Source organism: Anastrepha obliqua, chromosome 3 (assembly GCF_027943255.1).
Source record: "Anastrepha obliqua isolate idAnaObli1 chromosome 3, idAnaObli1_1.0, whole genome shotgun sequence".
Taxonomy (NCBI): Eukaryota; Metazoa; Arthropoda; class Insecta; order Diptera; family Tephritidae; genus Anastrepha; species Anastrepha obliqua.
Genome location: NC_072894.1, coordinates 108,614,169 through 108,758,347, shown reverse-complemented (window position 1 = coordinate 108,758,347; position 144,179 = coordinate 108,614,169). Strand labels below are relative to the sequence as shown.

The window sequence follows — 144,179 nt, the reverse complement described above, 5'->3', positions numbered from 1 at the left end:
TCAAAAAAATACGGAATAATTGAAATAATAATATGATTCTACTCCGGGTGATAGCCTTTGATGTTGTGAACAACATATTAAAATCTCAGACGATTCGGTTGAATAGTTTTTTTTTGACAAGAGATTTCGAGATAAATGAGATTAAAATTTTGAGAGAGGCCGCTTGACGAATCTGACTCTACCTGCTAAAACGGCTGTAGAACTAAAAATACTGGGAATATCCTTCCAAGAATTTCAAAGTATATTCTTAAAAGCCAATACTTTCAAAATATCAAAAAAAAAAACAAAAATCGATTTTTTTTTAATTCTTGAACTTCAAATTCGCTTCATTGCATTCCAAAAACGTAAAACATGCGTTTCGAGATAAATGAGTATAAAGTTTCAGGTCCAGGAGCGCTCGGACCGCTCTCTACCTAGTTAATGGGCTGTAGAAGCTATAATATTGGAAGTTGCAGCATGAAAATTTCACAGTATATTCTTACGATACTAAACTTTTAAAATATCGAAAAAACCAAAATCGATTTTTTGAAATTTTTTAAATTTTTTAGGGAAACTGTACCTGTATAATTCTACCAAAACAGATACTACGTCCTTCAATAAGTTTATCCGATACGAAAAATACAATTTTATGCTTTGAAATACACTTTAGTATTCAGTATAGTATCCCTGCACATCTATACACTTATGCGAACGAGATCCAATTTATGAATTCCATCCCTGAAGTGAGAATCTGGAAGGGCTACAAAATACGCTTCCACAGCTGTTATGACCCGATCATTTGGTGAGAAACGCTTACCACGCATGCATTTTTTTAGGTCTAGAAACAGATGGTAGTCGCTAGAGGCCACAAGAAAATCGAACTTTAATTCATGGATTTTAGCCATTGTCAAAATGCTCTTTTAAATCGGTGCATTATCCTGATGGAATATAGTCTCTTCTTTTCTTTCGCAAACTGGGACTTTTTTCTACGCACTTTTTTTTGCTTTAGTTGGTTCAAAAGATTACAATAATATTTAGAATTTATTTTTTTACGAGTTTGTAAGTAATCCACAAACAAAATTCCTTTCACATCTCAAAAAAATGACATTAAATTAAAAAAAAAATTAACATCTGCTTGGTCGAATTCTGGACACGAACTCGTTTGAGAGCTGAAGAACTAGGTTCACACCGCACTTGAGCCTATCGTTTTGATTTAGGATCATGCTGATAGACCCAAGTCTCATACAATGTGATGAATCGACGCTCAAAATCCATTTTATCCTTTCGAAAACGCTCTAAATGTTGCTGAGAAAGTCGCATTTTAATGAGTTTTTTTCCATTGCTAGCGACTGAGGTACCCTTTGTACACACAGCTTTCTGAAGCGCAATACTTCAGTTAAAATTTCACTTAAACTACCCAATGAGGGTAGCTATTCTTTCGGATAGCCAAGCTGCAATCCAGGCAGTGGGTTCGGCTACAACAACCTCTAAAGTGGTGGAACAAAGTAGGAATAGCCGCCCCACCTTGAGTATGGACCATAAAGTTATCTTAATCTAGGTCCCGGGACATCGGAACATTCAAGGTAACGAAAAAGCAGATGAACTGACAAGACAAGGATCTACCATGAATAACGTTCTTGTATTCACACTATTAGATGCAGTCAAGAATTTCCCAAAAATACTTCCAAATCGCGGATTGTAGATGGATGCTGATGTAGATACTGGTTTTTGGCCGTGGTTAACGTGGAACGTCTTCAAGGCTTGAAAAACCACATTTAAATTCAGCAATTCATCTTTTTACTGTACTAATTGATGGCAAAAAGTCCCTATACATTTTCAACATTCCTTCATAAAATTCCTTTGCTTTTAAACCTTCCAAAAACTAAAATTTACTCACTGCACGATACTTGAGTGTGCCAACACAACAAAAAAACATGTAGGCTGGTAACAACGCCCTCTCTTATCGAACCGCAAAACTTATTGAACAACCTAGTATTCTTATATAATGTCCATAAGACGCCAACTCAAGGAAAATGCATTGGAATTAGATGCCATTGGCAAGAAGATTATAAGTGAATGCAAAAAATATGAATTACTATTTTATTCATATTTTTTCTTTCACTAAAAATAATTTATAGAATGCAGTTTGTTTTGTGTTTAAACGTCTTACTATAAAAACAAAGAGGGTACTCATAGAGGCTGACATTTTCAGTTTTTATTTCCTACTTTAAAGCAATCAAAACCACAATTTTAGCGTACCCAGCACCTTTTTCAAAACTTCACGACGTATCTATGGGGACATCGGAAATCAAGCCAACCAAAAAATCGAATTCACACGATTTTTGCTTTCCATTTCTTGGAATATCAATTCATTTGTGTTTTAAAAACATAGTAGTCTGTGAGAAGCTGTTGTCTGACTTCGCTCATTTTTGACACCGTCGTTAAGATATCTTCCTTTTTATGCTTAAATTAAAATGTGTATTTCAAAATCTTTTCTATAGATCTAAGTGATGTACCTCTCGGGGTGACCAATATCAACCATTTTTGGAATTTTTATTAACCAGCTTACTGAACTGAATTGCATACAAAATGTGATCAACTTATTTTTTACCAAAAATTGTATGAGACCCTATCACTGTGCGCCAATTTGGCTGCGGAGCCTGTTGCAATGATTACTGTTACTATTGTAAAAATTCACTTGCTGCCACATGCGTCCCCAGTTGAGTGAAATTTATGCAGCCACATGCTGGCTTCCTGTTTCTTGGTGCATTTTATGCATATTTACTTTCCGCTTTCGTTATTTATTTTTATTGTTTGTACACTTCTCATACATTGTGCGTGCGCATTTTGCCTTTTGCCATGTTTTTACGCTTCACGCAATTTTTCTCCTTGTTACATATCGTTTAACAAATTGTAGGCCTCAACTTTTCCACTTAATTTCTGTTAATTTTTATAGTGTAAAATTGCATTTCGAGTTCGTCGTGGCGTATGATTAACATTGCAGGCGACGCCGGTTGACAGCTATTTATGTGAATTATTTATTTGCGTTTCACTGATTTCTTGGCTAATTTTCGCATTGAAATCAAGGTTTGCAAGAGAGGTTGGTAGTAAATTTTGGGTATCAACTTTTTGATATGTAATAATAATTCAGGCAATTCCCAAGCTACGGAAAGTGCAGAGTGGATACAATTTTTTTTTGTTGTATTTGTTTTTGTTACTAACTTGAATTCATCAAATAATCAAGGGGTCATTGCGCTATGCACGTGCTAACGCTTTTATGTGGAGAACGCGTGGAAAAGTAAATAAAGAAAAAAAAACGAAAAACACTTCTCGCAGTAGTAAATTACTTTATTGAGTTTGCCTTATTGAGTTACATCTTCCAACAGCTACACTTATGAAATTACGCGTAGCTTTATTCAGCTAGCTGCCACAAGTGATTAAATTGTTTCCGCTGTTATTGCAGCAGCTGTTGCTACAACCCGACTATAATCAAATCAATAAACTGGGGGATACGAAACATATTTTTTTGGTCATTTGCTACAGTGAATTTACTATCTTCCAATAATTTGTATTTCATCACTTAAAAACACGAAATAAAAAATTTTGACTTCACAGCTAAGCAGTTGCTAGTGCGGCAATAACTTTGTGTTGCATGTAAGAGAGAAAAGGGTTGCGAAAAATCATTAGTAGGAGGTATTTGCATATGGTGGTCGACGTAGCCGAATGGATTGGTGCGTGACTACCATTCGGAATTCAGAGACAACGTAGGTTCGAATCTCGCTGAAAGACCAAATTAGAGAAATTTTTTTTTCATATGGCGGTCGCCCCTCGGCAGGCAAAGGCAAAACTCCGAGTGTATTTCAGCCATGAAAAAGCTCCTCATAAAAAAATATCTGCGTGCGGAGTCGGCTTGAAACCGTAGGTCCCTCCATTTTGTGGAACAACATCAAGCGCACGCCACAAATAGGAGGAAGAGCTCGGCCAAACACCCAAAAAGGGTACATGAACATACAAACAAATTTATGTATGCATTGCAAATAAAGGGGCAACATGCGAGGCGAGCGTGAAGGCGAATATGCAAAACGCCGAGAAAAATGTATGCAGCGAAGTGAAGCAAAAACAGCAATACTACAGTTAAAGGACTGCTGAAGCAAAGGAGAGCAAAATAAAAAATTAAAAAAAATCAATAAATTCAATCTTTAATGGAAAATTTCGATTGCTTCATCCAAAATACGTTCCCAAGTATAAATAATGGCTAAGGAAAAAATAATTGCTGAAACCTGAAGTCAAAAAAAAACTGGTATGGATACTAAATTTGTTTAAGTTCATTCAAAGAGTTGTCAACCTTCAAAAACAAGCCTTCCAAAAAAAGATTCATGTTCAGTATGAATATCGTTATCGTGTGAGCTACGATCTTTCAAAATAAAAAATTAAAAAAAATTACGGACATTCACTTTGAAGGTCCGAAAAAAATTCTAAAAAATCTGTTTTCCAAATTATCGTTGTTCATATAAAAACGACAATGGTACTAAACAAGAACCTTTTAGTCTTTTTGATTTCAGATAACTGTGAGTTCCGAAAACCGTGTCACCAGCGACATATTTTTTTGAAATACTATTTTTTGAAGGCCGACTACTTTTTGAATGAACCACGTATGTCCAAAAGTAAAATTTTATTTTTTAATAATGCATCAAAAAATTAAATACTAAAAATAAAAATAATAAATCTTCGTTCGTTTCAGTTTTACACGCTTTTAAAGAAATACCCAAAAAAACCATTTCAAATGAGACGATGGCCCTAAGGATATATACACCACACCAAAATTGTGCACACCAATATTTTGTACAATTTTGACTATTTTTGTAACTTTTTTTTTGAATTTTAATTATTCCTTTTCAAATAAAATATTTTTTTAACAAAATATATTGTAGTTCGCAGTCCAACAAAAAAATAAAAAAATCCACAAACTTGCGCCAAAAATGCTCTAAACGAAAAACTGTTTTTAGAAGGAATAGCAATAGAACTAAATAAAAAAACTTTATACATTGTTTATTAGTAGTTAAAATTTATAAAAAAATGTATTTTAATTTTTCTTTACAAAAATTAGTATATAAAAAATCACGTGACCCAAAGTACAATGGAAAAAAAAATTCCTCCACGGCCTGCATTATTTCTACTTGAAATGTTGATGGATCTGTAAACAAATTCTTGTCAAATAAAGTTGTAGTTATAGTCTGTCGATCCAAATTTTTGAATCTCGAAAAATTTTGCAATTAACGGTATTTTATAAAAAAGTATGCGTTTTACGTCATAAATGTCATACTTTAATTATGTTTATAAAATTTTTGAATTTCAACAGAATAGAAGTATTAACGCCTTGGCAATAATAGATTAAAAAAAATGTTTATAGATATTTAAATACAAAATGATTTCATCTCTATTCAAAAGACAATAAAAAATATAAAAAATTGGTATCATCCAAACTACGTAACGACACAATAACTATCAGAATGTAGCTTAAGGGGTTACTGGTAGTCAAAATTTTCAAAAAATTTAATTTTTTTTCTTGCATTTGTTTAAGGTATAATATCTTAAAAATATTGTGTGAAAATTTGAAGTGAGTCCGACAAATATATTACTTTTCGAGTTATTCAACAATTAACAAAGGCGCTCGGACGCGCCGGAGCGTTCGAAACAAAGTAGCTAAATTTTAAATGTGTTTTTCTCAAAACTATGTTTTTTGAACTGGTGATACCTGTTACTTAAAAATCGCTTGGTAGATTTCAATGAAATTTATACTGCTTTATTTAAACAATTAATTGTCGATTTTTTTCTCGAAAATCTTAAAAATATTTCCTGAAGCCGTCATATTGTTAGTCTTGAAAAAAAGAAAGCTTCAATCAGGCACAAGATTACCTATTAATAAAATTAATTTCTCTTATCCGATTGATTTGAGTTGAATCTCCAAAGACTTGTGATGATCACCGCAAGGGACTTCTGCTGAAACGGGCTCCACACAAACAGCGATAACTTTTACAATTATTAATTTTTTTTTTTATTTTAATTTAATTTTTTTAATTACAATTTTTTTTTTTTTAATTTTGCTAAAGTCAAGTCGAAACATGATGTATTTTTGTAAAATAAAGAAACTGACTAGCAAAAAGAAATGATTGAAAATCATGATTTTTTCGAGCGTGTGACTACCCCTAACCCCTTAAAAAAGCTAACAAAAAATCGTTAAACTCCGGAAATTAAGCAATACGCCAGCTGTCAATAATGTTCTGCTATTTATTTTATGCAGAAGTGTGCCTTGCACGGTTGGAAATGTTTAACTTTTTTTTTGAACCACTGGGGCATATTTCACGTGAATTCTTAAGCTTTTTTCCACAAGCAGAGCTAAAGTTTTTACTTACACCTTCGTTTTTTGTAGGTAGGTAGGTATAGTGGTTGTCAATTGACACACCTAGGCCTTTTTTTTGTTTTTTTTTTTTGTTTTTTACGAGGAGGAAGCATCGAAAGCCTAACCCCGTCAGTGTGGGACTTTAACCCGAACTAAACCTCCTACCGTCAAAGTACCGATCCCCCCGGTACAACCGTTAAGTATTCGTCGGGAGGCGGTTTGAGCACTAAGCTCAATGTCCGTTGTTGTCCTGATGCAATACGTCGAAAGTAGCAACTGCTTGTTACCACCCACTGTTTAGGTCATCTGATGAGAGAGCCACCCCTGTCATAGCAGTACTCCCCCACCCACCATGTCTCTGTCCATACCACAGAAACGTAAGTTTCTATGTCTGGTATCGTCAGTTTACCTGCATCCAAATAATTTTATCTAGCAAGTGGTCCTACAGCACAACCATAAGTTACTAAATCTACTACTACAGGAGAAGTTACTACATCTACTACTACGGGAAAAGGTACTACGTCTACTACTATGGAATTCCAGCTATTGCTATGCTTTCGCTTTTTCGCTTTCTCTCCATTTGTCTCAAATCATTGAGTACGAACGCTGACAAATTTTTGATACCATCCCATACTTCCTTAGATTGTAGCATATGTGGAACAACATTGTCCGGTGTTATTCCTTGTGCTACTTGGTTTTCCAGCAACTCTCGTTCTTTTCTATATCTCTGGCAGTGAAAGAAAATATGCTCCGCATTTTCATTAGCCTTGGCACAAAATGAGCATATAACTCCATCATCATGACCATATTTATGGAGGTACTCTCTAAAACAACCATGTCCTGTCAGGAATTGCGTCATATAAAAGTCGACATTACCGTGTTTTCTATCAACCCATGCCTGCACATCACTAATGAGTCGGTGTGTCCATCTCCCTTTGGTTGTTATATCCCAGCGCCTTTGCCATTTAGATAGACTCTCGTATCTGATTTCTTTGCGCTCCTCAGCTATTAACGGCCTGCCAAGGCTTCGGCTCTTGTCATATATTCTCTTACTTTCCAGAGCCATTATATCTGGGGGCATTATGCCAGAGATTACCCCAATAGCTTCATGGGATACAGTGCGAAAAGCGCTTGCGACTCTAATAGCGCTCAGTCGAAACAGAGATTTTGTACTTTTGCCGTATGTCTCGTATTTTAGCGCTTGTCCCCATACCGGTGCAGCATACATCACAATGGATTGGGTAACTTTTGCCAGTAGTAGCCTTCTGTTCTGCCTTGGCCCGCCTATGTTAGCCATTATTCGAGATAGCGCCGTGTTTACCCGTGCTGCTTTCTCACAAGCTTTTTCAATGTGCACTTTGAAGTTTAGGCGTGCATCAATCGTGACTCCCAAGTATTTCAGGTACGGTTGGGTGCTGATGTTATGCCCGTCTATGCTTAGTGTGATGTTCTCAATTTTTTTCCTGCTTGTAATCAAAACTGCTTCAGTTTTTTGGCCCGCAAGCTGTAGGTTTGACGATGAAAGCCAGTTTTTTAGTTTGTGAACTGTCGCACTGCATATAGTCTTGATTTGATGAAGTTCCTTTGCAACTATTGCCAACGCAATATCATCCGCGTATCCGATTAATTGGGCTGCTTTTGGTATGGGGATGCGGAGGATTCCATCGTAGAGCACATTCCACAACAGAGGGCCCAGCACAGAGCCTTGCGGTACTCCCCCAGTTACTCTATATTGCTTAACTCCTTCGTCTGTGTCATAGAGTAGTATTCTATCTGACAGGTAGCTTCTTATCAAACGCAATAGATATGGTGGCGTGTCCAGGTTCCCTAAAGCTTGCATAATGTGGGACCAGCATGCAGAGTTAAATACATTTTTTACGTCCAATGTAATGACGGCGCAATACTCCTTGGTACCATGCATCCATCTTGTTCCTTCAATGGCATTTTCCGCTATTGATGTAAGTTTTTTTATTGCATCAATTGTCGAGCGCCCCCTGCGGAAACCATATTGGTTGTCGGACAAGCCTTCTTTTTCAGTAACGTGCTGCTCCAAACGATCAGCAATAAGCCGTTCTAATCAATCATACATAGGGGTCGATACGAGCTTGGTTGACCCGGCATCTTATTAGGTTTCGGCAAGAGGACAAGTCGTTGCTGTTTCCAGATTTTTGGGAAGACACCATCTCGAAAGCACTTTTGATATGTCTCCGTGAAGGGTTTTGCATCTTCTTTCAGTGCGAGTTTAAGAGCTCCGTTTGGTATTCCGTCTAATCCTGGAGCTTTAGTGTTTCCAAAACGACTCAAGGCTTCTTTTACCTCTGTTTCCGTAACAGTAGGTATATCTGTAGTAAAAGATGCGTCTGCTGTTAGTCGGTATTCTTGCTCACCAAGGCCTGCTGTAGGCCCATTGTGATACCAGCAGGGCTGTCTCCTCTCCTCACTCTACATTGTCCTCATTGAACCAACCTGTGGCTTTAATATATCTAACAAGACTTGTTATTTTTATATTGGCTACTTCTGCCAAGTTATTCAGGGAACTTTTTCCTAAAATATTGAACCTTCTTCTATCCAGAGCCATGCACCCGCATAGAAAATGTTCTGTAGTCTCTTTTTCTTTGTCACAGCTTCTGCAATAGTCGTTATAGGGCGCTCCCAGTCTACTGGCATGCCTGCCAGTCAGACTATGCCCTGTTAGGACCCCGAGAAGATCTCTCATGTTTTTCCTGTTCAGTTTCAACAGTCGGTTTGTGCTGCCCATGTTCCATTCCGGCCACGTCTTCTACTAGTTGCACAGGTCAGGGACTGAGACCATAGCCTGTTGGCAGCACTGATAGTGTGTTTATCTATAAGCATTTTACAAGTTGCTAAAGGTATAGGCATGTCCGCTTTGTCTGGTTGGATTGGTAATGTGGTACCCAATCTCGCTAGTTCATCTGCTTTGCAATTGCCTTCTATGCCTCTATGACCCGGCACCCAGAGCAGGTGTATTACAAAGTACTGTGATAGTTCTGTCAGAACATCGATACATTCTTTTACTGTCTTCGAGTTAATATTGGGCGATTTTAAAGCTTTCAGGGCCTTCCCTGATACCCAATATTTCAGCTCGAAATACACTGCAGTGATCCGGTAACCGGGATGAGATGTTCGCATTCAATCCTTCAGAATGAAGGCCTCCGCCGACTTGATCATTTAGCTTAGAACCATCAGTATACATAGATACTAATTCCGCTTCTATTGTCCATTACCCCATTGTCCCAATATTCTCTCGTTGGGTAAGTTGTGGTAAAGGATGTGTTTAAATGCAACTCTACTAAGTTACAAAAGTCTCACGTTTGATGTAGCAATTCATCTAAAAAGACCAGAATTATGAGCCAACAACTCTTGGTTTTTGCATCATGATAATGCACCGTCTCACACTGCACTCGTTCTTCGTGACCATTTCGCCAAAAATTCCACGCATATCGTTCCGCAACCACCGTATTCGCCTGATTTGGCTCCGTGTGAGTTCTAGCTATTCCCAAAACTCAAGAGGCCACTCCGGGGATCGCGTTTCGAGTCAATTGAGGAGAAGCTGAATCGAAGAAGGTGCTGATGGCCATTACCGGAAATGGACTATTTGGCATGTTTCGGGGATTGGAAAAATCGTTGGCATAGGTGTATTTTATCGAGAGGGGATTATTTTGAAGGGGATGAAATTGATTTACAAGAATAAATAAAGATTTTTCATTTTACAACCAAATTCACCTTACTTTTTGCCCACAGGTAAAAAAAGAAAATATTAATCCTGGCAATCCTAATAAGGATAATGGAAAACTTTTATCAAATTATTGCATTGTCATCGGTCCTTGATAGGTGTGCAAAATTTCAAGTCGATCAGATTTTTAGAAGCCAGTGAAAATTAAGCTCAAAGATTCCGTTACATGCATACATACATACATACATACAACCCGACCTAATAAAAGTGTGTTAAAAACACAACTGCACTCTAAAAAGTAAACATCAACAATCCAAAAAAGCGAGCAAAACGCTTTGAAACTGTTTTCTCGCACTCATCGGCTTTGCTCTCTGCTCTTGTCGGCGCTCACTGTGTTATACACAAGCTTATTTGTATTGACTTGTATGTAACCAGTTTTATCGCACTGACAATCTTTATCGCACTGACAATCTCGGCTCGGCTTTCAACGTTCACTCTGGCCACACCCTTACTGTTTTATTTTTCTGTGTTTAACATTTCATAATTTATGTTTCAACCCTAACTCTGAAAACCTTAATGCTACCTTGGATTACCTTCAAGCCGTTTGCAATAGATATTGTAGCTTTTTCCTGTGAACCCCATCAGGGTTCCTGAATTAAGGCGATGTCCACGTCCTACTCCGCCAGAAGAACGTTTAGGTTGTCCGTTGCAGTCTGTGAATGCTGCAGATTAGTTTGGGCAACCCATGTTTACTGGTTTCCTTTTTCGGACTCGGCGTCATATTGCTGCATGCCAGTCAGCAGCGAGAATTGGTCATCGCATTTAATGGACGGTACCCGCGGACTACCTCCACCGAGTCGTAACCTGGTGTTTGACCCTCCTGGTTCGCCATGACTTAGTCAACGACTAAGCGAGACAACCTGGTTTTCCGCGGTTGGAGGTTTCATCTACCAATTCCATTTGGAGATGGTCCCGTGCCATCTTACTAAGCCCCTTGGTAAGTTTGGAGGCAACTAGATCCTGAACCAAGATCTTGTGCTTCTTTGTTACCTTCCCAGTTTCGTCGTGCGTGCGGTTTCGTTTCTTGGCATCTGTCTTATTGGCGGCTTGGAATACCAAGTATTCATCAACCACCTTTTCACATCTTGCCTTGTCGGTCTCATCTCTGGCATGAACTTTACCTTCGGTCCCGTTTTTTCAAATCCTGCCAAGGACAAAGGATAGCGAGAGACTTCTGGCAGAGTTTATACCTCGAGGAACGTTTGTTACCACTTTTTTGTCCCATGGATTTAGCGGATGTTGTTGGCGTACTGTGGCCCACAGCTTTACCCTAACTGTTTCTTTGCTGGAGGTCAAGAGCTCATCTTCTGAGAGTGACCCAGTCATCCTCAGTTTATCCTTGCTCGTACCTCTTGTCCATTTTTCCGGCTATTTGTTAAGTGCCTCTGTTCCTATTTCCTGTCTATCTGTTTGATTGTCCTCCGGTTTTGTCCGCATGTTCGTTTGTAGATCAGTCCGTACTGTCAATGCGTCCGTATGTTTTCTCGTCATTTTGGCCGTTAGGTTTATGGGTTTTTCCGTCATTCGAATTTTTGTTTTTTGATTTGTAGATTTCATCTGGTTCGTACGGTCACCTGCCCCGCAAAGGGAGATGCGCATGTCGCCATCCGCGGAGAGAGGATAGGGAAAATATCCGGTCAACCATGGCAGCGCCCCATACCATGGCAGGCCACCGTTCAACCTGAGGCGGCCTGATATCAGGACGGCTCCGTTCGAAGACAGGCTTATTTAGTCCACCGGCTGCCAAACCCACCCAATAGGCACGGGTCGCATCACACCTTGGGTTGAGGGAGTTTTTTAACGAAGTTTACGTCTTCAGTCTGTGTGGTTCGCGGGAGATATTTGCTTTCCTACCCTCCATATCTGGGAGGTGTTCCCCTATTCACCACCTGGCGACGCGCCCTATAGGAGTTACAGGCTCCCAAGTGATGTGGCAGCCGAAGTTAATGAGCAAACCTTGTAAGTCCACCATCCTTGGGGTACAACTCTAAATATTGCCGCCTTCGTTAAAAAAAATATCTGGAATAAGACATCTTTAAAAATTCTTAACCTACATAACTAAGTAATTTAATTTTTTTTGTATAGGTGGTGACTCTTCTCAAAAATATGTCTGGATTGAATAGATATGATTTAAATGTAAATGAACTCAATGATTTCTTACAACTTCCTATAAAAGTTAGCTGACTACATTCCCCCGTACCTGCGTGATTTTAGTTGAAGCAAAATAGAAAATGGAAAAAACTACAACTTTTCGATTCGAAGCCCATTTTTCTTAGAACTAACTTGGCAAAGCTTTATTGCATTACAATTAAACATACATACGTCAAAAAAAAAATGTTTAAACGCAATAGCCAAGAACGGAAATAGAAAAATCGTTTTTGCTCATTAAAAAGGCTTCCAGGTTCATCAGCGACTCGCATTGACAGTTCAACTTGCATTGCAATCGAATCACAGTTCGAAACAATCATTTTTTAAGCATTTTCTCTTCTGAGAAATTTCCGCTTCATTAGCAACGTGGGAGCAAAAGTTAATTGCATTTCGTCATTACTTTCGTCTTTCTTGAACAGAAAAAAATATGGCAAATCCAATACACATACGAGTATACACGTATACACAAAATAGGTCACTTTGCGATTTTTGATTTAGTAGCAATCTTCGAATTTTTTATGCCTTTAGGAGCTCAAAGAATACATAGTTAAAATTTGCCGAATTTACGTCTGTAGACATTTGAAGACAACTTGAGAGTACCACTAATTAGCTCTTATTTTAAGCAAAATATAAAGAAACTTGACGAAATTTTTACTCCATTATATATCATTAAAAAAAATTTCCATTAGCTGCAATATCCTCCTCGATCTCTACCCATAACAGGGGCTGGAAACTTCGTGTGTATGACAAAAGCAACCTCTGTAGGTTTTAAAACATACCACCTGTCATTTCTGCGATTGGTCTTTTGGCCTCGGTGAAGTTTTTTTTTCGTCAGAGAAAACTATAACATCTCAGACACTTCAGGGCGTTTAATTTTGTTTAGAAATCATCTTGATCGGATAACTCGCTGTTGTCATGTTTGCTCCGACATTAACTGTCTTCTACGCTAAACGTAGAATTTACACCAGTGATTTTCATGTACAACTCGACGGATAAGACCTTCAGAAATCTTAAGCTCCCTCGCAAGGACCCTTATTGATTTTGAAGGCTCCCAGTAAATGTTCGCTAGCATTTGTTGAATAAATTTTTCGGATTGGACAGTGTCAGAACGTTCCTCGTGCTATTGAGTTTTGCAATGGACTCTGCAACACCGCCTGATGCCTTCAATTCACAGCGAACTTAATGAATGAATGAATGGGCGCACTTAAAGAAATTAGAAATTACTAATCGGTGTGATTTACACACGCATAGCACCGAAACTACAAGTCTCTTAATTTCTTGAGTTAAGCTGCAGTGCTCCATGTCTCATTTGAAAAAGAGCAAAAATAAAAATAATGATTTAATATGCATGTTCTCAACTACCGAGTGCACTCTGTATTTTGTTTGTCTCAGCTCTGAGATCAAGTGAAAGTTAAACACCCGGTTCCATTTCTGGTTACCCTTACGCCATTATAATATTCGTTAATTATTTTATTTGCCTTACATACTTATATAACGGATTATAAAGCATAGTACTTCTCTTTTAAGCTAGTGAGAGACACAAAATTCCTTTTTTTTATTTGAGCGACTCATGCATACAATTACACCAGAGCTGGCCACATCACAGCCACGTACTCCAAATTGTTCTCTATTTCTCTTCATTCTGCTTTCATACGTATACGACAAAAACTGAGAGAAATAAATTCTTTTTTTTTATTTGAGCGGCTCATGCATACAATTACACCAGAGCTGGCCACTTCCTTCTCATTATTCTGCTTTCACACATACATTAGCGTAGTCTATGCAGCAGTGCTCAATTGATGCACAACTTTCAACCAATCAAGTCGCAGCAGCAGTCTGCGAGGACGCACACTTACAAAGATCGCTTAAGAATTACCACTCATGAATATAAAACAAATATTGAAGAATTAGTTAATAAATAGGAAATTTATGTATTACTTTTCCATTATTTAATTTTATTAAAAATATTGCATTAATAAAATGAGTAAGTACATAAAGCAAAAAAAAAAATGAATTCAATTACCTCACATTAGACAATGGCAAACCTCCGACTGTATTTCTGCCTTGAAAAAGATGCTCATAAAAAATATCTGCCGTTCGGAGTCGGCTTGAAACTGTAGGTCCCTCCATTTGTGGAACAACATCAAGTCGCACACCACAAATAGGAGGAGGAGCTCGGCCAAACACCCAAAAAGGGTGTGCGCGCCAATTATATATATATACTAGCAAACCCGGTCCCCTTCGCTGGGCACACTAAAATAGAATAGATATGGTTTAGAACAGAAAATATATGGTTTTCATATTATTTATTTCTTTATTCTTTATTCAAGCGCTTTGGCATAAACAATATTTTTTGTTTTTCTATTTGTTTTTGAGTAAATATAAAATATAAATTGAAAATCAGGAAAAAAGAAGATTGTTTTTAAATTTCAAATCAACGCATATGAATAAACAATCGTCTTTTTTCCTGATCATCCATGCATTTTTCGTTTCAATTTATATGTTTTATTAAGCATTGGAGCTTTTTTAACCATTATCCATTTATATTTTTCAAAAAAAAAAAACGAAAAAAATTGTTTTTTCCATGAACATATAATTTCATTCGGATTTCACATTAAATTCTCAAATTTCGTAAGAAATTATTCACTGTTCCAAAATCCACTCCAAAAAAATTCACAAACAATTTTTACATGTTGCACTTACGTTTTTTCCTTATGGCATCCAAATCAGAAAGAAATATTGACACATTGTAACTCACACTGTCAATTTGACAGTTCAGTTCCACCCCAAGCGTTAAAAAAGTAAGCGACATTATGGCTGGCTCAAAAGAACGCTGTACCCGTTGCCACTGCTCCGAATTACAACCAAACTTTACGAAACCCATTTTCAATACTTACTTAACAATGTGCATAAGTTTGGTTTAATTCGGTGCAAAGACACGGCGGGTCCACGTTTTGGCATATATTTTGAGACCCTAGTCATCAATAGGTATGAAAATTACCCCGTATTAAAGCACTTATCAACAGCTTTCAGTTGATACCCATATTGTACATACACGTCCGAAGGTTACCCGGGTCCACGTTTTGACCTATATCTCGAGACCCCAGTCACGGAGCGGCATGAAAAATACTCTGATCTAAAGCATTCACCAACAGCTTCAATTTGATACCCATATTGTACATACACATCCGAAGGTTACCCGGGTCCACGTTTTGACCTATATCTCGAGCCCTATCCACCAATAGGTATCCAAACTATACGGAAACTATTTTCAATACCTTCTTAACAATGTGTGTAAGTTTGGTTTAATTCGGTGCAGACACGGCCGGTTAGCGAACACACACAAAAAGTTGACTTTATTTTATATATACGATTTTTTTCAGTTTGTGTCCGAAAAATCCAAATATCTTACGGAACCCTATTTTTTTCCTAAATAAAATGTAATCCATGTTACTCGTGGATAATGTAGTTTTCGAATGGTGAAAGAATTTTTAAAATCGGTCCAGCAGTTTTTGAGCCTATTCATTACAAACAAACAAACAAACAAACAAAGTTTTCCTCTTTATAATATTAGTATAGATATATATATTCAGTTGTGAGTTACAGGGTGTTAAGAATGTAAGTGAAGAAAGAGAAAATTCGGTTACAGTTTTTCTGTGATAAAGGCGAAAATGCCAGCTAGGCCGTTGAAATTGTGAATGGTTGTCGAAACTGTAACAGTTAATTACGTGCAATTTTGGTTTCGACGATGCCATTCAGGCATTTCTGATATTCAAAAAAAAGGTAGAAAATGTCGGCATGTTAGTAGTCGTAGCATCGCTCAGGAGCTAAACCATTTGGGCAAAATAAAAAATAAAAATGGATTTCTTTCTCGAAACTAATATTTATAATGCCGGAACAATATAAATTATGAAATAACATTTCAAACAAAATCTTTTCATCAAATATTTTAACCCATTATTGTCCCTCACAGTGGGTATCCTTGACACTTTTTTTGACAAAAACCTAAAATGTGCTGTTAAGAAGGGAGTTAGAGGGTTAAAGGCAATATTTTCTAGAAAATTTTATTAGGGAGTTATTAATTTTAATTTTAAAATTCTCATTAGAAGGTATGCAATTTTCAATAAAATATTTTGAAATGTTTTTAACGCGCACAAAGTTCGAAACCTATATTAGGTGCGCAACTAAGTTATTGCTGTTTTTTTTTTTTGATGAAAATAAAACTTTATTCTGAAAAAAATGGTTTCAAGTGAGTTATTGAAAGTATTGCCCAACGCTGGCTACTACTACTTTTTCCCATCTTTCTGGTAGATCTCGTATACCGTCGCGGTAAAACTCTTGATCTTTTGAGGCTATACACGGATCAAGTCATTTTTTGATGTCTTCATATGAATGGAACTGCTGGTCAGCTAGACCAAGTGCCATCGATCGGAACAGGTGATAATCGGACGGCGCAATATATGGAGAATATGGCGAGTGGGGTACGATCTCCCATTTCAGTGTGTTCAGGTAGGTTTTAACGGGTTTGGCAACGTGAGACCGAGCATTGTCATGCAGTAGAATCACTTTTTCATGCCTCTCCTCGTATTGCGGCCGCTTCTCGCGCAGTGCTTGGCTCAATCGCCTCAATTGTAGTCGATACCGATCCCCAGTAATGGTTTCGCTTAATTTTAACAGTTGGTAACAAATAACACAAACTTGGTCCCACCAAATACACAGCATAACCTTCGCAGAGTGAATATTCGGCTGAGGCGACGACGTAGAAGCATGACCAGGCAGTCGCCATGACTTTCTTTACTTTGGATTGCTGTAATGAATCCATTTTTCATCACCCGTCACGATGCGATGAAGAAAACCCTTCCTTTTTGCGGCTGAAGCAGTTGTTCACAGGTGAAAATCATCCCTTGGTTTTAACTCATAAGGAACCCAAGTCCCTGGTTTCTAAATCATTCCCAAAGCATGCAATCGCTTTGGAAATGGATTGGCGGGTAACTCCTAATACTGAAGCAAGCTCTTCTTGCGTTTGTCACGGATCCTCATTGAGCAATACCTCCAATTCAGCGTCTTCAAAGGTTTTTGGCTTTTCTTCACGCGGACGGTCGTCAACATTAAAATCACCGTCTTTGAAGCGACGGAAAAAATCTCGGCACGTTCTTTCACTTAAAGCAGCATCTCCATAAACCGTTTTGCAGCTCTCGGTGGGAAGAGGAAAACAACACTTCCCGCAAATGACGATTATTCGGCACAAATTCAGATGTTTTCACAAAACCAAAAGTATATGATACCAACACAAAATAGCTAATGTTTCGAAGCAGTTTGTTTACGATATGTCTAAGCTTGGTTTATGATGTTTAGGTTATGTTAGAAGCGACTAGCACACCCTGCTGGCGGGATCTATTGACAAATACCGGGAACTTAGTTGCGCACCTAATAGAAGGAACTATCTTTCGCAAAAAAAATTATTAAAATTATATGAGAACCAAATAACTGCTTACCTCGATTGGGTTAAGCTTTTACAAACAACCGTTATGAGAGCAATTTTATAATAGACTTATAAACTAATGCGTCCGAATGTAAAACAGTTTAATTTTCATATAATTATTTAAAGTTATAGAAAAAGTCTTCCCCAACCGGAGCGAAGCCTCGAATTCCGCGATTTAATAAAACGAATGAAAAGGCGTTAATTAAATTCAACTGACAATTAAATTGTTAAATGAGAAATAAACGCGAATAAATGAAAACGAAAGATACTCTAATTGGAAGCAAATGAACAAGAACAGACGCAAAGCTAAAACAAACTGGTTACTAAGAAATAGTTCGCTCCAAAACTTTTAACGCTAACATCCTGCCACTTTTGAAAGCGCGCAAAAAACTCGAAAAGCAACAAAACTGCAAATAAAGCATATGAAAAGAAACGAAAAGAAAGAATTTTTAACAAAACTATTCCAACTTTGTTGCAAGTCAAAGCCAGAAAACCTCTCAGCAGCCAAACTACTTCGTTCTTAATATCCTTAGAAACAAAGTGTGCAAAACTATTCAGCTGCTTAAGGTGTGCTTATAAAAGGGAAACATACATAGGAGCACAAATTTAACAAGCATAACAGAAAGATAGAAGCAAAAAAAAAAAAATAAAAAAAAAATTTTATTTTCAAAGTTTTTGCATAGAAATTTCATAAATACCAAAAAGACAACACAATTACAGAAAAGTTCGCATGCAACATGGCAACGGTGAATTGGGAAATGGAATTGCGCAGTGCAAAGCAAAGCGCACATTTGTATGCTTGGAAGTTGCAACTTGTAGCTGTTATCGAAAGTTGCAACTCCAATTGAAGGCCAACAACTGGGGAAGCAGTTGAAAGGCGCGTTGTAGAAAAGCGTGCAAAGTAGTTGTGTTACGACAAATGCGTGTAACTAAGCCAACAGACAGCTACAAGCAAAATACTTAGGCCAACACGTTTCCAACATCTCATTCAAAACAACACCACTTTCACCTCACACAGCTTCCACTCGTTTCAACGCTTTACAAAAGACTTTGGTGTTGGTAAAAGTTCACTAAGATTTTTTGTTGGCTGAGGCGCACTGTGTACACTTACACATACACATGAACTTTATGTACTTGCAGAGTAGTTGTTTTTGACTTATTTTGTTATTGGCTCATCTTATTATTGTTTATTTCGTTATTGCTTCTATTGCGTTTTTTGGGCTCGCAACTGGTTGTAAGTGACATTGCAAGTGGCAGGTAGAAATCCAGCGATACAAATCGCTGATGGCGAAATACTCCAAGAAAGTTACTACTTGTAATTGCAAGCATAATTACTCAGGTATTCCGGGTAATTAATTTGTTGAACACCAACTGCGTGGCAAAATAGTTGGAATTTGAATTTGTTGCTGGAAGTAAAAGAATGTACACTAGTGTGCGCAATAATAACAGCGCGGAATATTGCAAAGTTTTTACTACGCATTTATTTATTTGGAATATAAGGATACGAGTATTAAATGAAAGGAAATACTTTAGAATATTTGAATCCCAAAAAAATTTCTTTGATAGCGTTGCCACATAATTTTTATTGTTAAAATGAAATTAGATGAATGAAATACTAGTACATATACAGGTATAACATGAAATATTTTTAAGAAGTATAAAAAATTAAATTTAAAAATATTTTTGATTAGCGTTGCCACCTAATTTTTAAGAGAAAATTAAATGGAATATAAGAATATGAGTATTAAATAAAGGGAGTTAAAGTAAACTTTAATAAACTTTATTTTTATAACTAATTGTGTAGCGTTGCCACCTAATTTTTAAGAGAAAAATTTAAATTCATTTCTAAACTGAATGGAATATGGGGATATGAGTATCAAACGAAAGAAAATACTTAAGAAAATTGGAATTAAAAAAAGTTATTTGATTGCGTTGCCACTTAATTTTTATTGTTCAAACGAAATTAATTGAATGAAATACTAATAGATAGGTATAATATAACATGAAATATTTTTAAGAAATATAAAAATATTTTTGAGTAGGGTTGTCACCTAATTTTTAAGAGAAAAATTAAAACTAATTTCTAAACTGAATGGAATATGGGGATATGAGTATTAAATGAAAGGAAATACTTTAGAGAATTTGAAATAAAAACCAATTTCTTTGATAGCGTTGCCACCTAGTTTTTAATTTTAAAATTAAAATTAGATGAATGAAATACTAATGAATAAAATACTAAACTATTTTTATGAAATGGAAAAATATAAAAAATATTTTGGACTAGCGTTGCCACCTTATTTTTAAGAGAAACATTTAAATTTATTTCTAAGCGGACTGGAACAGGAGAATATGAATATTAAATGTAATAAATTTAAGTGAATTTTCTTTTAAAAATATAACCTAATTGTGTAGCGTTGCCACCTAAGTTTTAATATAAAATAAAAATTATATTAGGTTGAATTAGTTTTAAAGGTGACACACAGATGGCGCTATTTATCACTTTATCGCGTTGGCAATACTGAATATATATTCATGACAAAGCCTCATCCCTAGGCTTTGTTTATCAGTATCTGTCATTTCGCTGAAGTATAAACAACGCAGTGTTTTCGTGCTCCGAGTATGTCAACTTTCGTGCCGTCGAAACGCAATTTGCGGGAAGCTTTGCTTTTCTGCTTCAATTTGAAAAAAAAATACAGCCCAAGCCCGTGAATTGCTGCAGGAGGCCTACCCAGACCATACTCCGTCGATTTCAACATGTGAGTACTGGTTTCGACGATTCAAAAGTGGTGATTTTCACACCGAAGACAAGGAGCGTCTTGGCCAGCCCAAAAAGTTCGAGGACGTGGAATTGGGGGAATTGGTAAACGAGGACTCGTGCCAAACCCAAGAAGAGCTTGCTGAATCATTGGGCGTTGATAAATCAACCGTTTGCAAGCGTCTAAAAGCGATGGGAATGATCCAAAAGCAAGGACATTGGGTCCCGTACGAGTTGAAGCTGCGCGACGCCGAACGGCAATTTTTTACGTGCGAATGGCTGATCGAGCGACAAAATCGGAAGGGTTTTTTGCATCGGGTGGTGACTGGCGACGAAAAATGGATCCACTACGATAACCCAAAACGCAAAAAATCATGGGGTTTGCCCGGCCACGCATCAACGTCGACGGCCAAGCAGAATATTCACGGCAAGAAAATCATGCTCTGCATTTCATGGGATCAGGTCGGCGTCGTATATTTTGAGCTGCTCCAACCGGGCGAAACAATCACGGGGGATCGTTACCGACTGCAATTGATGCGTTTAAGCCGGGCATTGAAAGAAAAACGGCCGGAAACGGTAAAAAGGCACGACAAGGTTATTTTGCAACATGACAACGCTCGGCCGCATGTTGCTCAACCTGTCAAAAAATACCTTGGAACGCTTGGCTGCGAAGTGTTACCCCACCCACCGTATAGTCCAGACATAGCTCCCTCCGATTATCATTTGTTCCGGCCTATGAGTCTCGATTTGGCGGACCAGCGGTTCTCCTCGTACGAGGCTACCAAAATATGGGTTGAGTCATGGATAGCCAAGCAGCGGCCAGAATTTTGGAGAAACGGCATCCGGAAATTGCCCGAAAGATGGGCGAAAGTTGTAGCTAGCGATGGCCAATACTTCGAATAAAATATTTTGTACCGTTTTTTCACAATAAAGCCCCAAATCTTCGAAAAAAACCTTTAAAACTAATTCAACCTCCAATATATTTTTTGTTTTCTTTTTTTAAAAAACATTGTTCATACTCAACGAAAACCATATAAATCAAAGTTTCAAACTTAGTATAAAATTAAAGAAATTAACCGATCATCTCCAGGAGCGAGCACGGTTCGGCTCTGGTGCCTACGTGGAATCAAGCGGGCCAAAACTACACTTCGCTCTTGGAATGCATGCATCTATGTTTCAGGTGGAGGTGTATGCTGTTCAACAAGCGATGATTTTTGTTGTGGCAAACAGGTGGAGAGGCAGATCTATATGTGTCTGTAGCGACAGCAAAGCTGCGTTCATAGCCTTAGACAGCCCTCCAACCACTTCAAAGGTAGTCGAGTACTGTAAACCCAGGTTAAACTATGCCGGCAGACATAATAAACTTCCTTGGCACGGAGCCCATTCTGCCACTCCCTTCTGCAGCCATCAAAGCCACGGTTAGCAAACGGGTTACTCTAGTGAGCTTGGCAGGCTGAGAGTGACTGCAGATGGACAAAACAGATGTTACCTGTCATGTCCGACCCACTGTCGCAGTTCCTCCTGTCCCTAAGCAGAGGGAACTGCAGGCAGCTGGTAGGACTAATGACGGGCCACTTTCTATAGTGTAAGCACATGGAAAAGGTGGGCATCTCAGGCAGTGCACTCTGCCCAGCATGTGGAGGGGAGGATGAGATGGGCCACCCAAAATCAGTAACCACCGAAAACTTCATCGAAATTGTTCGTAAATTTATCAAAACTGAACCGAAATCATCGTTGAAATTCATGGAATCGAAGTTGAATATCTTCAAAACATCGTTTTGTGGCATTTTAAGTGATAATTTGGGCTTACGAAAGGTCTATGCACGTTTCATTCCGCACAAGTTAAGTGAGGACTCAAAATTGCTCAGAATTCAACATTCGAAAGACCTCATTAAAGAGGTGAGAAAATTCGAGAAGTTCTTTTACAACATTGTTACTGGTGATGAAACGTGATGCTTCTAACATGAAACTGAAACTAAGCGGCAAAGTGCAGAATGGAAGGCCTCAAATGAGCCACCACCCGAAAAATCGCGTTTGGAGAAGTCAAAAATCAAGTCGATGCTCATTTCTTTTAATTATTCCAAGATAATTGGGATGCAATTTTCTATCTTGGCGTTTTTAAGCGTTTGTTGTATCGCATTCGTCGAATTCGTCCTGAATACCGCGATTGAGGAAACTGGCACTTATTGCATGATATTGCACCATCTCATCGATCCACTCTTGTGACTGATTTTTTGACTGGAAATCGCATTCTAACCATCAATCACTCACCGTATTCACCTGATATGCCTCCCTGTGACTTCTACCTATTCGGAAAATTGCATTTGGCCATGAAAGGAAAATGTTTTGCGTCCGTGAAGGCCATCCAAAAGTCTTGTAAAGACATCCTGAAGGACATTCCGGTCAATGACCTGAAACACTTTTTTGGAAAGCTTTTAGATTGCGCGAAACAGTGTATCGGGGCCAGAGGGGACTTTTTTTGAATAAATAAACTCGAAGTTACCAGAACAAAGCTCCTGTCGTTTCTCTTTTAGCTCAGTCTGGTTTATTTTGAACTTCATCTTGTAGATATAAAATGATAGACAAATGCATACCTACTCGGTTATTTTTCCATGATACAACAGCCTCCAGGCAAATTTTTGCTAAGTGAAAACAATTTCTATTCTATTTTCTTCTTTTTGCAGTAGTTCTGCTGCAACATTCGTGACATGTTTCGATTAAAATCACAAATATGATAATTTTTTCTGATTTTCTGTTGCTCATTGCATGGACCTGCTGGTATAAAAGTACAGGCTTTGGACGACGTGTTGGTTGTTGCTGAGTTGCCACATTGTTTGTTTAATATTTTTTACTTGTTTAGAACTGCAAATGAAAGTGACACATCATTGGTGACACGCCAAATAGGTTTATTAATTTTTTCTGAATTTTTTAGTGCATTGTAAAATTTCCGCGAATTTTTTTTCATATTTCCACACGCACATATATATAAAATTTAAAAATTTACTCTTCAATAAACCCAAAAAAAATTATATTCCCAATGGTTCTATTCGCAGTAGACTGTCCATATAAAATATAAAAAAATTCTGACTGATATTGCAAATATTTGTCATGAAGCAGCATCGAATCACTTGTGGATGTCAGATGCAAAAATTCTCGTTTACTGAATGCTTTCGTATGTGTAGATGAACTTAGGCACATATTTTCTCTTATGGAAATTTATATTTGCATTTTCACTTCTGTCTGTTGACACTTGCATGTCACTAGGCAAACTGTGTCTGTTTTTTGTGTAGCCCAGTGCGTAGGATGTGGGACATGTGTGAATTGGGGTGGGGCATAATGGCACCAAATTTATTGTACCAAAATTATTTTATCAAAATTTTTAGAGTGAAAATATGGTGCCATCATTTTTGCATATATAAATGAATTTCAAGTTTCGAGTATCTGTGTGTGGAATACCTTGATTCAAACTTTGCAAATAACTGAACAAGCAAAAATGGGTCAGAAGAGTTAGTATCTAACAACAGCGTCAGAAACGCTATGTAGAATCAACTGTAAAGTGGTAACCCCATTTTCTAGAAATTAAAATGATTTTTAACTAAAAATTAACAAAATGCTATGCAACTCAAATTACTATGTTTTGTTGTTGCACTTTTGTAATAATGTATGATAAAAATAGTAACACCCATTCACAAAAAAAAATCGTATTGCTAAAACTATGTATAAGGTGGCGCAAAACTAATCGTTCTATTGAAAGATTTTTAATTTTTGCAAATGGTTTACTAGAGCGGTTGGTCGGGAAAACCCGGAGAATTTTGGTAATGTAGAAGCGGCTGCTATGGGAATGAAACATTTACACGAAACATCTGACTCCAGCCGCACATCAGGAATTTTTTTTTATTTTTGTGTCTGAGGCTGGGTTCAAAATGCCTTGGCACTTACAGCAACCGTCGTCTACTGCGTCGTGTGCTGTGGCCACTAAAGCGATCCCTCCTCTCCTTCTGGGGAGACACCCTTCCCAGAACTGATTTCTATAAAGTATTTCGGGAGTCTGGGCCCTCCCATAAAAGATAAATTCTATTCACCCACTTCTGGGTCCACCATATTTGTAGCCAGCTTCCATGCTATAGGCTCGTCTTCTTGTGTCCCTATCTGTGCAGATTCGCTTTGTTGCAATGTGTCGAGGTCAATGTTTTTTTTTTGGAGTACGTTCTCGATGTATGTCTTTAACGCGTTCCAGCTGTTCTCGCGTTCGAGCATTTTGCTGATTATGTTGCTCGGCGTGATGTCGCCAATCTGCTCCCGCAGAGCATTTCTTTCGGCAAGCCATTTATTACAACTAAAAAACGTGTGTTGAGCGTCATCGCCCAGCGCTTCGCAGTATATGCACTTGGAATCTGATACCTTGCCCATGCGGTATAGGCATCTCCGGAAGTATTCGTGGCCCGAGAGTAACTGAGTTAAAAAGTAGTTCACTTCCCTGAAGTTTCTTTGAACCCATTTGTCAATTGATGGAATAAGTTTCGCCGTCTATCTGCCACTCGATTCAGTGTCCCATCTGCTTTGCTACCGCATCTACGGTTAGGCATCTACGTTCCGCGCCGCTTGTGATGACGTGTTTCTTCTTGGAGTCCCATCCGCATCCATTCGTCCCGGACCATGAGGTCGACGGGTATCTGCCCGCTGATCACGAAAATTGCTGCGCCTGAGATAGTGCGGTAGGCTGAGCCAACTCTAAGTGCCGCTGTTCGTTGCACACCCTCCAGTGCAGTCCTTTGCAGTTTAGCGCAACTCCCCATACTTCGCCACCATACAGAAGAATTGAGTTTGTGGCTGCCATAATTAGTTTCCTTTTGATCTGTGTTGGCTCACCGATATTTGCCAGTAATCTACTTAGCATACCCGTGACCTTTGCTGCTTTGGTAGCCTCATGCCCGCCACACATCAATATGGCTTCCGAAGGGTGCACGGTACCACCACAGCTCTCACCGCCATATACACCCAGATAAACAGCTGGCTTAACCAAAACCACCCCTGCAAGAGGACTGTCCTAGTAGCGCTGAACCTGAAAAAGCGTTCGGCACAACCAGCCACTCCGCACTACTAGATGACATTTTACAGTCCACAATCCCGCCAGGGTTGAAGAGGTGGTCCGCGAACTATCTGAGCATTCGTCAGAATCTCTAAACAGATGAAGATAAAGCAAAGTGTTTCGCAGGATGGTGTCCTTTCACCCTTTCTTTTCAATTGCTACATATCGAAGCTCCCCCAGCCACCAGGCAGGGAGTTTCTCTGGTCTCCTACGCTGGCGACTGTACGATAATAGCGTCGGGGAATGACATTGATGGCCTGTACGCCAAAGTAAACCGCTACCACATCTGCCTTTCTCACTTTTTCAGTACGAGGAATCTACAACTTTACTCCACTGAGTCCACGGCGACCCTCTTTACTACCTGGATAAACGAGGTTAAAGTGCAACTCAAGGTCAAAGTCGATGACACACCAATACCGACTCTTAAAAATCCCAAATTTTTGGGAGTTACCTTCGATAGTTTGCTCTCCTTCTCTGGCCCAAGTGTCCCCAACTAGTCTACTTCGAATAAAGTCAAGAATCTCCGTAAGTTTTTCTTCGATTTCGTCGAAATTTTGGCACAGTATTTAAGAAGTATTTTGCGTTAGAAGAGAGTGAAAACCCGAAAATCGATGCTTTGCAAATAAATCCAAAAACCTTGTTTAAAGTCTTCTATGGCCCAAGTGTCCCCAACTAGTCTATTTCGAATAGAGTCATGTATCTCCGAAAGTGTTTCTCCTATTTACTTGATATTTTGGCACAGTATTTATGAAGTATTTTGCGTTAGAAGAGAGTAAAAAACCAAAAATCGATGCTTTGAAAATAAATCCAAAAAACTTGTTTAAAGTCTTCTATGGCCCAGGTTTCCCCAACTTATCTACTTCAGATAAAGTCATGTATCTCCGAAAGTGTTTCTCCGATGTACTTGAAATTTTGGCACTGTATTTATGAAGCATTTTGCGTTAGAAGAGAGTATTTAAAACCAAAAATCGATAATTGGAAAATAAATCCACGAAACTCATGTAAAGTCTTCTATGGCCCAAGTGTCCCCAACTAGTCTATTTCGAATTGTGTTTTTCCGATTTACTTGAAATTTTGGCACAGTATTTAGGAAGTATTTTGCGTTAGAAGAGAGTAAAAAACCAAAAATCGATGCTTTGAAAATAAATCCACAAAACTCATTTAAAGTCTTCTATGGCCCAAGTGTCCCCAACTAGTCTACTTCGAATAAGGTCAGGAATCTCCGTAAGTGTTTCTCCGATTTGCTTCAAATTTGGCACAGTATTTAGGAAGTATTTTGCGTTAGAAGAGAGTAAAAAACCAAAAATTGATGCTTTGAAAATAAATCCACAAAACTCGTTTAAAGTCTTCTATATCCCAAGTTTCCCCAACTAGTCTATTTCGAATAGAGTCATGTATCTCCGTAAGTGTTTCTCCGATTTACTTGAAATTTTGGCACAGTATTTAGGAAGTATTTTGCGTTAGAAGCCTCATTTAAAGCCTTCTATGGCCCGCGTACACAACCGCAATTGCTACTAAAGTCTAAAACTGCAACAAGGCCCTCAAATCACTAGCCGGCAGTACTTGGAGCAAAGACAAAGAAATGTTTTTGGAGACATTTAAAGCAACTGGCCGGCTGGTTCTATGCTGCAGTGGACAAAGTTGCAGGCGTGCCAAAATACTGCTCTTTGAACAGCGACGGGATGCCTTCTGATGTTCCTACTACAACACCTACATAACGAGGCACAAATCCTCCCTGTGAAGGAGCACAACAAACTAGGGCGGTACCGCAGCTTTCACCCATGTAGACACCTGCTTGATTCCGAGCCGCCACCCATTCACGTCAGTTACGCCAACGAGATCCAGGACAAAACAAAATTGACAATTACTGGACCGGACAGGGTTTAGAAAGACAATTAACGACATTCATTGGGAGACACTTACCACCTTCTTAGGTTCCCGACCCACGAATGCCGTAATGGGAGCTCAAGCACCACCCACAGCAGATGAAGAGCTCCAGCTACCCCGAGAGACCCGCGTAACCTCAAACCAACTACGTTCTGGATACTGTAGCAGATTAAACTCCTACCCATCCAGATTTGACCCCGAAATACCAAACATATGTCCATCATGTGAAGACACCCCGCACGACACTAACCACCTTTTGACATGTCCCACCAAACCCACTTATTTAACACCTTCCTCGCTCTGTACGCAATCAAAGCAGCAAGTTTCCTACCATTAGATGAGCTAGACGAAAAAACCGGTAATCTACATTGCTGACAGGGTTACGTATACTGCTACAACAACAATAACATCCACGTCAAGGACTTTCAAAAAAAGCGGCAACACCAGAAATCGTAGAAAAAATGCAGGATATCGTATTGGAAAATCGTCGGGAGACGATTGACGATGAAAGACATTTAGTAGAAGGTCTAGACATCTCATTGGGTAGTCTAAGTCATATTTTGACTGCAGTAACGAGTTTCGGAAAGTTGTGTGCCGAATGAATGGGTGCTGCATTCGCTAACAATGGAACAAAAGCACATACGACTTGCAACTTTCTCAACAAAATTTATAGCATTTTCCGAAAGAATAAAGTGGATTTTGTGCATCAAGTCATCACTAGGATGAGACTTGGGCCTCACTGCGCGGATGCCTAACGAGCAATATTAGGAGGGTCTAAGAAGCTCCTTCGAACTTGGAGATACAAATTTCACTGCGTGGCTGCCTAACGAATAATGTCAAAGTTTGAAAGCTGTGACTTGCATAGCTTAGATGTTCCTTCGAGTGCTTTCAGTTTATGCGTGGTCAGAAGCATCTCGCGGATGTGCAAATTGGCCAGACGCGAAATCCACCTTTATAGCAGCAGAACGCAGATGGTCAAGAAAACCCAATTCTCTTGTTATACGAGGGGTGCCTTTTATATGTCGGGATTAGAGAACAAAAACAAATTTTAATCATCGAAAATCACTTTATTGTTGTTTTAAAATATTCTCCATGAAGATCTATACACTTTTGCCTGCGTTTGAACCAATTGTCGAAGCACTTTTGCCACTCTGAATGAGGTACCTCCAAAACATGCATTCTGAATGCCACAACCGCTTCTTCAGGTGTCGAAAAACGTTGACCTCTCAGTTTGTTTTTTACGTACGGGAATAAAAGTAAGTCATTCGGTGCCAAGTCAGGACTATACGGCGGATGACCCATTAATTCGATGTTTTGGGTGCTCAAAAATGCAGTTGTTTGAGCCGATGTGTGAGAGCTCGCATTGTCCTGGTGAAGAGTGATCCGTCTTTGGCGATTGGTTTTCCTAATTTCTTGGAAGACAACTGGCAAACAAATGGTTGTGTACCACTCAGAATTTACTGTTCTGCGTTGTTCTACTGGTACGGTTGCGACATGTCCAGTTTTTCCGAAAAAACAGGCGGCCATTTGCTTGGAACTGCTTCGTGCGCGAACAACTTTTGTTGGATTTGGCTCATCTTGAAACACCCACACAGTCGACTGTTGTTTACTTTCGGGCTCATACACGTAAATCCATGATTCATCACCTGTCACGATGTCATAGACGTGTTTCGAAGCCCCGCGATCGTATTTTTTGAGCATTTCCTTCGACCCATCGATACGTGCCTTTTTTTGAGCGATTGACAAATTGTGTGGGATCCAACGCGAACAAATTTTTTTGACAGTCAAATGTTTATGCAATATTGAATGTATGCTGGTCCCACTAATTCCTAAGATTGTCTCAATCTCACGATAGGTCACATGACTATCTTGCAATATCAGTTCGCGCACAGAATCAATGGTTTTCGGAACAACAACTGATTTTTGACGACCTTCAAGAAATTCGTCTTGGAGTGAACTACGACCACGATTGAATTCACCATACCATCGATAAACACTGGTCCTTGATGGAGCTTCATCGCCAAAAAATGAATTAAGTTCATCCATGCAATGTTGCTGAGTTAATCCACGTCGAAAGTTGTAAAAAATAATCGCACGAAAATGTTCACGATTTAATTCCATTTTTGGACCGAGATGAATCTTTTAAGTTACTGTAAACAACACAAATAGCGCTGGTATTTCAAAACGTTCTGAGTACGTAAAAGCCAAAAAATATCAAACTTTGCGGTACAGCTGTCAGTTGCCAGATTGCAATACCAGGGTTGCCAAATTCCGACATATAAAAGGCACCCCTCGTATATATTTATAATTGGCGCGTACACCCTTTCTGGGTGTTTGGCTGAGCTCCTCCTCCTATTTGTGGGTTGCGACCGCTATTAGAAAAAACTTTTTCTTAATTTTAGTGTTTCATTGAGATTCGAACCTACGTTCTCTCAGAATTCCTAATGGTAGTCACGCACCAACTCATTCGGCTACGGCAGCAATCCTTTTATTGTACGAAGAAAATGGGTCCTATCAGTTCAGCAGCTCAGCGGTTTCCTGTAATATTCTAAGGCAGAAAAGATTGCAGTATCCAAATTATTCTCTATTCTTCTTTAACACTCAGAAGGACATCAAAAGCTATTGACCGATTAAATACGAAAGCGATTTCTTTAATTTATTAAATTCGTCCTAAGATGCTTCAAGTTCGCCTCATTCTACTATAGTTCCGACTTAACCACTATTACGTTATTAAAACTGTATCAACGTCAAAAAAAAAATTTTTTCCAACTTACAAATTTAATAAAATTCTTTTCGCTTCTAAATTTAATAACAACTTAAGCCAAAGTTTTAGGCGAAGACGCAAGAAAAATAGTGTCGCAAAATAGAAAGTTAAGTAATGCATGGAAAAAAAAATATACATATGTATGCACTACAACTCACTAAATATACTAACTATCGGCAAAACAGCAAAGTGAAAAATGACTGAGCATCGAAAAAGCACTAAGTACAGCACTAAGTTAATTGTAAACTTTAAAAGTTCAAATACAAAAACAAAAAACAAAAATAGCAAATAGAAGCGTGTAAGTATTTAACGAAGTATCGAAGAATTGATGCCATTACACAACATTTGCCTGTTGTTATTGCTGTTGCTGCTTACAAATATGTATGAAATAGTTATTACTCTTCGCACTGCTATTGTTGTACTTGCGCTGTTCTATTGCACTAAACTTCTTTACTAACTTGTTGCAGCGTTCTTGCCCTTAGGTTGTTTCTCGTGTAACTTCTTTGGCCTTCTTCTAGTTTTCTTTGTCATCCTCCGCTCTGTGTGCGTGTGCGGCAGCAATTGCTGTCGGCTATTTTTTGTTGTCGATTGTCAATGACGGTTGCAGCTGGCAGTTGTTGATGAAGTTGTCGCATGAATGCATCTGTGCGGTAATTGTTATGCCATGAAGAATGAAATTGTTTTCGCTACTTGCTCTGCTAAATGCTCTGGCACCATTCTGCTGTGCAATTTAAGAGGAGTGTAGTGGATTATATTTATTAAGAAATGTATGTGAATTGCAAATAGTGACCACATTTTGTGGGATAAGGGAAACAAGATACAAGACAAAGTGCGGCATCAGAAGAGAAATTTCGGGACCATCAAATTTTCATCTTATGCGCTTATTATGCGCTCACATTCAGATTAGGAGATAATATTTTGGAGCAAGATGAGAGCATTGAAATACATTTTTCTGGACGATTTGATCACAAACAATGAAGCCTTTTAAAATTTTTACGTTTTACTATTTTATATTGCACAGAGTCCGGCACTCGAAGTGTAACCAATTTCAGACCGCTCGCGCAGGTGCTGCACGAGCATGTTCAATGGTTCAAAAAGTGAAGAAACCACTTGAGGGAAATCCCCGACGAAGTGATTTGATCTCACTCCAAAACAGCAACATGACAGACTTGAGAGAACGAAGGAGTTGCTTCGCTTGGCCGAAAGCGCTCAATCTCCGAGCATTGTCTTTTCTGAGGAGAATTTTTTTCAAATTAAGCATTTCGTAAACTCCTTAGACTATAGAGATTATTTAAGGGGGTGGTAGGGTTTAGCGCTAAAAAAAACACTTTTTTTTGAATTTTTTACAGAAATATGGCTTAAGATACTTTAATAAAATCAGTTGCATGTTATTGTACATCTTTTCAATAAGTTTTTAAAAAATATTAATAATAAAATATTGACAAATAAAACATGACAGAGTTTTTTTGGAGATATGTTTTTCGAGAGGTGCTCTGCGGTGCCAATCGGCATTCGTCGTAGAATCATCTGAAACTAAAAAAGTCGAATTTTTCAGTTAAAGTATGACGTAATGCTCCTTAACCCCCCCCCCCCCCCCCCCCCCCCCCCCGCATTTATAAAATTTTTTTTTTTCATTTTTGTAGTTTTGGTGGCAAAAAAACGTAAAACGAGCATTTTTGGCGAAAAATTTCGCCATATTTGTAAGTGAAAAACAACCTTAAAAAAAAAACAATAAAAAAAAAACAGTGGGGGGAGGTATTTTTGATTTAGAAAACGTGTGCCAAATTAAAAAGAATAGTTTCGGAGTTGTGATTGGCACCGACTTTTAAGAAGTCGTTTCGGGAAAAACGCGTTTGAAAAAATGACTCTGAAAAATTATCTATGCTCCGCATTCGAGGTAGAGTGCCTACAAAGGCTATAACTTTGAGAGTTCTGCTCCGATCCACTTAAAATTTTGACACAATATTTTTGAAATGATTTACTATAAGATGAGTGAAGAAAAAAATTTCGATTTTGTGACCCTACCCCCCCCTTAACCAACCGTTCATACGAGAATTTGAGTCATCGATTGGCCACCAGGAGGCGGCAACCGCCACAGGTAATGGTTTGTGCCACTGTAACCGCAGATGGGCGCTCTCCAATTGTTTTCATCGAGTCTGGCAAGGATTCTGGAGGTTGCTTTGGCCGTGGGCAGATAAACATTTCGGTGGCAGACCATGGACGTTTCAACAAGACTCGGCACCGTCTCACAAAACTCGAGTGAACCAAGAGTGGCTAAAAAACCACGGTCTGAACTTCATAACGTCCACACAATGGCTCTAAAATTCACTTTGGGCTATATTGGAGAGCAAAATCCGAACTAAAAGATTCACCAGTCTCGAGACGCTGAAAAAAGCCATTGTTCGCGAGTGGGCCAAAATACTTGCAAGTTGCATTCCGGCAGCTTGCCATTCGGTTCTAGGCCATCTCAAGGCCATAGTCAAGGGAAATGCTGGTCATATCGCGCAAAAGTGAATTTTGTATTATTTTCACACATTTTTTACTTTGAATTGAATAAAAATAGTTTTCCAAACGAAATGTATGGCCTTTTTATTTGGTTACAGTGCCGGACCCTGTAAATGTATAAATTTATGCAACTACAATAGACCTGGCATATATGGAGTATGCCTTGGAATTTTTAGAGGATATAAAATGATCAGAAATAGCATCTTTGAAAAGACGTTCAAACTTTCCGAGTTTGTTGAGTGATGCTACAATTTTTAGATCCAAATATTCTCAATGAATCGATTGTCCGTGTTTGTCAATCCATAAAATTTCGCATTTCGCGCACCTTTTGCCTTTTCTCCAACTTCACAAAGACTCTAAAGTACTCTGCATGAGTTTTTTCGTTCGGTTTCCACATCTTTCTTTGATAATTTTTAGGTATCTTTGCAGAGAGTGATTATTGGCTTTCTTACAAACAGTTGATGGTGTTAATAATTTCGCAACATTACATTACCCAATTTGAAAAAGCATGGAAACGGTATTTGAATAGGAGCATAGCGGTTTTGTGTTTAAGTAAAGACGCTTCTTTTCATGATCTGGTAAAATTAAAATGTCATGCTAGGTTCCAATTTTTACGATGAAAGTTTATTACGCGATTGATTATATTGACGATTTTTGCGTCTTCGAGAACCCTCATTAAAATTTTCTAATAAATATTTTCTTGGAACATTTTTGCCCTGCCAGAATGACAAGCCTACAGAATAATAATCAGTTTAACTGTTTCGTTTCAGATGTCCTGAAAAGCCAAAATCATGTTGACAAGCCAAACTTTGGTGCCACACTACTACAGTAAATATGTAAAAAAAATTGTTTTTGTATACTATTTATTGTCAATAATAATATACTATTAAATCAAAACGATCGCATTTTATTTTCTTAAAAACAAAATTCCTAAAAAATATGAGTATTTGACCAGACTACTTAAGAAAATGCAAGAACAAAAAATACAATTTGTTTTAAATTCTGACTACCACTAACCCCTTAATTCTGTACAAGTAAGTTTGTGCTACTTTTTAGTCAATAGTCTTTAAACTTCAATTCCTGTACCAGATATTAATTCGATTTTTAATTTTTTTTTAGTTGGATTCCGCTTTTCAATAAAATCGTTTGTGTAGCTACATTCACTCCAGACGGAATCGAGTGTGACATTTTTTGATGAATCGATATATTTGGATTCAGCGCATCATAAACCTTCGGAAATATATAGTCTGGTTTCTGGGTCTGCATGTTGGTTAAATTTTGTCGGCCTGTGTAATCATGTACGCGCTTCGCTAATGTATTGGTAGTTCCGCTTAGCAGCTCAAAATCATACGACTAAATAAAGATAGCGGAAAAAACTTATAGACAAAAATGTTCACAAAAGAATGCTCTATAAAACAGCTCTGATGTATACATATTTTCCATAAAATCAATTTAAAAAAAGTTATTACGCTTTAAAACAATTCATCCCTTAATTTTTCGAGTAAGTTTGTTTATAACTTTTTTATTATTAATTTTACAATAAAAAGTTTTGAATGAAAGTTGTAGATAATATTATTATCTACAAAAAAGTATTTTACAAAATTTTCGTAACTTTCGAAATTCACGAGATAATCGCAAAAACCAGTTGCACCCTTATTTCCAAGATGGCGGCAGCGGGACACAACCCCCGACCCCGAAAACTCAAATTTAAGTTCACAGTGATGGGTTTTACATAATAAAACCATAAACTCGCATACTCCTAAAATTACTTAGTTGCCTATTTTTTTTGTCTCTTTTGACTGGACTAATATGGGAGAGGTACTAAATTCTGCTTTTCAAAATTCTTTTGGATGAAAATTCTGTAAAAATCAAAAAAAAAATTCTGTCCAGCCTAAATACTTTTGGTTCAATATTCTGTATTTAAAATTCTGTGTGATCAAAATGATGGAGAACTGAAATTCTGAATATTAAAATTCTGGAATCAAAATTATTTTCGATTAAAATGCTGTAAAAATATAACGAAATAAGCAGATAACCTGATAAGCACGCTTACCTGAATTTATTTTATGAAACAATGGTATATATATTGTACATACGTCAATTAAAGAAAAATTCAAAAATTCATTCAAAACAAAAGTTATTACATTATAATGGCGAAACAATTATTATATTATTAAATTTTTAGCAATTCGCTTTAGAAAATAAATTTATTTTAGCCTTTTTTTTTATATAAGCCTTTTTTTTTTGTTATTCTTTTCATTCTTTTGTTTGCTTTTACATCCTTCTTCGTTTGACTAATTTTGAGACCATTTTGAATTTTAGCTGGTTTGTGCGAAAGCCTTTTAGATCATTAATTAGTTTGTACAACCCTGAGTTTCGTTTCCCAACAATAACTTATAGCCGACGATGGCAAGCCTCAATACTGATTTGCGTTCTGGGGAAAGCGATATTGGACTAATCGTGTACTTACCAAAATTTTGGTGGGTATTTTGGCTGGGAGTTGTCTCGAGCAATGTAATTTCTTTCAAACCACGAGCAAAACTGTTTTGTATCTTCGTCTTCAAGAGTACTATAAAATTGATTATTGTACTCAGAGACTTCGTCGTGAGGCAAAAAAGCCAGAGCTTTTAACATTCTAATATGTAAGGAAAAATGTGAATCATTTCCATATTTCTGAACCAATCTGCAAGCAAAAAAAATTAAATATTCAGTACTTTATGGTAGTTGGGATGAAATTGTTCAGTATATCAATATATTACACAATATACCTTTCTTTTTGTATTTTACGCCAAATTATTTGACTAAAATGAAAGAAGCATCCTTGCAATCTCCTATCGGGAAAATATTTTTTGGCAGCCGATATAATACCTATCTCAAAGTCACTAAAGATTCGTTTTGGATTTAATTGTATGTCATATCCTCGAGCAAATTCAATGACAAGTCATGTATTGGCAGTATTTTGTTTTGCAAAACTCTATATTAAAAAATCGGAAGAGCATATGGAAAAATAAAAAAAGTGCGCACTTTTTTTATTTATCCATATGCTCTTCCGATTTTTCAATACAGAATTTTGCAATGCAGAATTTTGACAATACATAATTTTGATTTACAAAATTTAAAATTACATTGTTCCACAATACAGAATTTTAACATTACAGAATTTTGCATTACAGATTTTTGAATACAGAATATTAAATACAGAATTTTAAATACAGAATTTTGAACCAAAATCATATTGTACCCAACCCGACTAATATCAATAACTATGGTTTGACAGCTGAGAATGGTAAACTGTGTTGATATTTCTGTTCAGTGAGAAATTTGTTGTTGTGAAATTTTTCTAATTTTTGTATAAACATTGAAATTTGCATTTTACAAAAAAAAACATTGTAAAAAAAGTCACAAAGTTCGAGGTTACAGTTTATTTTTTTATGAGCTAGAGAGCTTAAAATGATAATACAAAACAGAAATATTTTTAAAATGATTTTTTTTTTTATTATAGTCTGGTAGATAATTTCATCGCATTAATTTTTTGAATATGGTATCCGACATATGTCTGGCACGGCTACGTGTTACAGGATCTATTCGATCAGTCCATTTTTTAATTTTTCAATCAATCTGGCTGTTTGACGTCAATTGCGGCTTACATATTGCAATAAATCGATTGTTAAGCAACCTGTATGGCAAGTTGGGCCATCTTGTCGAAACCAAATGTCGTCAATGTTCAGCTGATTAATTTTTGGAAACAAAAATTCAGTCGGCATGGCTCGATAGCGCTTGCCATTAATCGTAACGAGAGCTTCTTCCTCATTTCGAAAAAAGTAAGGTTCGATGATGTCGCCAGCGCTCTATGAAGTTTGCGAACAGATTTATTTATTTATTTTTTTTTTTTTTTCAAACTAAATTTTTTTGTTCAAACTAAATTTTCACATTTGGGATGCGTTTTTCTGGCGTTAAACGATTAATGATGACTTGTCAAACCTTACCGACTAGAAATTTCAACACAATTTGCCATTCTCAGCTGCTATGATTTTACAAAAAACACCCCGATATGTAAATAATTGACGCCCATACTTTCCTCTATTCGGAATTTGGCCGCAAAAAGCCAAGTGTCCACGAGTGGACCAAAATACCTGCAAGTGACATTCGAACAGCTTGCGATTCGTTTCTGGACCGTCTCAAAGCCATAGTCAAGGCAAAAGGTGGTCATTTTGAGCAAAAGTAAAATTTAAATGCATTTTTGTTCTTGAGTGTTTTTCTTAAAAGGGCATTTTGCCTCCTTTTTTGAAAAAGTGGTCAAATTGACCACTGATGACCACTCATACCTTCCTGTATTAGGATTTTGGCCGAACTCCTTCCTATTTGTGGTGTGCATGTTGATATTTTTTCACAAATTGAGGGGACTACAATTTATTGCAGGACCTACGAACGGCAAATGGTTTTTTATTAGCAGATTTTTTTCATGGCAGGAATACACGCGGAGGTTTGCCATTGTCTGTCGACGAACGACCGCTATTAGAAAAAACTTTTTCTATAACTTGATGTTTCGTACCCGGGGTTTCGAGCCCAGACACTACCGAATTGTAGTCCGCTATGACAGCCGCCCTATTACTTACATATTATTATAATTTATCTAATGTAGCTTAAATTTATTTCAATTTTTCATATCAGCCTCGAATGTATTTGAATTAAATTAAATACTTTCATAAATCAGTGGTAAACCAAAAACCTATTTTCTATTCAATTACACGTTAATTTACAAATACAATATATTTCCTTTCCAAAACCTCTATCCATTTATTTGGCAAACACAATAAATATCCCAAATAATCGGAATGCAATAAGAGCAAATTTTCCACACATTTCACAGCCTTGCAGATTTAATTATCGCACAAAACATTAACATGTAAAACACGCAGTTGCACGCAAAAATTCAATATAACTTTGAAAATATTAAGTTAATTAAATGAGCATTGATTTGGCTGGTGTGCCATACACAGTGGCTGCTAAAACTATGTGACTTTTTAGCGCCAAATCGCATTATGCATTTTTGCTTCCCTGGCATTTGCATGGAATGTTTGTATGTGTGAAGTAATAACATTTGCGCTTATTATGTTATTCACATTTCCAAGTGCTCTGACTAACTATTTATTTGCTTACATACATATGTACTTACGCATGTATTGAACGCACCAATGCATTTCAGCGAATGAATGACCAAAACGGCAAGCATGAAATAATGAAAATGGCATTACACAGTAGCGAAAATAAAAATACGCATTCCCATTCGCATTAGTGCAATTTGCGTTCATTGTTCGAAATGGGCGTCACAAAGTGTGAATGTATTAAAATTGTATGCCATTCATTGCTGTGGAATAATCATAATAATAATGGGCACATTCGCTATTTTGCAATCATGCAGGCATGAAAGGAGTTGCCAGGCTTTTTGCTACTACAACTGGGATATTTTATAAATTTGTATCTCTTTAATTTATACAACCCAGAGTCCATAGTCTGCAATGCCTCCTGAAACCAGTGTGTGCTTTCAAAAATTTTAGAATATCTGCTATTTCTGCAGAACTGAGATCTTCCAGTTCGTTAAAAAATTTGCTTCCTAGAATAGTAAATCTCCGTCTGGATAGAGCACAGAAGGTGCAAGATTGTCTCTTTCTCGTCCTCTTCCAGACAACATCTACAGAAATCATGCGTTTGCACACCCATCCTTTGAGCGTGTCTACCTACTAGGCAGTGCCCCGTTATGACGGAAATCAGGCTGTGCTTATCTCGTCTTAACAGAGACTCTGAGCGTTTTGCATTGAGAGTCGGCCACAGTTGACGGGCGATTTTGCAGGTAGCTTCATTACGCCATCTTTCGTTTGTTTTCTTTACGATTTCTTTAAGGATGAGGAGCTTACATGTTTGTAAGGGTATGCCTATATCATTTTCTATGTACTCATGGGTTGATTTGGTACCGATTCTCGCTAGTTCATCGGCTCTGCAGTTACCCTCAATGTTGCGATGACCAGGAACCCATTTTATCCTAAAGCTCATGACTCAGCCATTTCGTTAAAAGAGGTGAGGCATTTCATGGCTACCTTGGAGGTTTTCGACTGCTTCGTGAGGGGTTTTATCGCCGCTTGGCTATCAGTGAAAATTTAGATGTCATTTTCAGATATCGCATCACACTGTACCAGTGTCGCGGCTTTCATTATTGTCATCAGTTCAGCTTGAAAGACACTATATTATAAGGGGAGCCATAAACTGAAGTAGATCCCCAAATACTCGGAGTATACACCTTCGCCACCCTACCCTCGAGCTTTGAGCCATCTGTGTATACATGGGTAGACCCGTCCTGTCTTACATCGTCCCGTTCCCATTCTTCCCTTGAGGGTAGGAGGGTCAGGAACGTGAACCAAAGTGATAGTCCGTTAAGAGATCTTTGTTGAGGATCACATAATGTTGGAAGGTTTTTCCCCTAGATTGCTATTTCAATACCATCGCCATATGAGATTATTTTCCCTCCCATTTTTTTCAAGTTCTTGAAGAAGATTATTGACATTTAAGTTCCACAGAAATACAGAGATTACCCCACCTTGGAGTGTATTTTTGAGTTATTTAATTTTTTATTAGTTTTGAGACTAAGAAATGGAATATCCAGTAGGCAAAAATCAACATTTTCGACACCTGCTCTTCTTAGCTTTTCATCGAGGTTAAAAAGCTGCCGAAGCAGCCCGGGACATTTGCGACGTGGATGGAGCAGGTGTCATAGGTGAGTCTACAGCACGGAAATGGTTTTCAAAGTTCAAAAATGGCGACTTTGACGTCCATGACACGTCCCGCAGCAGAAGATCTTCTGAATTCTATGAAGAACGTCTCAAGTCCCTTTTGAAGGAGAACAGTTGCCAACCCAGTCCTGAATTGGCAAAAAAAATGAACTGCCATCATAAAACAATTATCCAAAACCTTCATTCTATGGGATTTACCGAAAAATTGGGAACCTGGGAGCCTGGGAGCCTAAGTGCCTCGCGAGCTCAACGAAAAAAAGGAAGTCGCCGTCAAATTGCTTCTCAGCATCTCGCGCGCCTTACAGCAACACGTGGACATAAGCCGCACTTTTTGTACCGACTCGTCACGGGAGATGAAAAATGGTGCCTATACATCAATATGAATCAAAGAAAGGAGTGGGTGGTTCCTGAAGATACGCCAAAGTCAAGAGTCAAGCCGGATCTTCATCCAAAGAAGATCGTGATATCTGTTTGGTGGGACTGTGAGGGCATGGTGCACTGGGAAATGCTCTAAAAGAATGCCACAACAGAATGGTCAACAAGAAGCTCTGCATTGCTCAGCTACACTGCGTGAATGAGGCTATTCACGACAACGCCAGGCCCCATGTTGTCGACAAAGGCGCACTCCAAGAGCTCCAAGAGCAAAGCGATAGCTTCAACGATTCTATTCTGATCTTCGTCGGATTGGAGGCACACTCGAGTGGATTAATCAAAAAATCGTATCGATAAATCTTGGTAATCATAGAGCCAGACGAAGCTTTGTCCACGAATTGAAGACTAGCAAGAAAACCTACTCGTGAAGCAACTCAATGTCTGATTGGGCAGGTGTTTGGCCGATCTCCTCCTTCTATTTGAGGCGTGCGTCTTGATGTTGTTCCACAAATGGAGGGACCTGCAGTTTCAAGCCTTCTCCGAACGCCAGCTATTTTTTATAAGAAGCTTTTTCAAGGCCGAAATACATTCGGTTACGGCAGCCGTCAAATGATGCCTCAGGATTTTTTACTGAATCGTATTGAGGTCAACCTATTTTTGAAACACAGCCTAAACGATCGCTTATGCCGAATTAATGGTTAAAAAGGTGTGGGTATGTGTTTGCCGGGATGGGAAGAGAATCATCCGCTGTAAGCTCTTTCCATCCAGGTGAAAACTCAATTTGCACCCTTGACTTGAAACTAAAAGTTGAAGTAGACAATAGACCGAACTACGCGAAAAGAATTAATGAAATGGAATGATGTTGTGCTCCACAATGCCAACACGAGGACACACACATCTTTAACGTCGCGCCAGAAGCTCCAAGACCTTAGACGGTATGATCTATAAAGTGATTAGCACTTTTTCAAGCATTTGTCAAATTTTGTTTGTCACAACTTGTCTCAGTAGAGGTTTCTAAATGGCTAATAGTTATAAATATATAGAAATAAACCGAAGACGGTATTCTGACGGCATTTCTCTGTAGCAGGCAGGGGGAATTTCATTGTCAGCTGAGCCGATTAGTTAAGGTAGTAAGAACTATACTTAAAGAGAGCCTACCCGAAAAGATTTCCCCATCCTTGCAATTCCTACAAAATCGCCGAGCTTGGCGAGCTTTTGAAAATTATTTCATTTATTTTTATTTCATCGCGCAGCATCGTCGACTTTTATGAACACATTTCGAGTAGATCATCGCCGATCTATGACCCTTGATCATAGATAGCTTAACTGTATTCAAGTAAAACGTGTTTGGCATAAGAGTTTTTTGCAGTTCACATCCCAAGCCTGCGCAGATAGGTCCTAAGTTTGCCCTTAGCATGAGTGATGTGATGTTTAAATCTGTTTTTTTTTATACCCTGTCTACAGTAAGGACTTCGCCTGGTGTAGCCCTATGGAATGGAAACGTCCCGTAGCCTTAGCTCTTTGCTTCTCAGCTCCTCCTTCATTGTGTGTTGTCTTATGTTTCAGTTATACCTTGTGTCCTTGAACCCGTATGAGCCGAATGCGTCCGTGCATTTCTCGATGTACTCAAAGACTAATGAGAACTTGACCCTAAAGGATGCCAACGATATCAATGCCGTCTGGTGGTCGCTCAGAATGGCAATTGGCTCATTTTGGAGGTTTCTATCTACGTAAGTTGTTCTGTACATAGACAGAAGGCATGTACTTCAGCCCCACATTAGCGTGGTTTCTGACGAGTGCACAGCACACCACAGCACTCACCGTCAAAACGCTTAGATGGGCTTAACCAAAACCGCCCCTGCGATAGGCCTATCCTAGTAGCGTTAGACTTGACGAAGACTTTCGATACTGTCAGCCATTCCACACTACTAGATGATATTTTTCAGTCGACACTCCCGCCAGGGCTGAAGAGGTGGTCCGCCAACTATCTGAGCGGTCGTCACTCGTCAGTGAATTTCAAATCGCTTGCCGGCAGCACTTGGGGCAAGTACAAAGAATTATTGCTATCGACATTTAAGGCATTTCTAAACTATGCTGCACCTATTTGGTCACCTGGCACTAGTGATATGCACTGGACAAAGCTTCAGACTTGTCAAAATACTGCTATTCGGACAGCGACGGGTTGCCTCCTGATGTTCCCTCTTCAACACCTTCACAACGAAGCACAGATGCTCCCAGTAATGGAGCACAATAAACTTCTTAGCAAACAGTTTCGGCTTAGGTGCTACCGCAGGTTTCACCCTTGCAGACACCTGCTTGAGCTAGAGCCGCCTCCCAGGCACGCCAGAAGATACCTCCTCAATTACGCCCACGAGAGCCAAGACAAAACGAATAGACATCTGCTGGACCAGACAGTGTTTAGACAGACAATAAAGGACATTCATCGGGAGAAAATTACCACCTTCTTAAGCTCCCATGAATGTTTCCTGGGTCTACCTTTAGATGAGTTAGACGACCGGTGATATACACTACACTGACAGGGCTTGTATTACTGCTACAACAACAACAACATGCACTTCCTGCAGGGGGTTTCCTCTCATCATTTTGAAACCACTATTTTTGAACTTCTTAAGCCGACACTTACTTGAATTTGAAGGACGAAATCTCCTGTGTAGCCCACCTTTTTAAACTTGAAAAACAAATTCGTGAAAATTTATATATAAGTACATATACAAAACCATTAATATGTACATTTTAATATGCATTTCTTTGCCTTCGACAACGCAAATTTCAAATCCATGGAAACGGCACTCGAGAAAAGAGGTGCAAACCCAATATTAACACATTGGATAAGCCAAATGCTTAATCAGAGGATTATTAAAGCCTCGTTAGGCCAAGCCGAACTTAATGTCACAACAGTAAAGGGATGTCCGCAAGGAGGAGTTCTTTCTCCACTGCTATGGTCCCTACTAGTTGATGACTTGGTGCGGCACCTAAACAATAAGGGATTTATAACCATTGGCTATGCAGATGACATATCTGTTATAATAAAAGGCAACCACGAAAGGACACTAACAGACTTAATGCAAAATGCCTTGAACGCAACATGGGAATGGTGTAAAAAGGAGGGGCTGTCGATCAACCCTAACAAAACCACAATAATCCCCTTCACAAGAAAAAGAAAGTTGGAGTTTCCTACATTGAAAATAAATGGAACAGTGATAGAACTAAAGGAAGACGTCAAGTATCTAGGTTTAACCTTAGATAAAAAACTCACTTGGGAATCACATATAAATAATATAACAAAAAAAGCCACGAAATCCTTGTGGACAACTAAACAATTAGTAGGGAGATCCTGGGGCCTCAGCCCTAGTATGGCCCTCTGGATATACACCCAAATGGTTAGACCAATCATACTGTATGAGGCACTAGTATGGTGGAGCAAATCTATCCAACAAACAGCGATAACCAAAGTGGGGAAAAGTACAAAGGCTTGCTTACCTATGCATCACAAGGGCTATCAGAACTACCCCAACAGCTGGCATGGAAGCACTCCTTAATCTCGCACCACTTCATATAGCAATCCAAGAGGAAGCGGCTACGCAAGCACTCATGCTACACATGAAAGAAAATTTCAAATTAGGCAACCTCACCGGTCACCTGAGTATCCTAAATAAAATCAAAAACACCACAAGCATGGCTCAAGTCTCAGACCACATTGACCTAACCCTCTGTTTCACAAAAGGATACACAGTTACCTTTCCTGAGAGGATCGAGTGGAAAACAAACCCAAAATGGATGAATGATGATTCACAAAAATGGTACACTGATGGATCAAAAACACCTTATGGTGTAGGAGCAGGAGTAGTGGGGCCCAGAATCCACAAATCATTCACTGTCACCAGGGACACCACCATCTTCCAAGCGGAACTATACGCAATAATGGAAGCAGCAAACATCATGCAACGTAGAAACCACAAGAGAGTAAAGATTAGAATACTCTCGGACAGCCAATCAGTTCTAAAAGCTTTAGATAGCTATACCTACAACTCAAAAACTCTCTTAGAATGCCACAAAGCACTCAATAACCTGGCATACAAAAACAATGTCTCATTAATTTGGGTACCAGGACATGAGGGATATGACGGCAACGAAAAGGCAGACTTTCAAGCCAAAAAAGGGGCAGATGTAAACTTCATCGGACCTAGTCCCATGTTCGGATTCGACAAAAACAAACTATAAAGAGCGATGGTCCGGTCTAGAACGCTGCAGAACTGCAAAGTGTTTTGTGACAAGTCCGAACAGAAAACTGTCAAACTTTCTACTAAAACTTAGAAGGAAAGACATTCGGTTGATGGTCGGCATCATTACAGGACACAACCCATGGGGTCAGCATATGACCACCATTGGAATCATCGAGGACCCGGTATCCCTGTCATGCTTGGAGGAGGCGGATAGCACTGAGCACTTTCTCTGTGAGTGTCCTGCCTTTGCTAGAGCGGGACTACGAGTATTGGGTTCCGATGTCATGGGAATGAGTAATATTCGTTCTCTAAAACTGGAGGATATTTACAGATTTGCCAAAGAATCTGGAAAATTCTCACAGGACCAACAATTTCTTTCTCTGTCTCTACTCTTTCCTATCTCTTTCTCTGACACTTTTTTCTTTCCCTCCTTGACTATCTACCCCCTTTCCAGAGCTTTAAATACAATGGGCTTTTTAGCCTGAGTATTTTAGGAGCCACCAAATCTCCTGGTGCTCCTTGGCTCGACCTCTTCAACTTCAACTTCAACAAAAACAGCCTAAAACAAAAAGTAAAATACTGGGACAAAACTCTATTAAATCAGCATTGGAACAACGTAGAGGGTCTTAGAAACTCCAAAAAGTTCCCAAGTTTCAACGCTAAAAGAGCTAACATGGCCCTCACGTTAAACAAAAAGAGCATTCGCACTCTCACAGGCGCCCTCACGAGTCACTTCACCTGCAACAAACACTTACATAAATTAGGCATAACTAACACCAGCCCCTGCAGATTTTGCTACGAAGATGAGGAGTCTATAGAACATCTCATCATCGAATGTCCGGGGTTGACGCATAGAAGGAAAAGGTTTTTAAACAAGTTCATGCTTACAGATGAAGACCTTCAATCACTCCCTCAGAAGGAGCTGGTACAATTCATAAGCACACTTAACAGTCAATAGACAGCATAGGGTGCACAATAGATCAATATGGTCGCAGTGCTAAAGGGCCATACCTTAACCCTTTACTACCATTAACAATTAATATTCCTTTTTATTATAAAAGGCCTCAAATTTGTTTGCCTTTCTTATTTACTTATACATATATTCCATTTAGTGGAAGTGCGGTAACCCTCCTTAGACATACATATTTTTTTCACATTTGAAATGTGCATATGAGTACAGCCATTATAATAGCCATATATTTCCATACGAATTATTGTACCATTTATGACTCAGTAAAATTTTCCAACTAACCCAAAGCTAGTCCTTTAACTAACTGCTGCACATTCAACAAATTCTACTTGGAATGTTACATTTTACTATTGTACAATATTATTTATGACTAACAGCTGAATATGAATAGAGCTGTGAAGCCTCACAGTGCATGAAATTTGAGCACTCATGCGAAATAACTCAATATTGGGTAGAACGTAAATTACTACAAATTCGCTTATTTATTAAAAGCTGGGGCGTATGAGCAACATGCAATGTGAAAAATTACCAAGCGCTTAGAATTTGTGCGCTACACATTTTTCTCTCTTTCGCACTGTACTGGGAATGCAATTCGATTTCACGTGTTATTTATGGCGTCGTCTAGAGTTTTATTTTAAATCTATTTGGTGTAACTTTATTTGTTTGATTATTTGTTATCTGGTTTTTGTGAACCTCGCATGAAAGTGTATTAACCCGCGTCGGGTGAAAAGTCAGGCGAAGCGTGTGTGAAAGCGCTAAGCGACAAATCGAATGGTTATAAATCCTGTTAAAACGACTGATGTGTGTATAAAAATGTGTTTGCTAGTACGACTGATATGTGTGTGTGTGTGTATTGGTATGGGTATATGCTTATAAGTATGTGTAGGTACATACATATACATATTTTATTTTTGTTAAGTTTAGTGCGCATTCCCACTGCATTGCTTCTAAAATTTGTATATTTTACATACAAACAACATTTATCAAATTCGCTGAGAAAAACAAAAACAAAACATGCGCTCAAACTATTCGTTGCTGCTTCAGAAAGAAAGGATAATTTTTGTTTTTTGGCACACCAGCAGGACGCTTGAAAAATTATTGTGCTGGTGTTGACGTATATTTTTTTTTTGTTTCTTGTATTTGCGTCCCCATTTCAAATTTACGAGTCTATTTGCACGACTGGCTTGTGAATTATTGTGCGAGAGTTTATAAAATGGGTGAGCATGTGAATTGTGTATATGTGTGTGTTTGTTATGAGTCAATTTTTAACGAATTTATGCGCCGCTATGAGTTCAAAAAACCCACCTTTTTATTTTTTTATATTTCATCAATTAACTGCTCCGTTATTTTTTGTTACTGTCTGCCGCTACATATATTTTTTTCATGCAATCGAATAGTCAGCGGCACCGCTTAATCGGGTTACCTCCTATGTTCGCCTCGCCTGTAAGTATGCAGCAAATAAGAGCCTTTTGTTTATGATTTTTGTCACTTAGTGCCGATTTACACACGGAGACATCTGGAAAGGAGACACTAGAAATACTCTTTTCATGTTTCATTCGCGGTCACATGGGCAAAATTGTTTTCGGCAACATTTTGACGTTTACTATTTTAGCATCCTCTGAATCGGATATACCTATTCTACAACCCGCTAACAAGGCCATCCTTCTCCCCCGAACAAAATGTGTGCCTTCCAAATGTTTCCCTGTGTAAATGGGCACCTAGCAAATCACTGCATATCTCAAATAACTCTTGGAGTGGTGTGGGTGGGTTTTCTCCATAAGAGCGATTCTTTAGGCGAGTGATCTTAGCTCCGATGAATGAATTCAATAAATTTGGAAAAAGATATTTAGTTAGTCGCCGACATTGGATCACCTCATTAAGTGACAAAAACACTAATTTCGAAGCAAAGTTAAACCTACCGCTCTCCTGTAATCCTTGGTCGCCATCTCTCTCCGAGTAAGATAAACTGAAAAGTTATGGAAATGCTATTAGAGATATGACGCAAAGATTACTGAACATTGTACTTTACAAGTTATTATTGAAAAAATAAATTTTTATCTGGTTTTTCCAAAATTATTAATGCATTTTCTTTTTCTAAAAGCTCTTTTTTCATTTATATTTTTTCATAAAAAATCAAATAAAAATTTTATAAAATGTTAGAAAAAGAACCGAAGATATTTTGCTTCAAACAAGCTTTAATTTACTTTGAAAATATTGAATAAATCTGAAAATTAATCAACATTTTCCAATTTTTTTCAGTTTACTTTTTCCAGCCTACAAATAATCAATTATTCGAATAATTGACGAAAATGTCCAAAATAATTGAATCACTTGACATAGAATTGCTTAGCTATAATTCTGGAATATTTTTGAATAACGTGGCCACCTATGTTTCCAATATATTTAAAAGAGAGCTTAATTTCGAATATATTTGTAAGCGGGTTGCCACCTATTTGAAAAATTAAGTTCAAATATAAATAATAAAATAAATGAAATGTAAGAGAGGAAAATGATTTTAAAAATCCCTTTTTCGAATAAATATTTTTAATAGGGATGCCACCGTCTTCAAAAAAATAAATTGAATAAATTAAATATGTAAAAAAATAAATTGAAATAATACAGACATGGAAGACACCCATTCAAATGAAATAAACTTAAGAAAGTTTATTTTAGAAAATATGTTTGGATATGGTCGCTGTTCGAAAGGGTTAAGGGTTAATAAAATTAACTTTAATTATATATGTACATAATTAAAGTTAAATATATGTACATCGCAATCAGACTGAGGGGTTCAGGCTATAGGCTCAACCTCACTTATGGGCATTCAAGCATCCTTAGAAATTTCGAGTTTATCCCCTTGTCAATGGATCAATGTATAGTATACCCTCGCTTAGTCCAACCGGAACTTTCCCCACTTATATTCCATCAAGGGAAGAGTGGACAAGGGGCTACACTTGGGGGCAGGGCTTGTTGAACTTGTTCACGGATGGATCTAAGTTGAAAGGAAAGGTTGGCGGAGGAGTTTTTGCGAGGAGCTCTCCATCAGACTCAAATTCAGGTTACCGGATCACTGCAGTGTTTTTCGCAATCAAGGAGGCAGCTGATTGGCTGCTCACATGCGTACTAACAGTATTTAATTACTCCGACAGCCAAGCGGCAATAAGGACCCTCGAGTCAGTGACGGTGCATTCGAAGCTGGTCAGGGAATGGTTGGCCTCACTTTCGACTGCGTCCGAATTCTTTGACATAAGCCTCATCTGCGTTCCTGGTCACAGCGACACTGCGTGGAACAGTGAGACGGATGAGCTGGCCATACAAGGGACATGTGAGGTGATTTCCCCGCGAAGCGAGAGAATTGGGATCCCCCTGACTACCTGCGGTCTGCTCTTGGAAAGATGGGCTTCGCGCAAACAGAGCAAGCGTTGGGCAAGTATAAAAACTTTTATGGTCGTGAAATCCTTCTGTGAAATCCACGTGTGAATCGGGGGCGCTCGGGCGAGCTTCTGCGGTAGACAAAATATCAGCTCACATCGAATCTCGTGGGTTTTCTCACAGGACACTATACGTGAGGTATGCATGCTGTGAGACTTAAAATTACCTCGAGTCCCTTTTGCGCTAGATGTATGGAGGAAGAGGTGGAATCATCTCAACACCTTCTCCTTAGCTGTCCTGCTTAGGCGGAGTTAAGATCCAGTCATCTTGGCTCTTACTTTTTTGCTACGCCTTCTGATATAGCTGGCGTTGACATTAAAAATCTGATGAATTTCATCAGCAGCACAAAGCGGTTGACGCAAACGCAGTACAGTCATCGTTCATAATCCACACACTCTAAACCCACCCTCCTAACCATCCCACCACCATCTCTCCCCGCCCTCTCCTTTCATCCCATCAGTTTTCTCTTTCACCTCAACTCCTTCATAGTGATATCACAAAGGACGAATCCGCTTATCTCCGTCCAAGTGTGCCCATTCCTTGGGCAACCATTCCAACCTAACTTATATATGTACATAGGCACCATACGAGGTAGAGGAATTTGAATCGAATAAAGCGTGCTAATTTCTAACGTTGCGAATTTTCGTATCAGCGGTATTTAGCATCTGCGGTTCGGGAACTGTCATGAGACAGTTTCTAAGATGCTTTGAGAAATGTTATGTCGATTAACGATCCCACTTTTACAGATTTTTCGTGGAGTTAGTCATATGAGTCCATGAAACAAAGGATTTTTTATACTCGACGTTTATTTTTCATGCCATCAGCCATTTCTTCCATGTCGATTGACCGTCTCAAGGGCGCCATTAGACTTATTTTATGGGGGGACCCTAAATATCAATAATCTGCAGACAATCAAAAAAGATTTAATTTTATTACTTTTATAGCAAATTTCTTTTTTTCCTTATTCACTCCTCTCGGGAGCCTAGCGCAAGACGTGTCATGCCTTAGTTTCATAATCTATTTGATTTCTAACAGGGTATGTGATAAGCCTGCCGCGACCAGTCTTGTCGTTGCTTAGGAACAACGCCTTCTTACTGCCTGGAGCGCCATCTGTGTTTCACATTTTTCTGGCAGAAGGATTCCACAGATGGTTGAGGACTTCGCTAAATTTCGGTTGTCTGCACTTACCGCGGTCGTCCACTTCCTCTTGCTATCGCCACTGATGCCAAACTGTGTGTTTTTCTTCGTTTTTTTTTGCTTGTTTTAGCAGCAACAGTGCAATTAATGCGCAGACTATTGTGCGGGAGTAAGGATGGAAGATCCATTAAACTCAAGCGAATGGCTTAGGATCTGGCATGCTTTGTACTCGTGCAGAAACATTAGTGATGACGAAAAAGTATGATGAAAAAAGTATACGCTTTCCAAGCCTTAATTCAATCAATGTGCAGAGGTTAATATTAATCGCTATGAGCCGCCGTAACCAAATGGGTTGGTGTGTGACTGCCATTCGAAAGTCCTCCGGTTTTAAATCCCGGGCACGAAACACCAATTGATAGCAAACGTTTTTTTCTAATAGCGGTCGCTCTCGGTAGGCAATGGGAAATCTCAGAGCTCTTCAAAAAAACGCATCTGGCTTTCAGAGGTGACATAAAATTGTAGGCTCCTCTATTCGTGAAAAAATACCAAGATGCACACCATAAATTGATGGAGAAGCCGAAGCACAACCGCCCTCATTTAGTGTTTCATGCGCACAGTGAGTTTCGCCCACAAGCGCGCTCAACTATTTATTAGTTTGCTATTTCCTTAAATTTCACTTTCATTCTATTTGCTTTCGCTGACTTGAAAAAGCATTTATTGTATTTTCTCATTCACCAAACAAAAAACGCATAAGCCACCGAGCAAGGCACGGCTTCTTCTCTTACATACACACAATTAACCTGCTTAGGTGCTCAACCAATCCGAGTGCCTGCCGAGCAGCTGAAACTAAGTATTTCAATTACATTTTTTTTTCGTTGTAGCTCGCAGTGCAGCGACTTTTACTCTACGCTTAACATACTTTATGGCACTTAAGCCCCAGTTAGTCTTCATCGGCGAAGCAGTTTGCCTTTCGACTAACATACTTTCGCAATTACAACTAAACGTTGGCCACATTAATTAGTTAACTGCCGCATTCACTTCTATGAGCTTTTACTTTTACTTTTCTTTGTTTTCATTTGCGCATTATTTTTTTTATTAGCACTTTCCACCCTATCATTTCGCGCTAACCATTTCCATTTGTAAAGTCATACTTCAGTTCTCGAAACAATGTAAATTCCATGGAACCTTTGACTCGTTGCCGCTGAAAGAAAGTCAACCTTCCCTATGCAACATACAATAATGAAGTCAGTAAGCAGTGCTCAGCTTGGCCGCATTGCATTAAACCGCAGCAATAAAGTCAAGTAAAGAGTTGAAGGAAAATAAAAAAGGTAAATAAACTTCACGACATTCCGCTGTTACCCTGACGACGTCACCAACAACTACAATTGCATTTGTCATTGTGTGCTGTGCTGCCTGGCTGCCTGAGTATATACACACCGCCCAGCATCAGCGACAACACTTTCATTGTCTTCGCACGCTTTTACGATGCGATTTTCATGCGATCTGCATACGATTTCTCACAGACCACACACCCAATTGCTTTGCTTCAAGCTATTTTTCTCCACACACACAGTAGTCCACGGCTGATGTTTCAGTGTGGCTGCGAAAAAATTTAAAGCAGCAGTTTTATGTAGATATTGCTCGTTGGAATGCGCGCAAGTTACATCATATAAATATACAACAACAATAAAAAAATAAAAAAAGAAATTAGGAATTCCCATGCAGCAGCATTATCGCATGGCGAACGGTTGCAGGTTCGGTTGAATACTTAAAGACAAAATCTGCTTTGTTGCATATTTGCGCTTCAAGGCCAACCGAATTTGAATCGAACTTTCGAGTAGAATATAAAATAAGTTTTTAGTCTTAAGACTTCATTGCAACCAAACGGTTGCCTATGTAAAAATAAAGCACTATTATTATTCGAAAATATAAATCGCACGCCCAAAAACTTTTTGCCTTTCATACGCTTTTATCTCCTCGTCATGTCAACGTGCAAACTTTTTTCCCCAAAGTCTCTCCATTGCTGGGGAGGGCTCTGTTGGTCGTATTGTTGTCTGTGGCTCATTATTAAAAATTTCCACTTCCGCTTTAATGGGATTTTTGTTGCGCGCGCCACGCTATTACCCACAATATTTTACGAGCGTTCTTCACTCACTGCGTTTGCACTCGGGCGCTTTGCTTATTGCAATACTCGTCGGTGAACGCCTTGCAGCAAGTTTTATGCGCTCGAACACTCGCATATTTAAAGCGCTGAAATTACTACAATATTTTCACATACACATAAATATATGTACATAGTAATGCTTGTATAAATGTGCTTACTTATGTGTGTGTGTGTATGTGTGAAATTCATTGTTAAACTTTTTTGACTGCAAGCATTTCTTTAACCAACCGACATAAATTGCATAAACTCTTCCATGCGCTCCACATGGCGTATGAGTGACATTAATTGCTCATCTACCATCTACCATCCACCGCATATAGACCATCTACCACCGTCTAGCGTATGCTTTTAATGCACTTTTAATTATGCCATTTTTGAGATGACTGTTGTCGATTGCCACATGGCTTTATTATTACACTTGTTTTTTTTTTTTGTATGGCTTAAATTGTTTGGGCGTGCGTGGAAAAATTAATTGCTGCCGGTGAGCCTTAAGCTGCTCTTTGCGGCCTAAGGGTATTTTCATCATGCATGCGGGAGAATGTAATGTAAACGTACAAGGAGTCGTTATCCTTGCACAATGAAGCCAGTATGAAGTAAGAGTTGAGTTTAGTGAATTACACAATTTAAAGTTTAAAGGTAAGCTCTGCTTTTAATTTAATATTTTCAGTAGTCCACTTTTACATGTGAAATAATTTAAGGGGGTATTCTAGTCTAGAGGCCCGAATTTCGAGCATTTTTTGACGATGAATAAAAAAAAAGCTATTGATATTTTTACGATACATTTTTTTATCATTTATTTATTCATATATTAGGAGCACACAAAATAAATTTGAAAAAAGAAAATGAATTTTCATGGAGTTATGCGTCCTTGAAGTGGAAGGGGGGAAAAAAGATAGTGTCCCCGTCGTCACGATTTCTACCCTTGTGGTCATCTGAAAAAAAAAATACAAATTCTTAATTAATATGAATGTCATTATCGTATGAACCAGAAAAAACGGAAAAAAAAATTTTTTCCATAAAATGGCGGCTACTCAAAAAATTGAGGTCGATTTTTCTCTTATTTTTAAGCTTTCTCGAATTGTTTACACATGTTAAAAAATTGAAATTTCCAGTTTTTCGAGCTTCATACGATAGAGATATATTTAAGGAATATTCATGACAAATTTCAAGCAAATCGGTTGATTAGAACTTGAGATATCGTGCCGACCGTATCGAACGAAGTAGTTTCGAGAAACACGCGTTTGAATTTCGCCGTCCGCTCAAACCAGTCTAGCTGTCGCGTCACTAAAATAGTTGTAATTTCGAAAATAGTTCGAATTTTGCAAAATCCTTTTACGGAGATATTTTTGAATACCTAAACTATCGAATTTTGAAAAAAAAAATTTTCGATTTTTTCAAATTTCTAGACTAGAATACCCCCTTAAACGGCCTAAACTTAACTTAAACTTTTATTTATTGTAAATATGGGAGAATTGTCATATGGCATATGGAAATCTCAATGAATAAAAAATCCGAAACTGCAAATACCTGATGCAATAACTCCTGCGCTAAGGGTCTCTAGATATATCAAAATATCTAGTATATCTAGTATCTATCGGATGCTCTGGGAGATAGGTAAACCATGCAGGGTTCACGATTTTTATTCCAAATGTGACTCTTAATAGTTATATGTGTAAAATGATATCATTTAACTGTCCACCATCAGCACATCTACAGGTAAAATCCACCAAACACTCGATTCATGAATACCTAATTCTTAAGAACGTCGAGATATCCATGCTACAGGGCAAGTTTTTAAGTGACGGGTGCCAAACCCAGCGCACAATCAGATATCCCGGGTTGCTTCACCTTCTCACACGTTAATTCGCTTTCAAAGGGCTCGATATTTGGGCGAAGCTCGGATGTTGTGAGCTGCAACAACACTTTGTAGTACAGGCGCTACAGCAGTAATATTCTCAACAGAGCATCCAGTTTTTGGTCTGCCAGTACTTTTTCTATTCTCTACAGAGCCAGTTTCTTGATATTTCTTTACCAACCTTTGTATTTTCGACTCATTCGGTGGGGTATTTCTATCAAAAAAATCACGAATTTTGCGATATGTTGTTCTTAAAAATCGACCATTTTCATAATAAGTTTCTATAATTTTAACGTGTTGCTCTATCGTGTAAAATTTTGCATCTGTCATGTAGCACGTACACATAAAAAAGTTATCGTCTAGAAATTATTCACTAGGTGTCACTCTAGCTGTCACTTTTGAAGGACCCTTTGTGTGAGTTGAAGTATGATTTTTGCAAAATGCCATATTTGACTACAATTAAAAAGGAACTTGAAGCTTTTTACCCTTCTTAATTGGCGGGATAACCGCTTACGTGATTTTGGCCGAGTTTAGCAAGTCGCTTCTTTCTGGTGCTAACCGGCGCCAGTTGGAAACACCTAGTGCATCCAAGTCCTTTACCAACTGATCTTTCCAACTCTTCCTCTGCTACCACCAGCTGGTGCCGCATGGAATACTTTCAGAGGCAGAGCGTATGTATCAAATCTGTTTCCAGGCATGCGTCAGTTTTACTATCTGTGGAACACTTGCAAAGCGCAACGACAATAGACTATCTGGTTCCCAAGATGGATCTGAACAAAGGCTATAAAATACAAACATCCGACAGAAAAGATTGGCAGATCAGAGTCAAATCAGTTGATAGTGGTCGCTATATTTAAACTGGCGGCTTAAGAATGGGCAATGGCGCTGCATCGGGAGTGTACTGGAAACAATTATCTTTAAAAAGCTCCTTTAGCCTCCCAGGCTGATGTAGCCTCTTCCAAGTTGAGATCTATGCTATAGGCCAAACAGAAAAAAACGATAAGACTGATGGATTTACCACCAGCAAACCTTTCCATTATTGTTGATAGTCAAGCAGCGGTCAAGGCTCTGGCTCTGTGATAACGAATGCAGGAAGGTACTCTTGCTTATCCAACAACACAACACGACACTTTTTTGGATCCCAGTTCGCTCTGGGATGATAGGAAATGAAAGAATGGATAAACGTGGAAGGAAAGGCTCTGAACTTGAACTTTGGCGAGTGGTAGCGGACATAAGAATTCCTCTTAGCGTAGTGTATACTGCGATTGACTTGAGAACCGTGGAAACCAATAGAAGGTGATCAGTGACTGCTAACTGGAGGGTCTCCAAAGCGCTCTGGCAAAATGTCTCACGAGAGGAGGAAGAGATAGGTTGAAGCAACTTAGTTATGGGATGGAAATGAAATGTAGGTATCTCAACGGGCTTTAAAGCCATCGAGTGCCTGGCCAACCTAGCCAACCTCTTTCTCATGAAGAAACAATTTTGGAATAAACGAGGGGGTTCTATAAGTGCCCGTGTTAGAAATGAAGACACCATTTTTTTTCAAAAAAAAATTTTTTTTCAACATAGTTCCCTTTTAGAAGATTGGATTCTCCCAAAGATACGGCCATTTTTTAACCCCTCCAAAAATTAGGATTTGTCGAACTCTCTGAAATACGACTCTCTCTCGGCGACGACTTCTTCGTTTGAACTAAATTTTTTTACCGCGAGCCATTTCTTCATGTTCGGGAACAAGAAAAAGTCGCAGGGAGCCAGATCGGGTGAATACGGGGGTTGCGGCAACGTTTCATAATACAATTCATGCAATTTGGCGGCGACAACTCCGGATGAATGTTCTGGTGCGTTATCGTGGTGAAGCAGCACCTTCTTTTTCAAAAAATGTGGCCGTGTATCCCTCAATTCTTTGTGAAAGCGATCCAATAACTCTCTGTAGTATTGCCCCGTGATCCTTCTTCAATGAGCTGTCAAATCAAATTTAACCTATCAATCAGTCTTAAATTGGTTTTACGATGATAACACCAACTTCCCTCAGGAACGCGCTCTGTCATCAAACACGAGTACTTATTGAACCGCCCTCGTACTTCTACAAAGTTTGGAGCTAAGAGTGGCATTTGAACTTATTTTTCAACGATTTGGGCAATGGTTAACTTTAGCCACTATAATTTTACAAAAAATTTTATCGCCACTTTGATATTCAAGAATTATTTAATAATACATATAAGGACACCCTTTAACTCAAACGCATACACTTTCCTTTCAAAGCATTGAAATCTTAAAAGAGTTTACTACTTCACATTTCCTTTATTAAATTTTTTAATATCCACACAGAATCTGCTAAAAATATTACGTTCAACGCATCACCACGCACGCATACACACACATTTAAATTCTTTGCAATTTCCGCTCATAACATTCAAGGAAAACTCCTAGCAAATCCATAATAATACCAATTTGAGTGCCATTCGGCGCAATGTGTGAAATCGTCTCACTGTAGCGATATTCTGCTTTCTACGACCACACTTTGCACTCAAGACGGGTTGGTCGCACTTTAGTTTACTACTTACGACGAGTATCCATTATGTCATTTATGGGTTTTTATAAATGCTGCACACCTCCCCTAAGCAAGCCAAAACAGTGTTTCCCTATTTCACAGTATCTGTTGGCATTTTAAAATTTCCACACACGCTTGCATACTAACGAATGCAACGCATGCTTAGATGCACCCATGCATACCGTACATATACATATGTACTTGTGGATTTCATGCGTCTGTGCAATGTCCTATAATCACGATGGAGGCACTCACGTGTGCGCCAATATCCGAGCTAAATAGCATTAAAGTGTTAGTAAAGAGCAGGCAACCTGAGTGCAAATGCTACCAGAAACTACACAGATCGGGTGCTAATAGTGCAAAGAGACACACGTGCAAGCACTTGGATGCAGACAAATATTTACATAAATGTACACGAGTACATGTGGATATATAATATACTTGTATGTACCTATATATGTATGTTTGTATATTTCGATGGCCACAGTGAGACATAAGAAAAAGATACATTTGAATTATTCGCCGTAATTTCGGCATCTATTAAGGGGGGGGGTAAGGGATAAACGCTAAAAAAAAACACTTTTTTCATGAATTTATTCTAGCGAAACGGTTCAAGTCAGTTTATTAAAAGTTGTTGCATATTATAAAGTAACATTTCAAGAATATTTGATAAAATTTTCATGTAAAAATATTGCAAAATGAGCGAATGAGAGCACATTTACGTAGACGTCTTTTCAAAAATACATTTTGCAGTAGTCAGCATATCTCAGCGTAGAATCATCTGAAATCAAAAAAATCGAATAATTTAGTTAAAGTATGAGTTAAACTTCCCCCCAACGTTTATTTTGACGATTTATTTTCATTTTCAGCCATTTGGTAGTCGTTTGAAGTAAAAAGTGATTTTTGACGAAAAAATGCCGCCATTTTGTAGGTGTAAAACTACCTTAATATAAAAAAAAAATGGCGAAAAAAAAACGTTGGGGGGAGGTTTTTTATATGTAAAATAAAAAAAAAAAATAATAAATAATTGGCGCGTACACTTCTTCTAGGTGTTTGGCCGAGCTCCTCCTCATATTTGTGGTGTGCGTCTTGATGTTGTTCCACAAATGGAGGGACCTACAGTTTCAAGCCGACTCCGAACGGCAGATATTTTTATGAGGAGCTTTTTCATGGCAGAAATACACTCGGAGGTTTGCCATTGCCTGCCGAGGGGCGACCGCTATTAGAAAAATGTTTTTTATTAATTTTGCTTTCACCGAGATTCGTACCAACGACCTCTCAGTGAATTCCGAATGGTAATCACGCACCAACCCATTCGGCTACGGCGGCCGCATTATATGTAAAATATGTGTGCAAAATTTCAAAAGGATCGGTTGAGTAGTTTTCAAATGCCAATGACTACGCACTTTAAAAAAAAAGGTTCGAGAAAACCGCGTTTAAAGTTTGTAACGGACTACGCGCGCAACTGCTGCGTCTCGGCAGATGTTTGAGGTGGCTCGGCTTTATGCTCTATAACTTAAAAAGTTTTGCTCGGATTGACTTAAAATTTTAACACGGTATTTTTGAAATGTTTTACTACAATAACATGCAAAAAAAAAATCGATTTTTATTATAATAATATATAATATAATATAAAATTAAGAATCAATTGACTTTTGCTCGATATGACCACCTTTTGCCTTGACTATGGCCTTGAGACGGTCCAAAAATGAATTGCAAGCTGCCCGAAAGTGATTTGCAGGTATTTTGGCCCACTCACGGACAATGGCCTTTTCAGCGTACCGAGACTGGTGAATCTATTAGTTCGGACTATGCTCTCCAAAATGGCCTAAAGTGGATAATCCATCGGATTCGCGTCTGGTGAATTTGAGAGCCTTTGTGTGGACGTTATGAAGTTCGTTACGTTTTAGCCATTCTCCAACTTTAAGAGCGGGCAGAAAGAATAATAGAAGTGTTAGATGAGCGAGTTTTAGCGAGTATCTGATAATTACTATCATGCAAGGATCCTTCACATACCGAGCATATGAACTTACATTGAGCAGTTGTGCTAGTAAATGTTTCCACGCAGCGGAATTTTTTAAATTTTCCCTACCAAGAGCTGCTACCGCAGCGAACTAAGTCGGTCAGTGGCGTTAATGACACGTAGCAGTAGACTCAAGAAACGAGCTGTTGTGACATCGCCTTCAAGTTAAGTTTGCAGATACCTCTCCACACTGTAATGGTTCGGGATTTCTCCGGTATTCGATGTTGTACTGTAGGGGTGCGAATCACGTGAACTACAGTTCCAAGAATCAGGCTTAGATTAAGTAGAAGAATCGATTATAAGTTTTTTCGTTACAAAGCTCTGACTTTCTATTACTTGAAAGGTATAGAAAGCCACTAGTAATCCCACCACTTAACAGCTTCGTGCTGCTAGAAATCATACTACGTAGACCATAGGAAAAGTAGTTTTTGGAATTCTTTCACGGTATGAGTCCTGTTAAGAATTGTAGAGGGCAAACGACTAGTTTACTATTCATTTAATTGAGCAATAGCTATTCCTCGAAAACTCTAGCGACTGTGAAGCTGGAGCTTGCCACGAAGTTATCAAAGAAAGAGCTATGGCTTAATAAGAGTTTGGGTTTAGTCTCATTAGTTCCAATTTCTTTTCATGATCTCTTTAGTTTTACAATAGGGATAACTCTGACAGATATTTAGTGATTACCATGGATCGGCGAAAGTCCTCCAGAACTTCCCTAAAAAATCCTTTGAACTGTTTTATTCAGTAAACACACAAATACCAAGAAAACCCAAATTCCATAGTATAGGGTTTTACTTCGAAGCAGTTTACAAGCAAGCAGAAAAAGTCATTGAGCTTATATCTAAAGCCGGCAAAGGAAAAGACCTAAAGATATCTGCTAAAAAAAGACATCTGCTTGAGCCTGAGCCACCTACTAGGCACATCAAGAGGTATTTCCTCAATTACGCGGACGAGATCCAAGACAAAACAGACAGACAGCTACTGGATCGGACAGTGTACAGACAGACCATAAACGACATTCATCGGGAGACCATTACCACTTTCCTAAACTCCCGACCCCCGAATGCCGTTATCGGAGTCCATCCACCACCAATCGCAGACGAAGAGCTCCAACTTTCCCGAGAGTCCCGCGTAACATTGGCACAACTACGTTCTGGATACTGTAGCAGGTTAAACTCCTACTTATCCAGAATCGACCCCGACATACTAAACATATGTCCGGCATGTGAATTCACCACGCACGACACTAACCACCTTTTCACATGCACCATCAAACCCACTCATCTAACACCCCTCACCTTCTGGGCCCAACCTGTCGAAACGGCTAGTTTCCTGGGCCTACCGTTAGACGACCGGTGATTACACTACACTGACAAGGCAAAGTTAATGTTACTGTTACTATTACAACAACAACAACAACCTAAAGGAAAATAGTTCCCAAAACACTCGGTTCCGCGTTACCGGAACGACCCAGATTTATATCCGGCTAAGAACTGGAAATATTCTGTTCCTCTGGTCTATTTTATAGCAAAACCAATTGAAAATTATGTAAATGGCAGTTTAAGAATGGAAAGTGAATATTGAAATTGGTTTTTGTTGATTTCATTTTTTAGTTATTTCCTTATATTCAAAATATATTTTTTCATAGTCAATTGATGTGACCAACCATTTCAACTGAGAGTTTTCAAATGTTGTTGTTGTTGAGGCAGTTCATCAAGCCCTCCCATTACGATGTCTAGATGACTAGGTCGTCATCGTCTATCTCATCTAACGGTGCGGACTGGAAGCATGCTGTTTCAACGGTTTGATTCCAAAGGTAGAGTGGTGTTAGGTGAGTGGGTTTAAGGGGCATGTGAATATGTGGTTAGTATTGTTCGGGGTACCTTCACATGGCAGCCGGTTCTACATACCGGAGTGACTCGGGTTTTCCCCCGACTAAAGGCTGCCGCCCCAGTGTACTAGCCCTTTCTAGTAAGCTAAGAGATGGCAAATCGCAAGAGTAGGTTGCACGTTACTGGCACGAACCGAATTTTCATCCGTCCAAGGATTGTCATTTCATTAGCAAGTCCCAAAAATATGTGAAGAATTTTTCGCTGTTACGAAATCAACAACAATAATACTCATTACGCTTAGTCGACTCCTTCGACAAGTCCCTCAGATCTTCTCATGCATCACTTTTTGGACCGCGCGGTTATTGCATGGGTATCGAGACTAGTTTAGCGAAGTATCATTTTAATGAAGAGTTGTTTTTTTTCTTAAGAGTGTGAATTTCCTCTTGCCAGAATTCATATCCAGTTTCCAGCTTGAACATTTAAAGTGTATCAATTTCGTTCGCTCACACTGTATTTATCGATGAAAACCTACTTACCAATGCCATGACGGCATTGACGATGATTTATTGTATCTCACTTCCGTGAAAGTCTTAGCAACTTTACACGGACATATGTAACTTTAAGTAGTTGTACATCAATATAATTTCATGCGTAGCCATAATACAACTCATATCGCTTTAAACAGCATTTCCAATACCTCCATACTTTCGGAAAGGCTCCAAAGACAGAGTGAGCGCATGTGGTTCGCTGGCTGAGTGGTTGTGTGGCTGCCTTGTTAGCAGGTTAGTGCCAGCGCAACGCTGTAATCCGATGCCTGTGGAAGTGTTGCTTTTTTCTATATTTTATTTATTTTTTCTACACATACACACATACAGGGTGTATACGGTATTTGAGGGCAACTCGAGAGAAAAACTAATTCACTTTTATTTTGAACAAAATTTAAAAAACTTTACAAATTTTTTTACACAACACTAACTTATTTTACCTCTATAAAATCATTCAATAAAATGTCCTTCAGCTGGAAGAACATCCAGCTGGCCATTAAGATCTGGGGAGTTAAGCGGCCATAAGATCGGTGTTATGAAAGAGTGTTTTAGTTCATTGACCGGAAAGTCCTTGAGGATGTCGGTATAAGCCTTTTGGGTGGCCTCTACGGACACAAAACGTTTTCCTTTCATGGCCAAATACAATTTTCCGAATAGGTAGAAGTCACAGGGAGCCATATGAGGTAAATACGGGGAGTATATAATGGTTAAAATGCGATTTCTAGTCAAAAAGTCAGTCACAAGAGTGGATCGATGAGATGGTGCATTATCATGCAATAAGCGTCAGCTTCCTCCTTCGCGGTATTCAAGGCGAATTCGACGAAACAACAAACGCTTCAAAACGCCAAGATAGAAAATTGCATTGACGGTTTGGCCCATTGGCACGAACTCCTTGTGAACAATTACTTTGGAATCGTAAAAATAAATGAGCATCGACTTGATTTTTGACTTCTCCAAACGCGATTTTTTGGATGGTGGCTCGTCTGGGGCCCTGCATTCGGCACTTTGACGCTTATTTTCAGGTTCGTGTTGGAAGTATACCATGTTTTATCACCAGTTACAATGTTTTAAAGGAAGTTTTCGTCTTTTCTCGTCCCTTTAATGAGGTCTTTCGAATGTTGAATTCTAAGGAATTTTTGGTCCTCAGTTAACTTGTGCGAAATGAAACGTGCACAGAACTTTCGTAAGCCCAAATGATCAGTTAAAATGCGATAAATCGATGTTTTGGAGATATTCAACTCGGATTGCATGAATTTCAACGATGATTTCGGTTCATTCTTGATAAATTTTCAAACAATTTCGATGAACTTTTCGGTGATTATTGATTTTGAGCGGCCCGATTGTTCATTGCCATTTATGTCCTCACAACCATCTCTGAAACGTGTAAACCACTCATGAACTCTGGCACGAGATAGACAAACACTGTCACAAAATCGAAATTTTTTTCTTCACTCATCTTATAGTAAATCATTTCAAGAATGTTGTGTCAAAATTTTAAGTGGATCGGAGCAGAACTCTCAAAGTTATAGCCTTTGTAAGCACTCTACCTCGAATGCGGAGCATCGATAATTTTTCAGAGTCATTTTTTCAAACGCGTTTTCCCCGAAACGACTTCTTAAAAGTCGGTGCCAATCACAACTCCGAAACTATTCAACCGATTCTTTTCAAATTTGGCACACGTTTTCTAAATCAAAAATACCCCCCCCCCCCCCCCCCACTGTTTTTTTTTAAGGTTGTCATTACGTCATACTTTAACTGAAAAATTCGACTTTTTTAGTTTCAGATGATTCTACGACGAATGCCGATTGGCACCGCAGAGCACCTATCGAAAAACATATCTCCAAAAAAAACTCTGTCATGGGCTTATTTGTCAATATTTTATTATTAATATTTTTTAAAAACTTATTGAAAAGATGTACAATAACATGCAACTGATTTTATTAAAGTATTTTAAGCCATATTTCTGTAAAAAATTCAAAAAAAAAGTATTTTTTTAGCGCTAAACCCTACCACCCCCTTAAAACGATGGCGCAATCAAAAACAAACGATAATTACAAGTCTATTAATTTCTTGAGTTAATTTGTAATCCTCCATGTTTTATTAAAAAAAGTGCAAAAATATAAATAATCATTTAATATGGATTTCCTCAATTACTTACTGTATGCACCCTGTATATTCATTGTTCAGCGTCAAGACATGCTTGCAATAGTATACATTTTTTCTTTTGTCATTTAAATGGTTTTGTTTCCTTCCGCTGCCAACTATTCCTCGATGTAAATTTCGTAGATTGATTGAATAGCGCCGCTGAGAAGTGATTGCACAACTTAATGGTATGGCAAGATGTTGTGGAATTGAATCCTGGCACTCAATTCACACATACATATATGCAATGGAGAAATGTGTGTAAATAATGTCTGGCAGAAGATAGAAAAGAGTAAAATTAGGTGTATCCTTTAATAAAGTGAATGATTCCTTCCATTTCCCACTTGTTTCTGCTTCTCTTCTCACACACGCTTTGTTGTTGGCTGACAAACGGCATTGAACTTTTTGTCTGTAATAAGAAAAATTGGAAACTTAAGTGTCGACAAATAAAAGAATGAAAGGTATAGAGAACAGATTCATGCATTTATATACATATATTACACTATGTACATATGTACGTATGTATTACTCAAGTAGTTTACGAAAAACATAAAAATAATGATACCAATTGAGTAGCCTCGTTTGCTAGCAGCTGAGTAGGAATGCAAAAGCAGATTTTGTTGATGCACTAATAAGTAATCCGAAGTTGGGGGATTTCGAAATATTTGAATTCAATTGAAAGTTAAAATTGTACATATTCACGATTTTTAAGTGCTAATCAAGTTGCTACAATAGAACAGCCGCTGAGAAATAAAAAAAATTTAAGATTTCGAAAAAATTTAAGATTTTTTTTAATTTAAAAAATAAAATTACAAATTAAAAACTAAAAATTAAAATTTAAAAATAAAAACAAGACAAAAAAGAAAAAAATTAATTAAATTAAGTTAATTAATTTAATAAAATAAATTAAAAACAAATTTAAAAAAATAAATACAACCGCAGAAAGAATTTAAAGAAATTTAAAAAACTAAAATTACAAATTATAAGCTAATAACAAATTAAAAATAAAAAGAAGATAAAAGAATAATAATTAAAATAAATAAAGTGAAAACAAATTAAAAAATTAAATGAAACAGAAGGAAGGAAGGAAAATAAATATAAAAAATAAAAATAAATAAAACGACCTTATTAAAAAAATCAATTTAAAGAAAATTAAATAATTAAATTACAAATTAAAAAGTAAAAAAAAAATTTAAATAAAAGGAAGAAAAAAATTTTTTTTATTTAAAAAATAAAATAACAAATTAAAAACTAAAAACTAAAAATTAAAAATAAAAAATAAAAGCAAACATAAAAAAGAAAAAAGAAAATAAGTAAATTAAATAAAATAAATAAAAATAAAAAGTGAAAACAAGTTAATTAATTTAATAAAATAAATTAAAAACAAATTTAAAAAAATAAATACAACCGCAGAAAGAATTTAAAGAAATTTAAAAAACTAAAATTACAAATTATAAGCTAATAACAAATTAAAAATAAAAAGAAGATAAAAGAATAATAATTAAAATAAATAAAGTGAAAACAAATTAAAAAATTAAATGAAACAGAAGGAAGGAAGGAAAATAAATATAAAAAATAAAAATAAATAAAACGACCTTATTAAAAAAATCAATTTAAAGAAAATTAAATAATTAAATTACAAATTAAAAAGTAAAAAAAAAATTTAAATAAAAGGAAGAAAAAAATTTTTTTTATTTAAAAAATAAAATAACAAATTAAAAACTAAAAACTAAAAATTAAAAATAAAAAATAAAAGCAAACATAAAAAAGAAAAAAGAAAATAAGTAAATTAAATAAAATAAATAAAAATAAAAAGTGAAAACAAATTAAAAAAATAAATGCAACACAAGAAAAACAAGGTAAAACAATATAAAAAACTAAAGAAAAATTTAATGAAAAAATTATTAAATTAAATTAAAAAAAGAAAACTAATATGAAATTAGATAAAACAAAAAAATAACAAAAAAATGTCTATACAAGAAAGTTCCATAACATAAATATAAAAAAAATTGAAATAAATAATAATCTTAAATTTAAATAAAATAAAATGAAATAAAATAAAACAAAACCAACTAATATAAATCAAACCAAAAATACAATAAAAGAAATGTAATTACTTAAAATAGCATAACATTGGTTAGGTTAGCCAAGAGCCTTACAGCCCACTGTGACAACTTCATTTGATTTCCATCCACTAACTATGTAAGTTACTTCAACCAATCCCTCCCTCTGGTGAGACATTTTGCAAATTTCCCATGTCAAAATATTTGCCACGACCTCTTGGAAGTGCAGGACATTAACAGATAAGGTATTGCACCGACACAATTTCTTCTTCATCTCCACAACTCCTGCAGAAGTCATTGTGAGGTACACCTATAGGACGACCTATAACACCTGTTAGGACGACCTGTTGAATCTAAGCACTTTGTCCTTTTAAGGTTGAGCAGAGCGCTTTGAAGACCCTAGAGTTAATAGTCAGAGACTATCTTCTATTGGTTCCCGCGATTAAACTCAAGTCAATCGCAGTATACACTTCGTTTAGAGGAATGCTTATGTCCTCTACCACTCGCTGAAGTTCAAACTCAGAGCCTTTCCTTGCACGCTCATCCGCTCTTTCATTTCCCTCTACTCCAAAATGGCCGTGGACCCAACAAAGTGTGGTTGTTGTTGTTGTTGTTGTTAACAGCATAGGTAACCCTGTCAGTGTAGTCATATCATCGTTCGTCGTCGTCTGGCTCATCTAGGGGTAGGCCCAGGAAACATGCTGTTTCGACGGGTTGGGTCCAGAGGGAGAGGGGGGTTAGATGAGTCGGTTTGAGGGGGCATGTGAAGAGGTGGTTAGTGTCGTGCGGGGTACCTTCGCATGCCGGACATGTGTTTGGTATGTCGGGGTCGATTCTGGATAAGTAGGAGTTTAACCTGCTACAGTATCCAGAACGTAGTTGTGCCAATGTTACACGAGTCTCACGGGGAAGCTGGAGCTCTTCATCTGCGATGGGTGGTGGTTGGTCTCCGATTACGGCATTCACAGGACGGGAGTTCATGAAGGTGGTGACGGTCTCCCGGTGAATGTCGTTCATTGACTGTCTAAATACTGTCCGGTCCAGTAGGTTACCACCAGTCTTATCGTTTTTGCTGCTTGGTCTATAGCGTAGATCTCAACTTGGAAGACGCTGCACCAGTCCGTGAGTCTAAAGGAGCATTTTAAAGATAATTGCGCCGAGTACACTCCCGGTCCAATGCCATTGTCTATCTTTAAGGCGTTATATACAGTTAGAAAGCCGAAATAAAACGAAATTTCCAGGTTTTTTCTGAGAAAACTTTTAAATTTATTGATCTAAAAATTTGTACACATAATATGTTATCTTTTAACTGTATTTTAAGACTTAGTTGAACCAAAAATATTTATTTGGAAAGAAGCTACAGCTGATCTCCGGGAGCTTCTCTCAAAACGGACGTTTTGCGGTGACCACTATATCTCTGAACTGGATCCTCTGAAATTTAAAATCTAAACAGATTTCGTTAAAGGAATGTTAAATATAGTAATTAATCGAAGGAATAGGCAAAAAAAATTTTTTTGACAAAATGGCGGTTTCTCAAAAAACAAAAATCGATTTTTGATCAAAAATTTCGGACTTAAATTTTTTATAAAAAAAAAATATTTATCGGTGAGAAAAAATCTTCGCTCAATTACTAAACAAAACTATTTAAGAAGAAGAAATTTGAGACTAATGGGTTCAGCCATTTTCGAGTAATGTTGATCGCCTACTTTGAAAACACCCTTTTGAGAAAAACGCGCTGCCGCTCCGGTCTTGTACTCTCAAGCACTCTGAAACGCCTTTTCAAATTTGCGTGTAACTTCAAAAATATTCACCGGAACCATATTAAATTGTCTGTGTGTATTCTTAAATATATGTACACTAGCAAACCCGGCCCCCTTCGCTGGGCACACTAAAATAGAATAGATATGGTTTAGAACAGAAAATATATGGTTTTCATATTATTTATTTCTTTATTCTTTATTCAAGCGCTTTGGCATAAACAATATTTTTTGTTTTTCTATTTGTTTTTGAGTAAATATGAAATATAAATTGAAAATCAGGAAAAAAGAAGATTGTTTTTAAATTTCAAATCAACGCATATGAATAAACAATCGCCTTTTTTCCTGATCATCCATGAATTTTTCGTTTCAATTTATATGTTTTATTAAGCATTGGAGCTTTTTTTAACCATTATCCATTTATATTTTTCAAAAAAAAAAACGAAAAAAAAATTTTTTTCCACGAACACATAATTTCATTCGGATTTCACATTAAATTCTCAAATTTCGTAAGAAATTATTCACTGTTCCAAAATCCACTCCAAAAAAATTCACAAACAATGTTTACATATTGCACTTACGTTTTTTCCTTATGGCATCCAAATCAGAAAGAAATATTGACACATTGTAACTCACACTGTCAATTTGACAGTTCAGTTCCGCCCCAAGCGTTAAAAAAGTAAGCGACATTATGGCTGGTTCAAAAGAACGCTGTACCCATTGCCAGTGCTCCGAATTACAACCAAACTTTACGAAACCCATTTTCAATACTTACTTAACAATGTGCGTAAGTTTGGTTTAATTCGGTGCAAAGACACGGCGGGTCCACGTTTTGGCATATATTTCGAGACCCTAGTCATCAATAGGTATGAAAATTACCCCGTATTAAAGCACTTATCAACAGCTTTCATTTGATATCCATATTGTACAAACACATTCTAGGGTCCACGTTTTGGTCTCTATCTCGAGACCCTAGTCACGGAGCGGATGGAAATACTCTGAACTAAAGCATTCACCAACAGCTTCCATTTGATACCCATATTGTACATACACATCCGAAGGTTACCCGGGTCCACGTTTTGACCTATATCTCGAGCCCTATTTCCAAAATAAAATATAATCCATGTTACTCGTGGATGATGTAGCTTTCGAATGGTGAAAGAATTTTTAAAATCGGCCCAGTAGTTTTTGAGCCTATTCATTACAACCAAACAAACAAAGTTTTCCTCTTTATAATATTAGTGTAGATTAAGAAAATAAAATAAAAAAATAAATAAAATAAAAAATCGATTTTTGAAAATTTTAACTGTATATAACCACCTAAAGATAATTGTTCCGAGTACACTCCCGATCCAGTGCCATTGTCCATCTTTGAGCCATCAGTATAAATATTGTGACCACTATCACTTGACTTGACTCTGGTCTGCCAATCCTTTCTGTCGGGTATTTGTATTTTCTAGTCTTTGTTCATATCCATTTTGGGAACCAGATAGTCTGCTTTCGATGGGTCTTGCAGGTGATTTTTTATTATCGCGAGCTTTTTCATGGCGGAAATACGCTCGGAGGTTTGCCATTGCCTGCCGAGTGGCGACCGCTATTAGACAATTTTTTTTTTTTAATTTTGGTGTACCAGAGATCCGAACCTACATTCTCACGCACCAACGCTTTCGGCTAGTAGCATTAAATTTTTTCAAAATCCTATACACCGCTACCGCCCCTTATACGCCTCGAAAGCAAAATAAATGTTTTCCACTGCTTTGTATTTTTCCATTCACCAAAACGAGTATTCCCTCAGAAATTTCGTTGAACCCATCAACTGCAGGCTGCAGCCAATATCCATTTATCAAAATCATCAAAAGCGCAACCTTTCCTGGCATTTAAGCCATACATATAATACATACTTTACAACAATTTTTCGCCATCCAGAAGTTCAAGGATCATGCGAATGTAAGTTATCTGTCGCTTACATAGTATATGATGAATTATGGAATTATATGTACGTATGAAGCTTTGTATTGAAATATTTGGGGCCCCAACAAGTATTTATCTGCATTTACTGCATATGCCCGCAATGCTGAGGTACCATTAAGAGACTTTAATGGTTTAATTCATAAATACAATAATTTTCATATGAAGGTTTAACACTTAAAGGCAGAATATTTTTCAGACATACAGTGGTTCAAACGTCTAATCGTACATGCAGAGGGCTCATCTTAAATATTAGTTTTAAAAGAGAAAATTTTTTTAATTTAAAATAATATACACTGATTTTATTTCATAATAACTTAATTTATTTCGTCATATACAAAAATTTTAAGTTTTCACAACATTTTCTTAAAAAAAACAAAAACAAACAAAACAAAAGAAATTCATGTCCAAACGAATAATCGTACATAAGTAGACGTCGACTGGATATAGTTATCCTCTAAGCATTTTTTTCAAATTGTGTTTTGCACTGGACTATAAATAAATTCTTATTTAGTTATCCAGATTGCTTTAAGTGATAAACTTAATCGGTACGTAATGGCACCTTCAGAAAAACAGACAACGGTAGAAGAACGAAAATTAATATTTAAATTGCACGAATCCGGAAAAACTTTTAGAGAAATCGCAGTTTTAGTAAATATAGCTCATTCTACCGTGCAATATATCATTAAAAGATATAAAAATGACCTCTCTATTGTAAATAAAAGTCGTGTTGGCCAAAGCAAGAAGCGCGATGAACGTTTGATTTTAAGGGAAGTGAAAAAAATGCTTTTGTAACAGCAGTAGAAATTAACATAACATTTAAAAAAAGATTGATAAGATAGTTTGTGATGAGACAATCCGAAATGTTTTGAAAAGAAACAATTATCATGGCAGAATAGCACGAAAAAAGCCATACATAAGTCCTAAAAACAAAAAAGCTCGCATGAAATTTGCTACAGACTATATTACAAAAGATATTAACTTCTGGAAAACGGTAAAAACAAAATAAAATTTAAATTATTGGCACTAAATTTCTTTTTTGACAGGTATTATTCACAGACGAAAGTAAATTTAATTTAAAAGGGTCCGATGGAAAGTGCTACGTATGACGAAAACCCAATGCAGAATTTGATTGTAAAAATACAAAGCCTACTGTGAAACACGGTGGTGGATCAGTGATGGTGTGGGGGTGTGTTTCGAGTTCAGGTGTTGGAAATATTGAATTTATTGAAGGCAATATGGATAAATACAAGTATTTAGATATTTTAAAAAATAATGTGAAGCAAAGTGCCGAGCGTTTGGGGATAATAGACAATTTTGCTTTCTACCAGGACAACGATCCGAAACATACATCAATGGTTGCGATGATGTGGCTTATTTATAATTGTTCAAAACTACTCCAAACCCCCGCACAATCACCTGATCTTAACATAATTGAGCATGTATGGGAGGAATTGTCTAAAAGATTAAAGGACAAAGTCTTTCGAAATGTTAATGAGTTGAAAGAAACTCTACGCACTGAGTGGTATAATATTTCACCAGAAGTATGTAAAAACTTAGTAGAATCGATGCCAAAACGTTTGAGTGCTGTGCTTAAAGCTAAAGGACTCTCTACTAAGTATTAATTTTAAAAATATTTTGTTTGAGAGCATAAATTCAGTATTGTACGATTATTCGTTTGGACATGAATTTCTTTTGTTTTGTTTGTTTTTGTTTTTTTTTAAGAAAATGTTGTGAAAACTTAAAACTTTTGTATATGACGAAATAAATTAAGTTATTATGAAATAAAATCAGTGTATATTATTTTAAATTAAACAAATTTTCTCTTTTAAAACTAATATTTAAAATGAGCTCTCTGCATGTACGATTAGACGTTTGAACCACTGTACATATACTCGTGAGAGAAAAGAACATTAAAATCACCTTTAGTATACAAACAAGTATGCGTGTATGTAGACACAAGTAGATTGATATGCATTTGTGTGTCTGAAAAATATTATAATTTTCAACTTGAACGTAACAAGTAACCTACCAAACCAGGTTGACGTTATCTTCAACCGATTAGGTGCTACACACTTTACAGTCACGTTTGTTGGACACCTAGAAGAGAAAGTATTCTCATCTAATGCATTCATTTGTACACTTACGTACATACATACATACGAGGTATATAGGTACATATGCGGCACGCACCTACATCATAACCACTTCGAGTAGCGTTGGGTTCAGTGGTGAAATGCACATCTTGCGCTACACTCACGAAAGCCCCTTATGTGTATGATTGCATTGCGCTTTCAAAACCTCAAATCAGATGAATTTGCATCAAACATGGATTCTAGAGTATTATGACTTATGCATGCTGTAACCAATGGTTATATGTATGTAGTCCAGCCAGGATACATTGTAATGCATTGTTCAGTGGCCAGAAGGTTATGGATAGAATCAATACAGTGACAAACCATACGTACATTAATCTTCTTATTCACAGCTTCGACTGCTGGCAAACGAGGTTTGTGAGTATTCTATTATTAGGATAACTGGTGCCCAAAACGGATACAAAAAAATGTCCACGTTTAGAAAATTGCTATAAGGCGTTCATTCCTCAGTAAATTAATGTTCATAGCGGCATTTCATGTGTGCATTTATTTTTTAAATTAAGTTAAAATTAGAAGATTTCAGTTCATTTACTACAACTAAATAGTAATAACAAAAGGTTTATAAAATCAAATCGAACGCAGTTGTTTATGTTAAATAATTATTTTATATTCACTAACCGCAAGCATGATGAGTATGTATGTATATACAAATTATGTCTTGAAATATCGTTCATATTCCATATTAACAACGTGAAGGTGTTCAGCCTGTCCATAGCAATAGGGGCAGCACGAGAAATCCATCAAGTAAGTAACCTAAGAGGATAAAGAAAATTATTTCCTTACAAAATGCCAATTATCTTATCAAGAATTTTGTACACAAATATTGTAGCAGAGACAGATGTTGATGCTGATTTCTATGTATTCTCTATGCAGTATACCCAGTGGCACATTTGACTTGACTTACATTTGGGTGAATAGGACAAGACTCAGAGATACGTCCGAAACTGAACATTTTGCAACAGATGCACACAAATGTTTTGGCATCACGTTGACAAATGCATCCTTCGGGAATTGGCTGCATTTCATTTGAAATCGACTTAGTTTTACTTTTGTCCGCGGCATCATTGTCACTAATCATTCCAGTTATACCAGCTGAAACGTTGTTTTTCCGTATGATGTCTAAACGATCACTAAGTGAACTTTTTTTTCTATTTCTACGAGGCATTTTGTTTGTCACGAATAAAACAATGCAAATATTAACAAAATCCAAACGAAAAGCGACGTCTTAGTATTTCACTTTTTATTCGAATAATGGTGAGCATAACGGTAGTTTGTGGAAAATGAAGAAATAACAGCACATCAGGGCGAATTGATAGAACATCGTTTGCAATTACGGCGAATTGAGTGCCATAGGTGGCGCCTTGCCAAAAACAGTTACTTTATTTTTCGCGATTTCGACTAGTCTGGCCTCAACTCCCTTTCCAATACAAAACAAACAAAATTAAGAGAAATAACATGTTTGTGAAAATTCCGTAAATGCCTTGGTAATATTGTGATTTGTGAGGTTAAAAATAAACAAACTAATTCAAGGATTAATTATTTCTTTACACTTTACCTTTACCCTTTCTTCTTCTATTTGTCAATATTTCACCCATATTTTTCAACGTTTTGCTTTCTTTTTCCTTTTGAACATAAATAACAAACAGCAATCTCATCATCCGGGTTTTTGCTATCCATCTTTATGCTATGGGCACGAAATCACATATGAGCCAGTCAGGGCCGTAGAGAGCATATCCGGGCCCCGGGGGAAAATTGCAAATGCGGGCCCTTTCCAATAATGTCTAATTCATATAAATACGTATAATTTCGAGTCCGGGCCCCTCTGAGAACTCCGGGCCCGGGGGAAAAAGTACCCGATGCCCCCCCTCTCGTCGGGCCTGGAGCCAGTCGCCGTCTGTGTCAAACGATAGCAGACATATTTGTCGTCTGTACCTTACTTTACACCTCACACACTGCTGTTGAAATAACTTTGTTTTTTTCTTTTTTAATATTTCTTGTCGCTCCTTCCACTCACTATTATGTGACTGAGCTTGAAATCTTTTTCATTTTAAAAAGCTTTATTACTCCATAAATAATAAAAATGGACTCGATTTATTAAATATTTGGTCAATATCTACATATAACTTATCTCCATTAGGCAAGCTCTGTATATTTTTTCTTTCAGATTAAGTTGTTCTTTGTGTTTTTTGTTCGTAAACAATTTTTAAAGTAAATACCTAAACACGCAAAATAAGTTGATTTCAAAATGTCCCAATTTACTTTCTTAAAAAGAAATATCAATTCCAGAAAAAAACGAAATATCAATTCCACTTTAGATGACTATAATAAAGTTGGTAAAATATATTTCAGTTGCAATAAAAAAATAAAAAATACTACGCCTGAATTTTTTGCCCCTCTCTGTACAAATACAATGAACTGTAAGGTATTCCAACTGAATCATTAAAAACTCTGCTGATAAGGGAACGCTGAAACATGTACACATATTTAGTATCGTCCTTGAAATTTATAATAAACAAATATTTAATTACGTTATGTATTATTATAACTGCGTTCATGTGCATTTGTAAAATCATTTATTAAAAGAATTTACTACAATTCAGTTGATCAAATGCATTATACATTTTTTGGAACTAATTTCAGTCATACACAAAAATACAGCACTGCGCATTTGAAAGTCACCATACTCACTACAACGATTAACCACCCATCATGGTGAATAGAGAAAAAACAACCACGAACACATTGCACTCTTATTACTTATTAGCGCAAAACGATAACATGGCTCGTTGGTCTAGAGGTATGATTCTCGCTTCGGGTGCGAGAGGTCCCGGGTTCAATTCCCGGACGAGCCCGTGTTAGCTTGTGCGCTGGAATATAAGAAGGTGCGCAAGCGTATTAAATTTTTTTTTTAATTTCCTTTTTTCTTTTTGTTTAATTTCATTTGAAGAATTTTATAAATATTTTCTCTTTCACATGGTTGCCTGTTGCTTAGAGGAAAAATAATCATTAATTTCAATTTACACATTTGTGAATGTTACAATCACTACGAATTGTTAATATACATACATACGTATGTACACATAGATAAACATGAAGGAAAAATAAAGGCAAAACAAAATATAAAACACGTTAACAAACAAAAACAAAAGTGAAGTAGAATGTTGGTGACTAAGCTCGGCAGCAATTGGCATCACTAACTAAACCTTATTTGAACTGCACTTTTTTGTTGTTGTATAAATGTGTGCAGCATGACGGCTATTTTTAAGTAGCGATATGAAATTGTTTACAAATGGAAGCACATAATATATACGAACACGTATATGTGGAATTTCGACAAAACAACTTATTTGACTTTATCAGCTTTTGCATTTGGATGAATATATAGAAACAGTTCAATTATTGCATTAGAAACGCATAGTTTAATGCAGAAGGTGAAGAGCGGTCGATTAAATTGTTTTGTTATGAGCCAATATGAATTTAAAACTTGATGATTATTTTTAATTATTAAAAATTTAGCAAATTCATTTTTTTTTAAATTGCAAAATTAGGATTGACATTAAAAATGTTCATCACATCCGATGTAGTGCCACTCGCACGCATCTAATGTCAGCGGCCGTTGCCCACTGACGCATCCAGTCAATTTACCCGAGCGCTGCCAACTATGCGATAAACGTCGGCCGTGAAAGACCGGCGTAGAGTGCGCAGTAATAAAGGGCGAAGATAGCATAATTAGCTGCTTATGCACACCAGACAAAATACGCGAAAAAGAGTGGAAAACGTTGGCCAGCACAACGAAAAAAAAGAAAACTAATGGGAAATGAAATAAAAAAAAAGCTAAAAACAATAGAGATTTGTTAATTCAGAAACGCGTTAAGAAAAAATGCTGCATGAAGCTAATATTAAAAGAGAAATAAAACCATCGACAAACAGTTACGGAAGAAAGAAAGTAAATAAAATCGCCATAAAAGCGGGTAACGAGTACTTTTTTGTTTTTCGTTTCTGTTTTCTTTCATTTTTTTTTTTTTAGAATAAATAAAAATTATTTAGATATATTTTATATACTATTTTTGTTTTCTTTTGTTAAACCATATTTAGCATTAGAGGTGTATTTACTGCTGCTTTCATTACTATTAGCACGGCTGCTACTGCGGGAAATTGTAAGTGCTTTAGGCTGTTAAGCGGTGGCGTTTTCACTTGCGCCACCACCGAGTCATACATCCCACCAACGCTTCACAGTGCGAACACATGATCCGTGATCAGCTAGAGTTGCACAAATTCTTTTGCTTCTATCTCTTCTCCTCGGCCTTTTGTTAGTGGTGTCTGCTTTGCTATGTATGTATAGATCGCATTGCCTTAGCAATGCTTACTGTTTGCTGCTCTGCTTCTTCGCTGGCCACCTTCAGCTGTTTGTTTACGGCATTTATTAATAATAGCTTAATTATTTGTTTGTATTTGTAAATGTAGTTGTTTGATGTGGTACGCTTTTGTATTTGTATTCTTCTTGTTGTCGTATGTAGTACTAAGAGTAGTAGTTTGTTGTTGTATTTTATAATTAATATTATTATTATTTATGTTTAACCAGTCTATTCATATTCCAAAATGTTCTTGTGGTAAAATAGTAAATAGCTGAAAGAAAAAATGGAAAGAGCAAAACAGATTAAAAGTTGAAAACGAAAGGAAAGAAAAATTAACATTTGAGGTTGTTTACGATAAGAGTTTTAAGCAACACAAATCTCTGTTGAACATTTGAATATTAAGTTTAAAAAACTGTAGTTACAAATTACAAACACACATCTGCACATTGACATTTAACACGAATTGTCTTTTATATTATTCATGTAGGTTACACTTATGTATGTACATACCCTTCACTGTCCAGCACCTGTTTCAACGTCGCCGTGGTGATAATGTGATCATCACACTTAACCCATGTATCCTTGTGGTGTCGCACATAGGCAATAAAGTGGCCCGTATCGATGGTGCCCACGTGATTGACTACAGCATACAGTGAATAACGAAAATCTCCATAAGCATTATTTTTCTCAGACATGAATGGTGTCATATCAAATTCAACGGGGAATGAGATGAACGTGGAGACTTTCTTGCCGATCAATGAATGCTCGAAACGCTTCAAATGGAAGCTCGCTACGCTGGGCAGTGTGCGCAGGCTAAATTGTTTCGTTGATTCCTGGTATGATTTGCAGGTGGAACATTTGATTTTCTCAAATTCGCCGAGGTGTTCAGCGCGTGTGTAACGCTCCAAACAATCGATTAGCGTCTTTGGCGTGGCGCCACCATGAGCCGTCTCGCCCAAATCTAATGATATATCCCAAAACGGATCAATTGTGGTTGAAACACCTTTACACGCTTGACACACCACATCACTCTGCAGCATACCAGTAAATATTTGATCTATTATGCAGTTACACTGCGTCGGGCAGTTGCTATTCAAGTTTGCATTACTATTCACATGCTGATTTCCGCCACCTGCACCACCCGTACCACTACCACCAGACGATGTGGCATTGTTCTGCTTATTGGCACTTTCACACTCTGTTTTTGCTTTAATGCAGTGGCGATGTAACACGTCCAGCGTGGCAATGAAAAATTCGTGCGCGTCTTGTTGTTCATAGCCGGCCAAATGTTTTGCATGATTCCAGATCAAATGCAATAGGCGATGCAAAGATAATGGTGAGTGAGAGCCACTGTAGAATTCCTGATCAAAAGCAATATGCAAAGTAAAGAATGAAAGACAAAATATTTGTATATAACAAACCTGAAATAACCGAGAAACCTCACAAACGAGACACTTCAATGATGACTTGGCGTTGCACTCGTGTCGCTCCGATAAGAAATAATCAGAGAGTAGTGGTGTGTGTATTAACGCCTATAAAAGAATGCGATAAAAAAATTGCAATCATGAATCATACACACTCTCATTCCTTACCTGCACTATGCAATTCATGAAACACGTGGAACCGAGATTAATTAAGCCGCGTAATCCAATCGTCTCGTTGGCGCGCACATGTCGACGTCGCGGGTTAGCCAACAGTAAATTTGTCTCCTTTGGCGTCGGTATCCAGGGCTGCCAACTAAGACTCTTACTTAGGTCTTTTGCTTCCAAACGTCGATTGACCATCGCTATCTCTCGGCAACGGCTATCATAGATGAAATCACGACAAGAATTGCAGTACAATGTGCCATGTGACAGCTCCAACGCGATTGCATGCTTTTTCGCACGTAAATGTGTAGCGATGTGTGCGCCACGGCATCCAAAGTAGATGCAGTGAAGGCAGGCATAAACTTGCAGCCCATAGCTGCCACACTCGAAGCAACAGCAGGAAAGCGCCTGCAAAAATACACAAATGATGTTTACAACAGGATAAGGTTGGCATGCTTATCTTAATAGTAGGTGGCCCATACGATCGTTAACTATTTACTTAATAAACTTACTGCACACAGGGAATGAAAACAATACAAATTTTCCTTATCATATACATTTCTTTTGTTTGTTTTTTTTTGCACACCTTTTTCTCTCGGGCATCCTTATTCACACACGCCGAAAAGTATGCATCAATAATGCGAAATGTATCCAAGCTTTGCTCCTTCACGTACGCCTGGAAATGCTTGCAGCCCGTCTCCGCCATGGTTGTCGTCAACTCACAGCCCTGGCCGACAGCGCCCGCTGCTGCTGGAGCAGCTTCCGTGCGTCGAACACCGCTGCTACCTGCGCCACCAGTTCTACCGGTCACCTCGTCCTGCCCTTTCGCGTATTCTTTTTGCAGCTGTTGTTGGCTGCGTGTCCTGCGTAGTGGTGGCGTTGCGGTCAGCTGCTTTTCTTCTAGGTCTGCGCCTGCGCCGGCGCTGGCTCTGATACTACTACTATTACTACTGTTGCCGCTACCACTGCTGCGACCACATATACTACCGGCTCCTGTTTCAGCTGATGCTGTTACCGTTCTACCCGCACCACCTGATTTACACCCAGTGACTGCTCCTCCAGTATGCCTCGTTGTCGAAGCCGCGGCAGCACCTTCTGGTGCACTTTTACTGTCACTACGACTACCCCTTTCTGCCTTTCTACAATATTCGTGTTCGGTGCACTGTACGTCAACGCCAACAACACCAGCACTATTATCACCACTACAAATGCACACACTAACACCAACACCGGCACCTTCAGCTCTCGAATCAACAGCACACCGGCCGTCCCTGCTACTATTTCCACTCTTTACTCTACTGCTGCCACCAGCTCCTTCTCCTGCTCGTGCTCCAACCGCTTCTGTTTCGTTCTTCCTCGATGCGAACGCAGCTTTTTTACTTTTACGCTGTTTTCGCAGAATTTTGTTGCCTTTTCTTCCAGGAGCTATTCCCCTAGTCAATCGATAATTATGCTGATACGACCTTTTGCACAGTGCACAGATTTTTACCGAGTTTATCCAACTTCTCTTTAATGCCCTCTGGCGACGCACCGATTCTTCGTCTTGCCGTTTCACTGCCTTTTGCCTTTCGCCTTTGCGACCGATTCGTTATTCGATTTTTTCGCCGTCCCGTCCGTCCGCAACCGCACGGAGCAGCTAGCTTTTCGTTTTCGTTGCCCGTTGGCTGGCTTCTCTGCTACTGCCACTGCTGCTACCTCAACTATTTTGTTGTTGTTTGCAGATTTCGCTTTTGTGGTTGTTTTTTATCGGCCGCTGCCCTATGTATTGCGTCGTTCCAGTGAAGCGTCCGATTCTGACAGCGAACTCAGCTGAGAAAATGCGAGCAAGAAGAAGACAAATCGATTCAGTGTTCGACCAGAAAGAGAAAACTGACTGGTACAAATTGGCAGGTAAACGAAAAGGAAAGACCGGCAAAATATTTCCGAATTGGGAAGCACTGATAGGAGGGAATTTTTTAAATGGTGCCTTAAATGTGCAAGAAAAGGGAAATATCAGAATTCTCTCATGAAACTTCCAAAATTAATATTTATGGGTTTTGTATATTTACATGTATGAAATTCTTTATTTCAATTGCCTTTCTTTTTCTGTTAAATTAACCCATGTACAATACTTTTTGTTGAGTAAAATAAATGGATAAAGATTTTATAAGTAAATAAACTTGGAACCGATTTTCAAGAGATTTAACGCTTAAGAGCAGGAGATGAGTGGAATTTAAAGGTGGGATATTATAGAGCAAAGAGCGAATTTAAGAAACAAATTTTGAACACGTTCAATTCTATTGCCGGGATCGGTCGACTTATAAAACAGCATATTTCAGATATAACCTAGCAAAGCGATATAAAGAGCAGCTTAAATGTATGCGATTCAGAGAATTTAATGGCATTGCGCCTAACAAAACCGGATAAGGACTTCGATATTATATAATTGATTTGCTTATTAAAAGAGTGTTCTTTTATACGTTTTGATATTTGCTCAAATCCACAGAAAGGTGCAAACTCAGAAACCTCACGTCAAAATTGTTTGCATCACTCGGAAGGTTAATACTATCTAATGGGACTTCAATTGCAAAAAATACCTTTAAACTATCACCGCAAGTAAGAATTTAGCGAAAGAGAAAAAACAACTGTCGTTGTCTGCACTCATCACTTGGCGGAAGCAGACTAAAATTTGAGGTTTGACTAGTCAAGTTTGTGGTGTTTATTGGAATATCAAAGGAAGTAGATTGCTTGCGTATAATATTTCTCGTTTAAGTAATCATTTGAATATTTTTTTAACTAATTAAAAGTCGTGATAAGGAGAAATCCTTGTTGGGGCAAAAACTGCACAATAAAATTTGTTTCTAAAATTTTATTTACTTTCCATAATTTAAGCATTATTTGATTTTGAAAACAAAATCTTTGCATATTTTATAAATTTGTAAACTTCTTAGCTTGCCACTTTTATTATATTATTTGTCACTTCTATTATCTTTTTACTCTAATACACTTAAAATTTTATGAACTATGCCTGTGTTTGAGTTGGCATTTTATTAATTTAGTTTTCCAATTTAATAAATATTTTCTCGTAACCTCAAATGCATGTAAATCTATTCTATTATCGGTATCTAATATTATTATTATTACTCAACATTGCAACACTGTGCTAAATATCCCAGCTGCAATCACGGCCAACGGTTGTTAGGGAAATTCTATTTTGTCAGTCAGTTTTTCGAATTTTTGACCGGCGACGAACTTATATAGTTTCGCGGTAAGATAGATTTTATTAAGTAATAGCACATATAAATATGGAATATGAGAAGGCTGGGACACCACTCAAACTGTATTCAACTATGCAGATGAGTGGAAAAGTGGTCCACAAAGTAAACAACGAAATAATGGAAATTACTACAACACCCGGAGGAGGTAGATGCCAAAAAAAGTTGCTGCATCCTCGAACGCCCAGCAAATCGATTAATTGTAGCATGTCAACGACGAATAGCAGTGCCGCAAGCAGTTCTTCAAAATATATGTCGTGTTCTACGCCTCCTGCGAAACGGTTGCACCGCATACGAAATCCCTTTGAGCCCGGTTTGGCGGAACGTCTGCACTTGCCATTAATTGGAAGGTTAGTATAATCAGTATTATATTTCTTCACTAGGTTTCAGTTTTTGTATGTGCTCTTAGTCCATCATTGTTTCAACGTCCCACGACGCCACAACTATCGTCTACGCAATTTGAATGGAACATTGATGAGGTGTCTTCGTTGAAGCCAGCAAATGTCGAACCGCATGAAACACAATTTCATGACTCTCCCGATCCTGATTATGAAGCCAAAGCACAATCAGCGATAAGCTCATATTTCAAGGAACACCAAATTGTGCCAAGCCCAGTAGATTGCCCGCTTCGTAGTCACCGCATCGTACTTTCCGAACTAAATATTAATACACCAATTACGAAATCAGGACTTCGTATACGTGATTGTGGCACACAAACGGAATTATCGTTACCTATGATATTGCCACCAGAACTAGAAGAAGCTTTAATGCCATATTTTCAACCGCACTTGGCTGTTGCCGATCGCTACACCTGTGACATAGATTCCCATATACGATTTAGTAGCGATTCAAATATGTCAATTATGAATGATGCTAAAGATATGTCATTGCGTCGCAAGCTATTCGATATGAATAATATTGTAGTGCTGGACGAGGGTACATCGGAAACAAAATCTAAAACGAACCATTCAAATTCCAGCCCATCTACTTGTGGTAGTTTGCGTGGCGGTCAATTTGCCATCGTCGGCAAACTCTCCGACTCTTTGGAAAAGAGCTCATTCGGTTCACTTTCGCCAATTTCAGCTTCGGATGGATTTTCCAACTCGCCGCAATCGCCACACGAACACCCCAGCGAAATGAAGTCACATATACATACTTTTATGCAAGAACTTGCAGACGCGGAACAGCTATCGCCAATACATCCGCCAGTGCGGCAAACAAGTAGGCGATGCCGCGAGGAGCCGCAACAAAAGAATAAATTGCCGCAATCTGCAAAGGATAGCTATCGATGTAATGCATTGAATCAAAGCGAAGCAACTACCATTGACGACCACTCACTGGCTTACATGGATGGCCATAACGAAGGCGAAAAATTTACGCCCGATCGCAGTTCCTCGCCTTTGCGGTCAATTTATAAGACTGCTGACCTCAAAGCGGCAAACGGTCAACAATCGATTGACAGTAGTTTCAATATGAAAGTTAGTCGCTTGGCGGTAAATAGTTCCAAATGCATGAAGCATACACAACAACGCAATGTAAAAGCACAGGAGTATGATATGTTTGCGCACGATGATACACAAGATTTAATTGAGGACGATGATATGCAAGTTTCCCAGCTGTCTGCACAAAATTTCAATTGCAGCTCTTCCAGCTCAACGGATACGCCACGCAGTAAGAGACGTTCGGCAAGTCGTAAAAATCTATCACAATCTTTTTCGCTTAATTGGCTAGATGACGAAGACCTAGAAGAAGATGAGAGGCAACAACATGCGAAAGCAAGCAAACTAAAATTGCCTATAGATGTGCCACGTATCGATATAACCGTTGTGGATGAGTTGATTGGCAAAGAGCATGAACTTCAGCAGCAACAGCAGCAGCTGCAGGAGCAGTTGCAAAAGGAGACACCGTGTGTGCTTGAGAAGTGTGGCAATGATGACAAGTGTCCAGACACCGCCGGTGAGACTACGCGTGCATTGTTCTATCGTACTGACAGTGGCTTCAATGAAATGCCGACCAGTGGATCTTGTTCCACGTACTCGATGGGCGCCAACCAACAGTGTGACAGCGCGCTTTCGCCCACTAAGCAACTTGATGTGAGCATGGTTTGCTGTTCCACACCTTCAAAATGCGCTGCCACCGCTAGCGTTGTCTCTTGACGGCGCAGAAGTGCAACACAGTCGCTGCCTCCAATATCCACACAAATAGCATTTTATTTTTTACTGCAAATTGCCTTTTTAGTTTAGCTAAAATTCCCAGCGAAACCTTCAAACCTTGGTATTTGCCACTATTTGTAAGGTTCGAAATTTTAAAAACGCGCAATTATTGTTTCAAAATGCAATATTCAAAGCCACTGTCGCTTTTATAGTAGGATGTAAGTAAATTAATCAAGTTCAGACTGCAATTAGAATATACAATTTAAACACGAGACTGCCATGCATCTATATGCACTCACCTGGTGGCGCATCTGCTGCGAAATGGTTTGAAAAGTTTGTGAGTTGCATTAAATTAGCTGCATATGTAGATTTTAATTAGCCCATTTCATTTAAAAATAAACCCATTTGCTGTCTCAACGTTAATGACATACATTTATATTTTTTTATACCTCTTTGTGTAACCACTTTTCCAATTTTCCGTTCAAATGGTCCGTACTCTTCGTGCCTGTCACGTCATTTGTTGTCATTCATGCTTTTATTTTATAAGTGATTTTTCTGTTAATGCTTACGTTAATTTATGTTAAATTTTTATTAATATAATTTTTTAACTTTTCATTATTTTATATTATTTTATGTCTGATAAACGAGTTTTTCGTGTAATTGTTTCAACCTTTGTTAGGTTTTATCATTCTCGTATGTAACCTCATAACTTTCATTCACTACCTTACATTTTAGCAAATTTTAATGCATTGCATTTGTTACCGAGGCATAATTGATGTTATATTTTATAAATTTAGCTTTAACTCGATAAAGGATATTTTGGATATTGTGACATTCTTGGCGCGTGTAATATTAGTTAATTAATAAATGCCAAAATATTTAGAAAATTCTTTATTTTAAAGCGATGTTTGAAGAAAAGAAATATTGGAATTGAGTTTGGGCGGGGGATTCCTCAAATTAGATTCACGGAGATGCGCTGCAAATTGCTGAAATTTCGTCTAAAGCAGACAGTTGTTGTTGTTGTAGCAGCGTGAAAATTGCTGCTGAAGTCACAGTCCTTGGCTGGATGTAAGTCTGGATCGTTCCGGTTACGTGGAACCGACTGTCTTGGGAACAACTGTCTAAAATCTTCTGCTAGATACGCTGCCTTTTGACTACAGGGTGGGCCATATAGCGTTTGCTTTTTGAACCACCTATTTTTTTGAGAATGGTAACACAAATGACATGTCAAATGTGTTCATAATTTACTTAAAGGTTTGACATTTACGAAATGGTACGCTATACGCTTGAACAAAATTTGGGAAATATTGAAAACCTATTTCCAAAGTGGTGAGTCTTCTTCTTCTTCCGCGGTTACAGTAAATGGCGAGCGTTCCGTGACATGCTCAACGAGTTGTTTCCAAAAATTGAAGAGGATGACATGGACGACATTTGGTTTCAACAGGACGGTGCAACTTGTCACACTGCCAAAGTTACACTCGAATTTTTGGCTACCGTTTTTGAAAACCGAATAATCAGTCGAAATTCCGATATCAATTGGCCGCCTCGGAGCTGTGATTTAAGCCCATTGGACTATTTTCTGTGGGGAGCCGTTAAGGACAAATGCTATGCGAACCATCCAGAGACGATTGATGCTTTAAAACACGAAATCGAAGTTGCCATTCATGAAATTGGAGCCCAAAAACAATCGAAAATGTGCTTAAAAATTGGGTTGATTGTTGTTGTTGTAACAGCATAAACATTCCCCATACTTACATACGGGGAATGCTGCTGGAGTGACAGTCCTTGACCGGATATAAATCCGGGTCGTTTCGGTAACGTAGAACCGACTGTCGTGGAAACGAAAATTGGGTTGATCGAATGGCCTACTGTAAAGCCAGTCGTGGCAGTCATTTGAACGATAATATTTTTCATTCATAAATGACAATATTATTCAAAATAAATAAATATTCTTCAAAATAAATAAACAAGTTTGAAAAAATATTGATTAGTTTTTTTTGACGTGATAACGTCTTATAATTCCATTTAACAGGCTGCACGCACAAAAAAATGTGTCGTTACCTTGCTCATTAGTGTTACCTTGCTCATTGCCGTTACCTTGCTCATTTGTCGTTACCTTGCTCATTGCCGTTACCTTGAATGAACTGCAAGCGAAAGCGCGGAACGAACGACAGAGCAAACAAAGCAAACGAACGGCAACGTTCGACATCTTGCTCTCTCCTACTTAAGTGAGCGTATATATGTATGTATATGCGCATATGTACATATATAAATTCACGTATTTGTATTTGCATATACCTTCTTATTGATTATTATTAATTTGATTCACTTGAAGAATTTAAAATAAAACCAAGTTTGTTAATAATACCTGTTGTTTTAATGTTATTAATATATTATTTTTTGACGTGATAACGTCTTATAATTCTATGTAGCCGGCTGCACGCACCAAAATATGAGCAGCATGTTATGTTATGTTATGTTATGTTTTGTTATGTTATGTTATGTTATGTTAAAGTATATTATGTTATGTTATTGTTAACTCATTCTCTATATCCATACAAAATATCTATCAAACAAATAAAATTAAAATTTTCTTTTGAAAATTGCAACCATTCAATCAGTATTTTCTTATGACGTTATCACGTTAAACTATCGTCAGTAAACCGACTTTACAGACAACCTCTTTTTTTTATAGCCGATTCAAAAAGCAAATTTTACATGGCCCACCCTATTACAATGTTTGTGTCTGCAGCTACTTTTTTGTTGTGCCTTGTGGTTGGTTTACACTCTCCATATGACGATTAAAAGGCAAACTTTCTCACACTTGTAAAAGGCGCTGACATTTTTTAGGTTATGTTTTTTTTCAAACGACAACTAAATAAAAGACTCAAACAGCGAACGCGGTTTTTCGAAGGTTTGAATAGGATATTTTACTATGCATATTTTATTAAATTAAAACTTTTGGTTTATTATTTTATTTATTAACTAGCTGTACCCGGCGCGCGTTGCTACACCTACAACTAAAATAAATTTTAGAAAAATAACTTTAAAGAAAAATCAGTACACAAATATTCAATTCATTCTAAACCATTTTATTGATTTTGTTTATTTCGAAAAAATTGTGACATTACTAAGTTTAGTTTCAATTCGATGTCTATTGAAGTGCTGTGGGTTACACAATATTTCTTGTTTTTCCATCTGTTGTGAACGAATAAATCAGAAAGTTTTCAGACACGTGAGCAAGCCACATAGAGCTGTCCATGTGAGAAGCATGGATTCTCCAACTTTAATCCACACAATTGTAACGATTATCCTTGTGCTTTTTTAATAATTCGCTTTCGCAATGATGTCGCACCGGGAACTGTAAATGTTCGAATTCGAATGGCATATCTGTTCATCTGTTCGGGATCATTGGGATTTGTGGTAACAACAGTACGTCTTCGTGGTGGATTTATGTTTCGAAGAAGAATGATGGGTATGCCAATTTTGAATGCAAGGACGTGCGGCGGCATGCCTGGCAAATCAAGCGAATTTAAGAATTCAGTTGGACAGTTAAGGGGGGCCTCTAATGTAAAACTTAAAAAAATCGATTTTTTACTTTTTGTTGAAACATACTCAGAAACAACTCCAGAATGTTCCATGAAAATCTTAAAAAGAAATCTTGAATAGTTTTCAAGTTATAAAAGTTTTAGCAAAGCAGGTATAAACTGAGCGCTCGAGCGGTTTACGGTCATATGCGCTTGATCAAGAGTTGGTGCTGGTGGAAAGCACGCGAGCGAGAACGAGAACTTTAAGAAGATCCAGAATATGAAGCAGAATTACAACATGATCGTCCATTGGACAAAAAAGTTGCTGAAAAAATTTGGCCGATCTACGAGGAGCTCAGCAGTGATGATCTTCTGCAGCGATGCTTGGGTGGATACACGCAGAATGCTAATGAAAGTTTAAACTCTTTGATCTGGAAATTTGCTCCAAAGCATTTACACTCTGGTTTTGAAACTGTTAAGATTGCAGCGAATTTAGCTGGTTGTCTTTTTAATGAAGGATATCTCGCAATATTGTGGATTATGCAAGAATTAAAAATCGAAATTGGCGAGCGCAGCTATGAATATGCGATTTTCGTCCACAATCGTCGTGAGAAGAAAAAGGTTAAACGTCGCTCTGAATCCACCCACGAAGCCCGAAAAGCTCGTACAGAGGCTCTTCTTGAAGAGGATAATGAAATATTAAGAGCAGACGAAATGTTATATGGGGCAGGAATAGCTGATTAAGCTGTAAGTATGAAAAATTGTTTAAGCGTGTTTTTCTCGAAACCACGTTTTCAAAATTGCCCACATCACAGCTCCGTGAAAAATTAACATATCAAGCTCAAACTTTGATAGTATATTTTTAACAATATTTACTAGTTTTTAAAGCTATGGTGGGAAAAAATTTATTATTTATAACCCCTTTTTTAATAACAAAATGACAACAAAAAAATGTCGATTTTTTAAAAAACTTCAAAAATTTTACAAAAAAATTTTTTTTTTGCAAGTAATAGGCTTAACAACTAAAAATAATGATATATAATAAAAAAAATTTGGTTTTTTTCATTTCAGATTTTTTTTAAATGCGCGACAGTGTGGGCAGATTTCAAAAGGCGTTTCGGGGGAGCGGCTGTACAGCTGCCATTTTGAAATGAAAATAAATTTAAAAAAATTTTTTGTACACTCAAGACCTGTGTTTATGTAACCCTAAACTTTTTTTTACTAATTAAATTAATACAAGTATGAAAACAAAATCCATGAAAATTTGATTTTTACAGTAGAATCCCCCCTTAACAACCTCTTCTAGATTCTCCACAGTATCGATGAACTTATGTGTTGTCGTATCACTGGGTATTCCATGCTGCATGGTGAAGTAGATGGTATTGGCATCGCTGTTTTTGGCTGCTAATATAGCACGCGTTCTGAGCCACCGATGGTTTTTGTAGTTTTGTGCAACGTTTGGGAAAACTTTTTGCACCAATTCGTCGATGCTTTCTGTGATCTTACAGAAGTTTGCTGGCAGGATGATACATTGTGTAGATTCATCAATTTCCATTCGCCCATTTCCAATATCCAATAATTGTGTTGCAAAATTTCCAGCCGATGCATCCCGTGGTAGTTGTACACGCATGCTAGTTTTCAAAGTCAATTTCTGTAAATGACGCCATAGAACTGATGATTTAAGACATGCATTAAGTTCATCAGCGGGTCTTGAACGTGTCATATTCGTTTCCTCTGTGTAAAAATACATGGTCATACAAATTTTCATGACGATCGGTTGAACGGGGCAGAAGTTGCTACTCTGCAGCGCCACCTGGTGGCGAGTGGCAGCAATGAGCATAATCTACAAACCTTCTCCGTGGAAAAATTCATATATATACGAATTTTTATAAGAATCGGTCCAGTAGTTTTTGAGTTCATCGATGACATACAGACTTATATATAAAATAAAGTCAACTTTTTGTGTGTGTTCGCTAACCGGCCGTGTCTTTGCACCGAATTGAACCAAACTTACACACATTGTTAAATAGGTATTGAAGATGGTTTACGTATAGTTTGGATGCCTATTGGTGGATAGGGCTCGAGATATAGGTCAAAACGTGGACCCGGGTAACCTTCGGATGTGTATGTACAATATGGATATCAGATGGAAGCTGTTGGTGAATGCTTTAGTACAGAGTATTTTTCATGCCGCTCCGTGACTGGGGTCTTGAGATATAGGTCAAAACGTGGACCCGGGTAACCTTTGGTTGTGGATGTACAATATGGGCATCAAATGAAAGCTGTCGATAAGTGCTTTAATACGGGGTCATTTTCATACCTATTGATGACTAGGGTCTCGAAATATATGCCAAAACGTGGACCCGCCGTGTCTTTGCGCCGAATTAAACCAAACTTACACACATTGTTAACACTTGATGATCATGAAAAAAGAAGATATTTTTTAAATTTCAAACAACGCAAATGAATAACTAAGAAACAACATCGTCAAAAAGAAATTTATTATTTTTTCAATTACCATAACAATCGCTCACGTGCTTATATTTTTCTTATACATTTAGGAATTTTCACGTGGTAAATTGGAATTAATTAATGTAAGTTTTCATCAAATTTAGTGGATTTATTTTTTCGGTTCATATGCGATAAACTACGATGCATCATGAGTGAATCAAATGATAAAAAAAAATGAAAAAACAAAAAATATAGTCCACAAAATTTCAGAATACCATAATTACAATAATGTTTATTACAGTACAAATGCCAAGACAATCGCGTATTCATATTAGTCGCTCGACAAATAATAATAGGCGCATGAGAAATGCTCGGAATAACGCGACATCAGAAGAACGTCAAGAAGAAAATGAAGCAAATCGGCAACGAATGGCACGGTCCAGATCAAATCGACCAAGAGACATCAATTTGAACAAAGCTGCTTTTGCATACGATCACACAGTTAACTACAGTGACCATAAATTTGTTCAAATTGGTCCAATGAATCAAATATGTCAACATTGCCATGCTAAGAAATTTAAAAACGAAACTGTTGGAATGTGTTGTTTGAGCGGCAAAGTAAAATTGCGAGCGTTAAATGTACCACCTGAGCCATTGTTTACATTATTATCCGGAAATATAGCACAATCTCAAGATTTCCTGAAACAAATTAGGAACTATAATACATGTTTCCATATGACTTCATTTGATGCAACGAAGATTATTAGAGATAATTTTATGCCAACTTTTAAGGTAAATTCATCATTTGATATCAATGACTTTTTGATCAATGACAATCATTTTGATGACTTTTTACCAAACAGATACAAGGCCAATTTTACCATAGAATTGACTTTCTAATACCATTCAATGATGATAAATGTCAATTTCTGCAAATATATTTTATGGGTGGTGATACAGCTGAGCACCGAATAATATGTAGCTGGCGAAAGAAGTTTGGATCGGAATTTGGTTAGGGAATTAGAACTGATGTTGCACCAAAATAATGCATTAATTCAATTATTTACAACTGCAATCGAACGTATGTCTAGCGACAATCATATAATAAAAATTCAAGCGGACAAAACACCTACAGGTCAACATCAAAGAAGATATAATGCACCTACCATCGATGAAGTAGCTGTAATCATTGTTGGCGATCGGACTCAACCGCGTGATATTATTCTTCATCGAAGAAACAATCAATTCAAAGCGCTTAAATAAAGAATAAAGAAATAAATAATATGAAAACCATATCTTTTCTGTTCTAAATCATATCTATTCTATTTTAGTGTGCCCAGCGAAGCGGGCCGGGTTTGCTAGTTTTTATATACCATATAAAGATTATTATTATTTTTATTATTATTCCTATTTATTATTTTTTTTTCGTTACCTACTTTCTGTATTATATTAAAAAATCGCAATATGTCATGTTTTTAATTATAACTTATGTTTTTCGTGTTCATTACTTTATTATTATTTAATTACTTTTCATTTACATATAAATTTTTAAATTTTTTGCTTATTTATGTACATATTTCATACGGATTGTGCTTATTTTTAGTATATGTAGGTGTATACGGGTGATATAAGGCTATTGGGCAACCGCACACTAAATACTAACCTCAATGGTGGTGTGGAAACTAAAAACTCTCAATTGTTTTTCAAAAAATACCCAATTCATATTTCTACCGGTGTAGCAATATTGGCAAATGTTATAAAAAATGCGCATTTTTCAGCGCTCTCACGAGAAAAAGAGTTTCCCATCTAGTCATCTATGCTCCAAACAATAACTGCATACTCTACATGAGAACGAAGAAATGCCGCATATACGTACATATGTATATGGATCGGAGAATGCAAATCCATTGCGACTGAAAGAAAACTTATAATATGTTCATATATAAGTAGATGATCTACTTTTTCGTGCTAAACTCCCAGTCCGTAATTGAAAGTGAGATTTCAATATAATTTTTTAATAATTTTTTGAAAACCTCAATAAACGTCGTTTATGGATTTTCGCCAACTGTTATTAGTAGCCAATTGCGCAATTAAATTAGCTATTCCTTCTCCTTGTCTTTTTTTCATATCGTTAATAATAATTAAGCAAATCAAAAATACCGAAATATTCCACCAAAATAATTTCTACGAAGAAAAACTTTTCAAAACAGTATCGACGGGTTGGCTTTCCATAGCTACCACGATAAATTTGCTCATAATGTCTAAGTGCGTGGATCGAATTTAAAAATTATAACACAAAAATGTAGTCACTATATCAGCCTTTCGATTTATAGTACTTTTTATAAATTACCTTCAAGAATAAATAGCAATATTTAACGATAAAAATGTTTAATTTTTGCATAAGCTTGAAAAAATGCGTGATTTTTTATTCCAAATTCTCGCCTGCGGCGCTTTTTTGTTTGCACATATATGTACATACATATATACATAATGCAAAAAAAAAAAACTAAAACATATACATATATAAAATAAAATTTTTATAAAAAATTTTTTGCCAGGGTCACTTATAAATTTCACATTAATACAACATTTTCATAAAATATTGTAGTATAAATTATAAAACCTGAGTTAAATGTTTGCTGGGTTAACAATTGCTTCATACATTTCTCTTCCACGATAATTCAGTACAAGATGCAAATACGGTCGTAAAAAACCTGAATTCTAAGCTTTTCCTGGGGGGACCCTAGGAGGTTGGAACTTTCATGCCCCATTTTGTTCTCAATAATTTGGCTGCCTTTGTAAGTACTTTAATCGTAAAGTACTTTATCAGAGGGTGAACTTTTTTTATTTGATTTTAAATTAACATACACATTTTTTACTGTATATAGAAAGTATTTTTTGCCGCCATCTACCACACGTTGTGAATACCTCCCGTTTTCAAAAACAACATTCAAATACAACTCTGCTACAACCGGCAAACAGCTGACTGCCATAACGATCGTAACGGCGAATTCATCTCACATTCTGCGTCGACGCCGTCGCTGCTGCTGCGAGTATCTTTTTCAACAAATTCACAAATTGTATTTATTCACTTGTCTCGTTCGTTTCGCTTTCGTCACATTGTCCCTTTACTTGCTCCATTGTGCCCGTTCGGCGGTGTTATTTGTTAAACTAATTAATAATTTAAAATGCTAATCGAGTTTTTCGTGTGCTAAACAATCTTTAAATTACATTAGGCTTGTTGAAGAATGCACTCAGTTGGAATGATGCGTTTGTGAATAAGTGTAAAGTGAATGCATTTGCCAAAAAGAAAATAACGACGAAAAGAAAGTTAATAAAGTGTAAAAGCCAAGTAGCTTCATAGATGAAGAAAGAAAACGGAGGCAGCAGCAAAGTTAGTAGTGAGTGAGAAAGCCATGTCGGTCTATTAGTTATTCGCTCGCAGTTCCGTTGCTTTTTCGGCTCGGTTTGAACGAGGCGAAGAAGATCAGTGCATTTGTGGCTAAAATGTGTGTGTGCATTGATTCCATGTGAAAATAAAATTCATCGTAAATGGTAAATGCAAAGTGTAAACAATAAAATTGAATCAAATTAAAATAGAAAAAAACTCACAATATTAACGCAAAAGTAAGAGAAGTTGTGTGCCAAACGTACGTGAAACAGTTCTTTAAGTAAACAGGTAATAGAGCTGCGCGCTGCTTTGCAGCCGACAGCGCAGCACCACTGCCGAACACCGCAGCGACAAATAATCAACCATAAGCAACTGCGTTTGCAGCAGCAAAAAAGTAACAAAGAGCCCACTTTTTGTTTGCAGCTTCACCGCTGTCACTGTATGCATTTTTTCCGCTTATATTGTTTATTGATTGTTGTTGCCCTACCAATGTTAGCAGTACGTCGCTGCAATCATGAAGTTGGCCAGCGCCGTTGTGCATTGAAGCGCGTAGCAACCGAGCGCCCAGTGGCCACTTAAAAGCAGTAGTTAGTCTGCACACAATCCATATAGCGCGGCGGCCAGCTGTGCCAGCACGAACAACAGCACTAACAACAAGCAACGGCTACTGCCTTTATATTTCTCGCTCATCTTCCTATATGCGCATAGTATGTACATGAAGGCGCAGGCGCAACAGGCGAAAGTTTCATGCCTGTACCAATTGCTAGAGCCACCATCATCGCCATTGACTGTTTCTTCTGACTGGCTGGCTGTTTGATCGGTGCACAGGTGTTTCACACAATTCTGTGCATACATATGTATGTAGGTATGTACATAAGTACATACACTGAATTGGAGGGGCGTTCTTTGTTGTTGCTTTGGTGTTCATGTTATTTGTGGTGTTTAATTTGTTGTTTAGATTTCTGATTTTTTTTGTTGATTTGTTTTTGTGTTGAAAATGTGCGCCGTTCCATGTTCGCGCTTAGTTGTGTGCGTGCATGTTAATTAAAAAAGAAAATAAAAATGTGCGTCAAAAGAAAGTGCACACCTTATATTGATAAGTTTTGACTATTTATTTATTTATTTTGCAATTTCAATTATTTTTTCTTATAAAATTAGTAGGTCATACTACAACAAAAACCATTTAAAACAAAGTTTCGAACTTTTTATAAAATTTGTAAAAACTCGGCAAATTTTCATCAAGGCGCATTCAGTGAAGCTGGTAGCACTAGACGAACAACAATGTTTTGTACGATTTGTATGATTTGTCAAACAAACAGCTGATTTACCGATACCACCTTTAATAGATTCGCCTTGATTTTCACCAAATTTTGGAACTTTTTCAAGTGGTACAAAAACTGCGTTGATTTTTGACAATTTTTTCGGCTGACGGTGTTGGGCATTTTTTCCATATAAAAAAATGTGGAGTGGGCGTTAAATGGAGAAAATGCACAAGAGCGTGAACGAAAAAATCTCAAAAATTAGTGTGATTTTTGATTTACTTGAAACTTGCACTTTATTATTTATTATCTGATATATAAAACTGCATACCCAGTTTTTCTTTTCAATTCCGAGTAAAAAGTTTAAGTTTGAAATTTGATGAAAACTTGCCGAATTTTCACTAATTTTATACAAAGTTCGCAACTTTGCTTTACATGGTTTTTATTGTAGTATGAGTAGTATGAACTATATTTTTATACACAAACAACGGAAATTACAAAATATATAAATAAATATAACTGTAATTTTAATTTTAATTTTGATTTTATTGTTAATCCTTTTATCTACGATTTAATTATGCAAACTATTCTTAAGGTCAATCAATGTAAAAATAACCCATGATTGCTTGTTTGACTTTAATACTAAATAAATAAAATAAATAAATAAAAAAATAGTCGGAGCTTGTCAATATATGGTGTACACTTACTTTTGACGTTGACTGTAAGTATTTATAATATAAATATCGTTACAACAAGGAAACAAATACCACTGGGTGTGTGTGAATGGAACCATAAGAATAATAAATTTATTGCTTAAAATCTGTTTTTTTTGCGTATTCACTCAAAATCAGGAAATACCAGTGTAAACAAGTGAACGACAGCAAAGCGAAACAAACTCGAAATGAAATAATGAAAATTAGTAGGGCTGATTACGAGTATTAACTGTTGGAAAAAAAAACAAAAGCTGTGTTGTAAGGGTAAGTTTTTTACATTTTGTTTCACTAAATTTATTGAAATTTATGAATATTGGAAAAAGTTGCACTATGTAATGGTGAAAAATAACAAGGCAAGCCACCGAGCCTAAACTTTCCATTACTACCCCGGGATATTTGGATGGATGGCGGATAGGAGGAGACGTGTCACCGCCCACTACGCTGAATAGGAAGAGTAAGGTCACATCATTATAACGATGAAAGTCCCAATCTCCTAGGGTCCCTATAGAACCCCCAGGAAAAGCTTAAAAATTACGTTTTTTACCACCGTATTTGCATCTTGTACTGAAATATCGTTGAAGAGAAGCAATTGTTGACCCAGCAAGCATTTACCTTAGGCTTTATAATTCATACTATTTATGAAAATGTTGTATTATCGTAAAATTTATAAGTGACCCTGGTGAAAAATTTATTATTTTAGTATTTTTTTTAACACGAATATATATATGTATGTATATTTGAAAACAAAAAAGCGCTGCAGGCTAAAATTAGGCAATTTTTTTTTAAATATTGCCTTTTTTTTTGTAACAAAAAGCACCGCAGGTGAAAATTTTGACTAAAAAATCGCCCAATTTTTTATTCCAAATTTTCACTTTTTTTGAAAATATTATTTTATCGCGATTTTTTAGTTCAAATTTTCACAATTTTTTAAAATGATGATTTATCGATTAATCGCGCGATTTTTTATTCCAAATTTTCAATTTTTTTGAAAATATTATTTTATCGTGATTTTTTATTCCAAATTTTCACAATTTTTTAAAATGATGATTTATCGATTAATCGCGCGATTTTTTATTCCAAATTTTCACTTTTTATGAAAATATTATTTTATCGCGATTTTTTAGTCCAAATTTTCACAATTTTTTAAAATGATGATTTATCGATTCATCGCGCGATTTTTCATTCCAAATTTTCACTTTTTTGGAAATATTATTTTATCGCGATTGTTTAGTTCAAATTTTCACAATTTTTTAAAATGATGATTTATCGACTCATGGCGCGATTTTTTATTCCAAATTTTCACTTTTTTGGAAATATTATTTTATCGCGATTTTTTAGTCCAAATTTCACTATTTTTTTAAATGAAGATTTATCGAAGGCCAAAGGTAAATGTAACTCTTTTAAAAACTACAAAGTTCTATCGAACCTCATTGTTGGTTGACTGGGGTTTTTTCGGTTTCGCTCTATTCTTTTTTCACTATCGCTCCTTTGACAGTTCGTCCCGCACATTTATTTTGCACGGTATTTCAAACGTTGAGAAGAACATTTGTAATAATAGAATTTTTATAAAATTCGTAGTATTATTGAGTAAAAATAGCTTTAACTCAAAATTTGAACTAATAAAGAGTTTTTATAAGTGAATATTGTTATTTTTCTGTGTGTGTATTTAAGTAAAATAAGCGTCTGTAATAGGGAATTTTTTCAAGCTTATGCAAAAATAGGCTTTTTAAGGGGGTAGTATGGTTAATTCGGTGTAAAACAAGCATATTTTTCGAAATTTTTTTTGTCGACACAGTTGATTTATTCAAAATTTTAAAATTACTTCATTATAAAGTCATATTTAAAGAATATTGTGTGAAATTTTCATTGATTTTTATGAAGAAATGAGTTGGTGGCAGCGAATCTTCGCGGACGTCTCATAAAAAAGTTTTATTGCGGTGTCTCTCAGAACTCATTACTGGATCAACTCTAATGCACTTCAAACTTTCACACAATAATCTTAAGATGTTATAGAATAATTAAAAAAAAAAAAAAAAAATGAAAAAAAAAATACCATACTACCCCCTTAACGTTAAATATTGCTATTAATTCTAAATGATAATTTATAAAAAGTACTGTAAATCAAAAGGCTGATATAGTGACTACATTTGTGTGTTATACTTTTTAAATTCGATCCACGCACTTAGACATTATAAGCAAATTTATTGTAGTAGCCATGGAAAGCCAACCCGCCACAGATCCCTTGGAGCAATAAATATATTTGGAGCTAAAAAAACACTTTTTTCATGAATTTATTGTAGCGAAACGGTTCAAGTCAGTTTATTAAAAGTTGTTGCATATTATAAAGTAACATTTCAAGAATATTTGATAAAATTTTCATGTAAAAATATTGCAAAATGAGCGAATGAGAGCACATTTACGTAGACGTCTTTTCAAAAATACATTTTGCAGTAGTCAGCATATCTCAGCGTAGAATCATCTGAAATCAAAAAAATCGAATAATTTAGTTAAAGTATGAGTTAAACTTCCCCCCAACGTTTATTTTGACGATTTATTTTCATTTTCAGCCATTTGGTAGTCGTTTGAAGTAAAATGTGATTTTTGACGAAAAAATGCCGCCATTTTGTAGGTGTAAAACCATCTTAATATAAAAAAAAAATGGCGAAAAAAAACGTTGGGGGGAGGTTTTTTATATGTAAAATATGTGTGCAAAATTTCAAAAGGATCGGTTGAGTAGTTTTCAAATGCCAATGACTACGCACTTTAAAAAAAAAGGTTGGAGAAAACCGCGTTTAAAGTTTGTAACGGACTACGCGCGCAACTGCTGCGTCTCGGCAGATGTTTGAGGCGGCTCGGCTTTATGCTCTATAACTTAAAAAGTTTTGCTCGGATTGACTTAAAATTTTAACACGGTATTTTTGAAATGTTTTACTACAATAACATGCAAAAAAAAAATCGATTTTTATTTTGGTGTTACCTTTGTAGATCAAATTTGTTATTTATTTTCGCAGGCATGTAGGAACTTTGCTTTCTTCTGTAGAATAATCGTAGGAATCCGTATTCGTTCAAAGTAACGCATGCAGGACATTTTTTTATATAGAACAAATTCAATACCGTCAGCAAGTAAAATTATAAAAAATTAACGAAAATTTTGAACCACTTCAAACTTGCACTTTATAGTACTAAAATTTAATGGGTTATGAAACTGCGTACCCAAGTTTATTTTTTCTTTGTTATTAATTCCGATTAAATAGTTTGATATTTTGATGAAAATTTGTTGAATTTTTATTAGTCTTGTGCAAACTTTGAGGATTTGATTTGTTGGCTATTTGTTGTAGAATGAATTATGTTCATATACAAAATTTATGAAAACTAAAAGTAACAAAACAAAAGTAGTTTGACAGATACAAATTTCGCCTTTCCATTACTTTGGCCGTAGGTGTGTGTGTGCGAGTATATCTAAGAGTGATTCAATATTAATGATTTTCAGATATAACTGAGGATATATTAACCAGTCCTGTGCTGAATAACTTTAAAATCGAGGAAGTTGTTTACAAAAAGTTAGAATTCAAGCAAATTTGCAAAAAAAAAAAAAAATAAAAAAAAAAATATTAAAATGTATTATTTTTTACATCCTGCTTTATATGCAGATTAAGATTGAAACCACCGTCGTAACCGAAATGGTTCGTGTTTGAAACCCGCTGTGGGCAAGAAACACCAAAATAATAGAAAAGGTTTTTTTCTAATAGCGGTCGCCCTCGGCAGGCAAGGACATACCTTCGAGTGTATATTTGCCACGAAAAAGGTCCTTATAAAAACCATCTACCGTTAGGAGGCATAAAATTGCTTGCGTACCACAAATTGGAGGAGAAGCTCCACTAGACACCCAACAAATTTATTATTGGGCGCAGCAATTCCAATCTCAAAATTATTTTGCATTGTTTGTGCCAAATTTCTTTAGAAGTCGTTTTTTTTAGAAAATTCGAATAACAGTACATTTGGAAGGTCGCTAGAGGGTTAAAATGTTTTAGAAAATTATTTGACATAAAATTTTTCTAGCTGTGCCTTCAGACAAAATCTTTGTGCAAAGAATTTGTAAGTAAACAGTCCGTGTTATTTCTCTTGGGTGACCAGCGTGTTCGTCTGGTCTGATGACTATAAGCTAGCTTTTGGGTTACTTAAAATGGCTGGTATACATAAGTAAACAGGCTGTGCACTCTTCACGCCAAGAGCAACATTCCTCAAAGCAATCGACAATCTAACGCCAGTTACTTACTCTACTTACTTGTGTGGCTCCATAGCTGACTGTCGGCTGAATCCAAAATAACGCGCCAGTTGTTTATGTCCAGCGCTCGCTGGTGCCGGTTAGAAATCCCAAGCGGTGACCGGTCCTGCAGCACTTGTTTCTTGCAACGGAGATGTGGTCTTCCTCGTTTTCGTTTTTGGGGTACCTCGTTTTCGTTTTTGCTGAGGCGTCTTTGTTCAGACGGTTGGCATGGCCAAACCAGCGTAGCCACTGTATTTTTACACGCTAAGCTATGCGTGTCTATGTCCCTATTTGCATGGCTCATACAGCTCACTGTTCCACCGCACACTATACTCTTCACCAACGCGGAGCGGACCAAAGATCTTACGGAGAATTTTTCTCTCGAAGGCTTCCAAAAGTTTCTCATCTGCTGTTGACATCGTCCATGCTTCTTTGCCATTTAGCGGTACGGGAACAGTGAGCGTTTTGTAGTTTGGTCAGTTTGGTTCTTCGAGAAAGAGCTTTACTTCACAATTGCCTACTGAGTATAAAGTAATATGTAGCTTGTTATTTTTCGATTGATCTCCAGGCTGGAGTAATTTTTGTTGTTGTTGCTGGGTCTGACGCCAATATATGTATATAATTGACGCTTACACCCTTTTTGTGTGCTGGGCTCCTCTTCCTATTTGTGGTGTGCGTCTCGACGTTGTATCACAAATGGAGGGACCTACAGTTTTAAGTCGACTCGGAACGGCAGAGAGGAGCTTTTTCATGGCAGAAATACCCTCGGAGGTTTGCCATTACCTGCCGAGGGGCGAACGCTATTTCAAAAAACTTTTTCCTCATTTGGTGTTTCACGGAGGTCCGAACCTACGTTCTCCGAATTCCAAATGGTAGTCACGCACCAACCCATTCGGCTACGGCGATCGCAATAGATGATCCAAAAGAGCCCAAAACTCCAAACTTCAACTCTATCAGATATTATTTTCGAGAAATGGAAAACTAAAAGCTATGCCGTTAAGAAAATAGATTATTTTAGACTTACAGCAAAAGAAAACTAAATGCTACTTTCTGCACGCCTTTGTGCCTGATTTGATTTCTACTCTCTCACCAGCGCTACTTGGAAGTAGCCTGATTTCACTTTGCTACAAGAACATAACTAACTGGCTAAATTTTCAACTTTCTGAAATTTCCTTTTCTACCCAGCCGATTTTTGCACACAGTTGCAAGCTGCGAGGCTCACAAGTGTCATTCATTTGTAATGAAAAAAAAAAAATTAAAAAAAAATAGCAAATAAAATCGGATTTACTTTAGACATTGGCAATTCGAGTGTCCGGTTGGCTGGACTGTCGCTGTGTGTACACCTGTGTGTTTGCTTCTTGGCTGATCGAACAGGATGGTTGCCCGCTTAGTTGCTTGTTTACTCGATGATTAGGGGCAACATATGCTTTTGCTTAACTGGTGCTGCGTTAGTTGGTTTCTCTTTTCCTATGCATGCCACGCAGTTTAACCAGTTTCGCCAGTTAGAGTTGACTATTAGATGCCGGCATTCCAATGAAATTCCTGCTATAATCCGAAGCATTTGGACTGCGATTCAAAAATTCCTGTTCTCTGTTGCTGCATATGTGGATATGCATATTTATGTGTGGTTTTTTGTTTGTATGAGCTTGGCGCAACTGTAATTGCATTTTTGTTTTTTTGCTGCAGTCACTTAAACTGTTAGATTCCTTGACACACTGACATGCATTCAAGGCACCGCTGATTACTGGCCACTGACCACTGGTCAAGTGGAGATGTTCCGTTTGGTCAATAGCCACACACTGCTTGGTCGGTCGCATAATGAGTAAGACACATATGCAAATATGTATATGAAAAGTTGCATGCAAATTGTGTACAGGGTGTCTTAAAGCGGCCAACTAGGATATGCGTGCTCTTGTTTGTGAGCACTCATCGGGTTTCAACAAGTTGAAGCCACCTCGCTTACCATCAGTTACTCTCAAGAAACACGAGTTGCTGCCCGAAAAGCCAATTTTGTGAAGAGGAGGTGTGGCTTGATCCGCTTGATGCTCTGTTGTTTAATTTTTTTTCTCGCGATTCGTGATTCATATTAGTCGAATGGTGCCGACATAAGAATGCTCATAGATTGTCTTACTGATTATAATCGACAGGATTCACATTTTGACCGGATGAATTCAACTACTGAAGTAGAATGCCGACATTTAGTCTGTTCGAACAGCTGTTTAAATTATCAAGATCTCGCGTGTGCAAGAAACTTGCAACGTAGGGGAAATTGAGAACCCAAAGTGACAGTTAATTTGAAAGGAAGTTGCTAATTCCTGCTGAATCAATTTTTAATGTCGATAAATTGAAAGCAAGAAAACAGCTGATGAAGGACAGTTGTAATTTAGACACTCAAATGTCGTTTTGATTTTCAAATACCTAGTAAAAAATAGGAAATTCAATAGGGAGTACGTTCAGTACGTTAGTAATAACAGAATACTAAAGTTTGTGTGGCAAATTGAACCATTCTCGAAAGAGGGTATATAGTCAAGGAGGAAAGGACAAATGTATCAGAGAAAGAGATAGGAAAGAATAGAGACAGAGACAGAGGTAGTTAGTCCTGTGAAAATTTTCCAGATTTTTTGGCAAATCTGTAAATATCCTCCAATTTTAGAGAACGAATATTACTCATTCTCACCACATCGGAACCCAAAACTCGTAGCCGTGCTCTAGCAAAGGCAGGACAGTCACAGAGAAAGTGCTTAGCAGTGTTGCCAGTCTATTACAATTGTAATAGATCTATTACATTTATTCTCAGTTTATTACGCTATTACACTTCATATGAAATCTATTACAATTTCCAATTCTAAGAGGAAACAGGAAAAAAATTGTTCATGTTTTAAATTACAATTTCAGCCAAATTTAAAAAAAAATGTTTTATAAAAGACGTATTGGGAAACCTTCTTTATCCATCGCTGCTTATGTAAGTCCCATTGTTTTTCAATGGACCATGAACAAGAATTTAATATAAAAGAATATCTACATGTATGTATAAGAAGGAATCCGTATTTTGTCTTGCAGATTTATTATTAAACGAAAATTAGACTTCTGTTAGGTGTTTGGCCGAGCTCCTTTTCCTATTTGTGGTGTGCGTCTTGATGTTGTTCCACAAATGGAGGGACCTATAGTTTCAAGCCGACTCCGAACGGCAGAGGTTTGCCATTGCCCGCCGAGGGGCGACCGCTATTAGAAAAATGTTTTTTTTTTTTTTTAATTTTGCTTAGACTCCTATTACGGAGTACAGCAATCTATTACTTTTTTGATCATCGCTTTAGTACGCTGCTGCGATTGGTTCTGGCAACACTGGTGCTTAGTGCTATTCGTGTCCTCCAAGCACGACAGGCACATCGGGTCCTCAATGATTCCAATGGTGGTCATATGCTGACCCCATGGATTGTGTCCTGTAATAATACCGACCATCAACCGAACGTTTTTCCTTGCGTTCGGTATACTTTTTTAGATATTTTTCTGCTAAGAAGAGAGAGAGAGAGACGATTGTGCGCTACTCTCTTGAAAGTTGCTGCTTGATATTTATCACTGAGATTGATTCGAGCAAACCATACGTTTTAAAAAATTCTATGTGGATATCTTATTAGGTTGATATAAGTGTTTTTTAAACATGCTACAGTAGAACAGGCTGATTCACCTAGCCGAAAAACTTAATTTAATTCAGCTGTAAATGAAAGACGCATGAAAATTCAGCACTGAGATTTTTTTGTATTTGAAAGTGTAAAACTTGTCATAAAATATGGCACTAAAATTCATGTAAATAACTTCCGGGGGTGGTTTTATAGTAGCTCACTCTGTCAATCCAAATTTTCAGTGCATTGGCGCCAGTTGTGACACTTGCTCAGCAATGGCAACTGCAAATTCAGGTTTCAACTCATGAATCGCTTTTTGTTAGTTGGTTTAACATCTATTCTTTGTGGCGCTTTACAAAAAATTGTCGATTGAAGTGAAATTGCAGCACCCAGACGGCCTATTGACATAACCGTTTCGATAGATTACTCGATTTTAATATTTCCTCACTTTTTAGTGGCTTATTTTTTAAATGTATAAACATAAACTAAATTTCAGTCACATTATGAATGTTATTTTAGCTGCAGAAGTCAAATGAATTTTTATTTGAATTTTTAAAATTAATCAACCAACCACCCTGTATGCACCTTGCAAGGACCGCTTTTTTTTCTCACTAGGAAGTGTGAAGGTGGTTAAGCATGTGAAATCGGAATAAGTGGCATATAAAAGTTCTTCCAGGCCACCCTGTTGTTGTAATACCTAAAATAATGTCTTATTGTTTATATAATTTTATATTAGTAAAAATTTTCGAATTGTACATGAAAATTATAAGGCAATACATGTTTTCTTATAATTTAACTGTTATCGATAAGCAATATGTGAAATTTTTCAAACCGAGCTATAGTTGGCTCATTCTGCGGCACCCTGTATGTGTTTGTGTGCCCGAATTTTGTTTATGCATTCACACACTTGGCCAATTTATTTTTACTCCATTCGTTACATTTCACTCTTCAGCCTCGACTTCATCTCCGCCGCCTCTCTCGCTTTATTGCCTTATTATTATTAATGCGTTTTTGTTGGTGTTGTATACTGAAATTTTGCATTTGGTCATCGGTTTCGTTTGCAAATTGTAGAGCTTCTTGATTTGCCTTCTACGCACTAGTAATGTTTGCGTCTTTTCTGCTAATGGCAAGTATTATTATTGTTGTCGTTTTTCTTCTATCTCAGCTCAACCAGCTGTTGAGTTTTCCATCAGCGATTTGTTTGCTTTAGATAGGAATTTGTTTTTGTGTTTTGGATTTGGCTTATCTGTGATTTTAATTATAATAATTTTTCTATGAATTTCTCTGCACTTTATCTTATTTGAGAAAATTTAACATATAGTAAACTAGCTTTAAATCACGGCCCCGCTCGCGTAGGAGTAGTTTTGAGGGATTTAGGATGTGTATTTAATTTCATAGAAAATAATTTTTTATTAATAACCACAATATTACAATACCTGGCATCCGTTCCTATGCCTCGTTGAATAAAATCAAAACAACCAATCAGAAAAATATCAAGCAAAATTATTTTTTTTTTTAATTTTCTATCTCAAACCGTTTTTGAACTTTGCATTTGGGTCATAGTTGAACAGCTTATGCGGATTATGAAGTCTAGAGTGTGCTATAAATAGTGGGAAATAGGAAAAACTAAAATTTTTTAGATTAAATTTAAGCAAATATTCGATTATTAGTGACGAATGAGAGTGGTGGCGCGGCCTGGGGGCTGTGGGAAGGGAGTTCCATTATAAAAACATGCCTATAACCTTCATTGGGTGAAAATATGAATGTATAGAAATTTGTACGTCGTTTCGTAGTGATGCGCGGACAACGTACAGACATTCACCTTTATAGTATAGATATTTGAGTATGTAAATACGTGTGTATGTGTATATCATTGTTAACTACATACATATGTGTAGACTTTTTTATTTATTTTGTGTGGTCTCTCGTGATGTTCTATTATTGATGGAGGGCTCTACCCCCCATTTACACTTTCTGCTAAAGGTGACTTAAAATCTGTCAAAATTCTGTTCTTTTCCCGTTTCCTCACGTTTCAATTTCAAAATGGCATCAAGCCAATCGGATCGCTGTCTTCGCGCATGCAAATGGCGCGAAAAATGAAAATTCAATTGTCAAACTACGAAATGGCAGCTGATGTTAAAACAGTGACGACACGTAATTCCGGTAATAGCCTAAACAGATTAACGCACCTGAATCGGGATTAGCGACTTAATTCGAAATTATTTCAGTACTTAAGTGCAATTAATGCGGATTGGCAACTAGTCTTAATTTTTATAATTTAATTTGAATCTACTCGACCGATCTTCCTGAAATTTTGTACACACTTTCTCTACATAATTACCGAGGTAACCCTGGGAGGTTTTTTTTTCAATTTTTATTTATTTTACAATAAACAATATTATGCGATTTATCGTCTAAAAATCGCACTTCTACTTCAAATGTTAAAAAAAATTGGAGAACAATTTTTTTTAATAAAAACTCGACAGGGTTACCTCGGACAATTGATTACCTAATGAAAACTCTTTGATTTTTTGATTTCAGATGATCCAATGCTGAGAAAAACTGTCCACGGCAAATTGCCTTTTTTTCGAGACGTCTGCGTAGATCTGCTGTCAACGGCTCAATTTTGTATATTTTCTTGTGAAAATTTTTGAAAATATTTTTGAAATATGAGTTTATAGTATATTAATTGGATAAATAAATTTACATGAATCATCTTTCCAAAAAAAAATTCATAAAGAAGTGCATATTTTTAGTGGAATTAACCCTACACCCCCTTAAGTGGATCAGGGGAATTTTTGATGGAACATTGCCGAAAAATGACAGCCAATATCTATTGTGAATGAAAAATAATGAAATTTTTAAAGAGAAGAACAAGAAAGAATGGAAGCAATGCTAGTTTGCACTAACACGTTCGAAATTACTTGAATAATTTTGATATTTCGGAGCAGTTTGAGAAATTGCAATTTACATTTTTTTTTATAAATAATCAATTTATTTTTACCTGCGGTCCATCTTTCACAAAGAATGATAAAGAAGAAAATTGCGCCTTCCGAATTCGTGTCGCAAGAGTCCATCAATAAACAAGCAAAAGGAAGGGGAATTGCTTATTTGTAAAGAAGAAGAGTAGGGGAAAGGCAATTTTCTTAGACCACCCTAATAAACATACCCAGAATACAAAGCAAAGCTGTAAAATAATACATACAATCAATGGAGGTTTAATTCAGTCGTAATTCATTTCAAAAATGTTATTGCTTGCCTATAAATAAGTACAATATAACAGCCACTTTTGTGAGTGAGAGAAAAAAGCATTCGACAGAGAATGTGCGTGCAACAGAACTATTTCCAATCACAGTTGGATGCAAATTTGGGCGAATGCAATCACTTATGTACGAGTATGTATACGAGTATAACTCAGCGCTACCACATGAAATACAAGGTGTCGCAAAATTAGTCATTAAATTTTGTTTTCGAAAATTTTTTTAACTAAAAATATTTTTATTTTTAGTGATGGAAATCTTTACTTTGACGTACGACGTCAGTTGCAAAAAATATAAATCTTCCGTTAGGGTGATTAATTTTGAGACAATTTGCAATATAATTAAGGGGTTAGGAGTAGTCAGAGTTTTCAAAAAATTTGATGTTTGTTTTTGCATTTTCTTGAAGTATAATATTTTAAATATAATAAATCGATAGCTGGTGATCTTTTTTGTTTTTTTGTTCTTTTTTTTTTGCAGCACTCAGACATGAATTAAGTCCATTGTACTGCACTTGTATTCCCTTTTAATTTTCTTTAAATCTACCCGATCTCCGAAGAAGTCTGAGTAGATCTTGTGGTGCCAAGGAGCCAAGATGGTCGCTTCTTAACACATCAGTGCCAAAGACCTCAAACCTGATTCGAGCGAAGGCGGGGCAGACGCACAGGAAGTGGTCCACCGTCTCATCTTCATCTTCACAAGCTGGGCATAATACACTGTCTGAGATGCCCAACCTTTCCATGTGCTTTGCCCACAGAAAGTGGCCCGTCATCAGTCCAACCAGCCATCTGCAGTCCCCTCTGCTTAATGACAGAAGGGTTTGCGGCAGCCATCTGCAGCCTCTCTCAGCCTGCCAAGCTCGCTTGTGGGTGGTAGTTACCCATTTGCTAACCGTGGCTGTGATGGCCGCAGAAGAGAGTGGCAAAACGGGCTCTGGGCCAAAGAAGTTGGCCTTAGAGCCCATCTTAGCTAAGGAGTCAGAGGTCTTGTTACCCGCGATACTTACGTGTCCCGGGACCCATGTTAGCATCAGACTATTATGTCTACCGACATAGTTCAGCCTGTCGCTGGCTGTCGCTGCAGACACATATAGATCTGCCTCTGGATCGTTTTTCCACAACAAAGTTCATCACTTCTTGAACTGCATACACCTCCGCTTGAAACACAGATGCATGCATTCCAAGAGCAAAGTGCAGTTTTGTCCCGCTGGATTCCACGTAGACCCCAGAGCCGGAGCCATGTTCGATCCTGGAGCCAGCCGTAAAAATAACTGGTGATCACTATAACTTAAAAACCGCTTGGTAGATTTCAATAAAATTTATACTGCTTTTGAAACACATAAAAAACTCGTGCCTGATCGAAGAATTTTTTTTCAAAAATTTTGATTTTTTTAAACAATTAATTGTCGGTTTTTTTCTCGAAAATCTGAAAAATATTTCCTGATGCCGCCTTATTGTTAATAATTAACAAAACTAATTTCTCTTGTGCGATTGATTTTAGATAAATCTCCAAGGACTTGTTATGATCACCGCAAGGGACTTCTGGAGAAACGGGCTACACACAAACAGCGATAGTTTTTACAATTATTAATTTCTCTTTGAAATTTTGCTAAAGTTAAGTCGAACGATGATGTATTAATGCTATGTTTTTATTTTTGTAAAATAAAGCAATTGACTAGCAAAAAAAAATGTATTGAAAATCACCATTTTTCGGGCATCTGACCACCCCTAGCCCCTTAAATTATTAAATTTAATGTAGTTTTACTCAATTTTATTTATTTATTTTTTTATACTACTTTACTTAAGTTAAATGATTTTTTAATAAGAGGTGTTATTTTGATATTCAAAGAAAAATGCTATTTTTTAATATAAATGATCGGATTTCCTTTTCATGAAATTTTCCATAACCGAATTGCAAAGTGGCTGCCCTATGTCCTCGATAGCCTCACGAATACCATCTTTGAGGTCTTGAATCGACCCTGAGCTGTTGGCGTAGACCTCCTCTTCCACGTGGCCCCAAAGAAAACGGTCACGAGGTGTTAAATGACAAGATCTCGGTGGCCAATTGTGATCACCTCTTCGAGAGATCACACGGTCCGGAAACTTTTCCCGTAAAAGATCAAAAATATTAAAAATAAACGTTGTCCAGATCAATACCATCCAACTCCAAAAAATCGTTAATCATCTCTCGATAGCGCAATCCATTCATCTGTAACACCTGTTATTGGAAAACCCTTTATTATTAGTTTTTTATGCATTTATATTAATTTAATTTAATTTCTTATATATTTTTTTTTTATATTTTAATTTTATTTTGTTTAATTAAATTTAACTTTATTTTGAGTTAATTTAATTTATGGTTAACTTAATTTTTTTTATTCTTACTTCAAGTTATTTAATTTTATGTGGTTTTACTTTATTTGATATATTTATTTTGATTAATTTTTGATTTTGATTAATTTTATTTGTTGCTAATTTTTTATAGTTTTTTGTTAATTGTTTTTCATTTATGTAATTTAATTTTGCATTAATTGAATTTAATTTATTGTTTTTTAAGTTATTTAATTTAATTCTTTGTTTGGGTTTTTTATTATTACTTTAAATTATTTAATTTTATGCAGTTTTATATAAAATTTATATAATTTTTGTTTTAGTTTTTTATCTTATTTGATACTAATCTATTTATATTTATTATTTTTTAATTTTTTATTCAATGAAATGCATTTTTTTGTTAACTTGTTTAATTTAATTTAATTTAATTTAATTTTTTTTATATTACTTTACCTAATTTATTGTTGGTTTTTTTATGTAATTTATTTCAATTATATATATAGTTTTTGTTTATTGTTTTAATTTAATTAATTGATTAATTTTATTTTGTATTTATTTAACTTTTTGTTAATGTAATTTAGTTGAAATATTTTTATTTTATTTTATTTTTTTACTTCTTTAAGTACTTAATTTATTATTGCTTTTCTTATCAAATTTAATTTAATTACTTATATATTTTTTTGTTTATTTTTTAAATTTGGTTTAATTTTATTTTCTATTTATTTAATTTATTGTTAATGTAATTTAGATGAAATATTTTTTGTTTTTTTATTATTACCTTAATTTATTTTGTGTTGTTTTTTACTTATATTTGATGCTATTATAATTTAACTTTGTTAATTGTGTTTGATTTTTCAATTAAATTATTAATATTAAATTTGTTTTTGTTTCATCTTATTTAATTTTGGTAAATTTGTTTTTTGTTTCATTTTATTTAATTTTGCATTAATTTGATTTAAATTATTGTTCTTTTAAGTTAATTTAATCAAATTTTTTATTTTGGTTTTTTATTTTATTTTATTTATTTAAAATTATTTAATTTGCAGTTTTGCTTAATATAATTAATTTTTTTTTTATTATCATTTGATACTAATCTTTTATCTTGCTTATTTTTTAATTTAATAACACTCATATATATTTTTGTTTCATTTTATTTTATTAATTATTTATTTTACTTCACTTTGTTTTTAACATTTTTATTTATTTTATTTTACATTAATTTATTTTCATTATTTCCATTTTGATTTTATTTTATTTCATTCTATTCTATTTTATTTTATTATAGTTTGTATAATTTTACTTACATATTTCTAATTTTTTATAGTTGTTTTATTTAATTGCTCCTAAATTTTTCTCACTTTCGCCTTTCCTTTCATGCCTTGCCAACCTCATGCACATACCTACCCACTTGACTCCACCCCACCATCGTCCATCCAGTTGAATTGTGGATCTTCAACACGAGTTATCAGATTTATAGAGCTTCTACTTCTTCAATTTTATGTTTGTTAATCTAGTGCTCTTAATATTATTGCTATTTTAATGTTTCCTTTACGACTAATTTATTTAATAAAAGTTTCGTGTTTGTTGATGGTTGCCGCACTGCCTGTAGCAGTTACTTTCCTTTACCCTCATAACCAAAAGGTAAATGTATATATGTGTGTGTGTGTATGTAGATAGCGTGATTTTTCTACTCATTTAATTTTCTTTTCCTTTTCTATTAATTCAATTAGTTACGTGTGAATTAATATTTGACGCGACTGCATCAACTGGTCTTGATGATGTTTAGTTGTGAGTTTCGCTCATGTGTACGGCTGCCGTCCGTGTCTGTCTCTCATATTTAAGGCAGACAAATAACTAATCGCATAACGGTGAAGAAACATTCAATGGAATTCTATGCATTCGCAACGTGTTTTTCTGCGAGAGTGGTTGAGTAGTGGGATAGACGGAGAGAGGGAGAGAAGGAGGTTGGGGAAGTGTGTTGCTTGAGTATGTCAGTACATTAATAAAAACATTTAGTGTGATTAATTTGTGCTTTTTTTGTTTCACCTATTTTGCTTGTGTATGCTTACGAAGCAGAGTAACTACAACTGTTTTGTTTTTATTTTTTGCTTTAAAAAAATCTGTGTTAATTGGCAAATAGCAATCCTTTTTCAAACATTTGCAACCATTTTTGGCATGACTGCCGTCTTCACAGCTGAAAGATAAAAGCATGCCAGCAAAGTCTGTTGAATTTTTCCGCTTTGTCATGGAAAAGAAAAATTAGTAGGAATCACGCATTTTTTCTATGTAGCTTTCTCGTTATTTTCTTTTAGTTTACAATTTTTCTGTAGAGTTTGTAGACTAATACTTTTTTTCACTCATTTGTAAAATGACTATTTATAAGTTGAAACCGAGGCTGCGTAATCCGCTTTAGCTCAAAGTAGGTATTTAATTCAATTACGAAAGCAAGGCATATGCGATGTTCAAGTGGTACTTCTAGGAAGTTTTGATGGAACTCTTTTATACTCTCCCTCCTCTTTGAGTGTGAATGTTTTGCCCTTTTTTTGCATTTTTTTGTGTCACATTTAATTTTTGTATTCAAAATCAACGCAGAAGCAACTGAGTTCAAGGGACTTCTTCGTTTTTAAACAGCTGATTTTAACAGTTTTTCTTGTTTTGCTCTGTGCTGCGGCCATGCCAGAATGCTGGGGAAAGCGAAGTTGAATTTATCCCCTCAAAAAATGAATGTGTCTGTTTCGTATCGTCGACATTAATGGGAAGGTAGTAGGACAATCCAAGTTAGGATGTTTCTTGAAAAGAAAAAAAATTATTTAAATTTATTGAAAAATTGAAGGGGTTAAAGGTAGTCAGAGGCCCGAAAAAATGATGATTTTCAATAAATTAACAATATGGCGGCCTCAGCAAATACTTTTCAGATTTTTAAGAAAAATACCGATAATTAATTGTTAAAAAAATCGAAATTTTTGGAAAAAAAATTCTTCGATTAGACACGCTTTTTTTATGTTTTTCAAAAGCAGTATAAATTTTATTGTTATCTATCAAGCAGTTTTTTAGTTACAGTGATCACCAGTTCAAAAAACATAGTTTTGAGAAAAACGCATTTAAAGTTTTACTATCGATTCCGGAGCGCCCGAGCGCCCTTTTTGAATTGTTGAATAACTCGAAAAGTATTTGTCGGATTCACTTCAAATTTTCACACAATATTTCTAAGATGTTGTGCTTTAAGAAAATGCAAAAAAAAACAATTTTTTTTGAAAATTCTGACTATCCCTAACCCTTTAAATTATGTTTTATCAATCTTCGCCATAGAATTTCATGAATTCTGTACAATCGCAATTCACAATTTCCATTTGTAAGCAAACATTTTTTAATTTGCATACATATGTATGTACGAGGGTTGTTATTTATATTACTGGCCTTGGGCATTTCTAGTGTTTTGAGGCACTGTCTGACATTTCCAGTGAAGAGTTTGACACATTTCACCATAAACGCGCTCGGAACGTTTTGTTGTGTGAACCATATTAGTGTTGTTTACAGTGGCTTTAAAAATTCATCTCGACAAAATGGAATTAAACCAGAAATATTTTCGTGCGTTTATTTTCTAAAATTTTTGTCGTAGAAAAACAAGACAAGAATGCTTTGATGAACCAACATCATTATACGGCGACCAAGGCATTAGTACAACAAGCACCAATGTGACTTTGCATGATCATCTTGTGGGGAGAAATGTGTGCTCGGTTGGACCCGACATAATCTCAAAAACCTAAACCCTTTTTAGGTGCTTGGCCGAGCTCCTCCTCCTATTTGTGGTGTGCGTCTTGATGTTGTTCCACAATTGAATGGACCCTTACAGTTTTAAGCCGACTCCGAACGGCAGATATTTTTTATGAGGAGTTTTTTCATGGCAGAAATACACTCGGAGGTTGCCATTGCCTGCCGAGGGACGACCGCTATTAGAAAAAACTTTTTCTTCATTTTGGTCTTTCACCCCGATTCGAACCTACGTTTTCTCTGAACTCCGACTGGTAGTCACGCACCAATATCATTATGGAGAATATTTTTTAGAACTTTTTATAAAACCGTTTTCGATCACCAATGTTAATTTTTCCATTTTCAGGCCAGAAATATAAATAGCAACCCTCGTATTTACACATTTCGTTACCAGCTAAGCTAACTTTTGGATTTTGGGACTATTTTTTTTTTTTTTTTTTTTTTGATATTTTCCCTGCTTTCGGGCGTGCCCAGTTTTATGTGGCCACCGAGCCTCAAATGACATTTTTCAAAACGAAATTCGTCTCGAAAATGTACTCGGAAGCTCGTTACTGCGTCGCATGTGAATAATTAAATTCACTTATAATTTGCTACGCAAAAAAATACTCACCTATGGCTATAGTATCCACGGCATTCCTATTTCATAACTAGAAAGTAAATGTCATAATTCAATATTATTATTTATGAAAACAATTAGCTAATCACCTGGGGATCTGTTGTTTTCAACAAATTGAAATGGTTACCCATAAACACATGATTGTTTATTAACAATAAATACTAATTAATGCAATTTGAATGCCGGCTATAACCTCAAATGGACCGCTGCGCGGACGGCTGAATTCAATTGAGCTTATCCAGGCGAATTGGCAGGCATCTACTCTGCTAATTGATTACATCACGATTGCTTTAATAATTAACGTGTTTAAACTGTTTTTGTTTAGTTGCACTAGAAAAGCGTGAAAACAAAGCAGTTATACTCACTCACTCACATACACACATACATACAAGGTGTGTAGGTAGTTAATATTTTAAAAAGAAAATACAAGAACAATATCGTATGCCGAGAGAGCACTGATAACGAGACTGAGTAGCTTACTGCGGCTGCGGAAAAGTATTATTACTTAGCTGGACGGACAGCTGCGGTCCGACAAATTGACTTCTCTACATTTTTGTTTTCCAGTTATTAAGTTGAGAATTTTCTGCGCTTAAGCTTAATGTGCGCGCGCCAGTTGCCAGTAACCTTTGAACAAAAGTGGCCAAGTGGCAAACAAGAAGCAAGAAGCAAAGCAAAGCATAATCAATAAAAATATTAGCCACATACCAAATTGTAAGCTTGTGCGCGCAATACACTAGCAACAAGTATCCGAGGGCGACTAATATGATTGCGTGCGAAGGGAGTAACTGAAACACATTTTTTAATATCGGCAGTCAACAGACATTTTTAGTTATTTTTAGAGCTATTTAGCTATACTAAGCTTAACAAAAAATACAATTGCCTTTTGTTGATATTTAAAATCGCTGACGCAAATTTGAATAAAAACTAGGATTTTTCATAAAAAAAAAAAATTTAAAAACTAAATTTTTTATAAAAAAAGTGCCTATAGCGTAGTACACATAACAGAAGTGAAACTTTCAAGGCAGACAAAGAAAGAGGGAGCGACCCGAGAGAGAATGAGAGAGAGAGAGAGAGAGAGAGAGAGAGAGAGAGAGAGAGAGAAAGAATATATATCTAAATAAATTCACAACATTTGCAGAGTATACAAATAGACAAACCGACAAACCGGACACAAACCGTTACAACAACGCGCACTACTCCGAGCGTTTATCAGCTGCCAGACCAAAACACGCCCCAAACAGTAGGCACCAAGGAAATGTAACGCCAAAAAGTAGCACAAAAAAATATTTCCTACAGGTTTGCACCAACAAACAAGCGCCAAAAAGTAGGCAGTGTTATTTCTCACTAGAAATTAGTAACCACAAGGAAAAACTCAGCAAAAATAGCCTAAAGTGTATCTAAGATATATATAAGGTATATCGCTCTCTCTCCTTTTTCTCTACGTTATATCTTTTTTCTCTCTCGCGGAACGAAAATGCCCACAACATTGCATGGTCTTGAAATATTACTCTCCATTCTCGCTCGTCCATCGACGCCGAAGAAGTTTCACTTAAAAAAAAAATTTGAAAAGCTAAATTTTTTTATTTTTTTATAAAAAAAATGTATATACATATTATATATATATTTATATTTATTATAAGCACGACTTTGCACAAATTTTGATGGGTTAAGAGCGATAATCCTGAGATTTAGACAGCAGTCAGCAATCATTTTAGTGCAGCGCCTTTTCTTATAAATAAATCACGATTTTCGCAATTCGTCTTCTGTTTTTCAAACCAAGAAAAAATTAAATGCGATGAGAAATCATCATCCTATATGCCCTCTTTGGCTAGTAAAAAATTAACAAAAAACGTGCGGCATCCCAAAGACAATCGGCACAGCTTTCGAAGACAACTTTCTCACATTTCCATTATGATTTTTGAATCCATTGCATACACGGTGAAGAAAATATAGAAAATTAGGCATATCATGGTACGGCTCCTCGGCTGCCAGTAGATTTGGCAAAATCAGCTGGTAAGCTGACGTAATTTAAGAGTTTTGTATACATTTTCTAATACCAAAAAATAGTTTCCGTTCTATTCTCTTTTCTATTAACTGTTTTGTTTAAATTAACAATTACCTCTCGGCAAAGCTAGACTCACTTTTCCACTTCAATATGCGCCAATTATGTATTATATCAGTCTATTGCCGGCCGCTGTAGCTGAATAAGTTGGCGCATGACTACCATACGGAAGCGCATAGGTTCGAATCTCCGTGCATGAAGCAGCGAAATTTTTTTCTAATAGCGGTCAGCCCTCGGCAGTAAATGACAAAGTGTATTTCTGCCATGAAAAAGCTCCTTATAAAAATCTATTTGCTATTCGGAGGTTCGAATCTCCGTGTATGAAGCAGCGAAATTTTTTTTCTAATAGCGGTCAGCCCTCGGCAGTAAATGGCAAAGTGTATTTCTGCCATGAAAAAGCTCCTTATAAAAATCGATTTGCTATTCGGAGTAGGCTTCAAGCTGTCCATTTGTGGAATGACATCAAGACGCACGTCACATATAGGAGGCGGAACGTGGCCAAAAACACCTAACGGAAGTGTACGCACCAATTACTTGTTTTTGTTTTTTTTTTTAATGTCGCTGTTTGATAAAACAGGTGAATAATGTCAAGTTGGCCAGAAAAAATGTATCCTTATCTAATTTTATTTTATGTGCTAGTGATATAATTTTTGTCCCCTTGTTGGAAACACAATTATATTTATTATGCAATATTATCAGTGGCTCTCCTCAGGCCATTACCTAAAATTCATAAAATTACACTTGACAGGCCGTCATTGCATAGCAAGAGACGACCGTTTTTAAAAAAACACATTGTTAATGTTTTACGTACGTCGCGTGGGTCGAACCTGGGACCTTTCGAGCACAAACTATTGTATAATTCTACTAGCAAACCCGGCCCCCTTCGCTGGGCACACTAAAATAGAATAGATATGGTTTAGAACAGAAAATATATGATTTTCATATTATTTATTTCTTTATTCTTTATTCAAGCGCTTTGGCATAAACAATATTTTTTGTTTTTCTATTTGTTTTTGAGTAAATATAAAATATAAATTGAAAATCAGGAAAAAAGAAGATTGTTTTTAAATTTCAAATCAACGCATATGAATAAACAATCGTCTTTTTTCCTGATCATCCATGAATTTTTCGTTTCAATTTATATGTTTTATTAAGCATTGGAGCTTTTTTAACCATTATCCATTTATATTTTTCAAAAAAAAAAAACGAAAAAAATTGTTTTTTCCACGAACACATAATTTCATTCGGATTTCACATTAAATTCTCCAATTTCGTAAGAAATTATTCACTGTTCCAAAATCCACTCCAAAAAAATTCACAAACAATTTTTACATGTTGCACTTACGTTTTTTCCTTATGGCATCCAAATCAGAAAGAAATATTGACACATTGTAACTCACACTGTCAATTTGACAGTTCAGTTCAAATACTCTGAACTAAGGCATTCACCAACAGCTTCAATTTGATATCCATATTGTACCAACACATTCTAGGCTCCACGTTTTGGTCTCTATCTCAAGACCCTAGTCACGGAGCGGCATGAAAAATACTCTGAACTAAAGCATTCACCAACAGCTTCCATTTGATACCCATATTGTACATACACGTCCGAAGGTTACCCGGGTCCACGTTTTGACCTATATCTCGAGACCCTATCTACCAATAGGTATTCAAACTATATGGAAATCATCTTCAATACCTACTTAACAATGTGTGTAAGTTTGGTTTAATTCGGTGCAAAGACACGACGGGTCCACATTTTGGCATATATTTCGAGACCCTAGTCATCAATAGGTATGAAAATTACCCCGTATTAAAGCACTTATCGACAGCTTTCATTTCATATCCATATTGTACAAACACATTCTAGGGTCCACGTTTTGGTCTCTATCTCGAGACCCTAGTCACGGAGCGGATGGAAATACTCTGAACTAAAGCATTCACCAACAGCTTCCATTTGATATCCATATTGTACATACACATCCGAAGGTTACCCGGGTCTACGTTTTGACCTATATCTCGAGACCCTATCTACCAATAGGTATCCAAACTATACGGAAACCATCTTCAATACCTCCTTAACAATGTGTGTAAGTTTGGTTTAATTCGGTGCAAAGACACGACGGGTCCACATTTTGGCATATATTTCCAGACCCTAGTCATCAATAGGTATGAAAATTACCCCGTATTAAAGCACTTATCAACAGCTTTCATTTGATACCCATATTGTACATACACAACCAAAGGTTACCCGGGTCCACGTTTTGACCTATATCTCGAGACCCCAGTCACGGAGCGGCATGAAAAATACTCTGTACTAAAGCATTCACCAACAGCTTCAATTTGATATCCATATTGTACAAACACATTCTAGGGTCCACGTTTTGGTCTCTATCTCGAGACCCTAGTCACGGAGCGGCATGAAAAATACTCTGAACTAAAGCATTCACCAACAGCTTCCATTTGATATCCATATTGTACATACACATCCGAAGGTTACCCGGGTCTACGTTTTGACCTATATCTCGAGACCCTATCTACCAATAGGTATCCAAACTATACGGAAACCATCTTCAATACCTCCTTAACAATGTGTGTAAGTTTGGTTTAATTCGGTGCAAAGACACGACGGGTCCACATTTTGGCATATATTTCCAGACCCTAGTCATCAATAGGTATGAAAATTACCCCGTATTAAAGCACTTATCAACAGCTTTCATTTGATACCCATATTGTACATACACAACCAAAGGTTACCCGGGTCCACGTTTTGACCTATATCTCGAGACCCCAGTCACGGAGCGGCATGAAAAATACTCTGTACTAAAGCATTCACCAACAGCTTCAATTTGATATCCATATTGTACAAACACATTCTAGGGTCCACGTTTTGGTCTCTATCTCGAGACCCTAGTCACGGAGCGGCATGAAAAATACTCTGAACTAAAGCATTCACCAACAGCTTCCATTTGATACCCATAGTGTACATACACATCCGAAGGTTACCCGGGTCCACGTTTTGACCTATATCTCGAGCCCTATCCACCAATAGGTATCCAAACTATACGGAAACCATCTTCAATACCTTCTTAACATTGTGTGTAAGTTTGGTTTAATTCGGTGCAGACACGGCCGGTTAGCGAACACACACAAAAAGTTGACTTTATTTTATATATAAGATTTTTTTCAGTTTGTGTCCGAAAAATCCAAATATCTTACGGAACCCTATTTTTTTCCAAAATAAAATGTAATCCATGTTACTCTTGGATAATGTAGTTTTCGAATGGTGAAAGAATTTTTAAAATCGGTCCAGTAGTTTTTGAGCCTGTTCGTTACAAACAAACAAACAAACAAACAAAGTTTTCCTCTTTATAATATTAGTATAGATAAGTGAGATATCTATGAGTTGATTGCCAAAATTTTTTACAGCTGAGATCACAGAGAGCCGGATTCAATACTCAGCAACATCTTTGAAATACATCTGGTGGTAAAAATCCTAAAAAAGCAACAAACGCTAAAAAAAAGTAAAAAATGATGTAAAAATTGTTCAGCAACTTCAATTCCGAGAATTCTCTCTCAAAGCGAAAGATATCAAAAAATGTATGTGAGCGCAAAACCAGGAACTTGTAAATACTTACAAGTAAAAATTTATCCAGTAAAAACTTGCAACTTCCCCTCAAAATGAAATGTCATTTCGCTCTCTCACTTTCCCCTACTTTACAAGATTTTCGGGTACATGAACAGCAAAACGTGATAATTTGTTACAAACTATTTGCTTCATGAACAGACATAATAATAAATTATAAAAGAATTACTTTGAAACAGAAATGCATAATAATTGTTAAATAATTATTTTTTTCAATCGCTTTGCTTTCTCAGCCTTATGACCGTTTTTTCGTATGGTTTTGTCCTCTCCACCCGACAAGTGATCCCCCGATATGTTGCTCGTTCGTTGCTATTTTCGAAAATAGTTGAGGCGAACAATGTGATAATTCATTTATTTTGTTTATTAATAGCCGATTTGTGACAGGGCACCATATTAGTTTGTGTTTGTTTGTTTGCCATTTGTTTGCCTACTAATGTAACAATACAAGTTTAATCAGTAATTACAAAGTTCCTCAGTTCGTATACTTTTCAGTTGCCCTCGTATTAACATTTGTTTGTATGAAAGAAAAAATTGAAATGTGTAATAATGGACATATGGAAAAGTATAAAAGTGGTAAAACCATACAAGAAAGATAAAGAAATTTACAAATGAACAACAAAAAAGAAATACAATTCTATGCAAAAAAATAAATGCAACAATCAACGAATACTTCGCAAAAACGAAGATTAGAAATACAAAACAATTTAATAATTAACTGTAGAAGAAACCGGCTGCGTTAAACATTAGCGCGCATACAAAACAAAAAAAAAAAAAGAAGAGAAAAACAACAAAATAAAAACACTGCAAGTATTATTGGTTGAAATAAAAACCGTGCAAGTCACCTGCTATGCCAGTTAATAACTCAAATACATTAGTTGTTGTGTCACAGTGAACTCCGATGACATGAGCGAAGAGAGAAGCTTAGATAATTTAGCCAGTAGCCGGCACTCTTCATTACAAAAAAAAAAAAGAATAAAATATAATAGTATGTAGGCACCAAAGAATACAGACAACAACAACTCTTCTATGGTTTAACTACATGCCCACCTGCTTCTCATGACAGCTGCAACACACGTACTATAGTCAACACAGGCGCTGAGCCATCTAATAGGATTAAATATTACTTATACTTGTACATATACATATATACGAAATGAAGAAACGGAGAACATATTTAAGACGCGTACTACTGTATATACTCGTTAAATGTGTGATTATTTACGAACAAAACTAAATGGGTGAAAAATTGCTTGTATGCATGTATGTATGTATATAGATGTAACTCTTATACGTGTATAAATAACGTTTACTGGAAGCACTTAAGCAGCAACAATTACTATACAAGTATTATACTTAACAAGTAAATAAGTGGCACTGTCAATAGCAGAAAAGAAAGAAAAATTATCAAAACTGATAGTAATGCCGTAAATTGCAAGTGTGATATACAAAAAAGAAAAAAAAGAAAGAAATTAGCACCTTTTTCAAGCATCTAAATTAAGTTTTCTGAATAAAATTGCGAGCTGAGATATTTTGATGAAATGCTTGACATCATTTTTGCACTATTGTATGATGATGTATGACGTTTGCGTTCAACTTTCATAGGTAGTTTTTTGTGAAGTACATATATGACACCAAAATCTGTTTTTTGTGCGCATTGGTCCAAAATTGGGTGCTCACAATGGCTTTTTATGGGCGCATGAATGGGATTTAGTGAGTAGAGTAGAATGGGGTAAGATAGGTCATTTTTTTTTTGGAGAGCTCTTGCTACGGTGTTTTTGCATTGATTTTGAAAAATAAGCAAGATTTTAAAAGGTTATTTATCTGCTAACATTTTGGTTATACTGACTTATGTTTGGCTAAATATTTTGGAAGCTGCATTCAATAAGACAAAGGTACTTTTTTTCGATATTTTCAAAATCGGGGGGCACGATAGGTCACTATATGTGAGGGGAAAAGAACAATGTACATGGCTTGAAAATTAACGTTTTAACTTTTATTTATAGAGTATGCACACTGCACTTGTTATAAAAGTTAGGAATTTTTCTTTAATTCATCACGCGAGCACGTAATGTTTCGAACGGAATTTTAAATTGTTTAGAGGCTGATCGAACACTAGCGCCATCTCGGACTGCCGCGATTGCGTTTTTTACGTCGTCTTCGGCGTTTTTCGCACATAATTACGCACCATTTTGCTGCAAAAACAATTAAAATTTATTTTATTCAATTAAAAGTAGTGACCTATAATCCCCCCAGACGGCTGACCTATAATGCCCCCAAGCACATGTTTTATGTTAGTGTCGATATTTTTTTTAAAAACAAAAATATAAAAAAACTAACACATTATTCGTGTTCAGCATTATTTTCTACGTAAAATAAAACTCACCTGACAAATATTTACATACATTAAATGCACTGCACCGTAGAATAAAAAAAATGCTATGTCGGAGAAAAGCTCACAAAAAACTAAACGACGCTAGAACTAGGATAACTAATCAATGGTGACTGCCGAAATGACAGTCGCGAACATTGTTCCCCACCACGTATTCAATTCACATAAGACGAGTGACCTCTGCAAAAACAGTGCGACGAAAACCCCACCTACCTATTGTGCCCCCATACCTATCTTACCCCATTCTACTCTACTTTAGTTTATTTTTTGTTATTAGACATGGATAAAATGTTTCTTATGTGCTTACCCATTTGCTTGTTTTGTAAAGAGTGTAAACTCTATTTAGCCATTGTACAGAGTTTCGCATAGGCTCACTTGGTAGGGAATCAAAGCTTTAAGATTTGGTAATTATGGTAACCTCAATTACTTCATTTCTAATATTATTAGGCTTTATTTACGTTTTTTGCTTGTATCAACCATTAAGAAAAGTGGCATTCCTTTGTTCGGACGTTTTTTGCGGCTTATGTTTGACAACTGGCATATCGAAAAATTTAGGTTAATTTAGAGAGAAGATCGGAACAAATTTAGAAATAAAAAAAGAAAGAGGTTGTCTGTAAAGTCGGTTTACTGACGATAGTTTAACGTGATAACGTCATAAGAAAATACTGATTGAATGGTTGCATTTTTCAAAAGAAAATTTTAATTTTATTTGTTTGATAGATATTTTGTATGGATATAAAGAATGAGTTAACATTAACATAACATAATATACTTTAACATAACATAACATAACATAACATAACATAACATAACATAACATAACATAACATAACACAACATAACATAACATAACATAACATAACATAACATAACATAACATAACATAACATATCATAACATAACATAACATTCTGTTCAAGCAAGGTAACGACGCATTTTTTGGTGCGTGCAGCCGGCTACATAGAATTATAAGACGTTATCACGTCAAAAAATAATAATAACATTAAAACAACAAGTATTATTAACAAACTTGGTTTTATTTTAAATTCTTCAAGTAAATCAAATTAATAATAATCAATAAGAGGGCATATGCAAATACAAATACGTGAATTTATATTATATATGTACATATGCGCATATACATACACATATAAGCTCACTTAAGTAGGAGAGAGCAAGATGTCGAACGTTGCCGTTCGTTTGCTTTGTTTGCTTTGTCGTTCGTTCCGCGCTTTCGCTTGCAGTTCATTCAAGGTAACGGCAATGAGCAAGGTAACGACACATGAGCAAGGTAACACTAATGAGCAAGGTAACGGCAATGAGCAAGGTAACATTAATGAGCAAGGTAACGACACATTTTTTCGTGCGTGCAGCCTGTTAAATCGAATTATAAGACGTTATCACGTCAAAAGCAAGATGTAATTAGTAAGTCATAACTCAGGATGTTTACTTTGCATGCTGTAGGAGACAGTGTGTTAAACAACGTGCATTACAGGGTCAAAGAAGAGAAAAGTCAGAGCGGCGACCAAAAAATGTATGCTGTTTATAGATCTAATGCCTGAGTGTGTCCCACAGGACAACCGCTTCAACCTAACCTAACCTTATAGACCTAATAGTAAGGAATGCAACACCAAAGCTATGATTTCATTGATTTCGTTCTGGTCATATGACGTCGAAATGAGGCATAACATAATCGTGAAGCCGAATTGATATAGGAGCATCCCTGTCGCTTGGCTAGAAACTTAAAATTTACTACAAAATCTTTTGGAATCATTTGCATAAGATTAGTCTCAACAAGAATTTCGAAGTCGACTCGTTTCCGAAACGGATAATATTACAATTCGCGCTGAAAAATGAGACATATGTAAAGGCAACAGTTTACAAACAGGTTAGCTCACGGTTAGACGACCCAAACGAGCACCAAGCTCGTCGTTCCCACGATAGTCAATTTTACGCTACCGGAACGACCCGGAGTTATATCCGGCCAAGGACTGCCACCACACCACATTTATGACCAAAGAGGTGTTGATGTGTTTTTGGTGAAATTGGAAGGGAATCATCTACTATGAACTTGCCAAACTATAAACTCGGTCCTTTAGTGTCAACATTTGACCAACTGGCAGCTGGTCAGATCAAAAGCTGTGTTCCATTGTTCCATCAAGATAATGCCTAGTCTTACAAATCTCCAGCGATGCGTCAGAAGTTCCGAAGAGCTCGGGTGGGATGCTCTATCACACCCGTCAATAGTTCAGCTTTGACACCTAGGGATTTTCATCTTATCAAGCATTTGAAAGATTTTTTTTGATGGTACAAAACGGGTTTCAAGAAAGGCTTGTGGGACGAGGATTTATTTAATTGCAGACTTATGAGTTCATTCAAAATACATAAAAGTTTTCGAACCAACCGGCGGGCAATGCTAACTACGAGTATTTTCATTTTAACTGTGAAAAATTAGTCAGACATTTTTTTGACGTGATAACGTCTTATAATTCGATTTAACAGGCTGCACGCACGAAAAAATGTGTCGTTACCTTGCTCATTACTGTTCATATGTAGTTACCTTGCTCATATTAGTGTTACCTTGCTCATTACTGTTCATATGTAGTTACCTTGCTCATATGTAGTTACCTTGCTCATATTAGCGTTACCTTGCTCATTACTGTTCATATGTAGTTACCTTGCTCATATGTAGTTACCTTGCTCATATGTAGTTACCTTGCTCATATGTAGTTACCTTGCTCATATTAGTGTTACCTTGCTCATATGTAGTTACCTTGCTCATATTAGTGTTACCTTGCTCATATTAGTGTTACCTTGCTCATATGTAGTTACCTTGCTCATTGCATTGAATGAACTGCAAGCGAAAGAGCGGAAGGAACGACAAAGCAAACAAAGCAAACGAACGGCAACGTTCGACATCTTGCTCTCCCCTACTTAAGTGAGCGTATATATGTATGTATGTATATGCGCATATGTACATATATAAATTCACGTATTTGTATTGGCATATGCCTTCTTATTGATTATTATTATTTTGATTTACTTGAAGAATTTCAAATAAAACCAAGTTTGTTAATAATACCTGTTGTTTTAATGTTATTATTATTATTTTTTTATTATATCTGAAGGAAAAAATGTATGGTAATATTTACCATATCTATACTAATATTATAAAGAGGAAAACTTTGTTTGTTTGGTTGTAATGAATAGGCTCAAAAACTACTGGACCGATTTTAAAAATTCTTTCACCATTCGAAAGCTACATCACGAGTAACAAGGATTATATTTTATTTTGGAAATAGGGCTCGAGATATAGGTCAAAACGTGGACCCGGGTAACCTTCGGATGTGTATGTACAATATGGGTATCAAATGAAAGCTGTTGATAAGTGTTTTAATACGGGGTAATTTTCATACCTATTGATGACTAGGGTCTCGAAATATATGCCAAAACGTGGACCCGCCGTGTCTTTGAACCGAATTAAACCAAACTTACACACATTGTTAAGTAGATATTGAAGATGATTTCCGTATAGTTTGAATACCTATTGGTAGATAGGGTCTCGAGATATAGGTCAAAACGTTGACCCGGGTAACCTTCGGATGTGTATGTACAATATGGGTATCAAATGGAAGCTGTTGGTGAATGCTTTAGTTCAGAGTATTTCCATCCGTTCCGTGACTAGGGTCTCGAGATAGAGACCAAAACGTGGACCCTAGAATGTGTTTGTACAATATGGATATCAAATGAAAGCTGTTGATAAATGTTTTAATACGGGGTAATTTTCATACCTATTGATGACTAGGGTCTCGAAATATATGCCAAAACGTGGACCCGCCGTGTCTTTGAACCGAATTAAACCAAACTTACACACATTGTTAAGTAGGTATTGAAGATGATTTCCATATAGTTTGAATACCTATTGGTAGATAGGATCTCGAGATATAGGTCAAAACGTTGACCCGGGTAACCTTCGGATGTGTATGTACAATATGGGTATCAAATGGAAGCTGTTGGTGAATGCTTTAGTTCAGAGTATTTCCATCTGCTCCGTGACTAGGGTCTCGAGATAGAGACCAAAACGTGGACCCTAGAATGTGTTTGTACAATATGGATATCAAATGAAAGCTGTTGATAAGTGCTTTAATACGGGGTAATTTTCATACCTATTGATGACTGGGGTCTCGAAATATATGCCAAAACGTGGACCCGCCGTGTCTTTGAACCGAATTAAACCAAACTTACACACATTGTTAAGTAGGTATTGAAGATGATTTCCGTATAGTTTGAATACCTATTGGTAGATAGGGTCTCAAGATATAGGTGAAAACGTGGACCCGGGTAACCTTCGGACGTGTATGTACAATATGGGTATCAAATGAAAGCTGTTGGTGAATGCTTTAGTACAGAGTATTTTTCATGCCGCTCCGTGACTGGGGTCTCGAGATATAGGTCAAAACGTGGACCCGGGTAACCTTTGGTTGTGTATGTACAATATGGGTATCAAATGAAAGCTGTTGATAAGTGCTTTAATACGGGGTAATTTGTTATGTTATGTAATGTAATGTAATGTTATGTTATGGTATGTTATGTTATGTTATGTTATGTTATGTTATGTTATGTTATGTTATGTTATGTTATGTTATGTTATGTTATGTTATGTTATGTTATGTTATGTTATGTTATGTTATGTTATGTTATGTTATGTTATGTTATGTTATGTTATGTTATGTTATGTTATGTTATGTTATGTTATGTTATGTTATGTTATGTTATGTTATGTTATGTTATGTTATGTTATGTTATGTTATGTTATGTTATGTTATGTTATGTTATGTTATGTTATGTTATGTTATGTTATGTTATGTTATGTTATGTTATGTTATGTTATGTTATGTTATGTTATGTTATGTTGTGTTATGTTATGTTATGTTATGTTATGTTAAAGTATATTATGTTATGTTAATGTTAACTCATTCTCTATATCCATACAAAATATCTATCAAACAAATAAAATTAAAATTTTCTTTTGAAAATGCAACCATTCAATCAGTATTTTCTTATGACGTTATCACGTTAAGCTATCGTCAGTAAACCGACTTTACAGACAACCTCTTTTTTTTCCTAAAATTAAAGAACTACCAAAGAATGCAATTCTCGCGGAAGTGGTAAGAAAAGTTCACAGCTCGCAAGTAAATCGTGATGAGGAAGAAGAAATAAAGAATATTTATTGCTTTAATTCATTCGAATTCTGCCCTTCCCGTCCATTGGCCATTGTGATTAGCAAATGAATGCCCTCTACACCGAAGGTTAACTAGACTTGTCGAATTTGAGAGACAGTAAATTCATTACGGAAATAAATTGGAAAAAAAATTCTTAACTAATTTTTCCCCAATAATTTGACTTGTTGAGGACCGTCGCTTGTGTATTTATTTACCGAATTATTATTATTTTTTTTAATAAAATTCTAAAAATCTTTTGAATGACCCTCGTATATGCATTTATTCGCTGAATAATTTGTTTTCCTATCATTTTCTTTTGCGGCCGCCATAGCCGAATGGTTTGGTGCATGCCTATCATTCGGAAGTGCGTTGGTTCGAATCTCCGTGCATGAAACAGCAAAATGATAGAACATTTTTTTTTCTAATAACGGTCACCTCTCGGCAGGCAATGGCGAATCTCCGATTGTATTTCTACCATGAAAAAGCTCCTCATAAAAAATATCTGCCATTCGGAGTCGGCTTAAAACTGTAGGTCCCTTCATTTATGGAACAACATCAAAATGCATGCCACAAATAGGAGGATAAGCTCGGCCAAACACCTAACAGAAGTTTACACGTCAATTATCTATTTCTTTTTTATAATTTTCTTCTTCTAACTGATCATCTTATATACTTTTATTTGATGAGTATTATTTCCCTAACCATACCTGCTGAATAGTGGGTAAAAAATATTTTTGGAAATGTGCTCAATCTCGCAGCACTCTCTCTCTAAATGTGTTTATTTAGAAGCTAATCTATATTAGGGACATTTTTTCTGTGACAGTTTTCGATTTTATTGAGGCTAGTTTCGCTTGGCAATTTGCCATAATTTTGCCGAAGCTTAACAAAAAGCGCGGTTCACAAGCCATTATTGAAATACTATTATATCCAGAAAAAATGCACTTTATGGGTTGCTAGAATTACTGGCTACCTCGTTCGTATGATGTGTCTCCTTTAGATTACTTGCTTTGGCACTTTGACAAAAAATCAGTTGAACACTTGGAAGCCGAATTGCAGCCTGATTTAATGTGAGGAGTGTGTGAAAATTGTCCGAAATAGCTATCAAATAAAATCAGTTTCATAGATATGAGAAACATTTTCCTGTGATTTAATTGCATTCAACAATCCCCACGTTAAAAAAAACACCCTCTACCATATGTGACTCCATAGCTCACATGAGAGCATGCCAAGTGATCTTGCGGTAAAAAGTCGTCTCAAGTAGCTTCTCTTCCCTACTTGTACTAACATGACAGTTGGTTACATGTACGTAGTTTTTGTTTTTGTGAACAGAATCGGAACAGATGGTACTGAGAACTTTTTTACTGTATTCGCTCACTGCTAATAACAAGACCACACAAACGCACGGCAAAAGAACGTAAAACGTATCGTTCTCTCTTCGTTAAGTGCTTGCTTACATATTACATATGTGTGTACTTGTGTGTATGTGTATTGCTATACGTATTTACAGTGTGCACGAATTAACTGTGTTGGCACTGCTGCACTTGTAATGCGTTGTGTAAGATCAAGTTGCGTTTTATTAAAATTAAAACAAGCTGATTGATTTTATTTTTATAAATAATTTCTGTATTTGATTTCATATTTTTGGACGAAGTAATCGATTTAAACGTTTTCTTAACAGCTAGTAAAATTATAAATGTGCATACAGACGGATTTGGTCTTTACAAAAAAGAAAGTACTAAGTATCGGGTGTTTTTTAAGAGCTTGGTAGCTTAAATTGATAATACAAAACAGATAATATTGTTGGAATGATTTTTTTAATTATACTCTAGTAAATAATTTCATGGCGTTTACTTTTTGAACATATCCGGGTTACATGGTCCATTCGATTTTGATTACTTTTTCCCATAAATCTGATTAGTAAATCTAAATGAGCCCAATCAGCAAAAATACTTCGCATTTGGCCGTACACATAGAATCAGTCGAGGAACATTTTTAGTTTTCATAATTGAATGATCTATTCATTCTAACTCAATATATAAGGTTGTCAAAAAAGTCTTGTGGTATTTGTATTGAATTTTCAATTGTTCATAAAATTGGTCATAATAATGCGATTTAAGTCAAATATGCGCCGTTTTGTTCGATGATGAGTTCCCAACGAGATGTCACCCATACATCGAGCTTCTTTTTGAATCCAAGCTTCTTCAAATGGTTTATAACGGTTTGATGACTCATGCCCAGCTCTTGGCCGATGCTACGGCTGCTACTATGCCGGTCTCTTTCGATCAATTCAGCGATTTTATCGCAATTTTCGACGACAGGCCTTCCGGACCGTGACGCATCTTTGATCACCTCTGCACCAGAACGAAAACGTTGAAACCATCGTTGTGCGGTAGAAATGGAAACTGTATCGGGTCCATAAACTGCACAAATTTTATTGGCAGCATGAGATGCATTTTTACCTTTATCGTAGTAGTACTGTAAAATAAGCCGTATTTTCTCTTTATTTTGCTCCATGTTTGCGACGCTATAACTCACGAACGACTAAAAGCAAACAACAATTAATCAAACACGTGTTAGCACGTGAAAAGAGCTTTCCAAAAAGCTCTAGCGTGAACCGATGCGACGAGTACAACTAGAACTACGCGCTTGCAAAGACAAGCTTGCGGAAATAGCGCAAGACTTTTTGGCCAACCTTATATGATCTACATTCGAAGCAGTTAACCTGTTATGCTTTTCAGATAGAATATATTGCAAAGCCGTAGACAAACTTTCCGTACTAACTTCTGTGCATGGTATTGCTAATATTATGTATGCCATATCCGATAAAGAATTGTGCTGATAATACCAAAAGTCGATTACGCTCGAATTTAGGGGCAACCTTGGCTGCCGTTCATACATTGAGATATCCGTCTCTAAATAAGAAAATGTCGGTGAAGTAGGATCAGTATCTAAATTTTGTAAAAATTCGCAGAATGATTTCGCTGCTGTTCGTTGGTTGTTCTCCGGTAGGTTTTTCTCCAAGTAAACTTTCATTTCACAATATGTCCATTATAATGATATATAAGTCGCTGTAACATAGCTGCTCCGTTTGCAATCTTTCGGCTGCCTTTTAAACGGGTTTATACACTTCTACGCATTCCTTAACACAATTCCATTCGTCACCGTTTAGGTATAAATTTGTACTTGTTGCACCCAATGGGATTATCATATCTTTGAGTTCGTACAACCTTTCGAGCATTTCATAAGTAGATACCCAGTTTGGCACACAATCGACTGTCAGACGTTTTTCATATGGGCAAGTGAATAAGGAAGTTTGGCTTCGTAGCTCCTTTAAAATAGCTGTGCATTTTTTTAATTTGAACTTAACTTCGGATTTTTGCAAAATTTCTTCCATACAAAGTTGTAGGATATGGGTACCGCTTAGGATGCTGCTTATTTTGAATGCTATAAACTCTGTTTCACTGCACTCTAGCCAGTCCTCTAAGCTATTGTTGTAGTCATTTTCGCTTTTTATTGACTTATTTCTAAAAGTAGTTTCTATGCCTAAAGAACTTTTCAGTTCTTCATTTAACTCATTTACTGCACCCGCAACGTGTTTATCGTTACCCGTAGAAATCGCTAAAATTTGGTTCAAGTCAACCGCATATTCGTTTAGAACTTCTGATATTACGGTTTTTATATTATCACCTGTATAATTGGGTTGAAGTTTTTATGGCCAGCGATTTAGTGTGCAGGCTTCTGTTCTTAATGCACTGCAAATTGATGCCCATTAGTGTTATGTCTTGCTTAGTGGCTATATGGATTTTCAATGAGAACAAGTTACCACTCAAGTCATCGATTATTTCTGCTTTCAACTTTTGCGAGCATCCATTTATTAGCTCCAACACACTATTTCTATTGACGCCAATGCCCAACGTCTGGAATGCTGGTTGCACTAGTATTTTGAATGCTCGATCTTCCAGTAGACTCAGCTGTTGTTCACTTTTCGTACTGTTCTATAGTTGCAAGCTCAATATTGTTTTTTTGGGTTCACATTTTTGTATGTTTGCTTTCACGATATTTGATGTGGTGGTCAATCTTTTTTTCCATGTAAGAAGTGTACAACTCCGGATGCATCAATTTTAAGTGATGCACTATATTGCCCGTATGTGGACTTAATGCTTTTCCGCTACATTTTCCGTTATTACAAATAACTTGATTAAATTCATTTCTTGCAAGTAATGCAAACAAAATTGTATTCTTCGGGCGCGGCATCTTAGCTACTGTATTTGCCAAGTCTCTCCCTCCCTAAAGTCAAAGGAACACTAAATGTGCCCTATTCGCGGGATATGTATTGCTATTACGTTTCATGTGCATTCTCAAACGAAATTCTTAACGAGCGAGTGTTGTGTACGTACATGTGCGTGTGTGTGTTACTACGAACGTTAAAACGTTCCGTTTGTACACGAACAAAACACTTAAATATAGTCCACGCCATGATGGAAAGAATAATGATATGGCGCCTATCGTGGTCCCGTTACTTTACGCTCAGCGAATTTGACAACTAGTTACGTGATTTTAGCTCCAGTATGGCCAGATTACCATTTTCGTAACTTGAGTTAGCATTTTTTTTGTTATTTAGTCTCGGAGTTTTAGTTCCTTCTTCATGACATTTTTCTAGCTGTTCTAATTAAAATGTCGTGTTTATAATTTTTTAAAATATACATTTTTTAATAATGATTTAAATAATTCACTCAGTTTTATTTAGCTTTACTTTTTTTTAACATCTGGTGGCATTGCCCGCGATTGCAGGTGTTGTTGCTGTTCTTCTGCTTTCGGCAGTCAAATCTCTCTCTCGCTACTGCAGTGTTCTTTGGATATAAAAACGCACTAAAATGCCCAAATAAAATACCAAATTTTTATTGAATCACTTAAAGAACTTTGTATGCGTGACAAATTGTCTTTAAAATATGCGTTTTTTTTTAAATAAATGTGCTATGCTAATGTACAATTTAATTTATGATTTTTTTTTTGTTAAGCGAGACTATTTTGTTAAGGGAACGACTTTTTTGCTATATTTGAAGTTATGTAACTAGATAAGGTACTCTTTTTGTAAAAATGTCAGTATGGTTTCTTTAGTATTTTCTGGTATTTTCTTGTTTATTTTTACAATGAATATAACTCTTAATGTCCTATGTCTCACTAAGGATTGATGACCGGAAGAAACGATTACACCTCTATGGTTTTAATTCGCATTCAATAAATTCAAAGGCTTTTTAAAATGTGTAAAAAGGTTTTGCATAACCTTAAATGGAGGCAAAAATTAAATTTGCACTTTCAAATTATCAAATTTTATAAGAGTAAAAAAATTTTCATTAGCACTAAAATCTTCTCAGAGTGACCTTTTTTAACCTTTTTTTGTTTAATAATATAGTTTGTTTTTTAACTTAAAGTTTCGGTAGCTTTAAATTAAAAAAAAGAAACAAACACGAAACTTGAAAATTTTCGCATTTTCGGTATAAAAAAGCACAAAATTTATTGCGAAGAGCAAATGGTTGGCAATACTGCACAACTCAGCAAACGTGACGTCACGTACGCTCTGATGGGCGCAATCTTCTTTCTATCATTCTTGAGTCCACGCTCATTTACTCCTGTATGCATAGTTGCCAACTTCGTGCTTTAAGCACTGGACTTAGTGCTTTTTGAACATTAAAACACCAAAAAAGGTTTAGTGCTTCGTGCCCTTTGCTGAGTGACTTTTACCTGAACTAAATTGCAATCGACATGCATTTTTCATAGGTACAGGGTGGTCCGTATAGCGTTTGCTTTTTGAACCACCTATTTTTGTGAGAATGGTAACACAAATGACATGTCAAATGTGTTCATAATTTACTTAAAGGCTTGAAATTTACAAAATGGGACGCTATACGCTTGAAAAATATTGGGAAATATTGAAAACATATTTCCAAAGTGGCGAGTCTTCTTCTTCTTTTCTGATTTTCACATCGGTGGCTCCATCAATAAGCAAAATTGTCGGATTTTGGGCTCAGAAAATCCACACGTTACTGTAGAGAAGCAAATGCATCCACAAGGGGTAACTGTTTGGTGCGGTTTTTGGTCTGGCGGCATCATCGGGCCATTTTTTTTCGAAAATTCCGATATCAATTGGCCGCCTCGGAGCTGTGATTTAAGCCCGTTGGACTATTTTTTGTGGGGAACCATTAAGGAGAAATGCTATGCGAACCATCCAAAGACGACTGATGCTTTAAAACACGAAATCGAAGTTGCCATTCATGAAATTGGAGCCCAAACAATCGAAAATGTGCTTAAAAATTGGGTTGATCGAATGGCCTACTGTAAAGCCAGTCGTGGCAGTCATTTGAACGATATTATTTTTCATTCATAAATGACAATGCTCAATTCACAAAATAAAAAAATAATACCAGTCTAACGGTTAGACGCGATAGAAGTGAAATCTTCCGTAAAACAAACTGAGAGAGAATGAGACGAAAGCAGCATTAGGAGCGGGATAATTATAGGTTCATTATATAATAATATTGCTATAAAGTTCATATTTTATTTTCTTCATTTTATTGTTATTCATCCTCAATGTTTTCAATTTCAACAAATGATACGAGTGGCTTATGATAGGTAAAATATGATACAAATGCTTTGGTTTCGATGTTGTCAACATATCTTTGAAATACCGCGTCAATTGTTGTTTTTGATCGTGTTGTCGATTCAGTGCGATTGTTACACATTTTTAAATTGAATGTTGTATTGAGAACGTCAATTAAAGGAACCGCTGTGTCCAATGCAAAATTTACGTTAAAATCGCCACTTAAAATCATTGGAACTTTATCGATTTCACTATTTTGCACAGTGGATGCATTGTTATGCACAATAGAAACACTAGGTTGCGCTTTTCGTAATGTTTTTCGGCGTGCATGAAATTCACGTACACGTTCTGTTGAAGACTTTGCGGTTTTTTTAGTTTTATTTTCTTTTTGTTTTTTTTTTTCTGCCGATATTCACGACACTTTTCTGCATTATTTTTCGGCATAATTGCGGTAAATATTAAAAAATGAAAATATTTACGAATATAAAAATACGGACGCAATACAGCACGCGCGGTTGCTATTATGAGCTTATTATGAGACGTACTAACATACACACAAACATTCGTAGGACGCTTGGTCTAAGCAAGTATTAGGTAGTGTAGTATAGGTATACATAATGCCTTCTCGCTCACCGTGGCTCCGTAATACGCAGGCGCGCACACATACGCGCAGCATACATACAAACATACATACGTATGACGCTTGAACTAAACACCAAAGCAAGTAATAGGCAGTGTAGTATACATACTACAATACTCACTATACTAGCGTGGCTCAGCAGTACGCAGCCACACATATACGTATGTATATCAACATATAACGCTTCGTAGTGTCGCTTTTTCGTTTCATCGAGTCTCAAATCACTCCCAACGATTCTAAAGAAGTTTTCACTTCAAAAAAAGTTTGAAAAAATATTGATTAGTTTTTTTATAGCCAATTCAAAAAGCAAATTTTACATGGCCCACGCTATAGTTAAAACAAGAAAGAATTTGAAATACACATGCCCATAAAAAAAGGCAATATCGTCACATGAAATCAAAAAAGCTCTAAGTTACATTTTAAAAATTTTACAGGAGAAGCAAAAAACCTTTTAAAATGAAAAATAAGGCAAAATTTTTCATTATTTTCTCAAGTTAAGATTATTTTTCATAAAAGAATCAGTATTTGAAGAAAAAATATTACTTTTCGTATTACTTACAGATATATGAAACTTACGCCTTCTACAATTAGTTTTTTCTGAAATCGAAAAGGGCGTAACTCAAATAGAAAGTTTGTTTTTTGGTAATTTTCTCAAAATATTGTGCTTATTTATTGCATTAAATTGATTATAATATAATAATATAAAGGGTGTTTTTTAGAGGTTAGGTTTTCAAGTTGGCACAACTTTTTTCGTAGATGGTCTTTTTGACAGCTGCCACTTGATTTATGCTCAGTTTGGTTTGCCATTTCATAATGAATAGACTTACACCTGAACAACGTTTGCAAATCGTGCAAATTTGGGCCCAAAACGAGATGGCCACCGATCCCGATTTTCACAAGAAAATTTTGTTCAGCGACGAAGCTCACGTTTGGTTGAATGGGTATGTCAATAAGCAAAATTGTCGCATTTGGAGCGAACATAATCCACAAGCCATTGCTGAGACGCCGTTACATCCTCAAAAAGTCACTGTTTGGAGTGCTCTATGGGCAGAGGGAATCATTGGTCCATATTTCTTTAAAAATGAAGCCGGCCATAATGTTACAGTCAATGGAGAGCGCTATAGAGCCATGATTAATGACTTTTTCGTGCCTGAATTGGACGATGTTGATGTGGACGACCTTTGGTTCCAACAAGACGGCGCTACATGCCATACAGCCAACGCAACAATCGATTTATTGAAGGAAACTTTTGGTGAGCGCATTATCTCGCGTGCGATATAACACCGCTGGACTATTTCTTGTAGGGCTATGTGAAGTCGCTTGTCTACGCAGATAAGCCCGAGACGATTGACGTCTTGGAAGAGAATATTCGGCGCGTTATTGCTGACATACGGCCCCAATTGCTGCAAAAAGTGGTCGAAAATTGGGCCTCTCGGCTGGAATTTATTCGAGTCAGCCGCGGCGGCCACTTGCCCGAAATCATTTTTGAAACATAATGGCAAACCCTTATCTTTATAATAAAGCTAAATTCTTGGCCATAACATTAAATTATATACGTTTTATTTCATCTTGAAAACCTAACCTCTAAAACAAACACCCTTTACTTCTAAGTTAACTCGACAAACGAGTTTGTTCACCATAAATAAAAATTGCAGGTGCAGTTTTTGCACATTCTACGATAAAGAACTTTGCGCCAGAATTTTAATTCATTTAATTGTGCGGTTGAAGAAGATTCTCTAAATAGGTTTAGTTTTTGCGCCTCTGTAATGTCCAACTCTTTAAGAAAACCCTCCTCTTCTATTGCAAATAGTTTGTACGAAGTAAAATAAGTTAAAAAAAAAATCTGCCAAGAAATTTTTCTAACAAAATAACAACAACTACTTAGGTATTTCACACACAAGCCGCCATACCCAGCTGATTTACCACAACCGCTAACTAACTTTCTGCTAACTTGATGCTGAGTCTGCCGGTGAAGTGGCTACAAAATACAATACATGCAGCGCGCCACGAGGGTCGAATTAGATTTTAAGTTGGTCATAGAGTTTGCTCTCAACTTGTTTACTTCCTACCAAGTTGTTGGTACATACATACATACATATGTTGAACAATTTGAAAGCTGCTGTTCGCAGAACTTTTGACTTTGCGTGAATTTAATACTGCATAATAATATTACCAAGTTAGTTGGACACTACTCGTGTTTTCCGCAATGGAGGATAAAATTAAAAGTTGAGTTTAAAAAGAAGATTTTTACAGAGAACAAGCATGAAAAGTGTCATTTTAGTGACATGCATAACAACATATGTGCAGACAGGTGTTGTTGATATGGAGGGATGGGATCTACAATTTTATGCCGCCTACGATGGTTTTTTTACGATGAGCTTTTTCAAGACAAAACTAAACTCGGAGGTTTGTCATTGCCTGCCGAGGGCTGATTCATGCCTACACTTGATTTCGAACCAAGGTCCTACCCTACGCATCATCCTACTTGACTACGGTGGCCGCTATACTTGACGTAGACGGAGATAAATGAGTTATTGAAATTTTATGGAGGTTACGCGATTTTATTCCAAAATCGTTCGCGTGAAAAAGCAAGTCACGATGTGCCACAGGTTTTACCCATGTCACCCATGAGGATAGCTTGTGTTAATAGAAGCGATCATTTTGGCTATTCACATATCCTCATGGAAGGAAATGACCTTTGTCGCTCATAATGATTTTTTGATGAAAAGTTGTCTTCCTCGTAGTCGAGAGTCGGGTTGGCTGGAATGTAGGTTTCACGGGTTTGACGGTCAACAGCTAGCAGTTAATGCACTGCCTGCACTTATAAGTCTTTTACAAAAATTATCTCAATTGCGAGGCACATCAACTCATCGATACTTCGGGGTTCTCTGCGACATTTTCGGCCTTAGCTGCGATATTCTCAGCCGAACGGCTGCTACGATGACGGTCAGATCTGACAGCATCTCGCGTTGTTCCATACTCTTCAAGCGGGGCAGCAAAACGCTGTAGTGTTTGTTCAGTTTGCATCAGCGAGCGAGAAATCAGCGCCGAAATTCGGGCGTTGCCAACATCACCGACAAATTATTCCGCAAAAAAACCAAACTATTTTTGCGCGTTCCTGAGTAGTGTAGCGAATCCGTGTCTTGTTGACGTGTATTTTGCATCTGCTTATTTTACAAATGTCAAAACTGCATTGGGTACATAAACAACATCAATTTTTTTACCCCCCCCATCGACTTTTCATTTTGTTCATAACAGTGGGTAGGTAGGTAGATGAAATGGTTGAAGTACCAGGCTGGCACTCCCAAAGTAGCGGTAAAGCACCGTTTTGATACAATTATGAGATATCCAACGTGCAGATATCTCCAGTCAACTAGATCCGTTGATGTAACGGAGAAGGTTGATGGGATTTAGGTTGAAACACTGTTCCAGGCTGTCGAAGAAAGGAACATCGTCTTGCAGCCAAACCCGCATATTTACAAAGAAATATAATTAGTTTCTTACTCCCAAAGCTTCCCACAGCTTCTGCGATGGGGATTAGATAGTAAACCCAGCTTTTCTGTGTGAGTGCCGAACGTCCAACCACCGGTAAGTTCGAGAGTTGAATGCGTGGAGTCCCCAGGACTATTAGTGTCCTTCGTCTATTGTCCTCGAGCCATAAAATTTTCGAAATACCACACGAAGAAATGGAGCTCCCTCTGATCTGTGCTTTCCTGAGAAATAAGTTGTGCAATTCCCGGTTAACAACAGTCATCAGGAGGATGCGGATGACCGGGTGAGGAAATCTCTAAAACCAATTCACTTGACCGCTTCCTGGCAAGCTCATTAGCCATTTGATTTCCCTCTATGTTCCTATGTTCTGGAACACGGATCAAGAAGCTGCGAAGAAAGCAATGGTTCACCAAGGGCTGCGACGCTAAGAAGAAGAAGAAGAAGATCAAAGAAATGTTACCTGCACACCCAAGAGAATTGATCTCCTCCTTACAAGAATTGATTAATTTGGATCTGCACCGTGGCATCGTCCGAGCCTTGAATCCAGCTGGACTATCGGAAAAAAATGTTGATAACTCCCAGATTTTTGCCTGACAAACCTTAGCAGTTCGGTAGTTTTAAGGAAATAGATAAACTGAATCGTCAGTGGAGACGAAGGTAACAGCCTCGGTACAGATTTTCACTTCGTTGCAATCCTGCCTACTTGAAAAGATTGCGCTGTAACGGCTCTCAAACTCCAGTTTGCGGATAGAGAGATCTGTCCGTAGTTCAGAGAAATACGGTGTTAACTGGAACTATGCCCCTTAAGAGATTACCTTTCGTCTTTCTTTGGCGCTGTAGTTGGGCTAAAAATGCCTTCGCATCAATACATAGTATGTGTGTGGGGATTCCACTAAAAATATCCCTCCTCTTCTCTTGGATTTTTCCCTCCACGCCGGGACCGGTGCCGCAGCGCTTCGAGGTAGAGGGCCAAGTCGGCGTCCTGAGAAGGACACTTACTTACCCACCTTGCGTCCAGTGTCGCCTGTTTTGATAAGCCTATGCTCAATACTCTTCAGCATAAGTTTCCATTTCACGCTTCTTTTTTCGGATAATATCCTCCACGAAATTTGTGACGGCTTCCATTTTTCTTCGTCTATCATCATTTTCTCGATTATTTCTTCCGGTGTAAATATACCAATAGCTCGTTGCAGAGTTATTCTCTCTATGTCCCACCTCTGAGAGTGCATGTGCTTTGCATAGATTGCAAAGTTTTTCGCCGGCATTGCAAAAGAATCGAGTTCGTCGTGTCCATTAAAAGTTCGCTTGTTCGGCGTTGGATCCCCAAGGTTTGCCATGAGCTTACTTAACATGCCGCTTACTTTGGCAGCACGATTTATGTGCGCCTAGTAAGTTAGCCTTGTGTCTAATTGCACTCCTAGGTATTGCACCACTCTTTTTGGGCATCGAGTACTTGTATATCTACTTCTAATGGGATACGTCTGTTGATTAGAAATATTAGCTCTGTTTTCTCTGTGGCAAGTTTTAAGTCCTCTAGCCATGTCTGAACTCGGATTATCACCTGATTTACTTTCCGTTTGGCTTCGTCAGTATTTCGACCCTCGGAGGCAATACTCCTACCCCAGTTCCATGAGGCCTGACCTACGCTTTACCGTTCCCGGAAAATACGGATGGACCGGCGCTCGCCTGGAGCAACGAAAGTCAAGACTCTTTTGCCCAGTGCATACTTCCTGACCACGGTCGAAGGCGGCTGGTTACTGATATACACTGGAGCTAACACATCGGGAGAGTGAACTGACATCACCCCTTTAAGGTCGCAGGTGGAAAACCATAGCGACCTATCCAGGGACTCCCAGTGGGCGCCGTTGCATACCGGCCATGCTTTTTCCAGCAACAGTCGCGCTTAACATGGTGAACAGACACTGATTAACACACCGCCCAATATGGGAACAGACATATGCTGGATACTGTCACCTAACTTTCTAGCTAACTCTTACAATGTTGCTGTAGCGAGGGATATCTTGACTAGGGTCTGCGGGGTCGTCGTATCTGTCACCTCCCTGAGGGAGATCCCCTTTAGGGCATCGTCTAGTGGTTAGGAACCTACATACGTTGTGTTCATAGTGGTACTGAAAAATGTAATGAATTTTCCTAGTTTTTTACTCTTATTTTGTAAGATCCCACTGGCTTTACCGAACCTAAAACTATTAAAGAACTTTTTTCGAAGTGTTATATCACCTTTCAATGGCCGTATAGTATGAACCGATGCATGAACTCAACTTTTTACTACACCTATATTAATATTTTTCAATATTAATCTCTATTTTATAGCGTTCATTAATGTATGCACTAAATTCGCTATAATAATATTTGTTACTATTTTTTTCAGATAACACTTCAAAACACGCCGAATAACACTTACAAACTCACCATTCAAGCTAAGATGTGATAATAAATACTCAACACAGCCAGCCCCTCCATATCGAACTTCGATACTATTCGCTCACTCACAAGGTATGTTATCACTGCTAAATAAATTATTATGTAAGCTTTTGGGGTTAAATAATGTCGTGGTGTTATCTTAAGTGTAAATAAATGCGATTAATTTTTTTTTTTTGATTCGCTTCAATAGCTTTAAGGCATTTCAACTGCCATGGCTACAAGTGGCGCAACCCACTAAAGCGTAGGCAAACGAAGGCGAAGGCTTAAAAGAGCTAAGCTTTGCCTTTATAAACAACTTTTGTAAACTTTAAATGAATTACTACTACATACATACATATGTACATACATATATTTAAATTTCAATTCTAAGTAAATCATGAGTACAAATAGGATTTCTATGGTCAAAAGTATTGCAAAAAAGTAACTAATCTCCTGCTGCGGTGTTTTGTGTTTGCAGCAGCATCCATTCAGTGACCGTAACAAAAAGGCATAAAAAATAAGCTAAAATAAAATGAAAAAATATATTTGCGACGTGACTTTGTTAGCAAAGGCCACCAGCGACGCTTTAGAATTCCCCTGCACGGCGCTTGCGCTCACTCAATCTGGCTTACAGTCATCCAGTTGCTGCCGCTTCGCAAGCAGTAGGTGAGTTTGTTCAAAAAACAAACAAAAAAACAAAAAATGGTGTGAGAAAAACCCCGATTGTATAGAATAAATTATTAAAGAAATAAAAGCGAAATGAGTTAGCCTTTGAGCAGCGGCAAAATAGAATCGTTGAGATAGCCATGCCAGTCATGCCCCAGTAAAGGCTACATTAAAGAGCTGACTGCTTATGGTTGAATTATGCAAGGGGAGTTCAAGAAGTAGGCGGCCGATTTTTGTGTGTTTTGTACTGTTAAACTTCAAAATTTTTTCAAGTATAACTATGGGTATGTGGTCCACGTAGTTTGTCAAAATACATTTTTTTGGGTATCAAATTGCTTGAGTGCGTAAAGCCTTCATGCGCTATACAGGGTGAACGATATGAAGTGTTGCCAACTTCACACTGCTTGTATCTGTAAAACAGCTCATGACGTCAACGTCAAAATTGTTCTAATGACTGTTCTATATATTGTTTGTAGGCCATCAAAAGCATTTGCGTCTCAGTTTTGTTGATTTTTGTTTTCTGTGATGGAATTCAAACGTAATAGTGTGATTGCGTTATATTTGGGTGGAAAATCACAACCAGCCATTGTTCGTGAGGAATAGTCGATTTTTGAGAATTTTTTTTTGTAAGTAGGAAGGAGGATCGAACAAAAGGCAATTTATTATATATGTAATAAACTATGTTAATGTAAATTTGTATTAAAAAATATTGAAAATTGACAAATTTATGTAAATAAACGTAACGAGTTAAAAAAAAATGACGTCATCTGGTGGCAGCGATACAGCAATGAATAATCATCTGAAATCAAAAAACCAAAAATTTTAATAATCTACACAATAGTGGCTATCGTTGTACGTAACCGTTTTTTTGTTTTTTTTTTTTTTGTTTTTTTACATTTTTTTGGTGATTTGAATTTCGATGTGTGTTTTTCATCATTTTTTTGATTTTCAACGGGCCCAAAAAATAGTTATTTTTAAAATTTTGAAAATCGGCAACGTACAACGTAGCCAATGCGATAAAAAAATTTTGAAAAAAAGAAAATTAAAATCGGTTCATTAGTCTTCGAGAAATCGTTGCCACCGTATAAAAAAGTCGTTTCGAGAAAAACGCGTTTGAAATAAAGCATCGTATCGTAAGCGCTACGGGGACGAACCGACGGGCGCTCACTTAAGTGCACATAGAATCAGGAATAAAGCGAATTTCGCTTTAAAATTTTTACCATTAACAATTTATGCAAAAAAAAATCAATTTTTTGATTTTTCACAGTGGCGTTCCCCCTTAATTGTCGGTTTTTTTTCTCGAAAATCTGAAAAATATTTCCTGAGGCCCCAATTTTGTTAATTTTGAAAACAAAAAAAAAAACTTCGATCGAGCACAAGATTAACTATTAATAAAACTAATTAATTTCTCTTGTCCGATTGATTTTAGTTGAATTTCCAAGGACTTGTGATGATCACTGCAAGGGACTTCTGGAGAAACGGGCTCCACACAAACCGCAATCATTTTTGCAATTTAAATATTTTTTTTTTTGTTTGAAATTTTGCTTAAGTCAAGTCGAAACATTATGTATTAATGTTATGTTTTTATTTTTGTAAAATAAAGCAATTGACTAGCAAAAAAAAAAAAAAATATTGAAAACCATAATTTTTTCGGGCCTCTGACTACCCCTAACCCCTTAAAAAAACATATAGACGCGCCTTTTGAAGCGCCCTTTGCAAATTCTATTAATTTGAACTCGTTGTTGAATCGTGAAAACTTCCGTGAATAAATATTAAGATCAAATACAATGCCCGCCAAATTTGACAGCTGAAGCATTTGCAAGTCGGTCGTCCTTACTGCCAAAGCTCAACTGTGCTCGCATGAAAAAAATTTTATATGTCCGCCGAAAAAATAGCGAATTCAACCCTGCCTCTAAGCTTGAATTCAGCATTATTAGCTAAATGAATTAATCGGGTAGTTCTTGCAGAGCCTAGCTCTTTTTCCATCAGAAACTTCTCAGAGTTTTATTTGATATTCGTTTTTGTTACATTTTTGCAAGTACGTTCACGTGATCAATGTCTTTGACAACCCCTGGTGAAATTTTCCAAGAAAACTTTTTGTAGACCATATTAACCCTTTAATACCCAGTTTAAGAGGGTTTTTGAACAATTTAAAAAAAAATGGGTTAAATAGACACATAACGGTGGGATTCAACGGATTAAAATGTTCTACGAAAAAATGTATCATTGAGTTTTACTAAAAGTCTTCTAAGGGTGCGTACATGTCAGAGATGCGATAAGCGATAAGAGCGTCGATAAGAGCAGCGACAAAAGCATAGCGTCGAGCTTTAGTTTTGTGTGGTGTATAAAACAGAGCTGCGATAAGAGCGTTAGTTTCATTTGCAATTTAAGTTTTGAAAAGTGAAGAGCTATAATATTTATAATAATGAGTGATTCAGAGGAAGAAAATATGTTGTTGTTGACGCCTACTGCTGCATATTATCATCTACATAATAATGTAAGGGGAAAACGTCAGTTCTCGGCGCATCCTATAAACCAAGCAAGACTAGAACTCGGAGAATTTCACCATCTCTATAATAGTTTGAGACAGGATCCAAAAAAGTTTTTCGAATATATGAGAATGACAAGCGATACATTCGATTATATTCTGTCTCAAATTTCGGATCGACTGCAGCATATTTGGCAAAAATAACCGCTTTAAAGCGACAAACAAAAAGAAATATGTACTTGTACATGCTCAAACGAAAGTAAACGGTAAATTTTTGTTGTTACTATTATTATTAATTACTATGTATTATTGATGTTTGAGCAACAATTTTACAATAAAAAAACATGAAAACATATTATTGCACTTACTTGTTGTATTGAATTGTTTGGATATCTCTTGCCACAATTTATCCAAAATGAACCTGTTGTGGTGATTTAGGTCTTTTTGATCCCAAATTGCAGGTTTTAAAAATACTGCACTTATAAAATCTTCTGTGTCCATCATCGATAATAGCGAAGAAATTACTAACCTACAATTTCTACGCTCTTATCGATGATAGCGAGCGAAGAGTGAATTAGCGCGCTGCTCCGACATGCACACTTCTATTAAAATACATGCATTAATTTTCTACGCTTCGCTCTTATCGACGCTCTTATCGCTTATCGCATCTCTGACATGCACGCACCCTAAGACGAAATTTAAGAAAAATCAATATTTGTGCTGGATTTATCACATTATGTAATATGGCATTTGATCAATACTGCGAAACTTTAATACACTGTAAAAAAATTGTGACCCGGTAGACCAAAACCCAGTTGGGGTTTTACTATTCGTTATGAGTACTTTCATTTGCAATTGGTTTGGTTTGGGCCTGAGCCGATGAGAGCTGAGAATTGTCGCACTGTGTAATTTGTGTGAAATAAAAAAAAATGTTTAAAGCGTCAATTTCGTTATTTATTAACCACCCTGGTACATATGTATGTTGTTTTTTTATGTTTCGTTTTTATATCTCATGTAAAAAGAACGCATTTCTGAGTGGCGACAACAAAACTCGAACTTTCGAGATAAGCACTCATTCATATCGTCTTTTATTTAGAGCGTAAGACCCAAATCACGCCAATCACAATAGAATGTCTACCATAATAACTGTATTTATTATCTCATACAATATTAATTAATTAATTGTCAATTGCATTCGTCGTCGAGTGCGGTAATAGCACAGTGACAAGTGTCGTTATTCTACATATTTGTGTCTGGCAGCAGGAATTCTAGACTGTCTTGAGTATTTTCCTTTTAACTCAAAATTCCAAAAACAAAGCAAACTAATTTCCTATGCTACGTTGCCCTTAAGGTTTTTTGCACGCACCACGTGCCACTCGTCATGACTAGCCAACTGCGCTTGTTGGAAATGTGACTGCAATGCAGGGGTTGCGACTTGAATTGAATTGAATTTGAAAAGGTCGAGCCAAGGAGCACCAGGAGATTTGGTGGCTCCCAAAACACTCAGGCTAAAAAGCCCATTGTATTTAAAGCTCTGGAAAGGGGGTAGATAGTCAAGGAGGGAGGGAGAAAAGTATCAGAGAAAGAGATAGGAAAGAATAGAGACAGAGATAGAGATAGTTAGTCCTGTGAGAATTTTCCAGATTCTTTGACAAATCTGTAAATATCCTCCAGTTTTAGAGAACGAATATTACCCATTCCCATGACATCGGAACCCAATACCCGTAGTCGCGCTCTAGCAAAGGCAGGACACTCACAGAGAAAGTGCTCAGTGCTATCCGCCTCCTCCAAGCATGACAGGCATACCGGGTCCTCGATGATTCCAATGGTGGTCATATGCTGACCCCATGGGTTGTGTCCTGTAATGATGCCGACCATCAACCGAATGTCTTTCCTTCTAAGTTTTAGTAGAAAGTTTGACAGTTTTCTGTTCGGACTTGTCACAAAACACTTTGCAGTTCTGCAGCGTTCTAGACCGGACCATCGCTCTTTATGTAGATTGCCTACATAATCGTTGATCCAGTTCTTGATTCCTGCGGGACTGATTCCGATTATTGGCTCTGGCCCCTGTGGGGGCACCGCTGATCCACGGTTGGCCAATTCGTCGGCAATTTCGTTTCCTTGAACACCGGAGTGTCCCGGAACCCATATAAGTACAAGCCTGTTTTGTCTTGCGACAGAATTAAGCTTCTTCTTACATTCTTGAACAATCTTTGAGGTTTGCTTCGCGTTCTCCAGGGCCTTCAATGCAGCCTGACTGTCACTGAAGACTCCAATCTGTTTCCCGCTCCATCTCCTCTCGATTATCCATTCGGCTACTTTTAGGATGGCAAAAACTTCTGTTTGGAAAACAGTTGCCATTCCCCCCATAGCGTAGTGATACTTATTACTATCGTTTAAGTACCATCCGGCTCCAGACCCTATTTCAGTCTTGGACCCATCGGTAAAGAAAATATCCGTCAAACCTCCCTGCATGCCTCCTGGATTGCTCCATTGCTCACGCAATGGAAATCTGACATCAAATTTCCTTCCGAATGAAACTGTGGGTATCAGGTCATCTTTAGGTGCCAAAAACAGTGGACACTGCTCCGACAGCAACTTAAAGATTTCTCTGTGTCCCGAAGTTCCATCTTCGTGCCAGAGACCATATTTATGGAGTCTGCACATTGCTTTTATTGCTTCCTGTTGTATCTTAAGATCCAGGGGGAGCAAATCGAGCATAGCATTTAGGGCATCTCCAGAGGTTGTACTCATGGCACCCGTGATGCATAAACATACACTTCTTTGCAGCCTGTATAGTTCCCGGATTGTGGACTTAACCATGCTCCTTCGCCACCAGACCACAGAAGCGTAAGTGATGATTGGTCTGATAAGTGCCGTGTATATCCATAGGACCACAGCAGGTTTCAGACCCCAAGTTTTGCCAAAGGCTCTACGGCATTGCTGAAAAATCTTCAATGCACGATTCACCTTCAGTGAAACGTGTGTCTCCCAAGTCAGCTTCTTATCCAAAATTACTCCTAGATATTTAACTTCGTTGGAAAGACCAAGTGTCACACCTTTCAGTGTTGGAAGACTGAGTCCATCCAATTTCCGTTTTCTCGTAAACAAGACTATGGTTGTTTTGTTCGGATTAACGGAAAGACCTTGTCTCATGCACCAATCATCGATTTTGTCAAGAATCCTCTGCACTTTCGTGCAAAGCCTCCTTAAGGATTTATCCGATGTTAGCGCACAGACGTCGTCCGC

The 144,179-nt window shown here is 36.8% G+C and overlaps 3 protein-coding genes, 2 long non-coding RNA genes and 1 other non-coding gene across 7 annotated transcripts; 3 read left to right on the top strand and 3 right to left on the bottom strand.

Annotated features, from left to right (window-relative positions):
* Positions 1-46,447: 46,447 nt before the first annotated feature.
* On the bottom strand, positions 46,448-47,243 carry LOC129243064 (uncharacterized). The gene is made up of 3 exons (XR_008582239.1): positions 47,164-47,243; positions 47,054-47,100; positions 46,448-46,575 (listed from the first exon to the last, which is right to left on the bottom strand). It is a non-coding gene; the product is annotated as an uncharacterized LOC129243064 (long non-coding RNA).
* Positions 47,244-71,210: 23,967 nt separating this feature from the next.
* Positions 71,211-72,030, bottom strand: LOC129241349 (uncharacterized protein CG13380). Its single transcript, XM_054877608.1, has 2 exons — positions 71,661-72,030; positions 71,211-71,509 (listed from the first exon to the last, which is right to left on the bottom strand). Exons 1-2 carry the CDS (start codon positions 71,919-71,921, stop codon positions 71,408-71,410), a joined length of 363 nt encoding a protein of 120 aa, XP_054733583.1. The 5' UTR covers positions 71,922-72,030; the 3' UTR covers positions 71,211-71,407.
* Positions 72,031-73,536: 1,506 nt separating this feature from the next.
* On the top strand, positions 73,537-73,608 carry Trnap-cgg (transfer RNA proline (anticodon CGG)). The gene has a single exon. It is a non-coding gene; the product is annotated as a tRNA-Pro (tRNA).
* Positions 73,609-74,806: 1,198 nt separating this feature from the next.
* LOC129241322 (ubiquitin carboxyl-terminal hydrolase nonstop) lies at positions 74,807-78,560 on the bottom strand. The gene is made up of 5 exons (XM_054877579.1): positions 77,284-78,560; positions 76,704-77,105; positions 76,533-76,643; positions 75,622-76,472; positions 74,807-75,382 (listed from the first exon to the last, which is right to left on the bottom strand). Exons 1-5 carry the CDS (start codon positions 77,401-77,403, stop codon positions 75,340-75,342), a joined length of 1,527 nt encoding a protein of 508 aa, XP_054733554.1. The 5' UTR covers positions 77,404-78,560; the 3' UTR covers positions 74,807-75,339.
* A 1,300-nt stretch (positions 78,561-79,860) lies between these two features.
* Positions 79,861-82,446, top strand: LOC129241730 (protein aurora borealis). 2 transcript variants are annotated; one of them, XM_054878212.1, is made up of 3 exons: positions 79,861-80,301; positions 80,361-81,622; positions 81,683-82,446. In XM_054878212.1, the coding sequence occupies exons 1-3, from the start codon at positions 79,982-79,984 to the stop codon at positions 82,105-82,107; spliced, it is 2,007 nt and encodes a 668-aa protein (XP_054734187.1). In that variant the 5' UTR covers positions 79,861-79,981; the 3' UTR covers positions 82,108-82,446. The 2 variants fall into 2 exon arrangements, with proteins under 2 accessions (XP_054734187.1, XP_054734186.1); XM_054878211.1 differs by having other exon boundaries at positions 79,865-80,301; positions 80,361-82,446.
* Positions 82,447-91,202: 8,756 nt separating this feature from the next.
* Positions 91,203-137,862, top strand: LOC129240420 (uncharacterized). Its single transcript, XR_008582071.1, has 3 exons — positions 91,203-91,637; positions 93,584-93,709; positions 137,745-137,862. It is a non-coding gene; the product is annotated as an uncharacterized LOC129240420 (long non-coding RNA).
* Positions 137,863-144,179: the final 6,317 nt, after the last annotated feature.

Coding starts and splice junctions, on each gene's coding strand:
- LOC129241349 (XM_054877608.1), bottom strand. CDS start 71,921: ATGCCTCGTAGAAATAGAAAAAAAAGTTCACTTAGTGATCGTTTAGAC. Junction 71,510..71,660: donor CTTGTCCTATTCACCCAAAT/GTAAGTCAAGTC, acceptor TTATCCTCTTAG/GTTACTTACTTGATGGATTT.
- LOC129241322 (XM_054877579.1), bottom strand. CDS start 77,403: ATGGCGGAGACGGGCTGCAAGCATTTCCAGGCGTACGTGAAGGAGCAA. Junction 77,106..77,283: donor AGGATGCCCGAGAGAAAAAG/GTGTGCAAAAAA, acceptor GTATTTTTGCAG/GCGCTTTCCTGCTGTTGCTT. Junction 76,473..76,532: donor AGGTTTCTCGGTTATTTCAG/GTTTGTTATATA, acceptor GCTTTTGATCAG/GAATTCTACAGTGGCTCTCA.
- LOC129241730 (XM_054878211.1), top strand. CDS start 79,982: ATGGAATATGAGAAGGCTGGGACACCACTCAAACTGTATTCAACTATG. Junction 80,302..80,360: donor CACTTGCCATTAATTGGAAG/GTTAGTATAATC, acceptor ATGTGCTCTTAG/TCCATCATTGTTTCAACGTC.